Here is a 144,179-nt window from a genome sequence, read left to right as displayed (position 1 = left end):
TTTTGCAGGCTTCCAGCACGGTCAGCAGTCAATTCCTTGGCAGAAGGTGAAGAGAGAGATGCAGAGGAACTCTGATGAGCTCTTGCATTCGTTATCTAAGGAATTCCCCAAAGCAGAGACCCTAAATAGCCAGAAAAGAGGGTTTGGCTACTTAGGAGAGATGATAGGCAAGCAACACCTGAAGGAGCCTATCAGAAGGAGTCTCTGACGTCACCTGCTGGCCCTGGCCACTCAGAGCAGTCCAGTGTGCCAGCAGCACCTCTGTTACCAAGATGGCAGAGGTCTGGAGCACACTGGAGGAGCTCTGGGCACCTCCCAGTGGAGGTGCAGGTCAGGGGAGTGGTCACTCCCCTTTCCTTTGTCCAGTTTCACGCCAGAGCAGGGCTGAGGGGTCCCTGAACCGGTGTAGACTGGCTTATGCAGAAATGGGCACCATCTGTGCCCATGAAAGCATTTCCAGAGGCTGGGGGAGGCTACTTCTCCCCTACCTGAACACCTTTTTCCAAAGGGAGAGGGTGTAACACCCTCTCTCTGAGGAAGTCCTTTGTTCTGCCATCCTGGGCCAAGCCTGGCTGGACCCCAGGAGGGCAGAAACCTGTCTGAGGGGTTGGCAGCAGCAGCAGCTGCAGTGAAACCCCTGAAAAGGCAGTTTGGCAGTACCAGGGTCTGTGCTACAGACCCGTGGGATCATGGGATTGTACCAACAATGTCAGGATGGCATAGAGGGGGCAATTCCATGATCTTAGACATGTTACATGGTCATATTCGGAGTTACCATTGTGAAGCTACACATAGGTAGTGACCTATGTGTAGTGCACGTGTGTAATGGTGTCCCCGCACTCACAAAGTCCGGGGAATTTGCCCTGAACAATGTGGGGGCACCTTGGCTAGTGCCAGGGTGCCCACACACTAAGTAACTTTGCACCTAACCTTTACCAAGTAAAGGTTAGACATATAGGTGACTTATAAGTTACTTAAGTGCAGTGAAAAATGGCTGTGAAATAATGTGTGCATTATTTCACTCAGGCTGCAGTGGTAGGCCTGTGTAAGAATTGTCAGAGCTCCCTATGGGTGGCAAAAGAAATGCTGCAGCCCATAGGGATCTCCTGGAACCCCAATACCCTGGGTACCTCAGTACCATATACTAGGGAATTATAAGGGTGTTCCAGTATGCCAATGTAAATTGGTGAAAATGGTCACTAGCCTGTTAGTGACAATTTGGAAAGAAATGAGAGAGCATAACCACTGAGGTTCTGATTAGCAGAGCCTCAGTGAGACAGTTAGGGGGTTATTCCAACTTTGGAGGAGGTGTTAATCCGTCCCAAAAGTGACAGAAAAGTGACGGATTTACCACCAGCCGTATTATGAGTCCATTCTATCCTATGGAACTCGTAATACGGCTGGTGGTATATCCGTCACTTTTCCGTCACTTTTGGGACGGATTAACACTCCTCCAAAGTTGGAATAACCCCCTTAGTCATAACACAGGTAACACATTCAGGCACACTTATGAGCACTGGGGCCCTGGCTGGCAGGGTCCCAGTGACACATACAACTAAAACAACATATATACAGTGAAAAATGGGGGTAACATCCCAGGCAAGATGGTACTTTCCTACACATGCAGCCTTTTGGTAACCCTATATCAGTGGCGGCCCGACCTTTAGGGCGGAGGGGCCACGCCCCCCAACCTTTTGCCCCCCATGAAGAGTGTCTGTCAGGCTGAACAAAGGTCATGTTCAGGTCAGGCAGCCAGGAGCAGAAATGCATGATTTGCGCAGACTCCTGGCTGCCTGAGCTGAACTCTGCTGGGCTGAGGAGATCACAGATCCTATGGGCGTGACCTCCTCAGCCCAGCAAAGGTGCCTCGAGGCCCTCCCATGGGTGACGAGGAAAGTGTCACCAATTGACACTCTCTCTTGGCGCTTCAGTTTAAGCCCTGAAGTGCCCAGGGCGAGTGTCAATCAGTGACACTTCATCACAGAGTGGGGTGGGGTCAGCAGTTTCACTGACCCCATCCCACTCTGTGACGAGGCTGGGACTGCTCGGTTCCCTCATTGGCTGAAGGGAAGGCAGCAGTCCCAACCCTCCTGGGACCTGGAGGCCGAAGGTAAGTGTGTGTGTGTGTATGTGTGTGATGTTTCAAATTGAATGTTTGGTGAGTGCGTGCATGTTTGAATGGTATGAATGTTGTTAATGGATGTGTGTGCGTGCGTGCGTGAAAGAATGAGTGTGTGTGATGTTTTAAAATGAATGTTTGGTGTGTGCGTGCATGTTTGAATGGTATGAGTGTTGTTAATGGATGTGCGTGCGTGCGTGTCTGTGTGTGAAAGAATGAGTGTGTGTGTGTGTGTGCCCCGTCCGCCCCCTCCCTCCTAAAGCTGCCGGCCGCCACTGCCCTTTATCTGGCTCTGCTACATTCCCATGGCTGAACAAGTACATAATGTTAAACCTGACAGCCTGAGGGTAGTCATCTCCCAACTTTTTGCCTGCCTCCCTCCACTTGTCTGACACTGCTTTTGCTGGTTTTTGGACTGCTAACCAGTGCGAAAGTGCACATACTCTCTCCCTTAAACATGGTAACATTGGTACACTCCCAATTGGCATATTTGATTTAGTTATAAGTTCCTAGTAAAGGGCACTACACGTTGCCAGGGCCTGTAAATTCAAAGCTACTAGTGGGCCTGCAGCACTGATTGTGCCACCCACATAAGTAACCCCCTAACCCCCCAACCATGTCTCAGGCCTGTCATTGCAAGGCCTGTGTGTGCAGTTTCACTGCCACTTCGACTTGGCATATAAAAGTACTTGCCAAACCTTAAACTCCCCTTTTCCTAAATACAAGTCACCCTTAAGGTAGGCCCTAGGTAACCCATACGCCAGAGTGTTTTGTAGGTAAGGCAGGACATGTACATATGTGTTTTATATGTCCTGGTAGTGAAAAACTCCTAACTTCGTTTTCCACTACTGTGAGGCCTGCTCCTTTCATAGGCTAACATTAGGACTGCACTCATATACTTTTTGAGTGGTAGATTCTGATCTGAAAGGGGTAACCAGGTCATATTTAGTATGGCCAGAACGGTAATAGAAAATCCTGCTTATTGGTGAGGTTGGATTTTATATTACTATTTTAGAAATGCCACTTTTAGAAAGTGAGCATTTCTCTGCACTTAAAATCCATCTATGCCTTACAGCCTGTCTCTAATCCACATCTAAGCTAGGCTAGTTGACAGCTCCCTTGTGCATTCCACCCAGACAACCACAAACACAGGACACTCAGATACATCTATACTCATCTGCATTCCGAATGGGTCTTCCTGGGCTGGAATGGTGGAGGGCCTGACACTTACATTTCAAAGGCTTGTGGCCTGCCCTCACACAATGGACTGCCAGTGGGATCCTGGCAGACAAGGGGGACCTTGTGCACTTGAAAACCACTCTTTGAAGTCTTCCTCACTTCAAAGGCATTTTGGAGTATATAAACTGGGCCTCTGACACCACCAGCTGGGACACTTCTGGATTTACACCTGCGTCCTGTCAAGAGGAACTGCCTGGCTGCCCAAAGGACTCATCTGGACTGTTTTGCTGAGAAGGACTGCTGCCCTGCTGTTGCCCTGCTGGCCTCTGACTTTGCTGAGAAGGACTTTGCCTTCCCCAACAGTGTTCTCCAAGGGCTTGGATTGAGATTGCCTCCCGTTTTCTGAAGTCTCAGGGCCAAAAAGAATTCATATATTCAGGAAACTCCTTGTGTCTCGAAAATCCATGCACTGCCTGCCGAAATCGATGCGAAGCCTGAATTGCAACTGAGAAATCGCTGCACAACCGACCGGAATGATGCAGCCCAGCTTCCCGAATGGAAATTCGATGTAGTGCCTGCCTTATGACAGAAAATCGAGGCATCACCTATGGGATTGACGCAGCTCCTGTGCTTTCTTCCAGCATGCCAAGGATTTTCCCTGCATCATCCCTGGGTGTCAAAATATCCCCGCATTGCAGTGAGGATCCAAAACTGCGCACCAAAAAATGGCGCAAGTCCCTTGTAGCGTGGAAAGAAATGCTGCATCGTCTGTGTCTCGCCGGAAAATCGGACGCACACCTTATTTTTCCACGCATCTCCTCCTCTGCGGTGTCTGCGCATTGTTAGTTTTGACACATACAAGGTAATGTGTGAAACAAATAGACAACTGTTTATTTTCAAGGATTAAGAGTTTTTTTAATCTTTTGAAAGTGATATTTCAACTTGTGCTTATTGAATCTTTATTGTTTTGACCTTATTTTATTCAGATAAATATTATCTATTTGTCTAAACCTGTGTGGTGTATTTTTGTGGTGTTTTCACTGTGTTCCTGTATGATTTATTGCACAAATACTTTACACATTGCCTTCTAAGTTAAGCCTGCCTGCTCAGTGTCAAGCTACCAGAGGGTGGGCACAGGATAATTTGGATTGTGTGTGATTTACCCTGACTAGGACTGTGGTCCCTGCTTGGACAAGAGTGTATTTCTCTGCCAACTAGATACCCCACTTCTAACACATACGTATAGAAAAGTAAACAGCTTCAACCAGTCTGGCAAAGGTTCTAATCATCTTTATCATTTATCTCATCACTAGCCATCTCTGCAGGTAAACTTGAAGGAGTAGGAGCATTTATGGAGCACAAAACAGCTCCATAAAGGGGCTCCCAAGTCGCTCTATTTTGCTGCATGGTGTAATAGAGTGCCATGTCTGTCTAAATGACTTGGAAACAATCAAACATTTGGGACCTTTAAACCTATAGCTGGTGGTGAATGTAATTTGCATAATCTGCTGTAGCTTAGTTACTCACAATTACAGCTAAATGATGCAGAATTATGTTCGGAGCACGCCCCTGCCTTTGGCACTATTATTTTAGCACAAAATGCACAATCTACATCCAAAATAGAGCAGAGGATGAATTTAGCGATACAACAAAAGTGCTAAATGCAACAATACAGGTACACCAGCAGCCACTCGTGCTTGCTAATTTCATTGTTCCTCTGCTCCTGAGGTGCAATGTTTGCACCAAATTACTCTTAGTTACGCTAGCAGAAGTAATCACATAATTTTCAGTAAATTCGCAACCCAAGGGTAACACAGAATTACCCAAATTACTCTGATTACTCCAGAGTATTTTAAATTTCACCCAGGGCAACATGTCAGAGATAAATGAGCCTCATGTCGCAAAATCACAGGGTTCGTGACCACGGAAGCATTTGTCATTATGTTCAAAACCCCTTTTACGAGGTGAAAAACTCCTTTGACTCATAAACGGACTTCTGTGATTGTTTACGAACTGCAAATAAGAGGGGACATAAAAGTGGTTTCCTTCTTCCCTTTCCAATTTAGAAAGAAATGTATTGATAGTTTATGACTACAATTGCTGTCACAAACCACAGATAAGCTAACAACTTCAGATTTGTGTTGTAACTAATTTGCCAAGGGGAGGAGGTCCCATAGGAGCCCTTTCCCTTTGGGTATCATGTTGGCAGCTTTTGGGGGAAAGTTTTTTCGAAACAGATTTTTTTTTTAAAGCAGCACTTTTTCTTTTAAGCAACACGTGCAGCTTTAAACAAATCTATTTTGGAATGCAGTCATAGGGATGGTGGTGTGATGTCACTTTATGCCACCATCCCTGTAATTACAGCCAATCATTTAGGTTCACAAATTGGTATCTGCGTTATGACTATTAATTAGGCAGCTCCTTCTGCAACCCCATAAAATTCAATATTTTGTGAACGGTCCTAATAGGACATGTCTGTTTGTAAGCAACTGCTACATTCGTAAAACATATGTGTGTGATCTGACACCACAGTTTCCAAATGAAATAATAATACATCAGGGCTCTAGCTTTCGTAAGGAGATAGATGCCAAATATATTTACTCCTTGTTTGCAGTTCTATTGGGTGGTAAGTACCTACTGAGATCTAGATAAGGCATAATAACACAAAGTTTAATCTGTTTATACAGCAGCTGGGTAAATAGCAAAGAACCTCCACTGTTGTTTGGACATATACTCGCCAAGCAGAGCATACTGTCTTCTATTTAGTGAGCCACCAGGTGAATAAGACCACCTGTCAAACAGAACATAATTCCTGCTATTTAGCCAGCAGGTGGATAAATATTGAAAAATGTGTGCTATTTGCTGGGCTACCAAATAGTATATTATTTTTGCTATTTCATGAATAGCCAGTAAAACAATTAGAATTATTTGCTATTTGCATGGCTGCTACTGTCCAAATTGTAAATAATGTCTGCTGTTTTGCCAGCAGCTGGGTAATGAGTAATGTTTCTATGCTGTTTGCTTGAATGCTGGCCATATTGTGTATAACCTCTGCTAGTTAGCCAGTGGCAAGGTAAACTATGAAGTTTTACTTGTTATTAAAGTGTCTACCTGCCAAGCAGTGTAGCATCTCTACTATTTATCCAGCGGCCAGGTCAATAGTGAAGTATTTCTGCTAAATGCATGGCCGCCAGCAAGTCAGTGTAGAATCTCTATTATTTAGCCAACAGCTTAATAAATAGTGAAGGTCCCCTGCTATTTTTAAGGCCACCAGCCAAATGTAAATAATTTATTTTGTTAATCCACCAGCCAAGAAAATTGCAGAGAAAAGTCACTCTTTATCCAGCTACTGACTACATAGCCACTACCACAAAGTGATACATGTCAGTGATGAATTCTCTTATACATTTTACTTTGTGCTGCATGGTATATGTGTCTCTGTTTCCTCGGAGTGCTTTCTTTTCCCAGGTGTTGAGCTTCTGCAGGTTTGTTTTTTTATGTAACTTAGGAGTCCTATATAGTGCATACTGAGAATTGACTAGCCTATGAGTTGAGGAAGTGGAAGGGTGCTCATGACAGCATGACTGGGAGCTCAGGAATGCTGGTGAAGGCAGTGGAGTTTCTGACAGTTGCTCTGTCTCAAAGGTGTTCATACAACAGGCACAACCAGTCTTTGAACTTTCTGCAGAGTTCACATAGCTATGGTCATTTGTGCTAAAACTAATCATGAATTGATAGGAAAGCATGTGAGGTAATTACACCAGTAGTTCCCTCACTTTTTAAAACCACTACCCACTATTTAAAACAACAATCTTTCATGACCCACATACCTTTAATGGACATTAGGTGGGGTGACTTTTTAATGTAACTTAAGCATTGTGCGATAGTGCATTGTCATTTACAGACATCACATTTTCCATTGGAATGGGCTGAAAATGTGCACAGAGTTTTATAGATAAAACTATATATATAGCGAACAAATGACAATATGTAGAAATTGGGTGTCTGTGAATAATTATCATTGATGCATCATCAAGTAAGTGTCTTGATTAATTTTGATCCTATTAAAATCACTATTTTCAGCACACATTCGAATTACCAAAAAAGTGTTTAATCTTGGCTTACCTAACTGCTAGACGCATATAGTTCATTTACAAGTATTTACATTGTATTGTGTATCACAAAAAACATCTTACATTGTCACATAATTCACTATAAAAACTCCTCTCACTTTGCAGTCAGAAAAATAAAGTAAACACCAATCTTCACTTAAAGGAATAAAGCAGCCTGAATCACTGGTAAACATGATTATTAAATGGGCAACATTTAATGGGGCTTCCATTCATGACACTTGCTTTGCTGCCAATTGGGCTCTGCCTCACACTTTTATGACCCATTATCCTTTGCAATTGGGGAGGAGATGTCTCTTCTGATTTTGGTTCTGCTGTTTTGAGTTCTGTGGGTCCTCCTGCAGAGTGATGAGTCTGGGTCATTGCTTTACAAATTGCTTCTTTTTGGATACCCTGATGCTGTGTTCTTGTAAATCTGTGCATGCACAAAACGGCCCCTAAAGTCTTCACCAACCCCCTCCATGGAAGGATCAATTCTACGAACTTTAATAGGGGGAGGCCCCTCCCGGGCACAAAACGCAACCTCTGCAGCTGCAGTGACAATGGCCTGGAGATCCAGGGTTACAACCACCCCAGCAGATGGGAGGAAGGTAATCTGCATCACTCACAGTGCAGATGCAGAAACGAAAAAATGGCAGCCAAACAACCTCAACCAGCACAGTACAGGAAAACATTTCCTAAAAAGGTTGACTAGTTGCCTAAGCAACGCCGATCCCACTTGAACATGCTCTCCGCCTGCACCGAGCCAAGTGGAAGCTGACGGATGCGCCCATCGGGAAGTCCAAAGGTATCATACCAGAATCAGGCAAAACGCCTCATGCTTGCTGACACAAAGGACAACTATCCGATATCACAATTACCACACCACACCAAATCACATCGGCAAATAAAAAATGTGGGGAAAGTATTCATTTGGTTAGTACAAATAAAAAAAGCAGAATACATTTTCCCCACAAGGCCACCACAGGCTGCCCAGCATGTAAGAGACCCCCCGGTGATCACATATGTCCTGCATATGCGCTCGATCACCAAACAAAAAAAACACAAAAACAACACTAAAGCTGGTCAATAAATTAAAAGGAAATAAAAACATACATACCTGTAGCCAAGTTGGTAATCAGCTGCAGAGAAAAGAAACAGGAAGCCCTCCCCAGGAAGTGTGATATTTGTATTACCTTTAGATGGGGGACATCTTGCATTGGGGAGGAGTAGTCAATTTCAGTAATTAGGTTCTGCATGAATGGAGATAAACTCATACGTAGTGACTGTGAGAGGAAGATGTACAAGGAGGTAGTGCCCAATTTCAGAGCAACCATATATTCCTGTAAATGTGCCATGACCCATATCAAGCAGAGCAGTTGTCTGAGAATATAAACCTAAAGCAAATGTTCTTGTTGAATGGCCGTCAAAAACTATGCATCTTCTGCCCAGTATTTACACCATACGGGAGTGGGAAAAGTCACTTACCGTGAGCATGTTTGCATCAGTGCTGGCCATATGAGGAAACAGATGTCAGTTAATGGAAAATTGTGACCCTAATTTTTGATCGCCGGATATTCCACTGAAGTGTGATCTCTTCAAGTGCATTGTCTGGCAAGGTCAGTTGAGGGTGTTTAGTCGCGTCGGCCAAAGCTAGCACAGACTGAAGGGCCACAACTGGTGTGCTGAACTACCACAAGCCAAAACATTAGCACACTACAAGACCCTGCAATAAATGATAACATGAGGATCAACTTAGATGACACATTAAGGTCACAGGTAAGAAAAGTGGATCACAGATGGGGCACATGCTTATCCCAAAAAGCTAATGCAGCATCAAAACTGCAACACTCTACACTAATTGGATACTGTGGCGGGTAAAAAAAGGCAACACAAAGGATGATGGACAGAGTGCTGAACAATGCGAACACTCAGCCACAGTCACAGATCTGGGTTTAATCCATCATTCTTTTGCTCACCATGCCACCCCAGTTCAGACCCAGCCATATGCAAATCAGTCTTGACCCTGTTCCTCATGGGAACAGTCCAGCCCTAACTGCCAAGCCAGGTCCTCGCTGGACCGGAAACAAGCATCCTAGGACCAGTTTCAGGGTATCACCCTTCATCATCCAGGCTAGCTTGAATCCAGTGGCACAGTGAGCCAGGGACCCACGTCTGGGCACGTCACACAAGGCCATCCCATAATTGAGGGACGGAAGCTCAAAAAATATGTTATAAACTTTGAAAAATCAAGGATAACTCATTCCACGAGGTTAAGCAAGTATGGCAATATCAATTGATCTGGCTTATATCTGTGCTTGCTGCTTTAGTTACTGGTAAGTTTAGCTACCTATTTATTCATTGAACATGCCCTGTCACTCACCCTTCCACTGATATACCCATTCATCCACTCACTGGCTCAATTTTATATTCATTCACTCACACATCCACAATAAAACACAAAAACAAAGTCAACATACCTATGGAATGGAAATCAAAATCAACAAGCATTGGCAATGCCAATCTGTCTCGCCGTATAGCGGAGTTTAGTGGCGTGGATAGGAGTGAAGAGTAGTGTTATGAAGTACCTGAAAATGTTGTGAAGTGTTGTGGAGAGAGTATAGTGTTGTAGAGTGGACTATAGTATTAGAATTGAGTATACTGTCATAGAGTGGAGTGTCCTAAAGTGTTGTGTAGTGATGTAAATTATAATGTAGTAGTGTAGAGGGTGTTGTGTAGAGTGTTGCAGAGTACAGTTAAGCAGAGAGGATTATATTGCTATATAGTGCAGGAGCAGCTCCTTCATGAGAGAAGAGGAGAGTCGCCCCACGAAATAAATGCCCTAGAGTGGCTGAAAAATAAAATAGTAATAAAGTTTATTTATTACCATTTTATTTTTCAGAAACCCATCCTGAACCGAGTGTCAGGATGGGGAGGGAAAATTGCTGTTGAGTAGAAACAGGGAGCTCTGCACTTATGTTTAAAGTGTGCATGTCCCTTTGGCCTGCCATCTTGCGACAGCCAACCAGACATGCACATTTTAAACTTCTCTAACCTAGCTGTCTTAGACTGCTGGGTTAGGGAAAGCACAGGCCTCCAGTGGTCTTAAGAGCGCTGAGAGAGGCTGCTCCCTCAAATCCTGATGGTTCTCCTATGCTGTTTAACAGCATGAGAGCAGTGCCAGGATTGGGTAGTGCAGTTTCCTGGGTCCAGAGCTTAGAGGAGGATGTTGTGTCAAGTCAGGAAGGTAAGTGCCATTTTAATTATTATTTTATTGTCACCTGTATTTTGCCTGTTCCACCACTCTAAATACATGCCAGCTGCCGGTGTGTAGGAGTATAGTGTTTTAGAATATAGGGCCAGATGTAGGTAGCAAAAATATTGCGAGTTGGAAATTGAGAGTCTTTGCGACTCGCAAACAGGTATCAAACAAGAAAAAGCAACTTCATTTTGCGACTCTCAAATGAAGTCGCACCGCAGATTGCGAGTCCGCAGTTTGCAAGGTCACTTTTTGCAACCTCGCTAAAAACGAACACGCAAATTGCGAGTGGGTGTCACAAATTGCGACTGTGCCGCAAATTGCATGCAGGTGCAGCAGAACACTCTGGAAAACACTTCCTGGCTTTTGATGATGACATCACAGCCAGGAAGTTTGCAAATACACCTGGGAGGAGGGAGGACCACACCCATTTCCAACTGCTGAACAATCAACAGGAGGAACAGCAGCAACAATGGAGGAATCAGGCAGGAAGAGGAAAATCAAATTTTCTGAAAAGGAACTGGAGGTGCTGACAGATGAATGCTGCCAGCACCATGATCAACTTTTTGGAAGAGCAGCCCTCAGTGTGCCTGAGTCGGACAAAAGGAGAATTTGGATGGACATCCAGGAGAAGGTGAATGCCATTGGGGTGAGCCACAGGAGCATAGACGAACTGAAAAAAAGATGGTATGACCTGCGCTCCAGGACGAAGGAGAGGGTGGCAGAGCGCCTCCGGGAGATGAGGGGCACAGGAGGAGGCCCATCTACCGTCCCACCACCCACACCCATGGAGGAACGAGTGCAAGAGACCCTGGAGCCAGAGGCAGTGGCTGGAATAGGAGATCTGGACACGTCAGCGCCAGGACCATCAACCAGTGAGTACCATGAAACATGCATGTACACCCATATCGGCCATACCCCCACCCACCCAGTACACAGCAGCATGCACAACCAAATTAGCTCCATTTCAGAGTAGCAACCACCAGAATGGTGCATTATGGGCAATGTAGTCCAGTAGGCAGCTGATAGGCAACAGTTTATTAGGAAGCATACAACAGATGGTAGATACTGACAGTGTGTTCCCTATGTCCCAAAGGTCTCCCACAAGACACCACCACCAGCCACACCATCCAGGGTGCAGACGTCAGCCAACAGGCAGCACAGGACCCAGGAGCAGCCACCACAGGGCCCTGCACCACCCGACCCCAGTCCCCTCCAGATGCACCAGTGGCCATAGTGGAGATTGACCCAGCACCTGGTCCCAGCCACAGTGCCAGCCAACAGGACCCTGATGCTCCACCGCGTCGCAGACGACGTGTGCATGTCCCTGCAGTGTCCCAGGGAGATGTAGGGGACTCCTCCATGTCCGCCGCCGAGGTAGCACTCATCGAAGGTCAGCACCTGCAGACAAGGCAAATGAGACTGATATCAGGGGCCATGCGGCGAATAGAGAGGAATCAGACAACAGGGCTGGCACAGGTCCCCACAGACCTTCAAAACCTGAACAATAATGTAGGTGACCTGGCACTCTCCATCAGGCAACTAGTGACTGAACTTGTTACGGATAGAGAGAGTGCAAGGCGCCGTGAACGCCAACTAATCCACCCTTTAGACCGCATGGCTGCCTCCATCGTCCGCCTGGCTGTGAATACTACAGGGCTGTCACGCCGCACAGTCAGTCTACAAGTTGACATGGGCCACTTTGCCAGCGATGTGGCTCGCGGCCTGGGAAGGATAAGCCACGCTGTGGACATGATGGAGGCAAGACAGGTGGCTAGGGGCGCGGCAGACACGCTGCAAGATAGTGAGGAGGGCTCTACTATCAGTAGTGCATCTGCCACAGACACCAGGGTCTTGCGGAATGGCAGTGCACGGCAGGGATCTGCAGACGCTCCAGGCACTAGCCATGCTGGGCGTTCCAGGCGTAGGATTTGAGCTACGCACCTACAAACAATTGAGGCACATGAGGTTAATGTGTCCTCATAGCAGGTGGACATTTACAGCCCCTGACCAATAGTTCAGATCTATAGTTTTTTGGTTCACTTAATTAAAGTTCTTGTTTGTTCCACTTCACACCTGGGCTCTTTCGGTATGACATTTGTGTGTGTGGTGACATGCAGCGCATACCTTCCACAGTATTGGATTGCAATGTGGTCCCGTCTCTGTCTGCATTGATTTGCAATGCTTCTATCTCCATGATGGCGATGTGGTAGCTCTTGCTCGTCATCCTCCGAATCTGGGTCTTCAGGTTTGAGATGTAGCCTACGTCTGGTGGCAATGTTGTGCAGTATAGTGCATGCGCAAACGATCTTGAATGCTGTTATTGGGGCATACTGGAGGGCACCTCCACTTCTGTGGAGGCATCTGAATCTTGCCTTCAACAGTCCAAACGTCCTCTCTATAACATTTCGGGTCCTCCTATGTGCACTGTTGTATCGCCTCTCTGTCTCATTGCTGGGTGTTAAGTACGGGGTTAGTATCCATGGTCGTAGTGCATATGCACTGTCACCTGTTTGGCAAAAATGAACAATGTTAGAAGGGCATGGATGGGTTCCACATTGACCTGTGTGTATGTCTGCAAGGTGTATTCAGCTATACCTAATAGATATCCGTCTCCAAACTCCCCCTGTTCTAGGCGTTGATGTATCCCACTGTGCCTGAAAATGTAAGAGTCATGTGTACTCCCTGGAAATTTGGCAACCATGTCAGTGATAACATAATGGGCGTCACATACCACCTGTATGTTCAGTGAGTGGGTACACTTCCGGTTGCGGAACAGATATTCCAGATTTGCAGGAGGGCATATTTGTATATGTGTCCTGTCTACACACCCTATTACATGCAGGAAGTTGGCAATCCTGTAGAATTCCAACTTGGTGCTGTTGATTTCTGCCTCATTCCTGGTTAGGTATATGTAGCTGGACATGTGTGTGAGTATGGCATCTAGGAATGATCTGAAGAACCGTGAGAGTGCACTTTGAGATACCACACCTGCCACAGCAATGACCCCCTGATAGCTACCCGAGGCCAAGAGGTGCAGTGAGCATAGCACTTGCACATGTGTGGGGATGGCGCTGCCGTGCAGAGTCTGGCGTTGAAGCTGTAGATTGAGTAGATCTATTAATTCTAATATTGCTGCACTGCTGAGTCTGTATTTATCATATATATCCTCCTCAGTTTGTTGGAAAAGTGTCTGTCTGGTTCTGTATATCTTCTCCTGTCTCTGGCTCCTCCTCCTCATCTGCTGTGCCGCGTGGGCTCTCCTCCTCCTTGCTATCACATATATCTCCGCCATCTTGAGTAACCCAGGTGCCTTCTGGGTCTCCTTTTATACTGTGGTTCTGGTTACCACCTGCTCTGAGTTAGTGTAAATTGGGTGTGCAAAATGGGCTTTTTGCGACTATTCGCAATTAGTGAGTGGCTTTTTCATATGGTTTGTAACACGCAAATTGCGACTTACTATTTGCGGGTCGCACAATGGGGTCGCAATTTTTGTGAGTCGGTAATGGCTCGCGGCGCAATTTGCGATTCGGAAATGGGGTTTTTGCATCCCATTTCCGATTTCGCGGGGTCGCAAATTGCGATTTGGGCCATTTGCGACTCGCAAAATGTTGCTACATCTGGCCCATAGTGTAGTAAAGTGGTACCTAGGGTATAGATGGAGTTGCTCAGAGTGTTGTTTAGTGGCTAAGAGTGGCATACTTTTGTAGCCTGGTAAATAGTGAAGCATAGTTCTGTAGAGTGGAGTGGTATGTAGTGAATTCGAATAGTATTGGAGTATAGTTCTATGGAGTATAGTATTATAGAGTTTTGTATTGTAGAGTGTAGTGTTGTATAGTATAGTGTAGTAGAGTGTAGTAGTATGCCTTAGATTTAAGTGGCTTAAAGTACAGTGGTGTATAGTATACTGGCATAGCGTATAGTGGCGTAGAGAGCATTTGTTTTGAGTAATGTAGTGTAGAGTGTATTCGTGTTTTTGTGTACTGAGGCAGAGTAGTATAGGGTGCTGTGGAATAGAGTATAGTGGTGAAGAGTATACTGCAGCTGTATATAGTGTAATAGTAAAGAGTGCAGTGTGATAGAATAGAGTATAGTGTTATTTGGTGGAGTGGTGCAGTGTAGAGTGCAGTAGTGTATGGTTGATGGTAGTTGCATGGAGTGTAGTGGCATACCGTGCAGTAGAGTTATTGAATGCAGTAACATAGAATATAGTGGTATAGAGTGTAGTTATGCAGAATGGAGAGTTGGAGTGTAGGTTTGTATAGTGCTGTGCTGTACAGTGGTGTAGAGTATAGTGGTGCAGAGAGGAGTGAGACAGAGTACTGTAGTGCAGAGTAGAATAGAATAGTAAGTAGTTCTGTTTTTTAAAGTGTAGTGCTATACAGTGTAATGGCATAGAGTGATGTAATATGTAGTGGTGTAGAGTGCTGTGGTATAGAGTAGAATGTAGCTTCTTATAGTGGTGTAAAGTGCAGTCGGACAAAGTAGTTGGTGTAGGTGTAGTAGCTTAGGGTATATTAGCTTTGAGTACAGTGGTGTTGAGGGTATGGGTATAGAGTGCAGTTTTAGACTGCAGTGGCATAGCGTAGTCTGTAGTGACTTAGAGTGACGTTGGGTATAGTGCAGTGGAATAGAGTTGTATGTTTTGTAGTGGTATAGAGTGCAGTGTTGTATAGTAGATTGTGTTAGAGTATAGTGAAGTGGTGTGGAGTGTAGTGATGTAGAGTACAATGGTGTGTATACTGATGTAGGTTGCAGTGGCATATAGAAGAATGTTGTACTGTATGTTGGTGTAAAGTGTAGTGGTGCAAAGTGGTTGGTTTAGGTATAGTGGGGTAGAGTGCATTTGCTTTTAGTAAAGTGGTGCACAGTGAAGTGTTGTTGAGTTTAGTGGTTTTGAGTAGAGTGGCGTAGCATAGAATGCATTGGTGTAGAGTGGATTGATGTGGAGTAAAGTAGAGTGGTATAGAGTGTAGAGGCATAGAGTGTAGTATGGCTTGGTGTGGTAAGTGTAGTGGTTTATGGTGTAGCGGTGTAGAGTGCAGCTGCATACATTTTTGTGGGTAATAGTGAAATGGTATTTAATATTCAGTGGTGCATAATAGAGTAAGGTAGCATAGTGGGAAGTGTTAAAGTTGAGTGTAAAAGTGCAGTGGTGGATTATAGATGTCAGTGCTGTAAATATATTGGTGCATAGTGGCATTGAGTTTTTAATAGTAGATTCAGGCGGCGCAGAGTATAGTGGCGTAGAGCAGAGTTGTATATATTCTATTGGCATATAGTAGTGGTGTGCACTGTTATTTCTTTTCTGGGGCACTTACACTTCACTCCTTTCACTATGCAGAGAGGACGAGCTTTAGTCCCTAACTAATCTTATGTGATGTACTTCCAAGTGATAGGAAACGCTGGGGCGGCACATCTTGTACAAAACAGCAGCCAGAAAGAGAACTTAAGACAAGTGGCACATTTTTCCAATTAGTCAACGAATCTCCACAAAGCTAATGACACACCTAAACTACACAAAAATATGAAAATCCACACACAGCTGTGAAACAGGACACTGCAATTTACCTTGAAGCTACATTGTAAGGTATTGTTTTACTGAAACAACAAGGTCATGAAAACAAAGATACTGAAAGCCTCACTGAGAGCATACCTTGGCTTTGCAGTGAAGATCTATTTAACACAGTGCTATTGAGCCTATAAACATCGCTGCTCTCCTCAGGCAAAGTTTAAGTATTTAGATGGTAGTGAGATAATCAGCCTCTGGGGGATTGAAAGCTTTGTAAAACCCGACTGGTGTGATAGTGACTCAGACCCAGGGAAGAAAGCTACAGTGTACACACAAAGTTATCATCGTTTGCAAAGGCAACAAAAACGTTGAGAAAACAGGGCCTAAAACCGGGCGTCATAGGTGATAGTAGGTGTTCTACGTGAGGCATCACAGCTGGGGGTCTAGCTGAAACACAAAAAGAGTTAGAGTTATTGGCGCCTCCCTGAATGGCAAGAATTTTCCGGTGTTGGGTATGCGAGGCTGCCTGTGTCAATAATGAGGGCACCACACAGGGGCTGACGGGGTCAGCAGTGTGAGGCAGCACACTGCACCTCTGGGGGGGCGCACGCTATGCACACAGAGGTTGCCGGTGTCCCGTGGAAGTCAGGGTGTCCTGCACTTACCGGTAGCTGTGGAAGGCAGCAGCAACCCAGCTCCAAGTGCAGGGTGCAGAGCAGCAGCAGCAGGGAGGGCCACGGGCTGCAGCTCGTTCGGATGCTGAAGGATGCCTTCCAAGCAAGCCCAGTTGTGGACATGTTTCACCTCGCTCGTGCTTCTCGGCAGCCTGTGCTCAGCCCAGCACCAACAGTAAAAATAAAAAGACAAACTCACAAGCAGCGGCGTACGCCCCTTGCCCAATAACCTTAATCCTGTTGTTTTTCACTGACGTTTATCTTTGATCCCTCTGCAAAATCATCAACAGAGGCACCAGGAGTATAGGAGGAATTGTTTACTGACAATTAATGTCATGGCAGCTCCACGGGCCCTGGTCAATCACCAAGGGGGTAAAAGCGGAAGATGTCATGGTGTCACCCTGTCTGAGACGGGTAAATGAGTTGGTCAGGCCGAGTTCAAATCAACACTAAATCCAGCAACAAAGCAAGTAGATAAAGCACTGCGCTCGTGAAACAAATAAAATCAATAAACAGATTTTATCACTTACTTAAAAGGTAAACACTGTAACAAGATAAAGGCAAAGGCACTCACAAGGACACTGAAAGGAAAGGCACGCCCAAAGTCACGGAAAACAGGGATTTCAAAACACACACACACACACACAAAGAAATAAAATCAATAAACAGGTACTCTCACTTACATAGACAATAAACACTGTAACAAGATAAAGGCAAAGATACATACAAAGCCTCTGAAAACAAAGGCACGCACAAAGCCACGGAAAAATAAAACAATGATACCCTTGGACAACACCTTTCAAGATGGCCAACCAGTTTAGAATTAGTGTCCAAGAGGGTACAGTGTACTTCAGATGAAAGAAGCAGTAGATGAGTGGCCTGACAGCATTTCTTAGAGATCTGTAAGCAGCATTAAATACATTAAAAAATAAAAATAAAAATAAAAAAGAGACGGAAAGCAAAAAAATAGTTCTGTAAAAGAGGAAAACGTAGAACTAAATTGGCTTGTGCACATTCCCTGGTTCTACAGCACACTCAGTGCCAGGTGGATGCACATATGTGATCAGGCAAAATGCTGTTGCTCAGAGGGCAATAGAGCCAATTTCCATTTCCCCATGCTGAATGCGGTCATGGGTGAAACGAGGCCATTTGATGGGCAAATGATGTCAGGGTAGAGATGAGGGCGACAGCTGCTTTGGCTTTCAGCGTAGGAGGCCTGACGCTGCTTGTGGCAAATCCTGTGTGAAAGCCAAATGCCACTGCCTTCCCACTTGGGTATTGGCAATTAACTTGGTTAGTTGGGAACACAAACTGGGAATGAAACAATCAGATCAGCTTCTATATTTACCTTAAAATGAGGTTTACCCTTTACAAAGATATAGAAAAAAAACATCCCTCACCAGTGGTAAAGAGAGAACCCTCTTTGTGACCACAAGAACATCAGGGCTGGTAAGTAGGACCCATATGAAAAACAAAATGAAGAGGGGATTTGATGACTACTTCATAAAGGCCAATGGACCCTGTAAATGGAACACCAGCATAGATTAAATAGAAAATCAAGATCCGGACTCACAGGACAACACCATAGCAGAAGACTTGTCCGTCATGTACTAGAGTGACATTCAGATCCTGCATGGAAAATTTGAATCGCCCCCTGTCATCATGAACGACAATAATGCATCGGTAATACATGCATAGCACAGAGGTCTAAGAAAATATCTGTATATCTCTCCTGTTTTTTCAACATCCATGGTTGACATAAGCAGCATTTTAAAACAAAATGAAACTCTAGATAGTGAAAAGAAGATTAACACTGATTCCCTAAACTATCTGCAGATAAATCAAGACCAGCCATAGTTGGCTTTGCTGAGTATACTGAATGAGACAGTCAGGGCCCAATTTACAAAGGTAAAGTTAGACCAACAGTCGAACTTAGATGAAAAGTTTAACTTTACCTCTGTTTTGGTATTCATAAAGATACTGATGAGTAATATCTTTACGCCTGCACTAGGGCGGACCACAAAACAGTGAAATAACGGAGAAAAAATTGGTGTATGCCGCAAGACATATGCAGAGATGTACACATCTAGTTGTACAACCAACATAGTGTAAAATGCCTCCCTTAAAATTGAAAACAGCTATATGTAGGCATTGGCTGTTAAATATGTGCATGTGTAGGACATGTGCATGTAGATAACAGTAGAGTATGACAACAAATTCCTAAACATTGTATTACACAATGAGTGAGGAACACGTTAATTGGAGGAGAGAAAACACAAGCTGTTGAACAAATATGATGGGAGTAGGACCAGATCGCTATAAAAAGAGTGTATTGTAGGGCTAATTGTCAATCAATCAATCAAAAATTTTTATAGAGCGCGCTACTCACCCGTGAGGATCTCAAGGTGCTTGTGGGGGGGGGGGGGTGAGTGGGGGGTTACTGTTCGAACAACCATGTCTTGAGGTTTTTTCTGAAGAGTAGGAGGTCTTTGGTTTTGCGGAGGTTGGTGGGGAGGGAGTTCCAGGTTGTGGAGGCGATGTAAGAGAAGGCCCTGCCTCCTGTGGTGGTTTGTTGGATGCGGGGGACTGTAGCTAGTGCGAGGTCGGCTGATCGGAGGTTGCGGGTGGGAGTGTGGAAGTTCACTCTTTCCTTGAGGTAGGTCGGGCCGGTGTTGTGGAGGGATTTGGGTGCGTGGACGAGGATCTTGAAAGTGATTCTCTTGTCTATGGGGAGCCAGTGAAGGGATTTGAGGTGTGGTGAGATTCGTTCGTGGTGGGGGAGGCCAAGGACGAGGCATGCAGCTGTGTTCTGGATTCTCTGGAGTTCGCATTTGAGTTTGAGTGTGATGCCGGCGTAGAGGGCGTTACCGTAGTCTAGTCTGCTGCTGATGAGTGCATGGGTGACTGTCTTCCTGGTCTCTGGGGGAATCCATTTGAAGGAGTGTGTGGAGGCAGGAGGAGGTTAGTGCATTGATTTGTTGTGTCATGGAGAGGGAAGGGTCAGGATGATTCCGAGGTTGCGTGCATGGTTTGCGGGGGTGCGGGGCCTAGGGCGGTGGGCCACCAGGAGTCGTCCCATATGGTTTTGTTGGGGCCGAAGATGATGATCTCGGTTTTGTTGGAGTTAAGCTTGAGGTGGTTAGTTGTCATCCAGTTGGCGGTGTTGAGGAGGTCAGCGTGTAGGTTGGTTTTGGCGGTGGTGGGGTTGCGGGTGAGGGAGAGAATGAGTTGGGTGTCGTCTGCGTAGGAGAGGATAGTGATTTTGTGTGGTCAGAGGATGTTGGCTAGGGGGATCATGTAAATGTTGAAGAGTGTGGGGCTGAGGGAGGACCCTTGGGGGACTCCGCAGATGATCTTGGTAGCAGTGGAGTGGAAAGGTAAAAGGCGGACTCTTTGGGTCTGGCCGGTGAGGAATGAGGTGAGCCAGTCTAAGGCTTTGTGGCAAATTCCTGTGTTGTGGAAGCGTGTGCGGAGTGTGTAGTGGCAGACAGTGTCAAAGGCTGCGGAGAGGTCTAGGAGGATGAGTGTGACGGTCTCGCCTTTGTCGACTTTGGTCCTGATGTCAGTGCATGAGATGAGGGCGGTTTCCGTGCTGTGGTTCTTGCGGAAGAAAGTGGGGTAGGTTGGCCTTGACTAGTTTCTCTGCAACCTTGGCAGGGAAAGGGAGGAGGGAGATGGGGCGATAGTTGGAGAGGACCTCCGGGTCGGCTTTGTGTTTTTTTTAGGAGAGCGGTGATTTCTGCGTGCTTCCAGGGGTCTGGGTAGGTGGTGGAGTCGAAAGAGGAGTTGATTATGTTGCGGAGTGTGGGGCCGATGGTTGGGCTGGCTTTGTTTTAGATGCGATGAGGACAGGGGTTGGAGGGGGATCCGGAGTGGATGGAGTTCGTTGTTTTTTTCAGTTTCTTCATGTGTGGTGGGGGCCCAGGTGGTGAGTGTGGTGAGGGGGTCATGAGTGGGGGTTGAGTTGGGTGAGTGAGGGGTGTGTGTGGTGGGTGTTTGTGGTATGAAGCTGTTGTGGATGTCCAGGATTTTGTGGTGGAAGTGGTTGGAGAAGGCGTCACATAGGGGCTGTGTGTATGTGGGGTCTATGTTGCTGGCTTTGGGTTTGGTTAGCTCTTTAATGATGGTGAAGAGTTCTTTGCTGTTTTGGGAGTTGTTGTCAAGGCGTGTCTTGTAGTGATCTATTTTGGCGGTGCGTATGAGTTGGTGATTGGTGCGAATGGTAGTTTTGAGGGTGGAGAAGTTGGTTGTAGAGGGTTCTTGTCGCCATATTTTCTCCGCTTGGCAGCATTTGCGTTTGGAGTCTTGGAGTTCAGGAGTGAACCATGGGGCATTCTTGATGTTGCAGGTGGCAATCTGTTTTCTGAGGGGGGCTAGTGTGTCTGCGAAGGTAGTGATCCATTTAGAGAGGTTGTGTGCTCCTGCGTTGGGGTCTTTGGTGTGGGGAGGAGGTTGTGAGACAGTAGGGAGTTCAGGCGTTCTGTGGGGATCTTGTCCCACATGCGGTAGAGTGTGGTGTGTTGATGGTGGTGTGTGGGGGTTTTGGTGAAGGAGATGTGGACTCAGTGGTGGTCAGTCCAGTGGAGTTCGGTGGTGTGGGTGTAGGCTATGCGTTGGCTTGAGGTGAAAATTGCGTCGAGCGTGTGTCCTGCTGAGTGGGTGGGTGTGGTGACCAGTTGTTTGAGTCCGAGGTTGGTGAGGTTGTCTATGAGGGAGGTTGAGTTGTGGTCTTGAAGGTTCTCCAAGTGAAAGTTGAAATTACCGAGGAGGATGTAGTCTGTGGAGGTGAGGGTGTGCGAGCTGATGGTGCCGGCAATGGTGTCGCAGAAGGCGAGGCGTGGTCCTGGTGGTCTGTAGATTAGTGTACTTCTGAGGGTGGAATTGTTGTTAATGTGGATTGGGAAGTGCATGTGTTCTGTGTTGTCGATAGTGTGTTTGGGAGCCGGTGGTGACTTTGATGGTGTCCCTGTGTAGGATGGCGATGCCACCACGTGGCCTTTTGAGGCGGTCTTTGCGTTGGAGTTTGTATCCCTTGGGGGTGGCGATGGCTATGTCGGGTTCCGAGGAGGGGTTGGTCCAGGTTTCCGTGAGGAAGGCGATGTCAGGTGAGTGTGATGAGGTCCCAGAGTTCTATGGCATGTTTGTGAAGGGAGCGGGTGTTGAGGAGCAGGCAGTTGAGGTGGTTGTGATGGATGGTGTTGGTGTGGTGCACGGCACGCAGAGGCAGGGGTTAAGTCAAAGAGAACAGACGGAGAGGAGGTGGGGAGGGGCCACGGGGACGCAGCGGCAGGCGTTAAGGCAAAGAGAACGGACGGAGAGGAGGTGGTTGAGGGGCCGCGTGGACACAGCGGCAGGGGTTAAGGCAAAGAGAATGGACATAGGCTGGAGATACTACCGGCAAAGTGGAGGCGGCTCAGGGCGGTGGCGCGAGGAGCGACCTGCCTGCTGTAAGCAAGGTCAAGGGTTGCTCCTGTTACCGCACCGCGGCTGCCATAAATGGGGAGGAGGGAGGGAGTGGCAGCTGGGAGGAGGGAGGGCTGGGCGAATGGGAAGGCTGGGGCCGCAGGGATTAGCAGCGGCGGGGAAAAAAACGGACGGAGAGGAGGTGGGGGAGGGGCCGCGGGGACGCAGAGGTTAAGGCAAAGAGAACAGACGGAGAGGAGGTGGGGGAGGGGCCATGGGGATGCAGCGGCAGGCGTTAAGGCAAAGAGAACGGACGGAGAGGAGGTGGGGGAGGGGCCGCGTGGACACAGCGGCAGGGGTTAAGGCAAAGAGAATGGACGGAGGCTGGAAATACTACCGGCAAAGTGGAGGCGGCGCAGGGCGGTGGCGCGAGGAGCGACCTGCCTACTGGAAGCAGGGTCAAGGGTTGCTCCTGTTACCGCGCCGCAGCTGCCATAAATGGGGAGGAGGAAGGGAGTGGCAGCTGGGAGGAGGGAGGGAGTGGCAGCTGGGAGGAGGGAGGGCTGGGCGAATGGGAAGGCTGGGGGGTGGGGTCGCAGGGATTAGCAGCGGCGGGAAAAAAACAGACGGAGAGGAGATGGGGGAGGGGCCGAGGGGACGCAACGACAGGAGTTAAGGCATAGAGAACGGACGGAGAGGAGGTGGGGAGGGGTGAGGGGCCACAGGGATGCAGCGGCAGGGGTTAAGGCAAAGAGGACGGACGGAGGCTGGAGATACTACTGGCAAAGTGGAGGCGGTGCGTGGCGGCGGCGCGAGGAGCGACCTGCCTTCTGGAAGCAGGGTCAAGGGTTGCTCCTGTTACCATGCTGCGGCTGCCATAAATGGGGAAGAGGGAGGGAGTGGCAGCTTGGAGGAGGGAGGGCTGGGCGAATGGGAAGGCTGGGGGTGTGGGGCCGCAGGGATTAGCAGCGGTGGGAAAAAAACAGACGGAGAGGAGGTGGGGGAGGGGCCGCGGGGACGCATAGGCAGGGGTTAAGGCAAAGAGTACGGATGGAGAGGAGGTGGGGGAGGGGGGACGGGCCATGGGACGCAGCAGCAGGGGTTGAGGGAAAGAGAACGGACGGAGAGGAGGTGGGGGAGGGCGGAGGGTCCGCGGGGATGCAGCTGCAGGGGTTAAGGAAAAGAGAACGGAGGGAGAGGAGGTGGGGGAGGGGGCAGGGGCCGCGGGAACGCAGCGGCAGGGGTTAAGGCAAAGAGAACAGACAGAGGGTGGAGATACTACCAGCAAAGTGGAGGCGACACGGGGCGGAGGCACGAGGAGCGACCTGCCTGCTTTGATAGCCAACACACACCTCTACAACAGAATACATCACACAAGATACAATTAGGGGTGTGCAGGAAACTCATCTCCGACGGCAGAGTTTTGCCACTCTGCGCTCTCCTTGGAGCATGGATTTTGGCAAAAAAACTTCTCCAACTGCCAGGGGAGTGGAGCTTACCAGCACATTTAAGCAGTACATGCAGAACTTTTGATCAGGAAATTGTCATCTGTTACCAATGGCGCATACTGCTCTGTGGGTTTGCAGAGATCACGCAGTAACTACTTTGCCCCTAGAAGCCCCAAGTTGCCACATATCAGCTCCTTACCTCCCTGGGACACGGGGAATCTGAAGAAGGCCAAGTCTGACTGGGGCTTTTCTGTGTGCAGTTGGGGGCCTTGCAGAAGATGAGCATTGTACATCATTGTGTCCCAGGGGTTAGTGAAAAAAATTGAACAGTGAATATCAATAATCGTAAGCAGGTCTCTTTTGCCTCTCAGGTGGGATCGGCTTTGCTGTGCTCTAAGCAGCCTGGAGGAATGAGCATGTAGACTGGAGGAAAGAGGCATATATACAAAGAAGAGGGGCTGAACTTGCAAAGCTAAAGCCAGGATAGACAAAGATGAAAGACTACACTCAAGCTGCTAACATTCACGGTCAGAAACAAACTTTCATAAATCCATGTAACTTCGGCTACACATTGATTCTTTTTTTTCTGCAGTGACAGTGCGGGGACAGGATTCAGACGGACGAGCCCGGGGGTACCACCTCAATGGGTATGGACTGAGGAGGTGAAGGGGGTAGATGCTGTTGGCACATAAGGAATAAGACAGTGTGGAGCGATGACTGCTGTGCATGCACCCATGATGTGTTTAGAGGCCTTGGTGTAACCTGCAGATCAAGGCGCTTCCTGCGAAAGCAGGACCATCACCTCGGCTTCCGCATTCGCTTGTGTGATATCCTGAATACACCATTTCATTCTCTCCACCTCAGATCCCTTATCTGGCAAATAGCCAGGGTGCATTTACAAACAGTGAGACCTCTAGTCGTAAGGAGTATAAAAATCGATTTTGTAGATAATGTAGCAGCCTTGGGTTCCATTGCTGATGGGCAGAGGAGTAAGGCTCCACTGTTGGCGCATTTTCATTTTATATAAATACAGGGAGTGCAGAATTATTAGGCAAATGAGTATTTTGACCACATCATCCTCTTTATGCATGTTGTCTTACTCCAAGCTGTATAGGCTCGAAAGCCTACTACCAATTAAGCATATTAGGTGATGTGCATCTCTGTAATGAGAAGGGGTGTGGTCTAATGACATCAACACCCTATATCAGGTGTGCATAATTATTAGGCAACTTCCTTTCCTTTGGCAAAATGGGTCAAAAGAAGGACTTGACAGGCTCAGAAAAGTCAAAAATAGTGAGATATCTTGCAGAGGGATGCAGCACTCTTAAAATTGCAAAGCTTCTGAAGCGTGATCATCGAACAATCAAGCGTTTCATTCAAAATAGTCAACAGGGTCGCAAGAAGTGTGTGGAAAAAACCAAGGCGCAAAATAACTGCCCATGAACTGAGAAAAGTCAAGCGTGCAGCTGCCACAATGCCACTTGCCACCAGTTTGGCCATATTTCAGAGCTGCAACATCACTGGAGTGGCCAAAAGCACAAGGTGTGCAATACTCAGAGACATGGCCAAGGTAAGAAAGGCTGAAAGACGACCACCACTGAACAAGACACACAAGCCGAAACGTCAAGACTGGGCCAAGAAATATCTCAAGACTGATTTTTGTAAGGTTTTATGGACTGATGAAATGAGAGTGAGTCTTGATGGGCCAGATGGATGGGCCCGTGGCTGGATTGGTAAAGGGCAGAGAGCTCCAGTCCGACTCAGACGCCAGCAAGGTGGAGGTGGAATACTGGTTTGGGCTGGTATCATCAAAGATGAGCTTGTGGGGCCTTTTCGGGTTGAGGATGGAGTCAAGCTCAACTCCCAGTCCTACTGCCAGTTCCTGGAAGACACCTTCTTCAAGCAGCGGTACAGGAAGAAGTCTGCATCCTTCAAGAAAAACATGATTTTCATGCAGGACAATGCTCCATCACACGCGTCCAAGTACTCCACAGCGTGGCTGGCAAGAAAGGGTATAAAAGAAGGAAATCTAATGACATGGCCTCCTTGTTCACCTGATCTGAACCCCATTGAGAACCTGTGGTCCATCATCAAATGTGAGATTTACAAGGAGGGAAAACAGTACACCTCTCTGAACAGTGTCTGGGAGGCTGTGGTTGCTGCTGCACGCAATGTTGATGGTGAACAGATCAAAACACTGACAGAATCCATGGATGGCAGGCTTTTGAGTGTCCTTGCAAAGAAAGGTGGCTATATTGGTCACTGATTTGTTTTTGTTTTGTTTTTGAATGTCAGAAATGTATATTTGTGAATGTTGAGATGTTATATTGGTTTCACTGGTAATAATAAATAATTGAAATGGGTATATATTTTTTTTTGTTAAGTTGCCTAATAATTATGCACAGTAATAGTCACCTGCACACACAGATATCCCCCTAACATAGCTAAAACTAAAAACAAACTAAAAACTACTTCCAAAAATATTCAGCTTTGATATTAATGAGTTTTTTGGGTTCATTGAGAACATGGTTGTTGTTCAATAATAAAATTAATCCTCAAAAATACAACTTGCCTAATAATTCTGCACTCCCTGTAGTTGAAAGTATGGTTTTCCATAGCTTTTATGGGGACATTTCACAGGTACAACATTTAATTAAAATGTGTTCATACACTAACATATAAAATTATATTACGGGTAATTAAATATCTTTGACTTACTATGAAGAGTGTGTTATATGGTGCAGCTCTAAATTACTGAGTCAAAAGAATGCAAGAAATAATTGATTTTGTCAAATTTTGCAAAAATGATCTCAAGGCAGTATTTCTAAAATCCCACTTTTGTGTAGATTTAACCAAAAGCAATCAGTGTGAAGAAATACCATACTCAACTCCCTAAAATATTTTTCTGCACTTTGACCACAAAGGGGCAGCATTAACTAGGGGTGGTTGAGCAATACTTCCCGTGCAAGCGGATCTCCTTGCAAGGGAACTCTTCAGAATTTGACAGAGTTTTTGATAACTCCGCAGAATTCTATGGAGGGACACTCCGCGAACTCCATCCAGGACTAGATACAATACCATAAACATATTAATATAACTCCTTCAATGGTAATACATCACAAGTATATTTGTCACAACATATCAGTTGCACACTTAACAATTTCTTATCTGTCATGTATTGTCTTCTACATTTTATATGGGAATGTTATACACAAGTCAAAACCTTTAATCAAACCTCAGATTTCCAAGTTTCTCCCAAACACTACACACACACACACACACCTGTGTCTGTGCTTACCATCCCCCCTACCCAGCTACACCAGAACATCGTTAGCACAACAGCCAATCACAGCCTGGCTACATACATGAAACATGAGCAGCCAGAAACAAACCCTTTCAGACCTTACAACTTGTCGCTGAATGTGTTTGCTGGTTTGCCTCTTGTAATGAGACAGAATGATTTGACGAGGAGGAGGAGAGCTGAGAGGATCTTCAAACAAAGAATCAACCTCTTTGGGATGTCCAGTTCAGATGTTACCTCCAGATTCCATTTTCCACCTGAGGTTATCTTGGACATGGTTTCTGAGTGGGAGCAGGATCTTTATTCTGGTACATGCTGCTGCTATGCCCTCCCAGCCTTTGTTAAGATCCTAACATCTCTACATTTCTTTACGACGGGGTCATTCCAGAGGGTGTCCAGTGACATTGTTGCCATTTCTCAGGAAAGCCATTCCGGATGCTTGCGTCGGGTTCTGAGTTGCATAAATAGGAGAGTGCATCTCTACATAGGTATGCCACAGCCACTGGCAGGAAGGCAAAGGGTTGCTAGGGATTTCTACCTCTTTTCCCAATTCTCACGTGTGGTTGATGCAATTGATTGCACTCATGTGGCACTTCAGATACCTCGCCACAATACACACATCTTCTGTAACAGACACCTCTGGCACTCAATCAATGTGCAGAGTGTGTGTGTTATGCCAGTGGCTGCTTTACTCATGTGTATGCAGTGTTCCCAGGCAGTACACATGACAATAACATATTCTGCCGGTCACCTCTTGCCTTTGCTGCTACAGTGGGAAAATTTGTTAAAATGAGGCTTCTGGGAAAGTGCTCAAGCACCATACAAGTCAGATATTTATAAATGGTGTTTGAATATGCACAGCCATTACAAATTATAAATTCACATGGCACATATATGACCTCAACAGACACTGCATACACCATTCCATACATTCTGAACTTTACCGATGTAAGAGGGACTTGTACAAATATTTCCTCATTTTCTACCTCAGGTGATGTTGCATATGCACTCTCTTCTCATCTCTTCACACCATCCTATTTTCTTAAGCCACTAGTTGTGTTACAGCCTTTAGGAGTTTCACTGTCTGGTGTCAATGATGATTGGTGGACATTTAACAATCTGTCCATAGATTCCATCCTGACAGACTATTCTGTAAGCCATATATAATGTATGTAAACACCATGGCTGTTGTCGAGAGTCAAAGGATAGGCCATGCAATACATTTCTTGCCCACAACAGTAATTAGTGTGGGAAAAGTCTCAACGGACTCCATTGCCCTAGGGGAGTAAAAGTCACTATGGGGGTCATTTTGACCTCGGCGGTCTTTTTTAAAGACCGCAGAGGGACCGCCGTGCGTAAGACCGCAAGTGGTGGCGGTTTGCCGCTCGGCCTATTATGACTGTTGGCAGCTCTCCATCCCTTTACGGACGGAGAGCTGCCAACAGCCATACTGGCGGGAGGCGGGGAAGTGGAGGTTGCTCCACCTCCACCGTCACGCCAACAGAACACCGCCCAGCGAATCACGTCCTGTGATTCGCTGTGGCGGTGTGGTGTTGGCGGAGCTGCCCCCATGGCTCCCGTCCCCTCCCGGAGGATCATTGGACCCGGTTAGTCGATCGTCCGTTAGGGGAGGGGGTTGGGGGGGGGTGTTGGGTGTTGTGTGGGTGCATGGGGGTGTGCGCGTGTGTGTATGTAGAGGGGGTGTGTGAGTGCGTGTATGCTTGCGGGGGTGTTGTGTGTATGGGAATGAGTGCGTGTATGTCTGTGGGTATGGATGTGTGCGTGTATGTTTGAATGTGGGTGTGCATGTATGACTGTGGGTGTGGATGTAGGCATGTATGTCGGCATGCATGCGTGTAAGTATGTAGGTGGTGCCTGCGTGTGTGTCGTGAGGGTATGAGTGAAGTGATTTTGGGGGTCGGGGTGGGGAGGAGGGCCCTGCCACATTTGGGGGGTGGCAGGGGTGGTGGGGGGGGTAGGGGAGGGAGTCGGGGTGGGGGGTGGGGGAGACCCCTATCAGTGCCAGGGAAGGAATTCCCTGGCACTGATAGTGCTTACCGCCATGGATTTCATGGCGGTTCAAACCGCTGGAAATCCACGGCGGTAAGCCGGGTCCAAATACCGCCGGCGGTATAGTGACGCCCGCTGGGCTGGAGACCCAGGTCTCCAGCCCGGTGGTCGTCTCCGCCCTGGCGGGCGGAATGGAGAACCGGCGGATGACCATGGCGGTAACCGCCATGGTCATAATTCCACAAAGTAAGACCGCCAGCCTGTTGGCGGTCTTACCGCTGGTTCCCGGCCTTCCCCCAGGGTCATAATGACCCCCAATATGTCTGGCTATGTTTATGTATGAATTTCTTTGATTGCAGAAAAGAGAGACACAGTACAGAGGCCCCAAATGCCATGAGCTCAGTGAGCCAACTGCTACTCCCCCAAAGTATTGGCGGAAATAACCCTTTGGCTCTTTATAGGGATATTATTTCCCCACCACCAGGAGCCACTAAAGACGTAGCTCATTGGGCTAATGTGCTTCCTGAAGAGAAGTGTGCAAGACCAGATGTTTCAACTACTTGTGGAGCTGACTTAGCCAACATCCTTCCAGAGAGCATACTGGGTGAAAGAGAAATGAGCCATACAAACTTGCGAAACTATCTCCATCAGAAATAATCTTATTAAACTGAAGTTGAAGATCATTGAAGAGGACATCCTGGTGAGTTTGTTGTCTCTGTAAGCAGTATATGACTTAAAAACAGCACAGCTGAAGCAGAATTGATAGCAGCCTCCAGGCAAAATAAAACACTTATCACTGCTCTCCATGAGGCCAAGTCATGGAGCCACCTCCAAATCCCGTACTGAGCAAAATAGCCTTTCATAAATAAGCAGTGAATAAAAAAAGAGATGGGTAAACCAGCAATTAACAGGGTGAGCTACGCCAAGATTTCGCTCTGGCTCTAACAGCCTGTGCACTAGCCAATCCTTGAAAATATTTGCAATGTAAATCATGCCATGCAACAAATATCAATTTAGAATATGACAAGGTGTCTTCAGAATTCAAAAAGTGCATTTATTTACCACTTAGAAGCAAGCATAGTACATCAGATTTTGGCACTATTTTTAAAAGCGAGTTTTTAAACATGAACTGAAAAACACTCCTATGGTCGCCCTAATGATAATGCTATCAGTGGATAAGGAGGCATGTCTGTGGTCATGTGTACCCTACGTGTATCCTCCAATCTAATTAGAGATGAAGCAACATGTAGGCTATGAAACAGAAGAGAGGTTTTTGTACAGCTGACTTTTTGAACTCAGGGTGCGTTCATATGTGGCAATGAACAAAAATGAAGCTTTGTGAAATAAAACATTTGCTTAGGAACGCACAATTCGTTCAAACAGGGAAGCCAAGATTGAGCCTGATTTTCAAATTTCAGTCACACTGTGCAATTAAACTACTAGATGAGTATCACTCTCTGCCTTCAAAGGTTAATGTTTTGCCCTTAAAGCTTTGAGCCCCAGAGCAGGTGAGAGACAGACTTATTTTTTGACATATTTACATAGTATGAACTTCAAAGTGCACTTCATAACAAGCACATACTGTGTTACACATTTTTTTTTGGCCAGGGAAATTTGAGCAAATCACAAGATACAGAGAGGTGAAGCCGGGATTTGAACCTGATAAGGGGTGGTAACATGGTCAGCAGCAGTAGCCAGTAGGCTACTTAGCTTTCAGTAAAAGCTTAACTTGTCTTGAGCTCAAGAAATCAAGAGTACTTCGAGGTGACCCAGACATCACATTCAAGCCTAGCTCGTTTTTTCAGTGGCTTGCCCACACTTAACTGAAATAAATTGCAGTACCTGAAGCCCATGTGTTCCTTCATCCCCTTGCTTGCACGACTGCCTTAGTTTGCATTTTCTCTAAAGAGAAGTTAATCAACTGACATTTTTATTGAATGCTCCTGTGCTTCAGGGCTTTTCACAGGGGCCTTCTCTGCTCCTGGTAAGGCAATATAATGCACACGAGGTTACTGTAACTCTTCCAGCCAAGGGCAGATCGTGTGCCTGCCTTCTTCTTTTGTCCCAGCAGTGGAACTGCTTTTGCTCCAGTCTGTAATTCGAGTCCACTCAAAAAGAGCGGGTTTAGCTTTATCTCTACAATGCCACCTTTCAAATGCTGCAGAATTGAAAGCACACGTGCCACTTTGTCAGTCTCCAGTCTGCCTCTCCCCTTGTGATGCCCTGCAATGGTTCCCACCCACTCGTACATTGTTTAGAATGGCCTGCACTGCCCCTGACAATTTAAATGAATGGAGCTCCATTGACACTGCCCTGGGCCATAGAAACAAATGCCCGAATTGACACCCTATACCTGCCATTGTAATGTAACACACCCTCTGCTGTGTTGTCACTGAGTAGCGTGTGCCTCCTGGACGAATAAGTCCTCACTCAGCCTAGCATATGCACCCAAAGCCACAATCAAAGTGCAACCCCTTTCCCACCCGAAAAAAGCATAGATTCGGAGAAATACATCATCGAGCAGCAAGTAGCTATTATTTTCCAGCTTCTTGATGTTCCTCTCCTCTTTTTGCCTCTCCCTTTCGGATAGTAGGGCACCGCCCATCGTGCCTATTAATTCCAGCCACCTTAGGTCTATACATTGAGGGAGTGAGGATTGGCATTGTGTACAAGATGGAAAGCTACAGGTATATGTATAAGAGATGAGAATTCAAATATTGATAAGAGGTTTCATCTTTTGAATTTTGGGTTACACATACTACAAACAATCATGTCTTTCCCTTGGTTTATGTGTGCCGTGCTGTGTGGCACACTGCACTTTTTACAATGGGTCTTACTAACATATGTTACATGGGGGTGACAGGCAGTGATAACGTATTGGTCCACTAATTGTACCTGTTAAGGACAATAATGATTAAAATGTAACAAACTACATGCTGTTAATTACATCTTGAACTGAAGGTCAGCATTGGAGACACAGGGGTCCACTGAGCAGACCTAGTGAGGCTAGCGAAGTTTCGAAGTTTAGTGTGTATGATCTAACATTGTATCACAATAGATAGCATTGTGCTATAGCGACATACCTCTCACTCATTAAATCTCCGAGTTGCATATGTGATGTACTGAGAACTAAATACATTATGGTAGTATCTGTGTGGAGTTGTGTTTAGGAATTATAACATTAAACACATGTATGTACAAGTAGGTAAATATATATTGTATCTGTGTGTGCTGCTACTGATGTGGCAGTGTAGCTATGTCTGTCATACATACACCATGGCACACGTGTGCCTGTGTAATGACCTAGATTGTCTCTGCTCAGGAAGGGACTCCTTGCACCAAGCTAGAAAGTAGAAGGTTGATTGGATGTGAGTGTGTGATGATGAAGGCATCACACATACTAATGAAGTCTAATGTGCATCTATTATTATATGTTGCTGTCTCATGGGTACTTCCAGGAAGCCTGATAAATAATAGACAAGGAGTGAATGGCACTGCCTGGGATGTAAATGATGAACTTACAAATCCTGTATGTAATTTTTTGGATGTCACTTCCTGTGTTATTATCACTGGTTTCTTTCCCGATCGCGGAACCTCCGCCTCGTGTGTAGAGTCTGCTCTTCAGTTGGGGTGAAGGTTCTGAACTCAGGACGGAGACTCCACGATTGGGCCAGAAACCAATGAAAATATACACAGGAAGTGGAATAGGGGAAATTACATACAGGATGTTGAAGGCAGTAATTTTTATTCATTCTGTGCCATCCCCACCACAGGAGCAACATCCTCCACCGTGCTGCTGCTCTGTAAGTCTATCTTGCCTCCAACATGGCTGAGGGCTTTGATGACAAGGCACCCCCCCTTCAGTGAGTCTGAATTGAACATCCTTACCGAGGGGGTGTGCCATAAGGACCCTCAGCTTTATCAGGCCCAGATAGCCAGGTGAGTAATGCAGTGCATATACAACTCTGGTGTGATATGGCTAAGAATTCTAGGACTTGTAGGTTCCAGAACACAAATGGGTGGAGGTTTGTTACAATTGCATTTTTAAGATAAAATCATGATTAGTGAGATAAGAACATAATAGTTGTTGTATGTTGTGGTGAAAATATTGATTAGATAATATTCATTGCTGGAATGTTAGTATTTGTGTGTTGTATCATGCATGCTCTTTGTGTGTGTCGTTTGTCAGCTTTCACATTATCTGAGTAATGGCTGCAAACATGATAAGATCTGTGCATGAGTGGAGCTATTGGTATGCTTTTTTCCAAAGGAATTCTGGCACTTTCTTTTTTGGAACACAAACGGGTAGATTTTCATTACAATTGAATTTTGAAGACAAAATGCACTATGGTGAATCAATGGATGTGACAACGTCCATTGTTGGTATGTTGGTATGTTAGTATTTGTGTGTTGTATGTTATATCATGCATGCTTTTGTGTGTGTTTGTCATAACTGCTAATATTGTCTGTAAAACAAGGTTACGGCTGACATTGTGTCACTTATCTCACTCAAAATGAAACATACATATCCAGTGGGTGCTAAAAGCACAAATATTGTCAATAGTGGCATGTATGTCATTTCCAATTTATTTGTAGCTGTACTGAGTAAGCACATATGATTTGCAGTGTACAGCACAAATGAATCAGTCTTGTAAATCAAAATTGGCTCTTGCCATGCACAGTGTTTTATGTTTCCAAGGAATAAGTTAAAAAAAATTGCATCACATCTTTGCAAAGCTTATCTCCAAGGCCTTGTTTGCATAGGTACATTTAAATTAGCCACTCTGATGTGTTTTGCTATGCTACATTACACAAAAGATGACAGTTGATAGTAAGTGTAATACTGTTGAGACTGCACCTCTGGAGCTGAGAACTCCACACATAAAATGATGAACCTAGATCCACTTTTAGGTTTGGATATCTTCATCCTGACTGTGTACTATGTCCACTTATTAACCCCCTGGGGCAAGCTGGTCTCGTCCTCGGCCACGGTTCCCATGTACCGTGGACGAGACCAGCTCTTCCTGAACCTGGCCCACACACCCCAGTCGGGGATGGAAGGGGAATGGATTCCCCTTCCACCCTCGACCCCCCCCTCGGAAATCTGATGACATTGGTGCGCTCACAGCGCGCCAATGTCATCAAATGCAGTCAGGGACGCACTGGAAGCCATTTGCTTCAAGGGCGTCCATCGGAGAGGACCCAAAACAGGTGAGTCCTTCTTCTGGGTTTTTTTTGGGGGGGAAAATAGACACGGGCGAAAGCAAAGCGTTTTTCCTTCCCCCCCTGCACGTTTTGAATGGATTCCTCCTCCGCGATCACAGGCCTAGGGATTGTTTTTTTGTGTATTTTGGGGAGCGACACCTTAGGCAAGCATCGCTCCCCTGGGGGCAATAATCTATCCATGCTTTGACCCCCCTACGGGCTAGATTGGCTGTTTTTTTCAGCTGATCTGCCCCCCGGGGGCCGAAACGCAGTAGCCACCAGAGATAACTTTATTTTTTATATTTTAGGGCAGCGACTCCTTCGGGAAGGGTCGCTGCCCTCGGGGCATGATTTTTTTCTATGTTTCAACCCCCTGGGGCTAGATCGGCCATGTTTTTGGCCGATCTGGCCCCCGGGGTGGTCGAAACTCTCTATGCCCCAGAGATTGTTGTGTTTGTGTGTTTTTTGGGGGCACCGCTTGGGCAAGGGTCGTCCCCCTCAAAGGGGCATAAGACTGATGGCCATTCCTGCCCGCTCATTTATTTTAGGCCCTTCTGTCCCCAAGGGGTGCAGAAGCCACCAAGACGCCCGGGATTTTTTTTCTTTGTTTCTTTTTTTTGTGTTGGGGCGCCGCCTTTGGCAAAGATCGCCCCCCCAAAGGGGGAACAGAACTGTTGCCCATTTCTGCCCCCCCTGGGGCAGATCGGCCTATTTTTTTAGGCTCATCTGCTCCCAATGGAGGCAGAATCTACTTAGACACCAGGGATCTTATGTGTGTTTTTTGTGTGGGGGGTGGCCCCTTTGGCAAGGGTCACCCCCCAAAAGGAGCACATTTTACGGATGGCCACTTCTGCCCCCCTCATGGGCAGACCAGCCTATTTTTTTAGGCCCATCTGCCCTCAAGGGGGGCAGAAGCCACCAAGATGCCAGGGATTTTCTTTTGTTTTTTATGTGTTGCGGGGGCACCCCCTTTGGCAGGGGTTGCCCCCCAAAGGGGCACAGAAGTGCTGGCCATTTCTGTCCCGCTGGGGGCAGATTGACCTTATTTTTTAGGTCCATCTGCCCCCAATGGGGACAGAATCCATTTAGGCCCTGGGAAAATTTCTAAATGCTTGGTGGCGGGGTGTCAACCAACGAATTATTTGCATTTGTGATTATAACAGTTTATTTCTCCTTTTTGTTCTAGTTCAAAGCGTTTGCTTTCTTTGCTGTGGCTCCTTGCGGTTTGCATAGTTGCATGTTTTAGGTAAGTAAAAACAATTTACTCCAGAGGAGTATTGTTGCCATGCATGAATGGTGTAAATACGCCCCTTTGTTCAACAAATCACTACACCCAGCACCCATTTACCTTCAGGCAGATGGTTCAGTTGTATCACCTTTGTGCAAAATCAGGTCTTCTTTATGTGGGGCTTGTAGGTGGTGTACTAAATGCAGGATTGTGTGACAAATTGTCCTTAGATTTGTTCACAATGATATTTGTGTTGTCTTATGTCTAATTTGCTTTTGATTTTGATTTTTAGTGGGATATCATTGGTGATTGCTGTGTCGGAGCAGAGTAGTTGCTGGTGAGTCTAGCTTTTTCAGGCAAGTGAGTGGTCTAGTTTTTGAGTACATAACTCTTTGTGATAAAGCCACACTTTGTTTATTACTTATTTTAGACAGTGCTGGTTGTTGTTGGTGCATTTGTCAAGTTGTCAAGTTATACTTCTGAGAAAAGATCATGACTAGCCGCAGAGTGATCGCTCAGCAGGTTGTTGGCATGCTTTTTTAGTTGTCTTCTGACCATGATTATGAGACTGACTCTGCATCAAACGCAGAGGAGGAAGTGAGAGATTCTGGCAGTGAGTCTTCAGATGAGTAAGCCACTCTCAGTGCAGATGAAGGGCCTGTTTTAGAGGAGGACTCTGATGTGCCAATAGTGCAGCAGCCTGGGACTGAAAGGTTTCCATTGGAAGACCTGACACCTGGGTTGTCCCAAACATGGAGCAGCCACAGTTGCCTGCCTTTACTGGTCTCCCAGGGTGTAGAGTGAATATTGAAAACTTTTTGCTTGTCATTTTATTTCAGTTGTTTATAGACAATGTATTTTTGGAAGAGATTGATGAGCAGACTAATTTGTATGCAGAGCAGTATTTGAGGGACAATGCTGCCAGGCTTAGGCCTCAGTCTAGAGCTACCCAGTGGATTCCCAAAAATCTGGAAGAGTTGAAAAGGTTCCTGGGTTTGACTTTTTTGATGGGGTTGATAAGGAAGCATTCACTGGCTTTTTATTGGTCTACTAGTCCCTTAATGGCAATGGCTATATTTCCTGCAAACATGACTCGTAATCAGAATTTGCTTCTTCTTCGGATGCTGCATTTTGTTGACAATGCTTTAGCCTTGCCACAAGATCACCCTGATTGTGACTATCTTTTTAAGATTAGGCCTGTCCTTGATCATTTTGTTATTCGGTTTTCAGAGGTGTGTGTTCCAGGCAAAGAAATAAGTCTGGACGAGTCTTTGGTCCTGTTCAAGGGGTATTTGGATTTTAAGCAGTACATTCCTATCAAGAGAGCTCCGTATGGAATTAAGATGTATATGCTGTCTGAAAGTAGTGCAGGATATGTGTATAATTTCCAGGTCTACACTGGTAGGGATTCCAGTAGTGACCCTCCTGGTTGTCCGCCCACTTTTGGAGTTAGTGAGAAATTTGTGTGGGAACTTGGTAGATGACTGTTTAACAAAGGTCACCATTTCTACGTAGATAACTTCTACACTGGAGTGCAGTTGTTCAAGTAATTGTTCAGAGTGGACACTGTTGCTTGTGGCAAAATCCGTTTTAACCAGAAAGGCTGTCCAAGGGAGCTTGTCTGTAAAAAACTTGAGAGGGGACAGTGCAGTTCCTTGCATAATAATGAGCTGCTGGGTAAGAAAAATGTTTGAGATCCGCACAAGCCACAGTCCCTGGACTCCTCTGGGTGTCTAGTTTTCAAAAATGTCTGGGTCTAGTAGGTTTCCATAGATGACCGCCGCACCCCGGACCAAAAATGTAGGTTCCCCCCACCCTGCAAAAACAGGTTGTTTTGGAATAGATCATTTTGATGTGTCCACATTGTGTTGTGGGGCGGTTACTGTTGTGGGCACTAGGCCTACCCACACAAGTGATGTACCATTTTTATCGTGATACCTGGGGGAATGCTGGGTAGAAAGAGGTTTGTGGCTCCCCTCAGAATCCAGAATTTTCCATCACCGAAATGTGAAGAAAATGTTTTTATTTCCCAAATTTTGAGGTTTGTAAAGGATTTTGGGTAAGAGAACAAGGGGAGAGCCCCAAAGCGTCACCCCATCCTGGATTACCCAAAGTTTCTAGTTTAAAAAAATGCACAGGTTTGGTAGGTTTTCCTAGGTGCAGGCTGATCTAGAGGCCTAAATCCACAGCTAGGCACTTTCCAAAAAACACGTCAGTTTTCAATGTAAAAATGTGATGTGTCCATGTTGTGTTTTAGGGCATTTCCTGACACGGACACTAGGCCTACCCACACACGTGAGGTACCATTTTTAGCGGGAGACCTGGGGAATGCTGGGTGGAAGGAAATATGTGGCTCCTCTCAGATTCCAGAACTTTCCATCACCGAAATCTGAGGAAAAAGTGCTTTTTTGGCCATATTTTGAGGTTTGCAAAGGATTCTGGGTAACAGAACCTGCTGCGAGCTCCACAAGTCACCCCATCCTGAATTTCCCTAGGTGCCTAGTTTAAAAAAATGCACAGGTTTGGTATGTTTCCCTAGTGCCGGCTGAGCTAGAGGCTAAAATCCACAGCTAGGCACTTTCCAAAAAACACGTCAGATTTCAATGTAAAAATGTGATGTGTCCGTGTTGTGTTTTGGGGAAATTCCTGTTGCGGGCACTAGGCCTACCCACACAAGTGAGATACCATTTTTATGGGGAGACTTGGGGTACTGCTGGGTGGAAAGAAATTTGTGGCTCCTTTCAAATTCCAGCAGTTTCCATCACCGAAATGTGAGGAAAAGTGTTTTTTTGCCACATTCTGAGGTTTGCAAAGGATTTTGGGTAACAGAAACTGGTGAGAGCCCCACAAGTCACCCCTTCCTGAATTCCCCTGGGTGTCTAGTTTTAAAAAATGTACAGGTTTGGTAGGTTTCCATACGTGGCGGCTGAGCTAGAGGCCAAAATCCACAGCTAGACACTTTCTAAAAAACAAGTTTGATTTCAATGTAAAAATGTGATGTGTCCATGTTGTGTTTTAGGGCATTTCCTGACACTGGCATTAGGCCTACCCATGCAAGTGAGGTACCATTTTTATCAAGAGACTTGGGGGAACACTGGGTGGAAACAAATAGGTGGCTCCTCTCAGATTCCAGAACTTCCTATCACCGAAATGTGAGGAAAAAGTGTTTTTTCCCGTATTTTGAGGTTTGCAAAGGATTTTGGGTAACAGAACCTAGTGAGAGCCCCCCAAGTACTCCCATTCTGAATTCCTCTAAGTGTCTGATATTTAAAAATATATAGGTTTAGTAGGTTTCCCTACATGCCGGCTAAATAAGAGGCCAAAATCCACAGCTAGGCACTTTCCAAAAAACAAGTCAGATTTCAATGTAAAAATGTGATGTGTCCATGTTGTGTTTGGGGGCGTTTCCTGTCGCGGGCATAAGGCCTACCCACGTAAGTGAGATATCATTTTTGTTGGGATACTTGGGGTAATGCTGGGTGGAAAGAAACTTGTGGCTCCTGTCAAATTCCAGAAGTTTCCATCACCGAAATGTGAGGAAAAAGTGTTTTGTTGCCAAATTCTGAGGTTTGCAAAGAGTTCTGGGTAACAGAACCTGGCAAGAGCCTCACAAGTCACCCCATCCTGGATTCCCCTAGGTGTCTCGTTTTAAAAAATGCACAGGTTTGGTAGGTTTCCCTAGGTACCGTCCGAGCTAGAGGCCAAAATCCACAGCTAGGCACTTTACAAAAAACACGTCAGATTTCAATGTAAAAATGTGATATGTCCATGTTGTGTTTTGGGGCATTTTCTGTCGTGAGCACTAGGCTTACCCACGCAAGTGAGGTACCATTTTTATCGGGAGGCTTAGGGAAACACTGGGTGGTAGGAAATTTGTGGCTCCTCTCAGATTCCAAAACTTTCCATCACCGAAATCTGAGGAAAAAGTTTTTTTGGGCCACATTTTGAGGTTTTCAAAGGATTCTGGGTTACAGAACCTGGTGAGAGCCCCACAAGTCACCCCATCCTTGATTCCCTTAGGTGTCTAGTTTTTAAAAATGCACAGGTTTGGTAGGTTTCCTTAGGGGCTGCATGAGCTAAAGGCCAAAATCCACAGCTAGGCACATTCCAAAAAACACGTCAGATTTTAATGTAAATATGTGATGTGTCCATGTTGTGTTTGGGGGCATTTCCTGTCGCGGGCACTAGGCCTACCCACACAAGTGAGGTAACATTTGTATGTGGATACTAGGGGAATGCTGGGTGGAAGGAAATTGGTGGCTCCTCTCAGATTCCAGAACTTTCTATCATTGAAATTTGAGGAAAAAGTTTTTTTTTTGCCACATTTTGATGGCTGAAAAGGAATCTGGGTACTAGAACCTGGCAAGAGCCCCACAAGTCACTCCTTTCTGAATTTCCCTTGGTGTCTAGTTTTCAGAAATAAATATGTTTGCTAGGTTCCACTAGGTGCCAGCTGGGCTAGAGGCCAAAATCCACAGCGAGGCACTTTCCCAAAAATATGCCAGATTTCAGTGTAAAAATGTGATGTGTCCATGTTGTGTTTTGGGGCATTTCCTGTCGCAAGCACTAGGCCTACCCACGCAAGTGAGGTAACATTTTTATCGGGAGGATTGGGGAAACACTGGGTGGAAGGAAATTTGAGGCTCCTCTCAGATTCCAGAACTTCCCATCAACGGAATCTGTGGAAAAAGTGTTTTTTGGCCGCATTTTGAGGTTTGCAAAGAGTTTTGGGTAACAGAACCTGGCAAGAGCCCCACAAGTCAACCCATCCTAGATTCCCCTAGGTTTCTAGTTTTCAAAAATGCATCAGTTTGGTAGGTTTCTAACATTTCCCTAGGTCCAGTGCTAGCCCAGGTGTTTTAATTAGAAATTATTAATGAGTATTTATGTATTTTGAATAATGAGTTTATGTAGAAAATGAATTAACATAGAAAAATAATGCACACATTTGAAAATGTGACCTCGAAGAATGGCCACCATTGTTTACGAAATGTACTAATTATTGATTAATACTTATGAAATATCGAATATGTACTAGACTAATGTAGTAATATGTCATATGAAGGGTTATGAAGTATGCTTTAGCTTTATTAATTGTAGGCCTTAATTTAGGGAGTGTCTTGGCTTATTTTGCCAGGCCTCAGGCAGAAGCTGTATTTCTTAGCGTTTAATAAAAATGCTGACAGGGTAAATCAAACTGTGAAAAGTCCATTGTCTTGTTAAATGTGCTTAACAGAAGCTTATCATGAGAATCGACTGCTAGGAGATGATGTCCTTGCTAATGTAACATTTTATGTGTAATGTGTGTGAGACTGACTTTCCCAGGACAGGAACAATGAAGATCCTGACTGGAGCTGAAGCTGCAACAATAATATTACCTGATGAGCCGGATGATGAGAACATCGTAAAGTGGACCAATCAACTGCATGTGAATAGTGAAATATTAGAATTCATAGATCTGGTATAGAAATATTAGTGGGTAAAGTATGAACATATGATTAACTGACCAATAGGGAATTAGGGGATAGTTTAGGTGACTTTGATATAATAACGCCTCAGAGAGAAGACAGATTCAGATGCAGATTTTGAGAGATTTGTTCAGACTTGAGAGGAGAGAGAAGAGACTGCAAGAAAGATTTGAGATTCATACAGACATTGGGCTCAAATTCTTTGACTGAGAGCCTGATGCCCTGCTGATTGACTGATGACCTCAGGACGAAGACTGATTCTGCTTTGCTGATCCATACCGAGGATAGGTATACATTGAAATGTGACTGTTATGCATTTTATTGCTTTTTCTTTCTAGGTACTAACTGCGCTGTTTTGATAGATCCATAGCTAGATGTTTTCCAAATCTGTGTTTTGCATGAAGCCCAACATGCTGATGCTAATCTGACATTAGTTAAGGGCCCTCACAAATGACTGACAATTACAGGGACTTATGATTGATGAATTACTTTGCTGAATTCCATGTATGTTATATCTTTGTTGCAGCTGACTCTGCTATTGATTTGCACTGTGGCGCTAGAATGTGTCGTAGTTCAAGCTTTGATTAGACTGTGTTTCTTCCGCCGCTTTGGACTTGTGTTTAATTTGATTTTGAGATTAATGTACATGACCTTAACATTGTTAATATAGGGAAATAAACTTACTAAACTTTTACTAAAGGAGTGGTTATTCATGGCTGAAAGGTCATGGTGCTTGACAATTACTGACTCCGTTGAATATTGATTTTATTGATTATTAATGACTATTGATTCTTGTGTATTGAATATTGATTATGCACTAGTGCTATGGTAAGAACTTTTTAATTGCGAGTAAAAAGGTTCATCGACCTATTTGCGTCCCCGTGTAAGTATACTCATTAAGGTCTGACGGGCTAACACCAGCTGAGCTTGAGGCCCTTTCCAGCTAGGCACTTTCCAAAAAGCACGTCAGTTTTCAATGTAAAAATGTCATGTGTCCATGTTGCGTTTCCTGTCGCGGTCATTAGTCCTACCCACACAAGTGAGGTACCATTTTTATCGGGAGACTTTAGGGAACACAGACTAGAAGACCAAGTGTTATTGCATCATGTGTTTATCTACATTTTTCCTTCCAAATGTAAGACAGTGTGCAAAAGGACGTATGTTTAAGAAATGCCCTGTAATTCACATGCTAGTATGGGGACCCTGGAATTCAGAGATGTGCAAATAACCACTGCTTCTCAACACCTTATCTTGTGCCCATTTTGGAAATACAAAGGTTTCCTTCATACCTATTTTTCACTCTTTATATTTCAGCAAATTAATTGCTACATACCCGGTATACAACGAAAACCCATTGCAAGGTGCAGCTCCTTTATTGGCTCTGGTTATCGAAGGGTGTTGATGAACCTACAAGCCCTATATATCCCCGCAACCAGAAGAGTCCAGCAGACGTAATGGTATATTGCTTTTGAAAATCTGACATGGCAGGAAATCTTTACAGAGTACAACATGGAAAGAAATGGCTGTTTTTTTCTACCTCAATTTAAATATATATTTTTTATTTCAGCTGTTATTTTCTGTAGGAAAACCTTGTAGGATCTACCCAAATGACCCCTTGCTGAATTCAGAATTCTGTCTACTTTTTCTAAATGTTTAGCTCCCCGGGATTTAGCATTGGATTTACACCCATTTCTGTCACTAACTGGAAGGAAACTAAAAGCACATAAAATAGTGAAAATGTGGTAAGTACCAGTAAAATGCCAAGATTGTGTTGAAAAATGTGCTTTTTTTATTGAAATCTGCCTGTTCCTGAAAGCTGGGAAGATGGTGATATTAGCACCACAAACCCTTTGTTGCTGCCGTTTCCAGGGAAAAAAACACAATCTTTCTTCTGCAGCCTTTTTTCCTGTTTTTAAAAACAAAGTGAAATTGTTGCTATATTTTGGCAAATTTCTTGGTCTCCGTCAGGGGAACCCACAAACTCTGGGTACCTCTAGAATCCCTAGGATTTTGGAAAAAAAGGACGAAAATATGACGTGGGTAGCTTGTGTGGACTAAGGGGCATATTTATACTCAGTTTGCGCCGATTGTGCGTAAAAAAAATTGACGCACAATCAGCGCAAACGTTGACCCATATTTAAACTCTGACGCCCGAGCCCGCGGACGACAAAATTCCGCCGTGTGCGTCATTTCTTGGATGCGGCAACCCGCCCTGCGTTAATGATATGCAGGGTAGGCGTTCCCGTCCAAAAAACGACGCAGACGGCCGTGCGTTGTATTTATGCTTCCGGGCAAAAATGACTCTCGACCGGGAGGCGGAGCAAAAAAATGACGCACAGCCCAATGTGCGTCAAAATATAACGCCTGGGTCAGGGCAGGTGTTAAAATGGGTCAAACACACCTGTATTTAATCAGAACACACAGAACAAACAGCAGAGCAGCAGAGCAGCAGAGCAGCAACAGGGAGACATGGAGGTGATTCTTATCCAGCGTGCACGTAGACGCAGAGCCCAGCAGCAACAACAGCAGCTACCACAACACCAGCAGGGACCCCAAAGGCAGCGTAGAAGGCAGGAGAGGATATTCCGCCCAAGAACAACCCTGCATGGCCTCAGGGAACACGACATCATGCAGGGGTACCGGTTGAACTGGCAGGCCATTCAGCAGCTGCGGCGCAACATTGAACTGCAGTTGGCCCCCACTTTAGTGACACCCCGCACCATCCCAACAGAAACAAAGCTGCTTGCCGTACTTCACCTGCTGGCAAGTGGCTCATTTCAAACAACTGGTGCCCAGGTTGGCGGAATATCACAACCATCATTCTCCGCATTTCTGCCAAAAGTACTGGATACCATCATTCGCCTGACACCCCTCCACATCTGCTTCCCTAACACACTGCAGAAGCAGCAGGAAACAAAACAGGGGTTCTACCTCATCAGTGGCTTCCCACACGTCCTTGGTGCAATCGACTGCACACACGTACGCCTTGTGCCACCTGCTGCAACAGAACACCTCTACCGCAACAGGAAGCACATTCAATCAACGTGCAGGCCATAGTCGATCACCAGGGATTGATCACCAACATCGTGGCAAAATATCCTGGGAGTGTACATGACTCATTCATCTTCCGTCACTGCACCATCAACCAACACTTCCAGGATGGACGGTATGGCAATGGACTACTTGTTTGTAAGTACAGAAACCTACTTGTATACACACTGCACAGCAACCCTCTAGGACACACAACACATACACCACAACAGCAACATCTAGACAGGAACACACTGAGGTCCTGACGTCACTATCCAGGTTTCTTAACTCACCATTGAACCTGTCACACATCGGAATTTACTGTACAGCCTAATGTGAAGACATTAATGAGTGTGGTTGCCTAAGTGTCACCTTGCAAATTGTAAGTGTCACAATGACCTTTACATTAATACATTGCATAAGTTTCAAGGTATGGGATGTACAGGGTACTTTGATATGAACGTGTTAACAACACTTACAATTTTAAATGTGCATGGAACTATCATCTCACCCTCAGTGAAGACACACAGACACCTGTATCACAAGTCACAATGCTAGGGAGGGCACACTGTACTGAAAATCCCAAAACATACTGCTGACAAACGGTTAGCAGACAAACACTTGCTCAGCCAAGGAAACAACACAATGCAGATGGTATAGCCTACAAGTATAGGATGTCACATTAGTACACAAAAGAGTCACAGACAACACAAGACAACTACTGCCATTAAAGGTCTTTTCAATAGTGCCAGCTACATCTACATGATCCCATTCTGTGTTTTTCTTTCAGCTGATCAGGGGTATGGCATCCAGCCATGGCTAATGACACCATTTGGGAACCCGAGTACTGCTGTAGAGCGGGCATACAACGACGCCCATAAGAGGACACGCAGCATTGTCGAGCGGACCTTTGGGATCCTCAAGTCAAGGTTCTGCTGCCTTGACATCACTGGCGGTAGCCTACTATATTCCCCCGAGATGGTCTGTAGAATCATACTCACATGTGCAATATTGCACAACATTTGTGTAAAAAGGAACATTCCCCTCCTCGAACCAGACCCATAAATGCCTGAAGACGAAGAAGAGGAGGATGCTGGCCTGCAACAGGAGGGGGAACAACCAAACACGGCTGCTGGAGTGTGTAGGCGCCAACACATTGTAAATAATTTCTTTGCATAATTATCACCATCACCACTTAATGCACTATTGTAAATAAACACTGATAACAAACACCACATCATGGTTTGGCCTATTCATTTCTGCCCACCTTTAGCTTGAAATATCTGAAGAAGAATGTCGTCTCACTGAGCAATAATGATATAACAATCATCACACAAAAAAATACACCACAAATGTAATGGCCACCATACAATGGTCAAATACACACACAACGTAAATGACAGACATCCTGTACAGTTCACCTTTGAAGGGCAATAGCGGAGGACCACACATATGACTCACATACATGTAGTAAACATGGATCATCGCAGCAGATGGCACACAACTAAAACACCATCACTCAACTAGGGGAAAACAGGCCTTATACATCAGGCAGTTCACATGCTAATCTTCAGGAACAGGAATGTAGTACTAGACTCTTGCCAACAGTAATTCCAAGTACTTACTATCATTGCAATGACTATCTGTCACTAAAGTTACACATAAGCAGAACATACACAGCACAAGTGCTACACCTATGACAAGCATCCAGCACATCACATCCCATCTACATGTCAGCCCTTTTCTAAAAACATTACACACACTTGCAGCTGCTCACACCCCACCTGTCTGAAGAGGTCCCTGGAATGCCGATTTGTGGACACTGAGATTCCCTCATCTACACACACACAGTCACAAGAGTCATCCAGTGTGCCACACCCTTTCCTATGCCTACCATTGTCATAGTACCATCTCACTGCATGGAACTCAGCTCATATAATACACTGGCTTTTTTAAGGCCTGGAATCACCTGTAGATTGATTCTTCTGTGAAAGGTACTGTAGGCTAATTATCAGCAAATCCCATCTGACAGGACTAGTGAGCCACTGATGGAGGCCACACCAGTGATCCCCTCCATGCACACCACCCAAATGTACATGCCCGTCCCTGCTGATGCCTCCTACTGCATACATGTTTGAATTTGAGCTATTACATCATTAAGCTTTGACACTAATGTTGCCGTAGAAAACTTTATCAGGGTTCATGTGTCACCTTCAAAACAACACAGGACATACATAGTGTGACATCTCAACTGTCTACTGCTCCCTCTGACCAGTCCTAGTCAGAACACTTGATCATGTAATTAATGAAAGAACTTGCTCCTGATTGACCCAGCATCCTGTCAGCCTGACTGGCACCTGTCCATGGGTCACTCTACAGATACCTGGGGTCCACCTATGGACCACACGTGCTGTCCAAAACCTCTTGTACCTCAGACACTAATTTGTCATTAGCCTCATCAATGTATACTCAAATACATAGTATTGCATCATCTGACTGTTATTTGCATCCGATTTGTGACAGTGCCCTTGAATAGCCAAATCTTGGCCCTTCCGTTGTCTGGCCCTCATTAATGCCTAAACTACAAAGTGTGACAGTGGACCAGGACCATAGTGTATGATGGTGTAAATGGCCTCCATCAAAACCAGCAACCTCAGATAATGTCAATGAAAAGTCAACAGATATGAGGACCCTGGCTGTTCAAACGCTGAGTAACATTGTTCAAATGATAAAGATGAGTCGTGTGTGTCGAATACCAGCCATTTACTTCTGCACAGAGGCTATGATGTTTCCTGATACATTACCATCCACAGAGGCCAACTGGAGTACAAATGTTGCAGTGATACATGCCGGATCCAGACACCTGAGACATTCTCTCACTCAGCACACCAAGGTTGCCCAGTTGAAAGTCTCATTACACGTTTTCAGTGACAGGGTGGGACCATCCATGTGTAGGTGACCATGTCCTCAATGGCTTCTCTCAAATTTTGCTACAAACAATACCCAATAGAAACAAGATTGGCTGCCACTAACTCATGAGGAGACCTGGAAGTTACAGTGACAACATACACCCTGACAGTTGATACTGGATCACTATTGGACCACACACATGTACATGTACCATCCAATCAACAAAATATTTGGAAGCAGCCGATCACAGTAGTGTCCCAGTTGTAACCTAGCAGGAAGAATGAAACATGCCACTAAACCAGGTAATGCATAAAGGGCCACATACATCAACAACCTATTTGCTATCATGACATGAGGGACATTGAGATTTTGCAAAAAATATCAATGCAAAATGGTATGTCAGATTTCTCCAAAGAATCAATAGGGCAAACGTAAAATGGGCAAATGGGATTACAGAATGGCAAACAATGAATCATACCCTATTTGCTTCCATGAGCCTGCTGCTGAAGGTTTAGCATTACTGAATTTGGGAAACCCTTGGATAAATTTGCAAGTCTGGAAGAGCAAACCCTAGGGTGCTGGGGGCCTAAGTCCACCTCTACTGCCCCCCAAATATACATTATTTATGCACATGTGAAGCACACACATGCATAAGGAGCATGTGTGCCCTACATGTCAAAAGTAAAACACATTTAAGATACATTAACTCGTAATTAGGACATGGTTACCCCCCTAAAAAAGTGTAGGCGACAATTGCACTACCTATTTGGCCTTTATATAATTTTGATTACCGTGATAAATGTGGACACATTTTTGCTAAGGAATACACCCTGGTATCCCATTCATATTTTGAAAATAGCCATCAGCAATTACCCACATATGTGTACAATTATGAGTAATATCCATTCTGACCAATCATTACCATTGCACTGTGAATACCTTCTATACATCCTATAAGGGACATTTGCCATAGCTAACCCCAAATGTGTTACACTTAGCACCGTTTGGTCATGACAAAATTCATTTCTCAATTTGACAAAAGAAAGACATATTTGTCATAATGCGTCATATTTCCACGCATACAGCTTGTGCGTCATAATATTTGACGCACAGGAGTGCAGATAAAGCAGAGTCAAAAAATTATTTCAAAAATAGATATCATAATATCCTGCATAACATGGCCTCCATTTTTTCCATAATGCGTCATATTTCCACGCATTCAGCTTGTGCGTCATAATTTTTGACGCACAGGAGTGCAGATAATGCAGAGTCAAAAATATTTTTCATATTTAGATATCATATTTTCCAGCGGCTTAATTTTCAACTCTAGAATTGTAAAATATGCTTCAAACAAATATAATAGACCAATGAAGAATTTTTTTTTGACTCTGCATTATTTGCCCTCCTATGCGTCAAAAAATATGACGCACAAGCTGTATGCATGAAAAAATGACGCATAGCGGGGGGAAAACGGCGGCCATTTTATGCAGGATGTGATGTAATAGGATATCCTGTTTACAGAATCTGTACAGTGGGTGTACTTTCACTTTCACTTTCACTTTGCAGTCTCAGATTATTCTAGACTGTGTGGCTGTGTGGAAAGTGTTGTCCTGTGTATTAGTGCTTTTGTGTCCAGTGTACCATCTCAATTGTGCTTTTGTCATCATTGTCTTGTTGTTGAATACTGTCTGAGTCTGTGTTGTATTATTTTGTCAAGTCCAGTGTTTATTGTCTGTGGGAGTCTGTTGTGGGTACTGTAATATAGGGGTCAGTTGGGCTCTTCTTCTTAAGTTTTCTTTGTATTTCACCACTCTACCTTTCCCCATTTCCCCCTTTTCCTTTTTCTACAACTTTTTCCCCTTTGTCAGTGCTGACATGTCTGGTAGGCCACGGCTTTCCAGGATGGGTGAGGAGGAATTGGGGGGATTTATATGGCTTGTTTGCCATTTCCTCGCACTCATGCTGGAGGCTGGGGTAGGGTGATACAGGGACATTAATGACGCAATTAGGACTCTACAGGTCACAATAGCCAGTGAAAAATGGATGTTGAAACATCATACCTACATATGTAGACGCCATAGCTAGACTGACATTTGTAAACCCTACATGATGCTATAAATGAGTGCTGCCTTCACGTCAATTGAAGTTAGCAATGTTGTCCACACATATGTCACATGTGTGTCTGGTTGGTGTGTATGGAAAATGACCACATAGGCTGTTTGAGTTTGAGAGGTCATGCAGTCCTCAAGTAACCAGCTTTTGGATGTCTGTCTTGGATGCACATGATGAGATGAATGCACCCCTATATTGTTGGTGCATACTAATGGAGGTGCATCTTTGCCACCACATGACTGTCCAGGCCACTGCATGTGTGTAGTAGGGTGTGTAACTGTAGCAGGAGACTCATCCAATGTAAATGTTGCTCATGAACAATTCCATGCAGTATGAGCATGTGTGAAAGGGTTTCATTACTCATGTCATATTCTCACATTGTCTTTGTAATTGCAATTGTTTGTCAGTGCACGGATTCTGAGTATATTCTTCCTTCCATGCTTTACAGGTGGACCTGCACCGTACACAGTGGGAGAGGTGGCTCAATTTGAGGACGCCGACACCTACAGTGAGTGTTGCATGTGTGCTCTTTTTAATGTTTGCTGGTGATGCATGATGGCCCACTGTGTGTTCAACAGAATTCAAGGTTTGATGCGCTGCCCATTCATTAGTATTGTTCCATTAGTGGGATTTCAGTTATCACTTCATTTTGAGTTGACCTATGCTTATCCATTTCTCAGATTTTGGGTCTGTAGGCCATTCCAGTAGGGCCCGCTATGGGGAATGGGGTGAGTCATGTGGAATACACTGGTTAATGTAAGAGTTGCTCTGGGACTTGTCTCGGACTGAGTCTGCATTTCAGACTGACATTCTCCCAGATAGCTTCTGCAAATGGCTTGTCTGAAATCTGCTGCTTCCCTAGTTAACGATGGACTGAGTACACTGTAGGTTGGATCTTCCGGGGGCATGTACTTCCACAAGTTGTACTAGAAGTGTGTGGGACTAGAGTGCAATGGCCTAGGTGTACATTCTACTCATGATCATGGGTGTTCTTGCTCCTCTGTGTCTGTAGAAAAATATGCCTCACTGGTAGTATGTGATATTGGCCTAAGTCAGTACATTTTGACATGTGTGGACCTTGGATAGGACAAGGTTTAGCTGACCCCGATTTGTTGCTAGCCCTTCACTGGTGGTGTGTGTGTGGAGGCAAAAACTTGTTGGGCTTTGTATACACTCCTGGGTGTGCATTGATTATGGGATTGTTGGATGTTCTTCCCACCCCCCCTCAAAGTCAGCCATGTGTTTGGGAATAGGGTACATAGGACTGTAGCAACCAGTATGTTACACATACTTGTGACCATTTGAAACTTTGTTTTGAACCTAGTGTACACACTCGGTTATGGCACATGAGTTCTATACTAGCAAATCCAATTACAAATCGCAGATATTGAGGGTTGTGATTGTTATCACATACACTGACATATGTAGTCCAGGCAATAGGCGGAGGAGGTGCAGCCATAATGTCAGCTGCATTACTAATTATTTTGATGAGAAGTTTAGGCTGATGTCACCCATCATGTAGAGACATGTATATGCTAGGTGTGAGATGCCCTTTGTATGCAGGCTTCCCATGTACTTCCTCTGAGACTTTCAATGATCTATGTGGTGATTTGAGCTGTTACAATTACAGTAAAAGTAATTTCCAATTGACCCATTGTGCTATTCCACCCAATGCATTTCCTATGGTAAATAGTTGCCCTTTCTCTTCACAGCTGCAAACATGAGTGCCGCACAGAGGCACGAATTTGAGAGGCGGGCCATGAGATACCAGCACATCCTGCAGGTGCAGTCGGGGTTCCGACGGATGGCCCAAAAATACCAGGCGGATCGGGCCTCCGGAGCATGGTGGGCCTCACCACAGGGTGGCCCAATGTTGCCCACTACAGCCACCACCACCACAACCACCAGTTCTCCCCAAGTGGCCCCAGCAACGGCGGGACAGTTGTCCCTGCCTCTGCAGCACGACCTGGACGCAGCAATATCAGAGCTACAGGACAGTCCAGTGGGCTACAAACAACTCCCACACAGAGCACCTCTGCCAGCACACAGACAGCAGCAGCACCTCCAATTGACCCTGCGGCATTCCAGGCTTTAGACCGCAAAATGGACAAGTTCATTCGGAAGGTGGACAAGCTGAGCCAGGATGTGGCGTACATAAAGAAGCGGGTCAGGTCCATCGGGCGGACCCTACGGAGGGCCAACCTCTAGGACTTATATGGTCTATTTTAATTTATCCCTCCCCTCTCTCCTCTTTCCTTTTTATCACGATAGGTGGGTTTTGGGGATTAGTGTTAGGTTAGTATAGGTTGTTAGCTTAGTGTTAGGGAGGAGGGTGGGGGGTCCTTATTCTTTCTATTTTTCAATTTTGAGTGTGTGGGTGGGTTTGTCAATGTTGTGATTCCTGTCTGTTTAGAAAAAAAATAAAAATGTATAAAACAAATACAAAAAAATATATGATTGTTTAGGATAGTATAGTATGGCCCTCATTCTGACCCTGGCGGTCGGTGATAATGCGGCGACCAAGCCGCCAACAGGCCGGCGGTCCAAAATATGCAATTCTGACCCTGGCGGGAACCGCCAACACAGCCCGCCGCATTAACACTCCGCCCGCCACGGCAGAACAAACAAACAGCGCGGCGGTCCCCGCCAACAGCCAGGCGGCAGACAATGTACCGCCCACCCTATCACGACCCACCAATCCGCCACCTTTTCCGGGGCGGGAGCACCGCCGATAAAAACACGGCGGAAACAGACTACGAACGGGAAAACGCTCACCTCTACGCACTCCACGCGAGATTCCGGCAGTATGGAACCCGAGTTGCAGGTCATCCCCGCACTCCTATACCTGCTCCTGTACCAGGAGCACGCCCGGCGGCGCGGAAGACATCGGTGAGTACTGCACCTACGACACAGGGGAGGGAAAAGATTACCGGCACACACCCACCCACCCACACCCACTACAACACACACATCAATGCATTCCCACAGATCACTGTCACAACAGACAAACCCCCCCCTCCGAAATAATGCAAAGACCAAAAGAAGAGATCATAAACGGGCAGATATATTGAAATATGGACACCAGTAATCCCAATAAATAAATAAACTATGTACAAAATATATACAGCTACTAAATGTAGTCCAACCACTGTCCGTGGACCACAGGGGTCCTGTGCAAAGGGGCAAGGCCCAGTCCCACGACAAGAACTCCACGGAGAGAACACTGCAGGGGCATCAGAAAGAAAATAGGACAGGCACCTCAGGGGGAAGGGAAGGGGGGCACCTCAGCCACTTGAGTACACGACGCCAGATCCACGAGGGGACTCCATGACCACTGGCCCATCCTGGGTAGAGCAAAGCCACAGTCCATACAGTCCATACAGTGGGTGGCCTGCCCACTGGGCCATCCTGGGGAGTGCAAAGCCACAGTCCATACAGTCCATACAGTGGGTGGCCTGCCCACTGGGCCATCCTGGGGAGAGCAAAGCCACAGTCCATACAGTCCATACAGTGGGTGGCCTGCCCACTGGGCCATCCTGGGGAGAGCAAAGCCACAGTCCATACAGTCCATACAGTGGGTGGCCTGCCCACTGGGCCATCCTGGGGAGTGCAAAGCCACAGTCCATACAGTCCATACAGTGGGTGGCCTGCCCACTGGGCCATCCTGGGGAGTGCAAAGCCACAGTCCATACAGTCCATACAGTGGGTGGCCTGCCCACTGGGCCATCCTGGGGAGTGCAAAGCCACAGTCCATACAGTCCATACAGTGGGTGGCCTGCCCACTGGGCCATCCTGGGGAGAGCAAAGCCACAGTCCATACAGTCCATACAGTGGGTGGCCTGCCCACTGGGCCATCCTGGGGAGAGCAAAGCCACAGTCCAAACAGTCCATAACAGACTCCACTGCCACTGGAGGAGGCATGTTGGCCAGAGGACATCCTGCAGCCCTGCCCGAGACAGATCCTGCCCTGCCACGTCTGCCAAAGGGCCAGCGGTTCTTGCCTGGAAGGGCCCAGTTCAGCACTTCTTGCCTTGAAGGGCCCAGTTCAGCGCTTCTTGCCTTGAAGGGCCCAGTTCAGCGCTTCTTGCCTTGAAGGGCCCAGTTCAGCGGGTCTTGCCTTGAAGGGCCCAGTTCAGCGGTTCTTGCCTTGAAGGGCCCAGTTCAGCGGGTCTTGCCTTGAAGGGTCCAGTTCAGCGGTTCTTGAGACGGCGGTCCCCAGCGGAGCGGTGCTGGAGACGGCGGGGCCCAGTTCAGCGGTTCTTGAGACGGCGGGGCCCAGTTCAGCGGTTCTTGAGACGGCGGGGCCCAGTTCAGCGGTGCTTGAGACGGCGGGGCCCAGTTCAGCGGTGCTTGAGACGGCGGGGCCCAGTTCAGCGGTGCTTGAGACGGCGGGGCCCAGTTCAGCGGGTCTTGCCTTGAAGGGCCCAGTTCAGCGGTTCTTGCCTTGAAGGGCCCAGTTCAGCGGGTCTTGCCTTGAAGGGCCCAGTTCAGCGGTTCTTGAGACGGCGGTCCCCAGAGGAGCGGTGCTGGAGACGGCGGGGCCCAGTTCAGCGGTTCTTGAGACGGCGGGGTCCAGTTCAGCGGTGCTTGAGACGGCGGGGCCCAGTTCAGCGGTGCTTGAGACGGCGGGGCCCAGTTCAGCGGTGCTTGAGACGGCGGGGCCCAGTTCAGCGGTTCTTGAGACGGCGGGGCCCAGTTCAGCGGTGCTTGAGACGGCGGGGCCCAGTTCAGCGGTTCTTGAGACGGCGGGGCCCAGTTCAGCGGTGCTTGAGACGGCGGGGCCCAGTTCAGCGGTTCTTGAGACGGCGGGGCCCAGTTCAGCGGTTCTTGAGACGGCGGGGCCCAGTTCAGCGGTTCTTGAGACGGCGGGGCCCAGTTCAGCGGTGCTTGAGACGGCGGGGCCCAGTTCAGCGGTTCTTGAGACGGCGGGGCCCAGTTCAGCGGTTCTTGAGACGGCGGGGCCCAGTTCAGCGGTTCTTGAGACGGCGGGGCCCAGTTCAGCGGTTCTTGAGACGGCGGGGCCCAGTTCAGCGGTGCTTGAGACGGCGGGGCCCAGTTCAGCGGTTCTTGAGACGGCGGGGCCCAGTTCAGCGGTTCTTGTGACGGCGGGGCCCAGTTCAGCGGTTCTTGAGACGGCGGGGCCCAGTTCAGCGGTTCTTGAGACGGCGGGGCCCAGTTCAGCGGTTCTTGAGACGGCGGGGCCCAGTTCAGCGGTGCTGGAGACGGCGGGGCCCAGTTCAGCGGTTCTTGAGACGGGGGCCGGTCTATGGCCAACTGCTCATTGCCTGGTGGTGCCCTCCTGGGCAGCCGGGATGGCGCTCCTTCAATGCCCACCTGGGCTGTGGGTGGTGGGGCCCTCCTGGCCAGCTGGGCTGGGTCCTCCCTGGCCAGCGGCTATGGGGGTGGTGGGCTCCTCCTGGGCAGCAGGCCTGCAGCCTGACCTCTCCGACTTGCTGCCCTTGCCCTCCTTAGTCGGGAGTCTGTGGCCCTTTCCTCCCTTTGGAGCTGTGGCTGGTGACTGTGTCTGGGTGGTGTCCGGGGGGGATGTAGAAGCCGGGCTCCTGCGGCGCCCCTTCCGCCTTCTGCTCCTCTTCCCAGGGGGTGGGCTGGCTGTCCCCTTGCTGCTGGGCGAAGATCCAGACATGCGGGCTGGTGGGCTCCAATACCCCTGCACCCTTGTCAAGGGGGCTGCAGGGCTGGTGGTGGCTGAGGTGCTCTTCTTACCCCGACGAGAAGGAGGGGGGGGCTCAGGGTCAGGAAAGAAGTTAGCAGTGGCGAGGAAGAGTTTCTTGGGACAATGGAGAGTGGTAGGTACAGTGGGAATGGGAGAGGAGGGAGAGGATGTGGTTGTAGGTGAGTCACGTTTGCTGTCTTTGGGTGCAGGTGCAGGAGGGATAGGCTGTCGTGAGGTGGATGGCTGTTTAGTGGGTGGGTGGCTGCGTTTGTGTGGTGTGGAAGAGGGGGTGACAGACACAGTGGGAGAGGACACAGGGGACGTGTAAATGGCAGTGGGGGTGGTGACTGCACGTGTGCGGACTGGACTGGAGGGTGTGCTGGTGATGGAAACACTGGCTGATGGTGAGGTGAATGGAGGTGTGAGTGTAGACGTCACAGGGAGGGAGGAGGGAGACGAAGAGGTGGGGGTCACAGAGGTGGTAGTGACTGTTGGCATGTCTGCATCGGAATGTTGCGTGTGTGAATGTCTGCGTGATCTGTGGTGCTTATGTTTGGATGAGCTTCTCTTGGGTGTTGAGGTGTGTGCAGGCTGGTCTGATGGTGTGGGTGGGACAGGCAGAGGAACAGGAGACTGGGAGGAGGGAGTTAGTAGAGGGAGGCAGGAGACAGGGACAATGGCTGCCGTCAGTGCTGAGGCCAGAGCCTGGAACGATCGCTGATGGGCAGCCTGACCCGAATAAATGCCCTCCAGGTACGCATTGCTGCGATGAACCTCCCTCTCCACCCCCTGGATGGCATTCAAAAGGGTAGTCTGCCCAACAATGAGCATTCGGAGGAGGTCAATGACCTCCTCACTGAGGGCAGCGGGGGTAACAGGGGCAGGGCCTGAGGTGCCTGGGGCGAAGGAGATGCCCGGCTTCCTAGCAGAGCGGGCACGGTGCGAACGCTGAGGGGCTGCTGGGAGGGCGGTGATGGTGCGCTGGGTGGCGGCTGTACCTGTAATGGCGGGGGGCACGGATGGTGCCACCCCCGCAAGGGAGCTCCCTTCCGAGGACGTGTCCGTGTCGCTGCAGGGTCCAGTCGTCCCCGTTGTGGAGCTCCCCTCGCCCTCCGTCTCACTGGTCCAGTCAGACTCTGTGGCATGGCCCTCCTGGGCCATGTGAGATGCAGCTCCCTCCTGCCCCGATGCCACTTCTCCTCCGCCTGATGATGCTGATGCACACAAGCACAGAAAGACAAACAAAAAGGGGGGGGGAGAGAGAAATAAAGGGATATTGAGTACATGGATCTCCGGTACAGTTAGCGGACATGACAGACACAGATGCCCCCTGCACTAAGTTGCGCACTTGGGGTCCGCTACGCATTCCGTGGAACATGCCCTACACGCCTAGAGTTGACAACTGCACCCATGGATGACACGGACCAGGGATGGCTGCACTGACACAATACTGAGGGTGTTGGCTGGGGACACAGGGGCTTACGGGGGTGCCCAGCCTACAGATATCGCCCTGGCCTAGGGGGACCCACAGCCCTCCTCCCCCACCCAGACACCTCCACTGCGCGACAACAGAGTAGATAATGCTTGGACTCACCCCCTTGTGTCTGCTGTGCTGCCCTCACGCGCCCATCCAAATCAGGGTAGGCCACCGCCAGGATCCGGAACATCAGGGGGGTCAGTTGACGGCAGGCACCCCGCCTACGTTGGGAGGCCATCCCCAGCAGAGACTCAGCGGTCTTCTTGGTCCCGCGGCGGATGTCCTCCCACCTCTTGCGGCAGTGGGTGCCCCGTCGATGGTGGACCCCCAGGGTCCGGACTTCCTTGGCGATGGCACGCCAAATCCCGATCTTCTCATGGGCGCGGACCTATGTGACACGTACAGGGAGGGAGAAATACCACGTTCAAGTTTGTCTGCATTTTCGTTGCCAGTGGGCCAACGCCCCCCATCCCCGCCAGGCCCCCCGCCAGGCCCCCCGCCAGCCCCAACATGCCCCCCATCCCTGCCAGGCCCCCCGCCAGGCCCCCCGCCAGCCCCAACATGCCCCCCATCCCCGCCAGGCCCCCCGCCAGGCCCCCCGCCAGCCCCAACATGCCCCCCATCCTCGCCAGGCCCCCCGCCAGGCCCCCCGCCAGCCCCAACATGCCCCCCATCCCCGCCAGGCCCCCCGCCAGCCCCAACATGCCCCCCATCCCCGCCAGGACCCCCGCCAGGCCCCCCGCCAGCCCCAACATGCCCCCCATCCCCGCCAGGCCCCCCGCCAGGCCCCCCGCCAGCCCCAACATGCCCCCCATCCCCGCCAGGCCCCCCGCCAGGCCCCCCGCCAGCCCCAACATGCCCCCCATCCCCGCCAGGCCCCCCGCCAGGCCCCCCGCCAGCCCCAACATGCCCCCCATCCCCGCCAGGCCCCCCGCCAGCCCCAACATGCCCCCCATCCCCGCCAGGCCCCCCGCCAGGCCCCCGCCAGCCCCAACATGCCCCCCATCCCCGCCAGGCCCCCCGCCAGGCCCCCCGCCAGCCCCAACATGCCCCCCATCCCCGCCAGGCCCCCCGCCAGGCCCCCCGCCAGCCCCAACATGCCCCCCATCCCCGCCAGGCCCCCCGCCAGGCCCCCCGCCAGCCCCAACATGCCCCCCATCCCCGCCAGGCTCCCCGCCAGCCCCAACATGCCCCCCATCCCCGCCAGGCCCCCCGCCAGGCCCCCAAGCCAGCCAGTGGCCCCAAATCCAGATTGAATTAAACTCACTTGTTGGTCTGGAGGACCGTAGAGTAGCGCATACTGGGGGAGGACCCCATCCACAAGTTTCTCCAACTCCTCTCCAGTGAAGGCAGGGGCCCTTTCCCCAGGCGCAGCAGCCATTGTCCCTTCCAGACCGAGGTCACAGCAACACTTGCAGTATAGGTCCTCTCCTGTGAAAGTTCAAGTCGCAAGTGGATAAGTAGATAGAAAATGGCGGTCACGTCCGCGGCGGTGCGTACCGCGGCGGTGCGTACCGCCACCGCCGGCGCCCTTCGCCATTGGCTCCTGAAACCCATAGGCTTCAATGTTAACCAATGCGGCTTCGCGCCGCGGTCTTCGCCCGCCGCCCGCCGCGGTGTGCCACGCCAGCGCATTGACCTCACATCCCATTGTCACACTTCACAGGTCAGGCAGCCGCCATTTCGAGGGTCCACATGGCTCAATTTCAACTGCGTCACACAGGCCTAGGCCTTGCATAGCCACTCAGACACGCCATTCACTGCATAGAGAATCGTTTACTGTGCTAACTGTGAGTACGTACCTGTGGGTTGCTTGACTGTGTGCTCCATGTTGTCCTTCCTAGGCACCGTCCGCTGGGTTTGGCGAGGAGACGGATGAATCCTCCCATGTACCGACCGCTGGTGGACCTGTCGACAATGGAAGAACGCCACATTATCCTGACCTACCGTCTTAACCGTGCCACTATACATGAACTGTGTGCCCAGCTGGAGCCCGACCTGATGTCCCCCATCCGCCAACCCACAGGGATTCCCCCTCTGGTGCAGGTCCTGTCAGTACTCCATTTCTTGGCAAGTGGGTCATTTCAGACAACAGTGGGAATTGCTTCTGGGATGTCTCAGCCCATGTTTTCGAAGGTGTTATCCAGAGTGTTGTCTGCCCTGATGAAATACGTGAGGAGCTACATCATTTTCCCTGAGGTGGGCGAATTGGCTGCAGTGAAGGGTGATTTCTATGCCCTTGGACATATTCCCAACGTCATTGGTGCCATTGATGGGACCCATGTGGCTTTGGTTCCCCCAAGAGACAGGGAGCAGGTGTACAGGAACAGAAAAAGTTACCATTCCATGAACATCCAGGTGGTGTGTTTGGCTGACCAGTACATCTCGCATGTAAATGCCAAATTCCCAGGGTCAGTGCATGACGCCTACATCCTGAGGAATAGCAGCATCCCTTACGTGATGGAACAGCTAGAGAGACACCGTGTATGGCTATTGGGGGACTCTGGGTACCCCAACCTGTCGTGGCTACTGACCCCAGTAAGGAATCCCCGGACCAGGGCAGAGGAACGGTACAATGAGGCCCATGGGCGTACTAGGAGGGTGATCGAACGCACCTTTGGCCTCCTAAAGGCCAGGTTTAGGTGCCTGCATATGACAGGTGGATCCCTAATGTACTCACCTAAGAAGGTGTGTCACATCATCGTGGCCTGCTGCATGCTTCACAACCTGGCTTTGCGCCGCCAGGTGCCTTTCCTGCAGGAGGATGGTCGAGACGGTGGTGTTGTGGCAGCGGTGGAACCTGTGGAGAGTGACGAGGAGGAAGACGACGGGGCTGAAACAGACAACAGGGACAGAATCATTGAACAGTACTTCCAATAGGACACAGGTAACAATTCAAAGATAATTTAGTAAATCTGAACTACTCTCCTGCATCTCTGCTGCCTGTCTATTTGCCCCAGTGTATGATGACTGAGTTGTGGCTTTTCCCTCCCTATTTCAGATCTGGGGTCCCCACTACGAGTCCTGTGCTTCGTTTCCCCATGGACTACAGCTTTGTGGCAGCTGTTTGTTGACTTCACTATGTACAAGGACATATTTGCACTGTCATGTCAATTACAATATTTTGAAATCACAGCCAGACTCCAGATAGTTTTGTGCAAAATAGGTGTTTATTTAAGTGCTCAAAATGGGATGGATGGTTTCAAGTGGGTGGGGGCTATGGTGAAGGAATGTCCATGGCAGAGTCCAGAGTAACAGTCACACAGGTGCATTGTCCAGAGGCCTGTGGAGAGATGGAGCATGGGCAGTTCAAGGATGGACAGGGTGACAATGTGGGACAGTGGGATGACATCAGGTGGTATCCTTTGCTGGCGGGGGTCTTGACATCCTACTCTGTCTTCTTGCGAGATCTCAGGGCCCTCTTGCGGGGTGGTTCTTCTCCTGCAGGAGGTGGGGGTCTGGTGGGCTGCTGCTGTGCGGGGGCCTCCTGTCCACTAGCGCCGGCGGAGGTGGTTGGCTGTTCTTGGTCCAGGCTAGTGGCAGGGGCCCTTTGGTGTTGTTGAGTGTCCGTCCTGGTGTTGATGAGGTCCTGCAGCAGCCCTACCATGGTAACCAGGGTGGAGGTGAGGGCTCTGATGTCCTCCCTGTACCCCCGATAGTGTTCCTCCTGCAGTACCTGGATCTCCTGGAACCGGGCCAGTACCGTCGCCATCGTCTCCTGGGAGCGGTTGTATGCTCCCATGATGGTGGTGAGGGCCTCGTGGAGAGTGGGTTCCCTGGGCCCGTCCCCCCCCTGTCGCACAGCTGCCCTCCGAGTTGCCCTGTTTCCCTGGGCCTCTGCCCCCTGGCCGGTGTGCCCACTACCACTGCCCCCAGGTCCCTGTTGTTGTTGGGGTGGTGGGTTATCCTGGGTGCCCTGTAGTGGTAGACACACCGCAGATTGACGCGCCCTGGAGACAGAGGCATGGGCCCGCTGGGTGGGAGCTGTGCTGGTGTTCCCAGAGGGGTTTGGGTCTGTAGTGGCCTGGGCCTGTGTGAGGGGAACCGACTGTCCAGAGGTCCCCGATGGTCCGGGCTGGTCATCGGTGTCCAGGTCGACAGAGCTGCTGTCATCGCTGACGGCCTCTTGGGTGGGGGGGGGTGGAGAATTCTGGGCCCTCCGCGGCGGTGTGTTGACGGTCGGGTCCTGCAGGGGTATAGAGGTATGGTTATAGTTTCAATGTGTGGCATATGGGTGTATCTGTGGGTTCCCGTGTCCCCAAGTGCTGGCATTCGTGTGTGGGGGCTTTGGTGAGGGTGGCTTGTGGGGGGGATGTGTATATGCATTGGGCATGCTTTGGTGATGGGTGTCCATGGTTAGTGGACGCATGCAGGCCTAGGTTTTTGGATGTGTGGGTTGTCATGGTGAGACATTGGCAGGGAATAGGTGTGCTGGGGGTGGGGGTGAGGATGGTGGTGGGGGTGAGGATGGTGGTGGGAGTGAGGGTGGGGGTGAGGATGGGGGTGGGGGTGAGGGTGGGGTTCGAGGATGGGGGTGAGGGTTGGGGTATGATTTGGCATGCAGGTGGGGGGGAAGCAGTAGTGAAGCTTCAACTTACCAGTATCCATTCCTCCGCCGACTCCTGCGAGGCCGTCAGGATGCAGGATGTTCAAGACTTCCTCCTCCCATGTTGTAAATTGTGGGGGTTGAGGTGGGGGTCCTCCGCCAGTCTTCTGCACGGCGATGTTGTGCCTGGATACCATGGAACGCACCTTCCCCCGTAGGTCGTTCCATCGCTTCCTGATGTCTTCCCGATTTCTGGGGTGCTGTCCCACAGCGTTGACCCTGTCGACAATCCTCTGCCATAGCTCCGTCCTCCGGGCAATGCTGGTGTATTGGATCTGTGTGCCGAACAGCTGGGGCTCTACCCGAACGATTTCCTCCACCATGACCCTGAGTTCTTCGTCTGAGAAGCGGGGGTGTCTTTGGGGTGCCATGGGGTGGTGTGTATGATGTGTGGGGTGGAGTATGTGTAGTTAAGTGTGTTGAGTGTGGTGGTGTGTGTTGTTTTGTGTGTGGATATTGTGTGGGTGATGGTGTTGAGTGGCTGTGGCTGCTAGTTTGTGGATGGTGGTGTCTCGCTCTGGCCTTCTTTCAGAATTTTTGGTCGTAGGGGTTTGTGGGTGATGTGGGTGTGTGTTTTATATTGTATTGTGTGTGTGGGAGTGGTGTGTGTATGTGTATCAGGTGTGTGGAATTCAAATCGGCCAATGTGGCTGAGTTTTGTTCGTTTGTGTGTATTCTGACCGCGGCGGTGTGTCCCGCCAATGGAATACCGCGTTTGAAAGACCGCCGCGTGGATTCGTGGGTCGTAATGGCATGGGCGTATTTCTGTTGGCGTGACGGTGGAGGTTTTGTCACCTCCACTTTTCCGCCGACCGCTGGTCTGGCGGTCTGTTGTGGCTGTCGGATTTTCGGAGGTTTGCCTGCTGCGGGTCAGAATGACCGTGGCGGGTTTCCGCGACCGCGGCGGGATTATGGAGGATTTCTGACCGGCGGTAGGCGCCTTTTACCGCCGAGGTCAGAATGACCACCTATGTGTGTAGGTTAGTATGTGTTGTCCTGCATGTGTCCTGTCTCATATTGGTGGGTGAGGGGTTGATGTTTAGATCGATTTGTTATATGTGTAGAGTAAGTTTAGCTTAGGTTAGTTAGGGACAGTTGTGGGTTAGGAGTAGTCAGGTTAGATTAGTGTAGGTATGACTTTTCCCTTAGTTGCCTCTGGTGTGAATACTTATGAATAAATATATAGTTAACCCTTTGCATTATGTGTTAAATGCTACTTGATCATGGCCTTGCCATCAGTGTAGGCGATTGTTGTTCTATGACATTTGTGTCCTATGCTACACACCGAAGAAAAAAGAGGTTTAAAATGGCAGCTACCCCTGTGCTAACTTGGTAAGTATCCACCATTTGATAGAACCACCATTTGGAGTTTACATGGATCACAAAGGATTTGTGTTGAGGAGTATGTTTTCTACATCACAAAGTGTGCTTCCAGACTTGGTATTGTGGGTAATTTATTAGGTCGGACTGCAGTGTGATGTTCAGGGACATCTTTGTAGATGAGGTGTTGTTAACACTCTTGTCTTCTTGTCTTCATTACTGACATAGATCATGTGTGCAACAATTCAGCATGACTTCCCTTCTTGGAAGTATACTCAGAAAGGGTGATTGATGCTGTGTTTAATTGTGTTTGCTTAGATTAGACTGCATAATTTAATGTTTTAGTATTGCATGGTGCCCACATTTATCAGCCACCATTAGTTGACTTTGATTGCTATTGATGGAGCATTATTCTGTCCAACACAGCATGATTGTGTGTGGTTTCTCCCTTCATCAGTTATTCTCCTCAGGATGGTCAGGCTATGATGCAATCCTGGCCACTGCACAGATGTATCAGACTACATGATGTCAGGACAGTTGTATTGACAAGCTACATGGTTGTCACACAGGCACTTTTGAGTTATCTACTGCACAGTTGATGTGTCAAATTACACAGAGACATATTAGGTGTGCAAGTGCTATTTATTGATAGGTGCTGTAGTGCAAAATGTACATTGTCCATGTTTGCTGAGTCCGTTCTAGTGCATTCTTACATGGTGATCCTACAGAAGGGGTGTGGATGATGCTCCTGACATGCTGGGGTGATGTTACAGACAGTGCAGAGGAACAGGATTTGCCGATTAGTAGGAGAGAGACATTCACTGGCAATGCTGACAAGTCATACAGTGGTTAGCAGAACAGTCATTGAGTATAGTTGTAGTGAGACTGGCAATTGACAAAACGTAGGACCTTGGTCAAAGTAGGCCATGGTGCAGGGACTAGTGCTTCCGGGTACTCTTCCGTGTGAATGTGATCTGTTCCATGTCTTCTTCTTCTGATGTGTGTGTTGCCTGCTGTGTCCTTGTTGTTGTTGGTTGTGAAGGGGCAACACACACCTCAGTGTTAGAAGACGTGGAGTCAGACATCCCGGTGGCTGCTCCCTGTGAAGGTCTTAAGGGCAGTACTGCAGCAAGGAGGGCCTGCTGGTTTTTGAGAATAGCAGCTACATCACGATGGTAGGCAGCCAGGTCGGCCCTGAGGGAGTCATGATTGCATTCGTGCATGCAGTGGAAAGTTTGGGGTGCGAGGTGTTGTGGCAACTCCCTTACTGCAGTGGTGAATTCCTTTATAGTTTCTTGTAGTATGGATGTTAGGGCTTGCATAGCTGCTGCCTGATCTGCAGATGACATCATGCACGAGCGCACCCCCTCAAGGCTGGCTGGCATATTTTGCATCCCCACCCGCACCTCCTTGGCCAGCTCCAGCTGTACTCCAACTACAGTTCTTTCAAAGCTGGTGCCAGTGTCGTCAGAGTCCTCAGCTGTGTAGGAGCTGGCAGGTCTTGCAATTGGGGTGGTGGGTGGTTCTTCTGTGATGGCTGCTTGTTCTGTGCTCCTCCTTGTGACTGAAGGTGGGGTCTGGAGGGTTTCAAGGACCTTTTGGATGGTCTCCTGGGGAATGTTTATGGGCTCGTCATCCATGTCATCAGGGAAATCAGGACAGGCATATCGGCTGGAGATCCATGTTCCTCTGCAATGAAACAGGGTACAATTAGTGTGTCTGTGTTGTGACAATTGTTACGTAACATGCCAGCCTTTTGATGAATTTACTTTGTGATCTTGTTTGGTATTGGTATCTGCTGTCCTTCATATGGGCATTGTTATAGGCCTATGGCCCACCTGTGTGTCACATGTATGATATTGAGTTATCAGACTTGTCTGCCTAATCGCCTCTAGGTGTTGCTTTGTACCAAATAGGGAATAGCCATCTTTTTGTCCTACTCGACCCTCCGTGCATATCTATTCTTATGGTGAGACCTTTCACTGGCTGTGGTTGTTCTGATTGCCCTGGCAGCACACTTGCCTCTCAGGACCTGCCCCAATCCCTGATTGTTCACATTGACTTAATTGTAATTGACATGTGGCATATCCTATGCATGGCAATGTTATGATGTGATATGGATGTAGACATTGTTAATGTGTCCTGCTGATGTTGAGTAATGTGTGTTACATTAGATTGCCCTGTTTATCGTATCAATGTCCTATTTGGTCCTCTGACTGTGCAGGTGTATTTCAGTGACCAGTTGCATGTGTCCCCTCCTCAATGCTGTTGTCTGAGCAGTATGACATTTGTGATGTTGCCTTGTTAGCCAGGCACGTGAAGGACCCTGACATATGCAGCATGTGTGTGTCCTTAGTGCTGTGTCGCTCCTATTGCTGTTTACTTTGGCTGATGTATGTGACAACTATGGGCATTGACATATGAGTGTACTGGGGCCTTTGTCTTGTTTCAGGAGATTGTTGCAGATGTCATCCTCACCCCCTAATTTAGGTATGTATGTTCCATGGGGAGGTTACTGCCATTGGCTACTATAGCTGCACAGAGATCAGAGGTGTTAGTGTCAACTGTTGTTGCAGTTACATTGCAGTTGTTGTTTTGGCTAGTGGATTGCTGATAGGGCCCTAGTTAATGTAGGAGATATTTTGGCTGACGAGTGCCAGGATGTAAGTTTGACGTAGTGGCCTTCCCTCCTGTCGAGGCTTTCCCTTAGCTCCATTGTTGTCATGACAGGATGCCACCATGGGACTATTGTTGGTGTTGTGTTATGTTGTGCCCCAGCTTCTGTATGTGCAGGGCATGCCCCCCTGCCATACCCCTTTACCCATGCCACTCCATGTATATGCTGACTTACATGCAATGTGTAGTAGGTATTTCCCCCCCTGCTTACAGTCAACATTATTGTATTTTAAATCCCCATGCAACTTACCCTGCATGTGCGTTGTCTCCTGGTAGTCTGCGCTGTCCTGTCCTTGAATCCCTGTGACGATCTCCTCAGGGATGACGGCTGCGACCATCTCCTCCATGTGGTCCAGGGCCTCCTGGTGTGCTGGACTCCCACCTCCAGTCTGCAGTGCTGCCTTCCTGTTCCTGGCCATTTTTTCCTTTGTCCTACGTTTGCAGTCATGCCAGCGTTTCTTACACTCGGTGACTGTACTGCGTACTTCAGCCACACTGTTGATCTTGTCAACAATTTGTTGCCATATGGCCTCTCTCCTACTGATTGGCAACTTAGAGGTGATGAACAGTTGGTGCTGGTGTTCCGTCACCTCTTTAACCAGGATTTCCTGCTCCTCTGCACTGAAGCAACACTTTCTTTTTTTTCTATATATGTCCTGGTTCTTGTATGGATCATCCTGGCTGGTTCCTGGTCTGCTGTCATCTTCCTGGGGTCTGTAGTGGCATATGGGATCCATTTTGGCTCTCCTCTGCTGAAAGGGCAGTGTTCGCGGGTATTTTTGACACTATTGCGTAAAAAAAAACGGCGCATATCCGGGTTGCGGTGTCGTAAATCGACCCACAGTCATTTACGTCGAGTTAACGTTGTTTTCCTTTACGACTTGACGCCGCGATGTGCGTAAAAAAAAATGACTCCCACCTGTTGATTGCGCCGCCGTGCGTCAAAGTATAAATTTGACGCCCGCACGGTGCATCGAAATGGCGTTAGCCGGCGGTAAAACATTTTACGCAAAACTGCAGCGGCGCAGCTTTGCGTCAAAAAGTATAAATATGGCCCTAAATGTAATGAGGGCCTAAGCGTGAACTGTCCAAAATAGCCAAAAAAAGGCCTTGCACCTGAGGGGGAATAGGCCTGGCAGTGAAGGGGTTAAATACCATTGGGAGATTACTATGTGGAAATATTACGGGCCTCACATTGCTCTAAAGCTGGAGGTGAGGCTGGTAAATACATTAGTTTATATTATACTGACCTCATTTGCGTATTTTGTTTTTTAAATTACATATTTGGCAGTACAGTGACATTATACCTACTTTTTAATTAAAACCACTTATTATTGGTTAGTGAGATCAAACTATAGTGTGGAAACACACCTGCTTCAGACTGAGGTAGTGAAATTGGGCAAACAATGGAGGGGCCTTATGTATGCAGTTACACATTCTAATTATGCTTGAGGAATGGTGACATGTATACTGAAGAGGGTTCCCTTAGACCCTAAAGGTAGATAAATAATAGTTGTGGGGTGCTGAACGTATTAGAGACCTGTTTGGTGAACACATGTGCACTCAATGTAGATGATTCGTTCTTCCCAGAAGTAGTACGAAAACTAGTCCCATACATGGCGATGCACCTTATTTGGGGAAGGGGCTTTAACTGTGTGCAAAACTGACAACTGGACAAGGTTCCACCATGATAGGGTGTTAAGCCCCGCATGGAACAGACACTGAGGGGCAGCAAAAGCAGACCTGCATTAATTAGATGCCTGGAGACTTCAGCACTCGGGGGATAAGGTGTTCTCCTACTTATCATCTGTACATAGAGGGTCTAGCTGCATTGGCTATGTGCTGGGGAGGAGGGACGACCTGGAACTCTATGGCCCTCATTCTGACCTTGGCGGTCGGCGGAGAGGCGGCGGTCGGACCGCGAACAGACCGGCGGTATTAAAAATGGCATTCTGACCCTGGCGGGAACCGCCAACACAGCCCGCCAACTTAACACTCCGACCGCCACAGCGGTACAAACAAACAGCGCGGCGGTTCCCGCCAACAGCCCGGCGGCAGACAAAGTACCGCCCACCCTATTACGACCCACCAATCTGCCACCTTTTCCGGGGCGGGAGCACCGCCGATAAGAACACGGCGGAAACAGACTACGAACGGGAAAACGCTCACCTCTACGCACTCCAGGCGAGATTCCGGCAGTATGGAGCCAGAGTTACAGGTCATCCCCGCACTCCTATTCCTCCTCATATACCAGGAGCACGCCCGGCGGCGCGGAAGACATCGGTGAGTACTGCACCTACGACACAGGGGAGGGAAAAGATTACCGGCACACACCCACCCACCCACACCCACTACAACACACACATCAATGCATTTCCACAGATCACTGTCACAACCCACAAACCACCCCCCTCCGAAATAATGCAAAGACCAAAAGAAGAGATCATAAACGGGCAGATATATTGAAATATGTACGCCATTAATCCCAAAAAATAAATAAACTATGTACAAAATATATACAGCTACTAAATGTAGTCCAACCACTGTCCGTGGATCACAGGAGTCCTGTGCAAAGGGGCAAGGCCCAGTCCCACGACAAGAACTCCACGGAGAGAACACTGCAGGGGCATCAGAAAGAAAATAGGACAGGCACCTCAGGGGGAAGGGAAGGGGGGGCACCTCAGCCACTTGAGTACACGACGCCAGATCCACGAGGGGACTCCATGACCACTGGGCCATCCTGGGGAGAGCAAAGCCACAGTCCATACAGTCCATACAGTGGGTGGCCTGCCCACTGGGCCATCCTGGGGAGAGCAAAGCCACAGTCCAAACAGTCCATACAGTGGGTGGCCTGCCCACTGGGCCATCCTGGGGAGAGCAAAGCCACAGTCCATACAGTCCATACAGTGGGTGGCCTGCCCACTGGGCCATCCTGGGGAGAGCAAAGCCACAGTCCAAACAGTCCATACAGTGGGTGGCCTGCCCACTGGGCCATCCTGGGGAGAGCAAAGCCACAGTCCATACAGTCCATACAGTGGGTGGCCTGCCCACTGGGCCATCCTGGGGAGAGCAAAGCCACAGTCCAAACAGTCCATACAGTGGGTGGCCTGCCCACTGGGCCATCCTGGGGAGAGCAAAGCCACAGTCCATACAGTCCATACAGTGGGTGGCCTGCCCACTGGGCCATCCTGGGGAGAGCAAAGCCACAGTCCAAACAGTCCATACAGTGGGTGGCCTGCCCACTGGGCCATCCTGGGGAGAGCAAAGCCACAGTCCATACAGTCCATACAGTGGGTGGCCTGCCCACTGGGCCATCCTGGGGAGAGCAAAGCCACAGTCCAAACAGTCCATACAGTGGGTGGCCTGCCCACTGGGCCATCCTGGGGAGAGCAAAGCCACAGTCCATACAGTCCATACAGTGGGTGGCCTGCCCACTGGGCCATCCTGGGGAGAGCAAAGCCACAGTCCAAACAGTCCATACAGTGGGTGGCCTGCCCACTGGGCCATCCTGGGGAGAGCAAAGCCACAGTCCATACAGTCCATACAGTGGGTGGCCTGCCCACTGGGCCATCCTGGGGAGAGCAAAGCCACAGTCCAAACAGTCCATACAGTGGGTGGCCTGCCCACTGGGCCATCCTGGGGAGAGCAAAGCCACAGTCCAAACAGTCCATACAGTGCCACAGTCCATACAGTCCATAACAGACCCCACTGCCACTGGAGGAGGCAAGTTGGCCAGAGGACATCCTGCAGCCCTGCCCGAGATAGATCCTGCCCTGCCACGTCTGCCAAAGGGCCAGCGGTTCTTGCCCTGAAGGGCCCAGTTCAGCGGTTCTTGAGACGGCGGGGCCCAGTTCAGCGGTTCTTGAGACGGCGGGGCCCAGTTCAGCGGTTCTTGCCTTGAAGGGCCCAGTTCAGCGGTTCTTGAGACGGCGGGGCCCAGTTCAGCGGTTCTTGCCTTGAAGGGCCCAGTTCAGCGGTTCTTGAGACGGCGGGGCCCAGTTCAGCGGTTCTTGCCTTGAAGGGCCCAGTTCAGCGGTTCTTGAGACGGCGGGGCCCAGTTCAGCGGTTCTTGCCTTGAAGGGCCCAGTTCAGCGGTTCTTGCCTTGAAGGGCCCAGTTCAGCGGTTCTTGAGACGGCGGGGCCCAGTTCAGCGGTTCTTGCCTTGAAGGGCCCAGTTCAGCGGTTCTTGCCTTCAAGGGCCCAGTTCAGCGGTTCTTGCCTTGAAGGGCCCAGTTCAGCGGTTCTTGAGACGGCGGGGCCCAGTTCAGCGGTTCTTGCCTTGAAGGGCCCAGTTCAGCGGTTCTTGCCTTGAAGGGCCCAGTTCAGCGGTTCTTGAGACGGCGGGGCCCAGTTCAGCGGTTCTTGCCTTGAAGGGCCCAGTTCAGCGGTTCTTGCCTTCAAGGGCCCAGTTCAGCGGTTCTTGCCTTGAAGGGCCCAGTTCAGCGGTTCTTGAGACGGCGGGGCCCAGTTCAGCGGTTCTTGCCTTGAAGGGCCCAGTTCAGCGGTTCTTGCCTTCAAGGGCCCAGTTCAGCGGTTCTTGCCTTCAAGGGCCCAGTTCAGCGGTTCTTGAGACGGCGGGGCCCAGTTCAGCGGTTCTTGAGACGGCGGGGCCCACTTCAGCGGTTCTTGCCTTGAAGGGCCCAGTTCAGCGGTTCTTGAGACGGCGGACGGTCTATGGGCAACTGCTAAATGCCTGGTGGTGCCCTCCTGGGCAGCGGGGATGGTGCTCCTTCACTGCCCACCTGGGCTGTGGGTGGTGGGGCCCTCCTGGCCAGCTGGGCTGGGTCCTCCCTGGGCAGCGGCTATGGGGCTGGTGGGCTCTCCCGGGGCAGCTGTGCCGGTTCCTCCCGGGGCAGCGGCTATGGGGGTTGTGGGCTCCTCCTGGGCAGCAGGCCTGCTGCCTGACCTCTCCAACTTGCTGCCCTTGCCCTCCTTAGTCGTCGGCCTGTGGCCCTTTCCTCCCTTTGGAGCTGTGGCTGGTGACTGTCTCTGGGTGGTGTCCGGGGGGGATGTAGAAGGCGGGCTCCTGCGGCGCCCCTTCCGCCTTCTGCTCCTCTTCCCAGGGGGTGGGCTGGCTGTCCCCTTGCTGCTGGGCGAAGATCCAGACATGCGGGCTGGCGGGCTCCAATACCCCTGCACCCTTGTCAAGGGGGCTGCAGGGCTGGTGGTGGCTGAGGTGCTCTTCTTACCCCGACGAGAAGGAGGGGGGGGCTCAGGGTCAGGAAAGAAGTTAGTAGTGGCCAGGAAGAGCTTCTTGGGACAATGGAGAGTGGTAGGTACAGTGGGAATGGGAGTGGAGGGAGAGGATGTGGTTGTAGGTGAGTCACGTTTGCTGTCTTTGGGTGCAGGTGCAGGAGGGATAGGCTGTCGTGAGGTGGATGGCTGTTGGGTGGGTGGGTGGCTGCGTTTGTGTGGTGTGGAAGAGGGGGTGACAGACACAGAGGGAGAGGACACAGGGGACGTGTAAATGGCAGTGGGGGTGGTGACTGCACGTGTGCGGACTGGAGTGGAGGGTGTGCTGGTGATGGAAACACTGGCTGATGGTGAGGTGAATGGAGGTGTGAGTGTAGACGTCACAGGGAGGGAGGAGGGAGACGAGGAGGTGGGGGTCACAGAGGTGGTAGTGACTGTTGGCATGTCTGCATCGGAATGTTGCGTGTGTGAATGTCTGCGTGATCTGTGGTGCTTATGTTTGGATGAGCTTCTCTTGGGTGTTGAGGTGTGTGCAGGCTGGTCTGATGGTGTGGGTGGGACAGGCAGAGGAACAGGAGACTGGGAGGAGGGAGTTAGTAGAGGCAGGCAGGAGACAGGGACAATGGCTGCCGTCAGTGCTGAGGCCAGAGCCTGGAACGATCGCTGATGGGCAGCCTGACCCGAATGAATGCCCTCCAGGTACGCATTGCTGCGATGAACCTCCCTCTCCACCCCCTGGATGGCATTCAAAAGGGTAGTCTGCCCAACAATGAGCGTTCGGAGGAGGTCAATGACCTCCTCACTGAGGGCAGCGGGGGTAACAGGGGCAGGGCCTGAGGTGCCTGGGGCGAAGGAGATGCCCGGCTTCCTGGCAGAGCGGGCACGGGGCGAACGCGGAGGGGCTGCTGGGAGGGCGGAGATGGTGCGCTGGGTGGCGGCTGTACCTGTAATGGCGGGGGGCACGGATGGTGCCACCCCCGCAAGGGAGCCCCCTTCCGAGGACGTGTCCGTGTCGCTGCAGGGTCCAGTCGTCCCCGTCGTGGAGCTCCCCTCGCCCTCCGTCTCACTGGTCCAGTCTGACTCTGTGGCATGGCCCTCCTGGGCCATGTGAGATGCAGCTCCCTCCTGCCCCGATGCCACTTCTCCTCCGCCTGATGATGCTGATGCACACAAGCACAGAAAGACAAACAAAAAGGGGGGGGGAGAGAGAAATAAAGGGATATTGATTACATGGATCTCCGGTACAGTTAGCGGACATGACAGACACAGATGCCCCCTGCACTAAGTTGCGCACTTGGGGTCCGCTACGCATTCCGTGGAACATGCCCTACACGCCAAGAGTTGACAACTGCACCCATGGATGACACGGCCCAGGGATGGCTGTACTGACACACTACTGAGGGTGGTGGCTGGGGACACAGGGGCTTACGGGGGTGCCCAGCCTACAGATATCGCCCTGGCCTAGGGGGACCCACAGCCCTCCTCCCCCACCCAGACACCTCCACTGCGCAACAACAGAGTAGATAATGCTTGGACTCACCCCCTTGTGTCTGCTGTGCTGCCCTCACGCGCCCATCCAAATCAGGGTAGGCCACCGCCAGGATCCGGAACATCAGGGGGCTCAGTTGACGGCAGGCACCCCGCCTACGTTGGGAGGCCATCCCCAGCAGAGACTCGGCGGTCTTCTTGGTCCCGCGGCGGATGTCCTCCCACCTCTTGCGGCAGTGGGTGCCCCGTCGATGGTGGACCCCCAGGGCCCGGACTTCCTTGGCGATGGCACGCCAAATCCCGATCTTCTCATGGGCGCGGACCTATGTGACACGTACAGGGAGGGAGAAATACCACGTTCAAGTTACTCAGCATTTTCCTTTCCAGTGGCCCAACGCCCCCCATCCCCGCCAGGCCCCCGCCAGGCCCAACATGCCCCCCATCCCCGCCAGGCCCCCTGCCAGGCCCCCCGCCATGCCCAACATGCCCCCCATCCCCGCCAGGCCCCCCGCCAGGCCCAACATGCCCCCCATCCCCGCCAGGCCCCCCGCCAGGCCCCCCGCCATGCCCAACATGCCCCCCATCCCCGCCAGGCCCCCCGCCAGGCCCAACATGCCCCCCATCCCCGCCAGGCCCCCCGCCAGGCCCCCCGCCATGCCCAACATGCCCCCCATCCCCGCCAGGCCCAACATGCCCCCCATCCCCGCCAGGCCCCCCGCCAGGCCCCCCGCCATGCCCAACATGCCCCCCATCCCCGCCAGGCCCCCCGCCAGGCCCAACATGCCCCCCATCCCCGCCAGGCCCCCAAGCCAGCCAGTGGCCCCAAATCCAGATAGAATTAAACTCACTTGTTGGTCTGGAGGACCGTAGAGTAGCGCATACTGGGGGAGGACCCCATCCACAAGTTTCTCCAACTCCTCTCCAGTGAAGGCAGGGGCCCTTTCCCCAGTCGCAGCAGCCATTGTCCCTTCCAGACCGAGGTCACAGCAACACTTGCAGTATAGGTCCTCTCCTGTGAAAGTTCAAGTCGCAAGTGGATAAGTAGATAGAAAATGGCGGTCACGTCCGCGGCGGTGCGTACCGCGGCGGTGCGTCCCGCCACCGCCGGCGCCCTTCGCCATTGGCTCCTGAAACCCATAGGCTTCAATGTTAACCAATGCGGCTTCGCGCCGCGGTCTTCGCCCGCCGCCCGCCGCGGTGTGCCACGCCAGCGCATTGACCTCACATCCCATTGTCACACTTCACAGGTCAGGCAGCCGCCATTTCCAGGGCCCACATGGCTCAATTTCAACTGCGTCACACAGGCCTAGGCCTTGCATAGCCACTCAGACACGCCATTCACTGCATAGAGAATCGTATACTGTGCTAGCTGTGAGTACGTACCTGTGGGTTGCCTGACTGTGTGCTCCATGTTGTCCTTCCTAGGCACCGTCCGCTGGGTTGGGCGAGGAGACGGATGAATCCTCCCATGTACCGACCGCTGGTGGACCTGTCGACAATGGAAGAACGCCACATTATCCTGACCTACCGTCTTAACCGTGCCACTATCCATGAACTGTGTGCCCGGCTGGAGCCCGACCTGATGTCCCCCATCCGCCAACCCACAGGGATTCCCCCTCTGGTGCAGGTCATGTCAGTACTCCATTTCTTGGCAAGTGGGTCATTTCAGACAACCGTGGGAATTGCTTCCGGGATGTCTCAGCCCATGTTTTCAAAGGTGTTATCCAGAGTGTTGTCTGCCCTGATGAAATCCGTGAGGAACTACATCATTTTCCCTGAGGTGGGCGAACTGGCTACAGTGAAGGGTGATTTCTACGCCCTTGGACATATTCCCAACGTAATTGGTGCCATTGATGGGACCCATGTGGCTTTGGTTCCCCCAAGAGACAGGGAGCAGGTGTACAGGAACAGAAAAAGTTACCATTCAATGAACATCCAGGTGGTGTGTTTGGCTGACCAGTACATCTCGCATGTAAATGCCAAATTCCCAGGGTCAGTGCATGACGCCTACATCCTGAGGAATAGCAGCATCCCTTACGTGATGGAACAGCTACAGAGACACCGTGTATGGCTAGTGGGGGACTCTGGGTACCCCAACCTGTCGTGGCTACTGACCCCAGTAAGGAATCCCCGGACCAGGGCAGAGGAACGGTACAATGAGGCCCATGGGCGTACTAGGAGGGTGATCGAACGCACCTTTGGCCTCCTAAAGGTCAGGTTTCGCTGCCTGCATATGACCGGTGCATCCCTAATGTACTCACCTAAGAAGGTGTGTCACATAATCGTGGCCTGCTGCATGCTTCACAACCTGGCTTTGCGCCGCCAGGTGCCTTTCCTGCAGGAGGATGGTCGAGACGGTGGTGTTGTGGCAGCGGTGGAACCTGAGGAGAGTGACGAGGAGGAAGACGACGGGGCTGAAACAGACAACAGGGACAGAATCATTGAACAGTACTTCCAATAGGACACAGGTAACATTTCAAAGATAATTTAGTAAATGTTAACTACTCTGCAGCATCTCTGCTGCCTGTCTATTTGCCCCAGTGTATGATGACTGAGTTTTGGCTTTTCCCTCCCTATTTCAGATCTGGGGTCCCCACTACGAGTCCTGTGCTTCGTTTCCCCATGGACTACAGCTTTGTGGCAGCTGTTTGTTGACTTCACCATGTACAAGGACATATTTGCACTGTCATGTCAATTACAATCTATTGAAATCACAGCCAGACTCCTGATATTTTGGTGCAAAATAGGTGTTTATTGAAGTGCTCAAAATGGGATGGGTGGTTTCAAGTGGGTGGGGGCTATGGTGAAGGAATGTCCATGGCAGAGTCCAGAGTAACAGTCACACAGGTGCATTGTCCAGAGGCCTGTGGAGAGATGGAGCATGGGCAGTTCGAGGATGGACAGGGTGACAATGTGGGACAGTGGGATGACATCAGGTGGTATCCATTGCTGGCGGGGGTCTTGACATCCTACTCTGTCTTGCGAGATCTCAGGGCCCTCTTGCGGGGTGGTTCTTCTCCTGCAGGAGGTGGGGGTCTGGTGGGCTGCTGCTGTGCGGGGGCCTCCTGTCCACTAGCGCCGGCGGAGGTGGATGGCTGTTCTTGGTCCCGGCTAGTGGCAGGGGCCCTTGGGTGTTGTTCAGTGTCCGCCCTGCTGTTTACGAGGTCCTGCAGCAGCCCTACCATGGTAACCAGGGTGGTGTTGATGGCTCGGATGTCCTCCCTGTACCCCCGATAGTGTTCCTCCTGCAGCACCTGGATCTCCTGGAACCGGGCCAGTACCGTCGCCATCGTCTCCTGGGAGCGGTTGTATGCTCCCATGATGGTGGTGAGGACCTCGTGGAGAGTGGGTTCCCTGGGCCTCTCCTCCCCCCCCTGTCGCACAGCTGCCCGCCGAGTTGCCCTGTTTCCCTGGGCCTCTGCCCCCTGGCCGGTGTGCCCACTACCACTGCCCCCAGGTCCCTGTTGTTGTTGGGGTGGTGGGTTATCCTGGGTGCCCTGTAGTGGTAGACACACCGCAGATTGACGCGCCCTGGAGACAGAGGCATGGGCCCGCTGGGTGGGAGCTGTGCTGGTGTTCCCAGAGGGGTTAGGGTCTATAGTGGCCTGTGCCTGTGTGAGGGGAACCGACTGTCCAGAGGTCCCCGATGGTCCGGGCTGGTCATCGGTGTCCAGATCGACAGAGCTGCTGTCATCGCTGACGGCCTCTTGGGTGGGGGGTGTGGATAATTCTGGCCCCTCCGCCGCGGTGTGTTGACGGTCGGGTCCTGCAGGGGTATAGAGGTATGGTTATAGTTTCAATGTGTGGCATATGGGTGTATCTGTGGGTTCCCGTGTCCCCAAGTGCTGGCATTCGTGTGTGGGGGCTTTGGTGAGGGTGGCTTGTGGGGGGGATGTGTATATGCATTGGGCATGCTTTGGTGATGGGTGTCCATGCTTAGTGGACGCATGCAGGCCTAGGTTTTGGGATGTGTGGGTTGTGATGGTGAGACATTGGCGGGGAATAGGTGTGCTGGGGGTGGGGGTGAGGATGGTGGTGGGGGTGAGGATGGTGGTGGGGGTGAGGATGGTGGTGGGGGTGAGGGTGGGGGTGAGGGTGGGGGTGGGGGTGAGGGTGGGGTTCGAGGATGGGGGTGAGGGTTGGGGTCTGATTTGGCATGCAGGTGGGGGGGAAGCAGTATTGAAGCTTCAACTTACCAGTATCCATTCCTCCGCCGACTCCTGCGAGGCCGTCAGGATGCAGGATGTTCAAGACTTCCTCCTCCCATGATGTGAATTGTGGGGGTTGAGGTGGGGGTCCTCCGCCAGTCTTCTGCACGGCGATGTTGTGCCTGGATACCATGGAACGCACCTTCCCCCGTAGGTCGTTCCATCGCTTCCTGATGTCTTCCCGATTTCTGGGGTGCTGTCCCACTGCGTTCACCCTGTCGACAATCCTCTGCCATAGCTCCGTCCTCCGGGCAATGCTGGTGTATTGTATCTGTGTGCCGAACAGCTGGGGCTCTACACGAACGATTTCCTCCACCATAACCCTGAGTTCTTCGTCTGTGAAGCGGGGTTGTCTTTGGGGTGCCATGGGGTGGTGTGTATGATGTGTGGGGTGGAGTATGTGTATTTAAGTGAGTTGAGTGTGGTGGTGTGTGTTGTTTTGTGTGTGGATAGTGTGTGGGTGATGGTGTTGAGTGGCTGTGGCTGTTATGTTTTGGATGCTGGTGTCTCGCTCTTGCCTTCTTTACGAATTTTTAAGCGTAGGGGTTTGTGGGTGATGTGGGTGGGTGTTTTATATTGTATTGTGTGTGTGGGAGTGGTGTGTGTATGTGTATCAGGTGTGTGGGATTCAAATCGTCCAATGTGGCTGAGTTTTGTTCGTTTGTGTGTATTCTGACCGCGCCGGTGTGTCCCGCCAATGGAATACCGCGTTTGAATGACCGCCGCGTGGATTCGTGGGTCGTAATGGCATGGGCGTATTTCTGTTGGCGTGGCGGTGGAGGTTTGGTCACCTCCACCTTTCCGCCGACCGCTGGTCTGGCGGTCTGTTGTGGCGGTCGGATTTTCGGAGGTTTGCCTTCTGCGGGTCAGAATGACCGTGGCGGGTTTCCGCGACCGCGGCGGGATTATGGAGGATTTCTGACCGGCGGTAGGCGCCTTTTACCGCCGAGGTCAGAATGACCACCTATGTGTCCTAAGCCTGCCTAAATAAATATCTGTCTGACCACTCACCCTTGCTCCTGACCCTCTGTTCTGGGTGGACTAGACCAACAATCCCACTGTGGAGACTGAGACCAGATGTGCTGATGAATAGCGCCTTCCTCACATATGTTAGAGTACACACTCCATTTCTTTCATGAGAATTGGAGCTCCACGTATAGTAGAGTGGTGGAGTGAGAGGCTTTTAAGGTGGCACTGAGGGAGGAGAGCATAGCTCTGGGAATGGGTGTTCGTAGACAGCTGGAGCAAGAACTAACTGACCTGGAGAAGGAAAAGCCATGACTAGGAAACCATCATGGGGAGGAACTAGAGAGGTTCCCAAGACGAGTTGAAATTACCAGGCGAGTTGAAGAAGTGTGGACACCGCTAGAAATGTTCATATACATACAATGCAGACAGAGACTGGTTCAGGAGGGATATTAATCTGGCAGACTGTTGGCTTGGTTGGTGGACAGGGAAAAGCCTCAAATGCACATACTCTCTATCCAAGGGGAGTGCAGGGCTGCCCTGATAGCCAGGGATCAGATAAAGGACATTAGCCATGAATACTTGTGGGAGGGGTTCACCTGCACGCATGAAATGTTGAAGGAAGCCCTGGACCTGTTCCTATGGAGTTGTAGAGACTTACAGAGAAGCAGAGACACAACCTGCAACCCTGATAGCTCGCTGATGGTAGAGGACCTTAAGGAGACACTGTCTGTGATGGTGAGGAGCAAGGCACCAGGAGCAGATAGAATGCAGACCAAGATTTATCAGACTCTACTGTCCTTGCTCCTTGAAACGCTCCTGGGTGTGTTTAAGGAGGCACAGGAGAAGTGGGTACTACCTCAGACCATGAGGGATGCAGTGATATTTTTAATTCCTAATGGAGGTATGGATCCAACACACCTCTCCTCTTGTAGACCATTGTCTATGCTAAATGCAGACGAACAACTGTTGTGCAAGATGCTGGCAAATAGGCTTCTACGGGTTGTTCGCAAGCTGGTCTACCCTGACCAGATGGTCTTTATCCGGGACAAAGCACAATGTAAAATATCAGGCAGCTGTCCCATGTCTTGTACTCGGTTGTGGAATCGGGAGAGAAACTGGCATTGGCTGCTGTGTATTTGGAGCTTGCCTCTGACACAGTGGGCTGGATGTACATGTGTGTGACTATGCAGTGAATGGGTTCTGGTCCAGGGTTCATTGAATGGGTTAAATTACTGTACACAGAGCCGGTGGCTCGAGTACGAGCAGGAAATATATTTTCTGCACTATGAAGGGTGGAAAGGGGGTCTAGACAGGGATGCTCGGAGTCTTATTTGCACTGGAGGTAGAACCATTTGCTTACCACCTTGGGACCGTGGGGCATCCAGATGGCAAACACCATCCATATAGTTTCAATGTATGCAGAAGACATGCTGCTCTATCTTCGGGAACCAGAGCACTCACTGCCCTTGATGCTTGGAGGTGCTGCAAGACTTTGCTGTGGTGTCCAGGCTACAGGCCAACATAGAGAAACCTAACTATTCCAACAGGGCACACTGGGACATGAGGGAGTACTGCAGCCAGAAGGGCTGGGATTAGGCTGGGAGTGTGACTCGTTTAAGTACCCGGTGGATATGAATGACATGTGCCAACACATACAATACCATTTGAACGTTGGAAATTGATGGGCTGACAATGTCTGCTAAGTTCTGGAAAAAGCTGCCATTGGCTCTGATGAGGAGGGTTGCTCTGATGAAAATGATGTTTTTGCCACAGTGTTTGTATGTCCTGCAAAATATGATGTGCCTGGTGGTAGTGTTGATATTTGTCTCCCCTTCTTAATGGTGGCCGCTGTGCGGCCGCGCCGCTGCTGCGCCAGAGGTGCACCAGAGGCAAGCCAGTCTGCGCCCATCCACGCCTGGACCACGCCTAGTGCCAGTCCCCCTGTCCCAGGCGTGCCCCACACCACCAGACACCGCTACACCACCAAAGAACTCCACACGCTCAACCCTAGCCGCCCCACCGCCTGCGTCCAGAACTCCGTTAGGTACACCCATGGACCCTTCTCATGCCGGACGTGCAACTTCACCTGCGCTCAAGCCACCAAGCACCACAACAACGCCACCCACCTCAACCACCTCAGCTGCATCCTCCTCAACACCCGCTCCGTCCACAAGCATGCCGTCGAACTCTGGGACCTGCTCCCATCAACCTCCCCAGACATCGCCTTCCTCACTGAGACCTGGATGAACCACTCATTGGAACCCAACATTGCCATAGCCATCCCACAGGGCTACGAAATCACCCGAAGAGACCGCACCAATAAACAAGGAGGAGGAATCGCCATAATCCACAGGAGTTCCATCAGGATCTCAACCAACACCCACGACGCCCTAGATGCCGCTGAACACCTGCACTTCCAGATATACGTCAACGCCAACACCACCCTGAGAGGGACCTTCATCTACAGACCCCCAGATCCTGCCCACAATTCTGCAATGCCATCGCCGACACTATCAGCACCCATGCCCTCACCTCCATGGACTACATGCTCCTCGGTGACCTGACTTTTCACCTGGAGAACACCGGCAACAGCAACTCATCAGCCCTACTGGACAACCTCGCCAACCTTGGCCTCAAGCAACTTGTCACCACGCCCACCCACTCAGCCAGCCACACACTCAACACCATCTTCTCCACCAGCAGCCACGTCACCTTCACCCACACCACCGAACTCCACTGGACAGACCACTGCTGTGTCCATTTTTCCTTCCAGAAACCCACCGCTCACCACCAACAGCATTGAATCCCTCACTGCAAGTGGAACAAGATCTCCAAGGACCAACTGATCTCCAACCTCGCCCATGCCCCACCACCCAACACCAGCGACCCCAATACCGCCGCCCTCAACCTCAAGCAATGACTCAATGACTGCGCCAACACCCTCGCTCCACTCAGGAAAACCACCAACACCTGCACTAACAAAAAAGCTCCCTGGTTCACCGCAAACCTTCAGGCCTCCAAAAGGGAATGCCGAAAAGCTGAGGAGATCTGGTGCCAAGAACCAACAGAAAGCAACCACGCCGCCCTCAAATCCGCCATCCGCAAACATCATCAGCTCATCTGGACCACCAAAACGTCTTTCTACAAAGAACAAATTGACAACAACGCACACAACAGCAAGGAGCTCTGCAGCATCATCAAGGAACTCACCAACCCCAAGTCCTGCTCTGCCGACCCCCCCACTGGCAAGACCTCTGCGACTCCCTCGCCACTTTTTTTCACCACAAGATCACAGACATCCAATGCAGCTTCACACCGCCGTCCCCCACCAATACCAGTGCCAAGGCCGACCCCGATGCACCCATCCGCACCAACATCCTGAGTGCTTGGACCCCCACCAACGACGAGGAAACCAGCAAGACCATGAGCACCATCCACTCCGGTTCACCCGACGACCCCTGCCTTCACCACGTCTTCAATAAAGCCAGCCAAATCATCGCTCCCGAGCTTCGGACCATCATCAACAGCTCCTGCGAGACCGCCATCTTCCTGGAGAGCTGTAAAAATGCTGAAGTCAACGCCCTGCTCAAAAAGCCCACAGCCGACCCCGAAGACCTAAAAAACTACTGTTCGATCTCCCTACTCACCTTCCCTGCGAAGGTCATTGAGAAGATAGTCAACAACCAACTATCTCGCTTCTTGGAGGACAACAGCCTACTCAACATCTCCCAGTCCGGCTTCCGCAAGAACCACAGCACTGAGACCGCCCTTATCGCTTGCACCTATGACATCAGGAGCAGGCTCGACAAAGGTGAAACCGTTGCCCTCATCCTCCTTGACCTTTCCGCAGCCTTCGACACCGTCGGTCACCACACCCTTCGCACACGCCTCCACAATGCCAGAATACACCACAGAGCACTGCATTGGCTTACATCCTTCCTCTCTGGCAGAACCAAAGAGTCCGCTTCCCCCTGTTCCTGTCAAAAGCCACGAAGACCATCTGCGGAGTACCCCAGGGATCCTCACTCAGCCCCACCTTCTTCAATGTCTACATGGCACCGCTCACCAACATCGTCCGATCCCACGGCCTGAACATCGTCTCCGACGCAGACGACACTCAGCTCATCCTCTCTCTCACGAAGGACCCCGCAACCTCCAAGACCAACCTCCACACCGGACTTCACGCCATCGCCAGCTGGATGGAGGCAAGCCACCTCAAACTGAACTTGGAGAAGACCGAGATCATCATCTTCAGCTCCAACAGATCAGCATGGGACGACTCCTGGTGGCCTGCCACTCGGGGGTCTGCCCCAACGCCCACCACCCACTCACGCAACCTCGGCTTCATACTGGACTCATCACTCTCTATGACCCAGCAAGTCAACGTCATCACATCCTCATGCTTTAACACCCTTCGCATGCTTTGCAAGACCTTCAGGTGGATCCCCATTGAAACCAGAAGAACGGTCACCCAAGCCCTTGTTAGCAGTAGACTGGAGTACGGTAACGCTCTCTACGTGGGAACAACGGCCAAGCTCCAGAGGAAACTTCAACGAATCCAGAAGGCCTCAGCACGACTCATCCTCAACCTCCCTCACCACGAACACATCTCAGCCCACCTCACAGACCTCCACTGGCTCCCCGTCAACAAAGGGATCATCTTCAAAATCCTGATCCACTCTCACAAGGCTTTCCATGATGCCGGACCTGCCTACCTCAACGAGCGCCTCAACTGCCACATCCCGACACGCCAGCTCTGCTCCACCAACCTCGCCCTCATGACCATCCCCCGCATCCACCGGACCACAACCGGCAGCAGATCCTTCTCCCACCTTGCTGCCAAAACCTGGAACTCCCTCCCTGTTAACCTATGTCTGACCCAGGACCTCCTGACCTTCAGGAAGCGCCTCAAGACCTGGCTCTTTGAACTGTAGCACCCCCCGCTCCTTGAGACCCTACCAGGTGAGTAGCACACTTAACAAATTACTGATTAATTGATTGATTGATTGATAGCATGTCAGAGTCTCCCGATGATGAACCTCTGTAAGATAAATGAGGGAGGGGCAGAGGGAGGGTGTAGAGGCTAGGAGGGAACGAGATGCTGAAAGTACAAGATCTGCATATGTTATGTTCAGTGTAATGAGGAAGATGTTGGATGGACCATTACTGTTCATATAACACGCAATGAAAGGGTGCATTGCTCTGTTGGTTAAAAACTACAATTACAGAGGCATTGCCATCTATTTCAACAGCCCGTGTGAAGGCTGAAGGGGTGAGAGCACTGAGAGGAGCACTACCAGTCAGGGGGATGATGAGTGTGGGTTACCCAAAGGCCCACAAGAACTAAAAATGAGATGGTGTCCCCTGAGCAGGCCCCAACACCACATGGGCCTGCCTTTGACCTTCCTTACGTCCTGAGACCTCCATTCTATTAGGACCTCCAGCTGCATCCCCTGACACTCCAAGTGTCGGCCAAGAAGAGCTGAGGGAGACACCTGCCCCAACATCCAACACTCCTTACATTCACCCCAAACCCCTCCATGTGTAATTACATCCCTGATTCACCTTGATCAATCAGGATTCATGCCAGGTGACCAGGTTTAACCTTAAGAGACTCTTTGGAGTAACGGCAGGTGCAGCAGATGACAGAGGTCCACAATGGTCTTGGCAATAGATGCTTCAATGGAATTCAACACCCTAGAAAGGGATTACATGCATGCTATACTGGGTAAGACTGGGGTTTGGCCCCAACTTTATGGGATGGATCCCCTCCTCCACTGAAGCCCGATTGCTCATGTCAGGGGGAATGGGGTTACATTGCGTGCATTCAACCATCATTGGGGAACTAGGCAAGGCCCGATCTCCCCGTTGATCTTTATCTTTGCCATTGAGCCCCTTGAGGTGTGGGTCAGGAGTGATTCCTTGATATGTGCGATTTGCTCAGGGAGTCCTGGAAAGACCTAATCTCATTGTATGCAGATGACATTCTGTTTTACTTTACAGACCCCAACCATTTCCAGATTAATGCAGATCCTCTGAGTTTTCTGGACATTCTCAGTATACACAATCAACTGCAAAAGTCATTAACATACTTGATCACGGGCCCCAGACCAAACCTCCAGGGAAACGTACCCATGCAATGGTCAAAGAAGGGCTTAAATATCTGGGAATATATGTAACAAAAGACCCCCAACAGTTCTATAAGAAAAACCTGACCCCCCCTATCCTAGACCGCTTTGCGGCTGATGTTCAACATTTCTGATACTTGCTGCACTCCCTCCTGAAGACACTATTGAGTCTGGTTCCTGAGGAGTTCTTCCACAGGACGGAGGCAACATTTAGATTCCTCCTTTAGAACAATGGACCACTGCGCTTAGCTTTCCAGAAATGTACATGAGACGTAAACAATGGGGCATATACAATGAGGGTATAGGCCTACCTGACATGCGAAAACACTATTGGGCTACGCAACTCGCTGTCATTAATTACTGGGAATTTGTGGTATGGGATGAGCCAGCTCTGCGCTAGAGAGACTAGCCTGGGGTAGGGATAGATGCTCTACAAGGCCAAGACAGCACAAACACTACCCAGACACACCAAGTCAGTAGTCCACATATGGAATGTAGCCACCGCCTATCTGGGCTGGAGTGTTCGACTGACCAAAATGATCCACTGTGGTTGAGCAATATGCTGGCTGATGTGGGCAGGCTCTAAGGTTTTGCAAAATAGGATCTTCTTGGTATAGCCAAATTAGGGAATGTATATAAGGGAGGTGCATCACTCACACTAAATGAGTTGAGGGGGCAAAATCAGCTTGTGCACTCAGAAACCTACAAATGTATCCAGTTCAAACATGCCCTTGCTACACACATACCAAGAGGTACAACACTTGAGAAATATTCACTGTTGGAGGACTGCATACTATCAGAACCTCTAAGTAGAGGGGCCTTTTCACTGATCTATAGAAAACTGATCAACAATACCCCTGATACTCTACAACAGCTCAAGGCTAAATGGGAATCAGAAGTGGAGGACTTTGAGGAATGGGAGTGGTAAGAGGCACTGAGCGCGTTCAGGGATGTCACCATCAAGTCAGGGTTCCGATGAATGCAACTCCACATACTTCACCGTTCCTATTACTCCTGCACTGCCCTCCATGCAATGGGCAGATGTCCTACCGAGACGTCTCTGAGTGGATGTGGGTGGGTGGGAACATTTCTCCATGAGGAGTGGAGCTGTCCGACAGTCAAACTATACTGGACAATTTTTAGGGAGATAATGAGAGTGGCATTGGGATGCCCCATAACGGACACAGCCAAATGCTGCCTGTTGAACATCTAGAGAGATGACCCTCAGCTTAGTATATCAAACTGTTGTTGTCCCTGGGGAATAGCAAAACGGAACATAGCACAGAAGTGGAGGGAAGTGGAAGTCCCGGGTTGCATGATTGGAAGAATGATATGGACTGGTGCATGCTGGCCAAAAGGACAATCTATCAAAGCATGGGATGCGCCCAAAAATGGAGAAAATATGGTCCCCTTGGCAGGGGTACAGAGGGTTTGTGGGTGAGGGAGGAGATGCTGAATATTCCACCAGGATGGAGGATGCACCCAGTGGTACAAGTTACACATCATCTACTGCTCCGAGCCAATGGAACTAATGATGTCGTTTTTTAGATACTGTGAGGTCATGTCTTTATTTTGCCTACTGTTATGTTTCACCTTTTTGTCTGTGTTTAAAACCAATAAAAATATCTAGTTAAAATAATAAAACCCTCCATGTGTGTTGATATTGTGGCTGCACCCAGTGGGTGATGGAGCAGATGATGTCCAGACTGTGTTCTCTTTGGGCTTACAGGAGGGTAGAGATGAGATCAGTTTGTTCCAAGAGTCATAGTCCAGCCTTTTGGAGAACATCAATGCCTCCATCACTTCCTTGGATGCAGCCATATTATCTGTGTTCTTCAAAAGATCCACCCACACCACTGTTGTTGTGTCCCCAAGTGTGTCTTCCTTCTCTTTTTACCTTGTACCTCTCATGCATTACCCTCCTGTGGCATGTCTGGTCCTACACCAGCCAGCCACAGTGAGTCCACATGTGCGGAGAATCTCAATATTGTCATTAAAGAGGACAGTGAGGATGGCCAGTAACTGTGTCTGCCCAAGCCTGAACACTCGTAGGAAAACTACATGTGGCTTTGGGGATAGACATTGTTTTTTTACGTTGACCATGGACTGTTATGCCAGGCAATGTTTTGACTGGACTAAATTATATTTAATCCCTTGGACACATACTGGTTCCCCTGACGCTTACTGACTCCTTTTATTATGCTGCCCAACCCCCTCCAAGTTCTTTTGCGCATTCTGCTTGGATAAAACATTTTTTTTCCTTTCTCCCTTTCCATTGGACAGTACTTATTTAAAAGTATTTCCTTTTTCAACTAAGAATTTGAGCTAAATATAAAATATTACTACAAACCATGTCCCTGTCTGTCTTGTGTTTTCCATTACATATGATGGATCCAAAGTGGCTAGTTCTACATCTGTAGGTATTTTTCTATGCTTTAAATATGATACCTTGTAACATGGATGGTACTACAAATCAACATGTAGTATTCAAGTACACTTATACTCACATATATGTCCTACACACAGAGTAACAATTCAACATAATCATATATAATTCAGCTCAGGGAAGAAATATTGATTGGTGCACATTATAAAGTTTAATTACATATCTTTTGACTTCATACATATTTACAGTATTTATATGGATGTCATTAGAATACACTTTCAACACACGTAGAGCTACTCCTCTTTAGATGAGACAATATAAGCAATTAGGTGCTTACTTAAATCTTTCAATATAAATGATAAGTCATATTTTCTTTAGCCAACATGTTATGAAGTAGTATAAACTTATGAAACATATGTGAGTGTTAGAAATGGGGTCTCTAGTTGGCAGTGGTTTGCACCCTGTCCAAGTGGGGACCCTCACTCTAGTCAAGGTAAGTGAGTCACACAGCTAAGAAAACGCCTCCTCACCCATTGCTAGCTTGGCTCAAGCAGTCAGGCTTATCTTAGAGGCATTGTGTAAAGTATTAGCACATAAAAACAGTAACACAGTGAAAACACCATAAAAGTAGTCTGCACCAGTTTAGAAAAATAGCCAGTATTTATCTGAGTAAAACAAGAACAAAATGACAAACATCCAACATACCCAAGTAGAGATTCAGATTTTCAAAGACTAAGGGGGTCATTCTGACCCCGGCGGGCGGCGAGAGGCGCCCGCCTGGAGGGAACCGCCGAATGACCGCACCGCGGTCAAAAGACCGCGGCGGCCATTCTGGCTTTCCCGCTGGGCCGGCGGGTGACCGCCAGAAGGCCGCCCGCCGGCCCAGCGGGAAACCCCCCTCAACAATGAAGCCGGCTCCGAATGGAGCCGGCGGAGTTGTAGGGGTGCGACGGGTGCAGTGGCACCCATCGCGATTTTCAGTGTCTGCAAAGCAGACACTGAAAATCATTATGGGGCCCTGTTAGGGGGCCCCTGCACTGCCCATGCCAGTGGCATGGGCAGTGCAGGGGCCCCCAGGGGCCCCACGACACCCGTTCCCGCCATCCTGTTCCTGGCGATAAAAACCACCAGGAACAGGATGGCGGGAAGGGGGTCGGAATCCCCATGGCGGCGCTGCAAGCAGCGCCGCCATGGAGGATTCCCTGGGCCAGGGGTAAACCGGCGGGAAACCGCCGGTTGCCCTTTTCTGACCGCGGCTTTACCGCCACGGTCAGAATGGCCCAGGAAGCACCGCCAGCCTGATGGCGGTGCTTCCGCGGTCCCCGGCCCAGGCGGTCATGGACCGCCAGGGTCGAAATGACCCCCTAAATCCTAGTATAGCACTTAGAAACACAATAGCTTCAACTGGAGCTATCATGGCATCTTGACGGAGCCGTTCCCAACAGTCTGATGCCACTCACAAGGGAGTATGCGCCGATCACAGAGTAACACAGAGCCCAGGTACAATACCATAAAAACGGTGAGGAAACAAAGATGTTGCATGGAGCCGGGGAGGTGAGGCATCGCTGGGACCGTTGCGGCATCAGTTCCTTGCTTCTACTGGGGAGATGAGGCGTTGGTTCCTTACTGCGAGGCAGGGGAGGTTAGGCATTGGTTCCTTACGGTTGCAGAGGAAGTGATGCAGTGTTGGTGGCAAGGCGTTGGGTCCTTACGACCACAGGTCAAGATGCATAATGTCAACTTCAGAGTATCGCGATCACAACACGGAGACACTGGTGCTGCAGTAGAGTCGGGTGTCACAGATGTTTGTGACACAGCACTTGGAGCTCACGCTGTGATGGGACTTCGGAGTAACTGCGGTGGCATTGGGGCTGCAGTGGAGGTCATGGTTGTTGCATTCAGTGGGGAACATGGCTCTGGTGCAGGAAGCAGCACAAAGTCAGAGAGCAGCGCCAGTACTGAAGTCGTTCTGGGCCTCGATGCACTAGTTTCTTCCTTGTTGCACCAGAACTCACTCCCAAGGGAACAGGAACTGGATTCGACACCACTTGGTAAGTCAGGACTCTCAGCAAGAGAGCCCAGGTGCTGGCAGATAGAGACTTTGACTTCTTAACAGGAGGCAAGTTCAGTTTAAGCCCTTGGAGAACCTTTGGAAGCAGGATGTAGAAAGCAAAGACCAGTCCTTTCACTCCCAGTACAGAAGCAGCAGGCCAGCACAGCAAAGCAACAGGCAGAGCAGCAGCCCCTCCTACAGCATCCAGCTTTTCTTCCTGGCGGGATATACTTAGTCCAAAAGGATTCTAACTTAGTGGTGTAAGAGGTCTAGTACTTATGCACAGTTCTGCCTTTGAGGTAGGCAAACTTCAAAGAGACATCTTTGTAGTGCACAAGATCCTGCCTTTCCTGCCCTGGCCCCAGACACACTTCAGGGGGTTGGAAACTGCTTTGTGTGAGGGCAGGCACAGCCATATTCAGGTGAAAGTGTCAGCACTTCCAATCACTCTAGCTCAGGAAGACCCATTGGCAAATGCAGGGCAAACCTCAGTTCTTTTTGTATGACTGTCTGCGGTGAATTCACAAACAGCCCAAATGTAACTCACAATTTGCGGTAGGCCACGACTGCTCGCAATAATAAAGAAGCCACTTGCATTGAGGAAGCTGCCACTCGAGTAGAAAATCTACTTGAGCAGCAGAAAGAAGTTAGCGCCCTCTTGTGCTCAGCGTGATGTCATTTGCGCTGATTTTACAGTGTGGGAGAAACTCCTGTCACTGAAAATCTGCACAAACAGCACAACTTACCCAAACTCCGCCGCTCACGGAACTCCGTGTAGTGCGGCAGAGTTCTTTTGGCACTTCGAGGGGTTCCACATGGCAGACCTCCGCAAACTCTGCCCAGGCCTAGTTAAAAGCACCACATGCTAGTTAAGATTACATGTGTGAAACACATGATGGAAATTAAGAAATATATCTATAGGTTATCTGATAATAATGCAGTAAATGGAACCCACTTCTGGGCATATTTACGTACTGGTTTGTGTAGGTGGTAGTGGATGATCTGCCCCATGACAGTGAGTTCCTGCAAGTGCAGGAATCCCTGCTCCAGTGGGTGGATTTACTCTGGCTGAAGGTGTAAGTTAAATGAAGAAGTTAACAGACAAATATATCAAATGATGATTCTGTACAACATTTAACATAGCTATGTAATTACATTTACAATGCAACTATGATGTTTACTAATTCATGCACAATTTCATGTGCCAGTCACAAAACTTCAATGAAACCACCAACAGAAATGGTCAAAATTGGAAGTTACAATTTGCAGTATTTAAGATTCCGGGGCTTGTAGTGTGATAGACAAAAATAAGTGAATGAGAGTAGAATAGATCTTGAATATTTGCACAAACTTAAAGTGATTTCCATTGTCACAATTGTACTTCAAATTAAACATGTTTCTGCTAAAGTCATGGCCCTGATTAAAAAGGGTCTCCGCAGTTGTGGCAAATTTTTGCACTGCAGTTTCTCAATGTGGAGATTATGTCATGAGTGTAGAGCTTCCGCCACGACTGTGGAGGCTCTTTGTGAATTGGGCCTATTGTTTAAACATCACATTTTACCTGACACCACAATAGGATCATCAGTCACAGGCAACCCAGGCAGCAAGATTGGGTACATGGTGGAGAGGAAGTTTGTCTCAGAAGATGTGAGATGGAGAAGAGTTGGAATTTGTCCATCAAGGAGAGCTCTGGCTACCTCAACCCCAGTGAACTTGTCCCTCAGCCACCTCCTCTCATCCTGCCACTTCTTTTTGATGTCAGTGATGGTCCAGACACTGACGGCATTAGCCACCTGCTGCCATAGGGCTGCCTTCTTTGTTGCACTGGTGAGCTTTTTGTACACCATGGAGCTTTTTGTAGTTCTCCACTACAAATTTTACCATCATTTGGGTATCTTCCTCTGTGAAGTTTTTCTGTTTCCTGACGTTCAACATGCTGACACTAGGAAGATGTGCAAGATAAAACAAAGGCTCAGAGCAGGCAGGTTAATAGCGTGGTTGGAGAAAACAGAGCCATGCATGTGTGCTGCTTTTATATGGTTTGAAGTGCATGGGTTGTAGATGCCTGCATTCACAATTGTTAATAAGCTTTCCACACTACCTGAGACAGTAAATTCCTCAAAGTAAAAAAATGTCAAAAAGGATATAACTCAAAATAAAAGTAATCCAGAAGTGAAAAAGGAGAATTTATCACTACTAATGTACTTCACGCTGTTCAGGTACATAAAGAGTTTGAGGAAACTCATATCTCGGACATAGGAACTCCAATTTTAATACAGGCAGTAGTGTTGTGAGACAAGGACAAAAAAGTGAAGTGACTAACAAGTTAATTTCCAGGTCTCTGCCTCACAACCATAAAATAAAAATCAGAAGAAAAGATTTTAAAAATCACATACAAAACGTGAAATTGTTTCATAGGTGGAAATAATATCTTCTTAATATTTACTAAAACAAGATGTATGGATAAGCAAGATGACCAACTTCCATTCCATTCCACTTCATCAGAAGCAAAGGGAAAACAATCCATGAAAAACAGTTAGGGAAATAAGACAGCCAAGGCATAAATCACAAAGAAGTCATGTGATTTACAAATAAAAAGTAATACAACAGCCTAAGATGTGGAAGAGATCATGTTATTTAGGTCAATGTTTATAATGAAAAGTGTGGTAATTATATAAACCATTCCTCTCCCCTTTGAACCTGCAACCAATGCACTGATTAGCTAAGTAACCATAAGCCATGCTAAACTTCTAGTCTCCAACACTAACCAAAAATACACCTCAAAAACTGATGTGATTCATTACAGTGCTCTGAGGACATAATTCTGCTTCAAAAACAAGAAGGCCCTGACATAAGCAAGATTCATGAATCACAGCTTATTTTTTATCAGAAGCTTAAGATATGGATTTTTAAAGTTTTAAATAACAAAGCACTGAATAGCGCAAAGTGCCAACCGAGGAAACTGGTCACGCTTGATCAGGAGAAGGATTTGTTTTGAGTCCAACATGATGAAGCATGGGTCGGATACGAGGCTCAGGGAGGTCGCTGTCAAACAGCTAGTCTTTGGACTTAGACATTTTTCTGGTGAAAGGTAGTCCACGATGAGTCATCAGAGGGTCAAGCTGCAAGCTGGATCCAAGTTGGGGTTCGATGATGGCTGGTTGCTGAACATTTGGGTTTCCATGTGGTTGATAGCAAAGGCGGGAAGGCTCTGAGCGGGCAAAGTTTGTTACCTGAGTCCATGAAAGTCTTGATGTTGATCGGCTTTGGCTCACCATCGCTCTTGGTGAAGCCCTCTACATTCGAATTTAGAATTTTTTCTGGAAATCAGATTACATTCAGGTGAACAAACCAGCAAATTGGATTTGAGCGGCGAGTGGCTTTTGCAATCTGCCCAAAAGGAGTATGTTCTAACAACATCTAAGGGTTCCAGGACCTCTGAAAAAGCACACTGAGCCAGAACTCACTCCAACAGAAGCCACCAGCAGGGTCCAGGCAGGTCCACTAGGAACTGGTCTCTTGGGCTCTCCAGGAAACTAGGATTCTTGCAGCTTTTGTGTCCATGTGGCTTAACAGTAGGTCAGCAAACTGACCCTGGTAGTCTGCTTCTTGGTCCTGGGTACAAGTTGGAGTAAGGACAGCACCAGTGATAGGGTAGGCATTCTTTGAAATGAATTAAGTTCCTGGGCACTGTAGGAAAGTACCATCTTGCCTGGCATGTTACCCCCTTATTTCACTGTAGATATGTTGTTTTAGTCTATGTGTCTATGTGTCACTGGGACCCTGCCAGGCAGGGCCCCAGTGCTCATAAGTATGTGTCCTGTATGTGTTCCCCATGTGGGATGCCTAACTGTCTCACTGAGGCTCTGCTAACCAGAACCTCAGTGGTTATGCTCTCTCTGCTTTCCAAATTCGTCACTAACAGGCTAGTGACTAAATTTACCAATTCACATTGGCATTCTGGTACACCCATATAATTCCCTAGTATATGGTACTGAGGTACCCAGCGTACTGGGGTCCCAGGAGATCCCTATGGGCTGCAGCATTTCTTTTGCCACCCATAGGGAGCTCTGACCATTCTTACACAGGTCTGCCAGTGCAGCCTGAGTGAAATAACGTCCACGTTATTTCACAGCCATTTACCACTGCACTTAAGTAACTTGTAAGTCACCTATATGTCTAACCTTCACCTGGTGAAGGTTCGGTGCAAAGTTACTTAGTGTGTGGGCACCCTGGCACTAGCCAAAGTGCCCCCACATCGTTCAGGGCAAATTCCCCGGACTTTGTGAGTGCGGGGACACCATTACACCCGTGCACTATACCTATGTATAGCATCACAATGGTAACTCTGAACATGGCCATGTAACATGTCTAAGATCATGGAATTATCACCCCAATACCATTCTGGTATTGGGGGGACAATTCCATGATCCCCCGGGTCTCTAGCATAGTACCCGGGTACTGCCAAACTGCCTTTCCGGGGTCTCCACTGCAGCTGCTGCTGCCAACCCCTCAGACAGGATTCTGCCCTCCTAGGGTCCAGACAGCCCTGGCCCAGGAAGGCAGAACAAATGATTTCCTCTGAGAGAGGGTGTTACACCCTCTCCCTTTGGAAATAGGTGTGAAGGCTGGGGAGGAGTAGCCTCCCCCATCCTCTGGAAATGCTTTGATGGGCACAGATGGTGCCCATCTCTGCATAAGCCAGTCTACATCGGTTCAGGGATCCCCCAGCCCTGCTCTGGCGCGGAACTGGACAAAGGAAAGGGGAGTGACCACTCCCCTGACCTGCACCTCCCAGGGGAGGTGCCCAGAGCTCCTCCAGTGTGTCCCAGACCTCTGCCATCTTGGAAACAGAGGTGTTGGGGGCACACTGGACTGCCAGTGCCAGCAGGTGATGTCAGAGGCCCCTTCTGATAGGCTCTTACCTCTCTTGGTAGCCAATCCTCCTAACCTGGTAGCCAAACCTCCTTTTCTGGCTATTTAGGGTCTCTGCTTTGGGGAATACTTCAGATAACGAATGCAAGAGCTCACCAGAGTTCCTCTGCATCTCCCTCTTCACCTTCTACCAAAGGATCGACCGCTGACTGCTCAGGACACCTGCAAAACCGCAACAAAGTAGCAAGATGACTACTAGCAACATTGCAGCGCCTCATCCTGCCGGCTTTCTCGACTGTTTCCAGGTGGTGCATGCTCTGGGGGTAGCCTGCCTTCATCCTGCACCAGAAGCTCTGAAGAAATCTCCTGTGGGTCGACGGAATCTTCCCCCTGCTAACGCAGGCACCAAAAGACTGCAACACTGGTCCTCTGGGTCCCCTTTCATCCTGACGAGCGTGGTCCCTGGAACTCAGCAACTCTGTCCAAGTGACTCCCACAGTCGAGTGACTCTTCAGTCCAAGTTTGGTGGAGGTAAGTCCTTGCCTCCCCACGCTAGACTGCATTGCTGGGTACCACGTGATTTGCAGCTGCTCCGGCTCCTGTGCACTCTTCCATGATTTCTTTCATGCACAGCCAAGCCTGGGTCCCCGGCACTCCTTCCTGCAGTGCACAACCTTCTGAGTTGTCCTCTGGTGTCGTGGGACTCCCTTTTGTGACTTCGCATGGACTCCAGTTCACTTTCCTTCCAAGTGCCTGTTAAGGTACTTTTACATGTGCTGCCTGCTTCTGTGAGGGCTCCCTGAGTTGCTGGGCACCCCCTCTGTCTCCTCCTCCAAGTGGCGACATCCTGGTCCCTCCTGGGCTACAGCAGCACCCAAAAACCTCTACCGCAACCCGGGCAGCTAGCAAGGCTTTTTTGCGGTCTTTCTGAGTGGGAATACCTCTGCTTCATCACGATGTGGGACATCCGTCTTCCAAAGGAGAAGTCCCTAGTCCTCTTCTTTCTTGCAGAACTCTAAGCTTCTTCCATCCAGTGGCAGCTTCCTTGCACCTTCAGCTGGCATTTCCTGGGCTCCTGCCCACTCTGGACACTGTCGCGACTATTGGACTTGGTCCCCTTGTCTTACAGGTACTCAGGTCTGGAAATCCACTGTTGTTGCATTGCTGGTGTTTGTTCTTCCTGCAGAATCCCCCTATCGCGACTTCTGTGCTCTCTGGGGGTAGTAGGTGCACTTTACACCTACCTTTCAGGGTCTTGGGTTGGGCTATTTTTCTAACCCTCACTGTTTTCTTACAGTCCCAGCGACCCTCTACAAGCTCACATAGGTTTGGGGTCCATTCGTGGTTCGCATTCCACTTTTGGAGTATTTGGTTTGTGTTGCCCCTATACCTATGTGCTCCTATTGCAATCTATTGTAATTCTACACTGTTTGCATTACTTTTCTTGCTATTACTTACCTAATTTTGGTTTGTGTACATATATCTTGTGTATATAACTTATCTTCATACTGAGGGTACTCACTGAGATACTTTTGGCATATTGTCATAAAAATAAAGTACCTTTATTTTTAGTAACTCTGTGTATTGTGTTTTCTTATGATATTGTGCATATGACACCAGTGGTATAGTAGGAGCTTTACATGTCTCCTAGTTCAGCCTAAGCTGCTTTGCCATAGCTACCTTCTATCAGCCTAAGCTGCTAGAAACACCTCTTCTACACTAATAAGGGATAACTGGACCTGGCACAAGGTGTAAGTACCTCTGGTACCCACTACAAACCAGGCCGGCCTCCTACAGGCACAATCAAGATGGCCATACTGTCATGGGACAGTCAACCCCTCTCCCTTTGTCTCAGCTCTGGGAACAATTTCAGACCCAATCAAGTAGCCATTCAGCTCCTGTGTGACACTGAACACTGGAACAAAAGCACATTTAGCTCTGGCAGGAAAATGACAACTTTCTAAAGGTGTAATTTTCAAAATAGTAATATAAAATCTGACTTGACGATTAAGTTGTATTTTAAATGAATAATAAAATGAGTAATTGAATCATTTTTTTCTAGTTACTCCCAAACTGAAGTTAACCATTCAAAGGAGTTATAATGTAATCCAGAGCTTTCCTATGATAGAGCCAATCTTGCCACAGTGATAATGACTTTGGAGGTTTTTCACTCCCATGACACGTAAAACATAAAATGTGCATACCCTACTTTTTATATACCATGCACCCTGTCATCTTGGCATTTCAAGCTTAATTCAGGGGGTGGCTTGTAGGCATTACAAAGGGTGACTTAGGCTTGGCAAAATGTTTATTTTGCCAGGTCGAATTGACAGTTTCAAAACTGCACACCCAGTCTGCAGGGGCAGCCCTGAAGACATGCTTTGCATTTTTGCATTGCATTGTCACTTTACTGGTGGCATAATATGTGCTGCACTCCACTAGTGACATTTAACTTACAGGCACTGGTGACACTTTCGTACCATATACTAGGGACTTATTGGTAACTTAACATGCCAGAAAGGCGTATAGGCAATTTTGACATGTTTGGGGCCTAGTTATCAGTGCCTCAGTGCATGGAGTCCAAATCCATCAGCATCAGGTACAAAATTGAGGTTGACCATACAAAAAGAGTAATTTCTTACAGAACCCACAAGAAGAAATCCTGACAAAACCTCTGAGAAGTCTGAAATTAGATGATTTGTGGAAGGAAATTATCAGCCATAGTCTATATTAAAAAAATGGCAATCAATAATGAAAGATTTATTTAATTTATTGAAGACAAGGGCCTCTTCATCAAATGCTTTCTCTCAGGCATCAATGGTCATTAAAAGGCAAGAATATTTAGGACAAACCTGTTGGGCAAAATTTTTATTAAAACTCACCCAGCACATACTTGGCATATTCCCCAAGAAAAAACAGGTTCCACCCTGGGTGATTGAACATGCTGTTGTAAACCGTCACCCTGGGTGATTGAACATGCTGTAAACCGTAGACTATGTGGGCTCTTTCAGAATCTATCCTTCATTTACTGTACGTCTGCCTAGGCCTTATTTCTGAACTAAAACAATTCTTTAGGTCTCTTTTCCAGTCCATGAATATTTGCACCTGCTGCCATGCTTTAATAGTATGTGTAAAGAGGAAACCCCCTAAATTGGAGTGCAGATATATTAAATATATGTCTTCGGTAGAAAAACCAAACTATAGGTGCCCAAACATTTGACGATTTTTATGCGACAGTTAAATGTTTTACATATTTGTAATTTGCAGATATGCACACTTTTGTATGGATAAAGTTTACATAATGACTATTTTTTAATGATCCTAATGTTTATTAGGTTTCAAACTCTATTGGAATGATTTTAAGTAATACATTGTATTACTTACTTAAAAGTAAAATTTAACAAAATGTCTGTGAGCAGTTTTTACCACACCAAAAGACATATTGGCTTTGAAACATGCTATTCACAAAAAATAAGCCAGACCTACTGCCTTTGTTGTAATCCTTTGTAAAGCAAAGTAATTTACAAGTTCTTCTAAGCGGGCCAAACAATATAAACAGGTATTCTATCCTCAGGGTTTTTCAGAGGGGATAACCAAGGCCAAAGCCATTTCCAACCATGGTAATCTGAGAGATTCTATGTAACAAAATACCTATCTACTGGTTTCAACACAGAGTGATAACAATCAACCCTGAAATTTTTATTGGCTTTAACATAAGTAGGACAGGCCTTTTGCCTTTTTTGTAATATTTCATAATTAACAGATTAGACATATGGCATCTGACCTAACGTTTCCCAATGAATCTATGAGACCTATAGCCTTTATCATTGTCTTGTCATCCTAACTAATTCAGACCTGCTGTATTGAATGCAAGCTTTCCTACAAAGCAATATGAACTCCTACTAAATTGTTCATAACAGGCATTCTCAAAATGCATATCTTGCACCCCAAGGATTTGTCAGAGAGTTTAACCAGCACCAACATCCCTGCCTATTACGGCAGTCTGTGAGATTCCATGTACCCATGTACAGCCTTTGCCACACAGTTCACTCTTACAGGACTATTAACCTTAACATATACTTTTCTACTGCCTTTGTCCTAGTGTTTCATAATAACAGCCCTATGGCTGACAATCTGACAAACTGTATCACTGACTTACCACCATAAGTGCTTCAGGGCTACCCTATTCAGCATACGTTTTCCAACAAGACATACAGGGGCATATTTAGAAAGCCCCAAGCTCTGTATTTACAAGGCGGTGTTAAGCCACTTTTTGTGGCTTAATGCTGTCTTGTAAATTTGGGCCCCAACGCAGTTTTCTGTGTCAGAGGGGCATGCAATGGGTGTTGCTGTGAGCGTTGCACTGCAACACCCATTGCTTTTTGACACTGCCCCAGATTTACAAGGAAACATAAATCTGAGGCAGCACCAAAAACTAACTCCACCCTAGGGGTGGTGTCAGCATGGCGCAACGAGGAGAACTACTTTTATTTCTCCTCTTTTTTGCTTTTTCTATGTATGCTGCAGAATGCAGCACACATAGAAACAGCAAACCGCCATAAACGATTGTTTATGTGCAGGAAGATTTACCTTCCTGCACATAAACAATCATTAAAAAATTATATGCTACTTCTATGTGTGCTGCATTCTGCAGCACACATAGAACTAACAAATTGCCATTATTGATTGTTTATGTGCGGGAAGGGATACCTTCCCGCACATAAACAATCACGCCTTGCAACGCAGACACCCTTGCACTGCACGTAGCTGTCTTCTTCTTTTGCTGCACGTAGCAAACTGTATTAATTAATATATTTATTCTCTCATAGTTTCCTCTACTCTAAAATTTACAGGGTATTGAATTTAGTTGTATTGAATTATTATATTATAATTCATAGGCATGGCTTGCCATCCAGTTTTCATACCTATAGTGTGACATGCCAATAAAAAACTTACAAAGTAAAAAATATCCTCAGCGTCGTCTTCACATTGCAATGATGCCTTTGGGCCTGATCCACACCCTAGAACACCCTTAAGTATAAATAAATTAAGATGCGTGGAAACAAAGAGCAAAGACTAGAGGGGATGCAAGGGCAGGGTGTGCAGGAGAGACACAGCACGGAGGGGTTTTCAACCCCCCCATGGGGACTGTCACTGGCTCCATGGTGTTCTCTGGCGCTTACGGAAAAGTATAAATACTCATTGGAACATGCTCCCAAACCCTGCCTTCCCTGAGCGTGTCAAAGAGCGCGCCGAGGACTGCGAAGCAAGGTCGCATTTGAAACGATTAAATAACGCGTATGTCCAAATCATATATTTTAAAATTAGAAGCAATATTGGCGAATACATTATTTCTCATCTCCATGCAGTTCCCTCTCACTTTCACCAGTCAATGTGGCACGTGGAAATAACCGTATTTTGCTCAGGATCACGCAATTTGATCAAGGGGGCAAAATAGGTTTTAAAAACGGTTTAGAAGGTTGACAGACAGCCTTCTAACCACCAGCCAATATCTTCTCATCGGGGCAGAAACTTTCTTGCGTATAGCGCTTGGTGCCTCAGACCTGGGGCTGTCGAGGGCTGCACGTTACAGCTGTTGCTATTACTCAACTCAATAACACGTATTTTACTAACTTCAAAAGGAAGAAAACCTAAGACGCTTTCAATCTTAAATCTCAACTCTGTAGTTCTGCGGAAGATTAGTGTCCGAAGTCCCTGACAGCCTGGATTTGGAGGTGAGTTGAGTTTCTGAGAGGTGGGCCTGAAGGGTACAGTTGTCAATGTTAAGTACCAAAGGAAGAAATATAAATACTATGTTCGATGTATGGTAGCTTGTCACTTTGAAGCAACTTCAGTGGAAATGGAAGGAAGGGGGTCAAAAAGGGCAGAGACTGAGAAGGTGGATGGGTGCCCAATTATTACCCAAAGCGCAAACATGTCCATTGCACAAATCTCGACCTTGGAAAATCGCTGTGCAGAGACTTGGAAGCCCCACTGCCGTAGCACACGCCCCCAAAATGCCAAAGAAGACCCAATAGTAATTTATGCTAACAGAATTGGAACTGAGGTGAGATTTTTGCAGCGAAGCAATGCAGAGCGTGTAATGAATAAATTAGGATTTGTAAAGTTGAAGCGCATGCTGAGATCGTAGGTGAGGTTGTGAACTAGCGCAGCCATTATTGATGATCTGCCTACAACTATATCTCCATGTTCAGACAACACATCACACAGTCAAACTGACGAGTTCTCTCGCTTTTGTCCCTAAGACTTGAGGATTTTGCTAGTTCAAGAACAGCTAGTGATGTGGAGGTTCCTCTGCACTGAAAGAGTCCTGGGCAAAAATAATCGGGTGCCCTTGCTGCTGCTGGTGAATAAAACTAGACAGTAGGGAGCCCCTTTTGTGTTCACTGGTCAGTCCTCAGCTGATAACATCAGAGCAGTGACTCCTGAACACAAACATCTCCACACCTCCCCCAACTCACCCTGAATCACCTATAGCTCAGCTCCGCCACGCTGGTGCCAAGTTGTGTACAGGGGGCAGTGAGCTGCTGGAGCGTGGTGGCAGGGGTGAGAGGGGTATGAGAGAGAAAAGAAGGAGGTTGATGTCGTGTGATCACGCCTCTAACATGTAAAAAAACGACGAAGAGAATTTTAACTGCAATAACTTGAACCAAAGTTAGAGGGACGCTGCTGTTTACATAACCTTAATGTAGAGACCTATCGTCACACCTATCTCTCAGTACATTTAAAATGTTGGAAACATTGTTAACACCCTGCTTTCTGAGTATTTGAAGAAATATGGGTTACTGCATTCTTCCTAGTCAGGCTTTCCCCCACGACATAGTACAGAAACAGCACTTCTGGAAATTGTCTATTCCATCAAAGATCATTTTGTCGCCTTTACTTTATTAGACCTTTCAGCAGCTCATTATATGATCTTGAATGCCATTCTCCTACATTTCAGTGACACCGGAGTAAGCGGCTTGGTATGAGACTGGATTTGCTCTTTTTGCTACAATAGAGGAGAAGCCGTCTGGATGCCGCCTTACTCATCCACCACCAGAGCTTTAAGCTTAGGAGTACAGCAGGGTTCATCCCTGAGTCCAGCACTATTTAACATCTATATGTCCCCCTTAGTTGCCTCAGTTGAGTCCTATGATATTAAGATTATTTCTTACAGTGATGATACTCAACTTCTCCATATGTGTGAGAATGGCTCCATGGCCACTTAGGGGTTTTTAAAGCATGCATGGGAGCAGGTTTTAACTGGTTGTAGACTAATAGCTTACAGTGAAACTCGTATAATAGCAGAATCCTATTGTTAGGTCATGATTCTGTTGCTGGATGTGGAACAGTTGCTGGCTTTCGGCACTTCCTCTACTTTCACCCCGCACTGGTGGCCGGGAATTTAAGAGTAAAATTTGACCACCAACTCCATGGACGTCATTTAGGGTCGCACAGCTTGCCCCTTGCGACCCTGGCACTACCTTTCCGACCCCTGGCCTCAAAGGTGGCAAAATCAGTGGCAGGGACATTAAGGCAGCACATCCTTACGGACATCACTTAATGATCCACTTACTTGTTTTCAATCAGATTTTTAATTATGATAATAGTGAATTATATTATATTATATTATATTATTCAATATTTATTTAATAAAAATGGAGTGCATTTAGCTGGTCTATTAGTCTATGACCCTCCATGGTAGATGAGGTAAGTAAAAAAACACCTTTTAGTGTATGTTGTGTACATGCTTGCAGCTTTGAGTGTGCCTTTGTAAAAAAAAGGTGTGTGCATGAGTGAATGTGCGTGTATGTGTAAGCATGTGTGTGAGTAAAAGTAAAGATAGAATAGTGTGTGATGTCACTTCTGGCATTTTGGTGAATTGACCAACTCCCCTTTGAATCTGAAATTTCGGTGTCAATAGGATCATGTTTCTCTATCCTGAAATCACTTAAGAAATGTCTTCATTTATTGCCATTTGATGCCCAAAGTATGGTGATCCGTATTTTATTACATATAAACTGGATTATGCCAATATTCCTAATCTGTGCCTCCTAGATTTTCCCATTCAGTGTCTGCAAAATGAGGCAGCATGTCTTCTATTGAAACTTCCCTAGTGTACCTCTATGTCTACCAACTTGATCTCTGTTTTAGCCTCATGAGTTTGCAACAATCTTACTTTAGGACTCCAGGATATTCAAAATGTCTTCCTTTTCCGAGAAGCCCAGAAAACCTTTCTTTTCACGTCACTTTAAGGCTCTAGTATCAGGACATCTGGTTTCCTAGCACCTAGACACTCTTTGAGTAGCTGTGCACTTTAAAAATATGTTTATTAATTCATTCAGAGAGCTCCATGCTCCTCTCTGACCCACAGCTGTTTAAATCAGCATTTGATAGCATTAATCCTGCTCTCAGTTCTGGGGTACTTGAATCATCCTGGCTACATTTTGAAGAGTGAATGAGTCTGGACATGTGAAGGAACATTTAGAGAGGATTGGGTTGTGCCCCCAAGCCACTTGTCAGCCGGTGCAAGACCTCGGATGCCAAATTAATGTGACTCTGGAGCCTGAAGTTTAAAATCAACCTGCACACTTTGTTCTACGGCGGTCGTGGCAATGACATCATTTTCAGAGATGGGCAGAGCATGTGGGTGTGGCCTCATACAAAACTCTTTGATTGGTTTGACAGAAGAGACCTGATGTTTCCTCCAGTCCCAGAGCATGGCAGGGTGTCTGGTCTGCCATCTGAGAAATATTTTTGTGGCCACAGAATACCACCTGTCTAGAATGGGTATTTGAAGCATACCCAGCTGTTTCTGATGTCCATAGGAGGAGGTGAAGGTGGCACTCATGGTGTCTCTGCAGTGGTCACATCAAGGGCCGACGATCTCTTCCTATCTCTGGATGCTAGGAAGGAAAGCAACTCCTTTTCACATCTTCACCATTGAGGACATCTTCCAGACCAGTACCCGGCGACAACTAAAATATACTGGGAGCAGCAGATGGCACCTGCCAGAGGCCAGAGGTATGTAAATAAAAGATTGGAGAAAGGGGCAGAGCCCTGGAGCACCTCATGCCCCATTTTAGATAAAGATAAAAAATGAACCCAACCTTCGCATAGTCATTATGATGGCAAGGTCTCACGTTCTCCAGAGCAGAACAGACACTCAGTTCTCAGTATGTTAGAAGGTCACAGCCTCTGAGGGGGCTGAGAGCACCATGTGAAGAGGTCTGCCACTGACTATTGTCCATCTCCTCATGTGGGTGTTTCCGGAGGTCTCTCAATGCTGGTTTAGTGCTGGGCTGGCCTTTGAGGTTCACCTGAGTGAGGTTACATTTATGTTTGTCCCGATGTGTTGTGACTATTTTATAACCTCCACTCATTAGCTTGGTTAGACTAGGGAGCGTGGTCAGTGGTTTCAAATTGGCAGAGATATCTGGCCTGTATTTGGATCACTTGGATGGTCAATGGATGTTTCATGACCTCAGGATATCGCCATTCCAAGAGCTATACCACCCTTCAGGTAAAAATTCAAATATCTAATTTGAATCCGAAGCACACAATATATGGCTGGAGCCCCTTGAAGGTAACTCCTAGGGTGCACAGTGCGAAATATTTTTGTTAAAATCTTCAAACCTGGCCCTGATAAGGGAGTTGTTAGCCGGTGGTGGGGATCAAAGTTATTATAGTGCCTATGTCAAAGAGCCTTTCCCCATTCCCAATTCTACATTCCCATCAGGAAGCAACTTGCAGAAGTTTCTTCTAAAGAGCTGTGCTCTATGGGCCTACGAGCATAACCGGTCATTCATTCTGACTGTCCATGGATATAACCTCTAGTATATAGTACAAGAATGGTGAAAAACGCCACAGCATCCCATAAACTGAGTTCCACAAAAGGAGTAAAGCCATGCTGTCACGAGGAGTGGGGACAATAATACTCTACCTTTGCAATATTTTTAAGACACTGCCACCAACGAAATCAGCCAAAATTTGTTATGTTTTACTTAAATCACCACATTCACATTTCTTTTTAAGATAGCTGACAGAGTGAAGCAGTGCTTCAAGTGGGCTGAAAAGAGTGGGGGCGGGGCTGAGGGGTTTCTATAGGGGCTGTGGTCTAAGACGAGTAACTCTGAATCATTTATAGAAAGCGTGGCCACTGTAACCTAGGGCTTGTCCGAATGCATGTGGTTTAGAATCACATTGCCCTCTCAAACACATTTCTATTGGTCCGCTAACTCCTCGTTCTCCTTTTGTGCCTTCCCATCCCCACTCATCTCTTGTTCACCATCATAACCCTTCTAGTCCTTCTACACCTTCTGGTCATTTCTCTTTCTCATCCACCTGCTTGACCTTCTCTTTGATTTCCTCCCTGTGCCTCTCCTGGTTGTCTCCAGGTTCCTGGTACTGTCCTGGTCCTCCAGGCCATCCTCATACCCATGGTTCTCCCCTAATCCCTTATCCCTTGCCTTCAGGTCTTGATTCCCATCCTCAAGGACTTGTTCCTGTGAGTCTTGGTCCTCCAGGCCACAGCGTTTTCTTCCTCCTCCACCTGGTCTTCATCCTCTCGATCTAGGTCTTTCTCCTTTTTATCCCAATCAGCCTCTTAGTGCTTCTCTTTCCTCTGGTCCTCCTCCTACTGTCCCTACTCCTGATTTTGCAGGTATTCTAGTTCCTGATCCATCTAGTCTTCTTGATCCTGGTTCATCCTTTGGCCCTCCTCCAGGTCCTGTTTATTTTGTAGGTCTGTCCGGGCCTTCTTGTGGTTTACCTGCATCTGGTCCCTATGGTCCTTGCCTTTTTTGCCCTCATCTTTCTGGTATTCCCTCAGCTGGGTTCCATGGTCCTCCATGTTGTGATTCTGCTAGTGCTCCTGGTCCCCTGTTTTCCTTCTCTCTATCCTCCTAACCTTGGTGTTTCTTCTGGACCTGGACTATTCTCAGTTCGCCTGGACTGGTCGCATTCTCTGTCTTCTTATGCTTCGCCCTCTTTTGGCTTCTCCTAGTTATTCGTTTCATCATAATTCTTGTTATGCCAGTCCTTCTGATTGTGTTCCTCTTAGTTCTGGTCTGTCTGGTCCAGTTCCTTCTGGCCCTGGTCCACCATTTTCTTTTGATCTCCTCCAACTGGACCACAAGGTCTTAGTGTTTCTGGCCATGGTCTGTGCTCTCCTGGTCCTACAGGTCTTTCTCGATATGTTCCCCATTATCTTAGTCCTCCTGGTCATGTTCCTCTTGATCCTCCTGGTCCTTTGGGGTTTGGTCCTTCTTGTCCTGGTCAGATTCTCAGTCTTCCTGGCCCTAGACCGATACCCAGCCCTCCTAGGGCTATCCTATTCCCGCATCTCACGCTCCTCCTTGTCCTCTTAGTCCTGATTCCCATGATGCTGGTGTTGGTCCCAGTGCTCCTGGTGTTCCAGGCACTGTTCTCCTGCCACTGCTCCATTTTGTCATGGCCACCAGGTCTTCTCTTTTCTGCCACCCCGGTTCTTCTGGTGTCCTTGTTTTCCAGGTCCTTTTGGTTTTCCTGGTTTAGATCCTCCTGGTCCACCTGTCCATGATCTCCTTTTAATCCTGCTGGTCTTGTTCCTCTGGCCTGTCTGAGCATTTTTGCCAGGGCCTGTTTTGATTCCTTAGCCGGGCCCTGCATGTACGGTATCCTAGTACATCACTAAGTTTGTAGAAGAGCTCAGTGGATTACTTCCAGGTGATAAGGTACAATTGTGGTAAAATAACTGAATGAGTGTAGGAGGCTGGACTGGCTTGTAGTGAGTACCAAGGGGTACTTACACCTTGCACCAGGCCCAGTTATCCCTTATTAGTGTATAGGGTGTCTAGCAGCTTAGGCTGATAGATAATGGTAGCTTAGCAGAGCAGCTTAGGCTGAACTAGGAGACGAGTGAAGCTCCTACAGTACCACTAGTGTCATATGCACAATATCATAAGAAAACACAATACACAGATATACTAAAAATAAAGGTACTTTATTTTTATGACAATATGCCAAAAGTATCTCAGTGAGTACCCTCAGTATGAGGATAGCAAATATACACAAGATATATGTACACAATACCAAAAATATGCAGTATAGTATGAGAAAACAGTGCAAACAATGTATAGTTACAATAGGATGCAATGGGGACACATAGGGATAGGGGCAACACAAACCATATACTCCAAAAGTGGAATGCGAACCACGAATGGACCCCAAACCTATGTGACCTTGTAGAGGGTCGCTGGGACTGTAAGAAAACAGTTAGGGTTAGAAAAATAGCCCACCCCAAGACCCTGAAAAGTGAGTGCAAAGTGCACTAAAGTTCCCCAAAGGACATAGAAGTCGTGATAGGGGAATTCTGCAGGAAAGACACAAACCAGCAATGCAACAATGATGGATTTCCAGTCGAGGGTACCTTTGGAACAAGGGGACCAAGTCCAAAAGTCACAAGCAAGTCGGAGATGGGCAGATGCCCGGGAAATGCCAGCTGTGGATGCAAAGAAGCTGCTACTGGACAGTAGAAGCTGTAGGTTCTGCAGGAACGTCAAGAGCTAGGAACTTCCCCTTTGGAGGACGGATCCCACACGCCGTGGAAAGTTGTGCAGAAGTGTTTTCCTGAAGAAAGACCGCAAACAAGCCTTGCTAGCTGCAAGTTGTGCAGTTAGGGTTTTTGGATGCTGCTGTGGCCCAGGAGGGACCAGGATGTTGCCAATTGCGTCTAGGGACAGAGGGGGCGTCGAGCAAGACAAGGAGCCCTCTCAGAAGCAGGCAGCACCCGCAGAAAAGCCAGAACAGGCACTACGAAGTGGAGTGAAACGGTGCTCACCCAAAGTTGCACCAAGGAGTCCCACGCCGCCGGAGGACAACTTAGGAGGTTGTGCAATGTAGGTTAGAGTGCCGTGGACCCAGGCTGGACTGTGCACAAAGGATTTCCGCCGGAAGTGCACGGAAGCCGGAGTAGCTGCAAAAGTCACGGTTCCCAGCAATGCAGTCTGGCGTGGGGAGGCAAGGACTTACCTCCACCAAACTTGGACTGAAGAGTCACTGGACTGTTGGAGTCACTTGGACAGAGTTGCTGGATTCAATAGACCTCGCTCGTCATGCTGAGAGGAGACCCAGGGTACCGGTGATGCAGTTCTTTGGTGCCTGCGGTTGCAGGGGGACGATTCCGTCGACCCACGGGAGATTTCTTCGGAGCTTCTAGTGCAGAGAGGAGGCAGACTACCCCCACAGCATGCACCACCAGGAAAGCAGTCGAGAAGGGGGCAGGATCAGCGTTACAGAGTTGCAGTAGTCGTCTTTGCTACTTTGTTGCAGTTTTGCAGGCTTCCAGCGCGGTCAGCAGTCGATTCCTTGGCAGAAGGTGAAGAGAGAGATGCAGAGGAACTCGGATGAGCTCTTGCATTCGTTATCTAAGGAAATCCCCAAAGCAGAGACCCTAAATAGCCAGAAAAGAGGGTTTGGCTACTTAGGAGAGAAGATAGGCTAGCAACACCTGAAGGAGCCTATCAGAAGGAGTCTCTGACGTCACCTGCTGGCCCTGGCCACTCAGAGCAGTCCAGTGTGCCAGCAGCACCTCTGTTTCCAAGATGGCAGAGGTCTGGAGCACACTGGAGGAGCTCTGGGCACCTCCCAGCGGAGGTGCAGGTCAGGGGAGTGGTCACTCCCCTTTCCTTTGTCCAGTTTCGCGCCAGAGCAGGGCTGAGGGGTCCCTGAACCGGTGTAGACTGGCTTATGCAGAAATGGGCACCATCTGTGCCCATGAAAGCATTTCCAGAGGCTGGGGGAGGCTACTCCTCCCCAGCCCTAACACCATTTTCCAAAGGGAGAGGGTGTAACACCCTCTCTCTGAGGAAGTCCTTTGTTCTGCCTTCCTGGGCCAAGCCTGGCTGGACCCCGGGAGGGCAGAAACCTGTCTGAGGGGTTGGCAGCAGCAGCAGTGAAACCCCGGGAAAGGCAGTTTGGCAGTACCCAGGTCTGAGCTACAGACCTGTGGGATCATGGGATTGTGCCAACTATACCAGGATGGTATAGAGGGGGCAATTCCATGATCATAGACATGTTACATGGCCATATTCGGAGTTACCATTGTGAAGCTGCATATAGGTAGTGATCTATATGTAGTGCACACGTGTAATGGTGTCCCCGCACTCACAAAGTCTGGGGAATTGGCCCTGAACAATGTGGGGGCACCTTGGCTAGTGCCAGGGTGCCCACACACTAAGTAACTTAGCACCCAACCTTTACCAGGTAAAGGTTAGACATATAGGTGACTTATAAGTTACTTAAGTGCAGTGTAAAATGGCTGTGAAATAACGTGGACGTTATTTCACTCAGGCTGCAGTGGCAGGCCTGTGTAAGAATTGTCAGAGCTCCCTATGGGTGGCAAAAGAAATGCTGCAGCCCATAGGGATCTCCTGGAACCCCAATACCCTGGGTACCTCAGTACCATATACTAGGGAATTATAAGGGTGTTCCAGTATGCCAATGTAAATTGGTAAAATTGGTCTCTAGCCTGTTAGTGACAATTTGAAAGAAATGAGAGAGCATAACCACTGAGGTTCTGATTAGCAGAGCCTCAGTGAGACAGTTAGTCATAACACAGGTAACACATACAGGCACACTTATGAGCACTGGGGCCCTGGCTGGCAGGGTCCCAGTGACACATACAACTAAAACAACATACATACAGTGAAAAATGGGGGTAACATGCCAGGCAAGATGGTACTTTCCTACACAACCCCCCCCCCCCCAAACAAAGGACAATAAGACTAGTCATTACCTGATGGGTCTTCATTGTCTAAGTGGAAATATCTGGAGAGTCCATCTGCATTGGAGTGACTACTCCCAGGTCTATGTTCTACTGTATAGTCCATTCCCTGTAGGGATATGGACCACCTCAACAATTTAGGATTTTCACCTTTCATTTGTTTTAGCCAAAGTAGAGGTTTGTGGTCTGTCTGAACAATGAAGTGAGTGCCAAACAGGTATGGCCTCAACTTCTTCAGTGCCCAGACCACAGCAAAGGCCTCCCTCTCTATGGCAGACCAACGCTTTTCTCTAGGGGTCAACCTCCTACTAATAAAAGCAACAGGTTGATCCTGGCCCTCAGAATTAAGTTGTGATAGGACTGCCCCTACTCCTAATTCAGATACATCAGTTTGGACATAGAATTTTTTAGAGTAACAAGGGCTTTTTAGGACAGGTGCAGAGCACATGGCCTGCTTCAGCTCCTCAAAAGCTTTCTGACAGTTTGCTGTCCATAATACCTTCTTAGGCATTTTCTTTGAAGTGAGGTCATTAAGAGGGGCTGCAATGGAGCCATAGGGCCTGATTACAACTTTGGAGGAGGTGTTAATCCGTCCCAAATGTGACGGATATACCACCAGCCGTATTACGAGTTCCATAGGATATAATGGACTCGTAATACGGCTGGTGGTATATCCGTCACTTTACCGTCACTTTTGGGACGGAATAACACGTCCTACAAATTTGTAATCAGGCCCATAGTTCTTTATGAACCTCCTATAATACCCAGTGAGGCCTAAAAAGGCTCTCACCTGAGTCTGAGTAGTAGGGGGAACCCAATCTATAATAGTTTGGATTTTCCCCTGAAGTGGTGCAATCTGTTCCCCACCAACAAGGTGTCCCAGATAAACCACCTTCCCCTGCCCTATCTGACACTTTGAAGCCTTGATAGTGAGGCCTGCCTTTTGCAGGGCCTCCAAAACTTTCCATAGGTGGACCAGGTGATCATCCCAGCTGGAGCTAAAGACAGCTATATCGTCCAGATATGCTGCACTAAAAGCTTCCAGCCCTTGCAGGACTGTGTTCACCAACCTCTGAAAAGTGGCAGGTGCATTTTTCAATCCAAAAGGCATTACTGTGAATTGGTAATGGCCTCCAATGGTTGAAAATTCAGTTTTTGCTTTTGCATCTTCTGATAATTTGATCTGCCAATACCCTGCAGTCAAGTCAAAAGTGCTTAGATACTTGGCAGATGCCAGTGTATCTATGAGCTCATCTGCCCTGGGTATAGGGTGAGCATCAGTTTTGGTTACTTGGTTGAGACCTCTATAGTCTACTCAAAACCGCATTTCCTTCTTTCCATCTTTGGAATGAGGTTTTGGTACAAGTACCACAGGAGAGGCCCATGGACTTTCAGAGTGTTCAACCACTCCTAGTTCTAACATTTTCTGCACCTCTTGTTTTATGCAGTCTCTGACATGGTCAGGCTGCCTATAGATCTTACTTTTAACAGGCAAGCTGTCTCCAGTATCTATAGTGTGCTCACACCAAGAAGTGGTGCCTGGCACAGTAGAAAAGAGTTCAGAAAACTGACCCAGGAGATTTATGCAGTGGTCTTTCTGCTCAGCAGTAAGACAATCTACCAGTACAACCCCTTCCACCAGAGCATCTTGTTCTGTGGAAGAGAAGAGATCAGGGAGAGGGTCACTCTCTTGATCCTGTCCCTCATCTGTTGCCATGAGCAGGGTGAGATCAGCCCTGTCATAGTAGGGTTTCAGGCGATTGACATGGAACACCCTAAGGGGACTCCTGGCAGTGCCTAAGTCAACTAAGTAGGTGACTTCACCCTTTTTCTCAACAATTGTGTGGGGTCCACTCCATTTATCTTGGAGTGCTCTTGGGGCCACAGGCTCCAAGACCCACACTTTCTGCCCTGGTTGGTACTGAACCAAAACAGACTTCTGGTCATGCCATTACATTTGGAGCTCTTGGCTGGCCTGAAGGTTTTTACTGGCCTTTTTCATGTACTCAGCCATCCTTGATCTGAGGCCAAGTACATAGTCCACTATGTCTTGCTTTGGAGCTTTTAAAGGTTGTTCCCAACCCTCCTTAACAAGTGTTAGAGGACCTCTCACAGGGTGTCCAAAGAGGAGTTCAAAGGGGCTGAAGCCCACTCCTTTCTGGGGTACCTCCCTGTAAGCAAAAAGGAGGCATGGTAAAAGGATATCCCATCTCCTGCGGAGTTTTTCAGGGAGTCCCATAATCATGCCTTTGAGAGTTTTATTAAATCTCTCCACCAGTCCATTTGTTTGTGGATGATAGGGTGTAGTGAACTTGTATGTCACACCACACTCCTTCCACATGGCCTTTAAGTAAGCAGACATGAAATTGCTTCCCCTGTCTGATACCACCTCTTTTGGGAAGCCCACCCTGGAAAATATTCCCAGGAGGGCCTTTGCCACTGCAGGTGCTGTAGTGGTCCTTAGAGGAATTGCTTCAGGATATCTGGTGGCATGGTCCACTACCACCAAGATAAACCTATTGCCTGAAGCAGTAGGAGGGTCAAGGGGGCCAACTATGTCAACCCCTACCCTTTCAAAGGGAACCCCAACCACAGGCAGTGGAATAAGGGGTGCCTTTGGAGTGCCACCTGTCTTGCCACTGGCTTGACAGGTTTCACAGGACTTACAAAATTATTTTGTGTCCTCTGACATTCTAGGCCAATGAAACAAGGGAACAAGCCTGTCCCAAGTTTTCATTTGCCCCAAATGTCCAGCTAAGGGAATGTCGTGGGCTAGAGTTAGGAGGAACTTTCTGTACTCCTGAGGAATCACTAATCTCCTGGCAGTTCCAGGTTTAGGATCCCTTGCTTCAGTGTACAAGAGGTTTTCCTCCCAGTAAACTCTGTGAGAGTCACTGACATCCCCCATTTGTTTGTTTGACAGCTTGCTGTCTTAGACCCTCTAGTGTGGGACAGGTCTGCTGTGCCACACTCAGCTCTTCCCTGGCAGGCCCCCCTTCACCCAAAATCTCAGCAGTGTCTGCTTCCAGCTCCTCTGGTGTAGGTTCTGCACAGGGTGGAAATTCTTCTTCCTCAGAAGTCAAATCCACTGTAGAGGGAGGGATAGTAGGTAGTGCTTTACTTCTACTAGCCCTAGCTTTAGGGGGCACTTGGTCCATTGTTCCAGGATCCAAGTCACCCTGTCCTTTTTGCTTTTTGGCCTGAGCCCTGGTTAAAGCAAAAATATGCCCTGGGATGCCCAGCATTGCTGCATGGGCCTCCAACTCCACATCTGACCAAGATGATGTCTCTAAATCATTTCCAAGTAGACAGTCTACAGGTAAATCTGAGGCAACCACAACTTTCTTTGGACCAGTACCCCCCCCTCCCCCAGTTGAGATTTACAACAGCCATGGGGTGGCTAAGTGTGTTGTTGTGAGCATCGGTTACTTGGTACTGGTGACCAAGTAGGTGTTGTTCAGGGTGGACCAGTTTCTCTATTACCATTGTAACACTGGCACCAGTGTCCCTGTAGGCCTGAACCTCAACACCATTTATTAGGGGTAGTTGCTTGTACTTATCCATGTTAAGGGGACAAGCAACTAAGGTGGCTAAATCAATAGCCCCCTCAGAGACTAACACAGCCTCTGTGGTCTCCCTAACAAGACCAACCCCAACTAAGTTACCAAAAGTGAGCCCAGCTACTCCCTTGGATTGGCTATTAGTAGGTTTGCTCCCACCACCACTGCTATTAGTAGGGACACTAGGTGTAGCAGTAGGGGTTGTAGTGGTTGGAGGCTTGGTGCTTTTCTTTGGACAACTGGGATCTGTTGTCCAATGGCCTTTTATTTTACATAAATATCACCGTGGTTTCTTTTCTTTGTTTTGATTTGAAGAGGATTTGGACCCACCACCCCCACCAGAGTGTTTTTGTGGGCCTGATGAAGACTCATTTTTAGATTTGTCCCCACCCTTGTCAGAAGACTTACCATCCTTCTTCTTATTGCCATCTTTGTCACCCCCTGTATGAACTTTTCTGTTCACCCTTGTTCTGACCCATTTGTCTGCCTTCTTTCCCAATTCTTGGGGAGAGGTCAGATCAGAGTCCACCAGGTACTGGTGCAACAAATCAGACACATAGTTATTAAGTATATGCTCTCTCAGGATCAAGTTATACAGGCTTTCATAATCAGTAACTTTACTGCCATGTAACCACCCCTCCAAGGTCTTCACTGAATGGTCAACAAAATCAACCCAGTCTTGTGAAGACTCCTTTTTGGTCTCTCTGAACTTCATCCTGTACTGTTCAGTGGTTAAGCCATAACCATCCAGGAGTGCATTCTTAAGAACTGCAAAATTATTGGCATCACTTTCTTTTACAGTAAGGAGCCTATCCCTACCCTTTCCACTAAATGATAACCATAGGATAGCAGCCCACTGCCTTTGAGGGACATCCTGTACCACACAGGCCCTCTCAAGTGCAGCAAACCACTTGTTAATGTCACCCCCCTCCTTATAAGGGGGAACTATCTTGTGCAGATTCCTGGAATCATGCTCTTTTGCAGGATGACAATGGGGAATACTGCTGCTGCCACCATGGGTTTCTAAACCCAATTTCTGTCTTTCCATTTCCACCTCTAAGGACTGCCTATCCAAATCCAGCTGTTGCTTCTTGAGCTTCAGTCTGGTTTGTTCCACTCTCAATCTATTGAGCTCCCTTTCTAACACTCTGTCATGGGGGTGGGTGGGTGAGGCATGTCTAGAGACAGAAGTATGCTGAGATAGAACAGAAGGAGACCTGGCCCTAACAGAAGGCACCCTAACAGCTTGGCTTACAGAAACAGCACTTCTACTATGATGAGAAGGAATACTCTTACTGTGATGTGAGACCACACTATCTGTATGATGTGACTCAACATCAGTACCAACTATGCTAGGTGGCTTGCTAGGGGGCAGGCTTGGAAGTTTCCCTCCCACTTCTTTTGCTAGGGGTGCCCCAGAATCAGAGTGGGAACCATCAGCTAACTTTTCAACAGTTGTGCCAGCTCTGGCCTTATCCTGTTCAACAAGCATATTCACTAACAGTTCTCTAGGGGGATTCTTCCCTACACTTAAACCTCTTTCTATGCAGAGACTCCTTGCTCCTTTCCAGCTAAGGTGATCATAAGCAAGTTTGGACAGATCAACAGTTTGGCCTGTGCCAGACATTTTAGAAAGTGTTTAAGTGATAGAAAAAGGAAGAAAAAGTTTTTCAGAACTTTTAAAAAGACAGAAAAAAACTTTTAAAACTTTTAAAGAACTTTTTAGAAAGTTTAGAGGTACTTTTCAGCACTTTAGAAAAGAGGTGAGAAAATAAATGCAAAACTTTTAGTTTGGTTAGGTGTACATACACTGAACTTGTTTTGTATATTTTTCTCTTATGAAAAGTACAATGACAAAAGTGGTAAGTAGTTACAGAGCACTTATCCCACCACTGCACAACCAATGTAGGAGGCTGAACTGGCTTGTAGTGAGTACCAAGGGGTACTTACACCTTGCACCAGGCCCAGTTATCCCTTATTAGTGTATAGGGTGTCTAGCAGCTTAGGCTGATAGATAATGGTAGCTTAGCAGAGCAGCTTAGGCTGAACTAGGAGACGAGTGAAGCTCCTACAGTACCACTAGTGTCATATGCACAATATCATAAGAAAACACAATACACAGATATACTAAAAATAAAGGTACTTTATTTTTATGACAATATGCCAAAAGTATCTCAGTGAGTACCCTCAGTATGAGGATAGCAAATATACACAAGATATATGTACACAATACCAAAAATATGCAGTATAGTATTAGAAAACAGTGCAAACAATGTATAGTTACAATAGGATGCAATGGGGACACATAGGGATAGGGGCAACACAAACCATATACTCCAAAAGTGGAATGCGAACCACGAATGGACCCCAAACCTATGTGACCTTGTAGAGGGTCGCTGGGACTGTAAGAAAACAGTTAGGGTTAGAAAAATAGCCCACCCCAAGACCCTGAAAAGTGAGTGCAAAGTGCACTAAAGTTCCCCAAAGGACATAGAAGTCGTGATAGGGGAATTCTGCAGGAAAGACACAAACCAGCAATGCAACAACGATGGATTTCCAGTCGAGGGTACCTGTGGAACAAGGGGACCAAGTCAAAAAGTCACAAGCAAGTCGGAGATGGGCAGATGCCCGGGAAATGCCAGCTGTGGATGCAAAGAAGCTGCTACTGGACAGTAGAAGCTGAAGGTTCTGCAGGAACGAAAAGGGCTAGGAACTTGTTCTTTGGGGGACGGATCCCTCACGCCGTGGAAAGTTGTGCAGAAGTGTTTTCCTGAAGAAAGACTGCAAACAAGCCTTGCTAGCTGCAAGTTGTGAGGTTAGGGTTTTTGGATGCTGCTGTGGCCCAGGAGGGACCAGGATGTCGCCAATTGCGTCTGGGGACAGAAGGGGCGTAGAGCGAGACAAGGAGCCCTCTCAAAAGCAGGCAGCACCTGCAGAAGTGCCAGAACAGGCACTACAAAGTGGAGTGAAACGGTGCTCCCCCAAAGTTGCACCAAGGAGTCCCACGCCGTCGGAGGACAACTTAGGAGGTCGTGCAATGCAGGTTAGAGTGCCGTGGACCCAGGCTGGACTGTGCACAAAGGATTTCTGCCGTAAGTGCACGGAGGCCGGAGTAGCTGCAAAAGTCGCGATTCCCAGCAATGCAGTCTGGCGTGGGGAGGCAAGGACTTACCTCCACCAAACTTGGACTGAAGAGTCACTGGTCTATGGGAGTTACTTGGACAGAGTTGCTGGATTCAAGGGACCTCACTCGTCATGCTGAGAGGAGACCCAGAGTACCGGTGATGCAGTTCTTTGGTGCCTGCGGTTGCAGGGGGACGATTCCGTCGACCCACAGGAGATTTCTTCGGAGCTTCTAGTGCAGAGAGGAGGTAGACTACCCCCACAGCATGCACCACCAGGAAAGCAGTCGAGAAGGCGGCAGGATCAGCGTTACAGAGTTGCAGTAGTCGTCTTTGCTACTTTGTTGCAGTTTTGCAGGCTTCCAGCGCGGTCAGCAGTCGATTCCTTGGCAGAACGTGAAGAGAGAGATGCAGAGGAACTCGGATGAGCTCTTGCATTCGTTATCTAAGGAAATCCCCAAAGCAGAGACCCTAAATAGCCAGAAAAGAGGGTTTGGCTACTTAGGAGAGAAGATAGGCTAGCAACACCTGAAGGAGCCTATCCGAAGGAGTCTCTGACGTCACCTGCTGGCCCTGGCCACTCAGAGCAGTCCAGTGTGCCAGCAGCACCTCTGTTTCCAAGATGGCAGAGGTCTGGAGCACACTGGAGGAGCTCTGGGCACCTCCCAGGGGAGGTGCAGGTCAGGGGAGTGGTCACTCCCCTTTCCTTTGTCCAGTTTCGCGCCAGAGCAGGGCTGAGGGGTCCCTGAACCGGTGTAGACTAGCTTATGCAGAAATGGGCACCATCTGTAACCATGAAAGCATTTCCAGAGGCTGGGGGAGGTTACTCCTCCCCAGCCCTAACACCATTTTCCAAAGGGAGAGGGTGTAACACCCTCTCTCTGAGGAAGTCCTTTGTTCTGCCTTCCTGTGCTAAGCCTGGCTGGACCCCAGGAGGGCAGAAACCTGTCTGAGGGGTTGGCAGCAGCAGCAGCTGCAGTGAAACCCCGGGAAAGGCAGTTTGGCAGTACCCAGGTCTGAGCTACAGACCTGTGGGATCATGGGATTGTGCCAACTATGCCAGGATGGTATAGAGGGGGCAATTCCATGATCATAGACATGTTACATGGCCATATTCGGAGTTACCATTGTGAAGCTACATATAGGTAGTGACCTATATGTAGTGCACACGTGTAATGGTGTCCCCGCACTCACAAAGTCCGGGGAATTGGCCCTGAACAATGTGGGGGCACCTTGGCTAGTGCCAGGGTGCCCACACACTAAGTAACTTAGCACCCAACCTTTACCAGGTAAAGGTTAGACATACAGGTGACTTATAAGTTAATTAAGTGCAGTGTAAAATGGCTGTGAAATAACGTGACGTTATTTCACTCAGGCTGCAGTGGCAGGCCTGTGTAAGAATTGTCAGAGCTCCCTATGGGTGGCAAAAGAAATGCTGCAGCCCATAGGGATCTCCAGGAACCCCAATACCCTGGGTACCGCAGTACCATATACGAGGGAATTATAAGGGTGTTCCAGTATGCCAATGTAAATTGGTAAAATTGGTCATTAGCCTGTTAGTGACAATTTGAAAGAAATGAGAGAGCATAACCACTGAGGTTCTGATTAGCAGAGCCTCAGTGAGACAGTTAGTCATAACACAGGTAACACATACAGGCACACTTATGAGCACTGGGGCCCTGGCTGGCAGGGTCCCAGTGACACATACAACTAAAACAACATATATACAGTGAAAAATGGGGGTAACATGCCAGGCAAGATGGTACTTTCCTACAATGAGTACTGCAGATGTTTCAAAGAGATCCATGCAAACACCGAGAAATACATTTTAAACGTTGCAGGTTTTAATTCAATCTTTGTTTATTAAAAGGTCGGTAAAAAATAGTTTTCTGTGTAATACTAAATACTTATTGGGTGCAAAAAACCTCTGTTTGCGTGCCTACGAAGACCTGCTTACATACTGAGTTGAAGAAAAAAACATTTGAGATCAGTTTGCCTATGCACAGTATGTGAAATAACATGCTGTATATATCTTAGTTTTCCTTGATAGGCTGGGCATTAGGCTCCGGTTGTGACCAGCATGTGCCGCAACCAGTCTCAGCTTGGACAGAAGAAATTGATGGTCAATTAAGGAAGGCATATTTAGGATTCATATACACAGTGTATGACCTGTACTGCAAGACCTATTGTTTACTATACAGTGGGCTAACAACCCATCATAGAATACTATTGTTTGGTGTTGTTGTTACTTTCATTTGCAATGTTTTGATTGCTTAGCTCCAGTAGGCTTCTCTTCCATTCCAGTGTTAGCTCCTCCCTGGAGCTTGGACCAAGTACATGTGTTCTTCTTTGTCTTTGTTCTTCCTAATTTTTTTGCAATGCACTAGTGTTTATAAGCTTTCTTTACAATTAATCTATTCATGACACTACATGTAGTTGACCATCTGTAGGAAACCGGACTTCTTTCAGATGTCACCCCGCTTGTTTCCCCCTTTAGAACTACTAGATGCTGGTTTTCAACTAACAGTGTACTGAGTACTGCTAATCTGACCTCAGTGACAGTGCTGTTTCCCCTAAAACAAGTAAAGTCTAAATGTAACCAAACTGGCATGGACCTTAGCACCCCTGTAAGTCTCTAGTAAGTGGTACCCCTGGGACCTAGGGCATGGGTACTAAAGAGGGTCCCTAAGGGCTGAAGCATGTTTTATGCCACCCTCAGGGACCCATACAGAAAACTACATACAGACTTCCATTGTAGGCTGCGTGACATGGTGCAAACCATGTTTGAAAACATGACATGGCACACTCCAATGTGCCATGCCAAAGATACTGAATGGGCTACATGTAAGTCACCCCTACAGCAGACCTTGGAGCCCTGAGGCAAGGTTCATTGTAGCACACTTGAGGACATATCTGCATGAGAAGATATGTCTCTGTAATGTCTAGTGTAATTGATAGCCTACCACCACATATGAGTTTCTGACACCCTGGAGGTGAGAACCCAAGCTCTCCGGGGACAGAAACAATGCCTGCTATGGCAGGAGGTGTTATACCCTCCTCCAGCAGGGTGCTAGTAGATCTGCATACCAAGGCCAGGGACTTAAAAATCCCTGCCTCCTTTGATATGCAGCCCCGGATTCCCCCAGACTTGGGAGAGGAACCCCCTGCTCTTAGGCCCATTTGGCACCAGGGCAGGTGGGCAATTAGATAGCCAGGAGGTGTGTTACGCTGTCAGGCTAGTCACACCCATGGGGTGGGCTACCTGAAGTGAACTCAAAATGGATAATTCCATAATCTTGTGTGTGGTGAAAGTGGGAACTCTGGGACAGGGTTATGCCCACTCCCATCAAAAATTGGTCATGGAGAGTAGTGACCCCAAGGGTAAGTAGTCCATTGGCTACTAGCCTTAAATCCCCTTAAAGCCCATAAAGTCAGCATTCAGGTGGCCCCCTGACACCAGGAACTCAGTTTTTACTGACCTAAGAAGAAGGACACGAAGAGCCACAAAATGCAAGAACTGAGGAGCAGCAACTGACTTGGCCCCAACCTTGCCCTGTGCCCTCAACAGTTGAGCCAAATATGATTCATCCTGCAGCTGATTTGCCTCCAAAAGCCTGTGAGAACTGCCAGCACTTTAAGGAACCACCGGCATCTCCCATGGAGAAGTGGAGCTACTCCCCTGCACCCTGTAGGCAAAGAAGAACTGTCAGAAAACCTAACACCAAAAAGCATCACTGCACCCGAGCCCCCTAGCCTGAGCTAAAATGGGCTAACAGTTCCAACGAGGTCCTGAGACCCTTCAGAGCTGAACCCAATTGTCTTTGGCCAAATTGGTCCACAGTTGCTGCCTGCAGCCTCTTTTCTGCAGGAACCAAGAACCACAAGGAGCCTTCACGATGCGACCCCACTGGACAAAGCACCACTGCATGTGCGCCCTCCCATATTGAGTTGCAGTGGACCAACGGTGGCCCTGTGTGTGCAAGACTCTTAAGTTCTGAGCTCCCCTTTGGGTTCAGCCGGACTGGTCACCCAGTCCCCACTTGCAGCCTCTTTTCCTTGTACCATTTCCCATTAAAGTGAAAGGGATACCCAACGCTGTAAAGCACCTCTTCAGCCAGATGCCCCAGTGCCTCCTGAAGTGATCTGTTGCTGCTCCCTTGCACCTTGCTCCACACTTATCTTAACTTCAGAAGAACAGACCTGTAGGTCATTGCCAATTATCCGTATGCAGTATATGCTTCTTTTCCCACAGGATAACATTACCGCATTCAATTCAAAGCAAGTGTATTTGCTATGTACTTCAAAACTGCAAACTTAAAAGTACTTACCCAATAACAAAGTTCTTGGTGATAAAACAATATATAAAACTATGTGTTATTTTTCTAAACTGGTGTGAATCTCTTTAATGAGCGTGTATGTGTGTGTCATTTATTGACTGTGTGTATGCAGCAAATGTCTAACACACCCCTGTGATTAGTCTAAGCTGCTCGACCACCCTACCACAAATAGAGCACTTGCGATGCTTAAAGTAAGTCCTGTCCACTACAAAGGGGATACATAGACTCTTTACACAGCCCGCCTCTTTTTGGTATACTATATAAAGAGCCAGCTTCTTTCCATCAACTTCACATTTTCATATGTTTTAAGGATTCTTATTTATGTTTCTTTAACCTGTCTGCATTTGTGATGCTTTGGTACTTACACCCACAACTTTACTACTCTACGCTAGTCTATGCTACTCCACTCTATGACACTCCACTCTACTCTTCCCACTCTATTCTATGCAGTCTACTCTTCGCTACTCTATACCACTACACTGTACGCTACTCTACCCTATGCCACTTTACTCTATGTCACTCCACACCACTCCATTCAATGCCACTTTAGTCCAGTCCAATCCACTCTACTTTAGTCTACTTGACACTACTTCACTCTATGCCACTCCACACTACTCTACTACACTACTCCTTTTCCCACTCCACTCTTCTCTATGCCACTCAACTCCATGGCCCCCTACACTATGCCACTCCACCCCACTCAACCTGACTCCACCCCACTCCACTATACGGCACCCACACCACTCCACACAATGCCACTGTACACCAGACCACTCTATACTACTCTCCATGACTCTATGCTACTCTACTTTACTCTACTCCACTCCACACTACTCTAGTCAGCTCTACTCCATGCCATCCTACTTCAATCCATTTCACTACATTCTACACCACTTTTCACAATTCTACTCAATGCCATTCCATTCTATACCATTCCATGGTACACCACTCTACTCAACTCTATTCCACTCCACTCTACTATGCTGTACACCACCCTACTCTATGCCTTGCCACTCCACGCAATCTCACTCTGTGCCACTCCATCCTACACCATTCTACTCAACTCTACTCCTCTCTACACCACTACACTCTATGCAACTCAACTCCATTCTACATTTCGCCACCCAACTCTATGCCACTCTACTCCACTCCATGCCACTCCATTTCATGACACTTTATACCATTCTATTTTATGCCACTCTACCCCTATGCCATTCTCCTCCACTCCATTCAGCTCTATGCCACTCTACTCCACTGCACTCTGCTATGCTCTACACCACTCTATCTACGTCATTCTATGCCACTCTACCCTAAGACAGGCCACTCTATGTCACTCTACTCCCTGCCACTTCACTCAATCCCAGTCCTCTCTCATATGTACTCTACACCACTCTACACAATACCCCTCTATGTCACTACACTTTATGCCACTCTATTTTATGCCCCCTCTTCAGTCCATTCCACTCTACTCCACTCCACAACACTCCATTCCACTCTATGCCACTATGCTCTATGCCACTCTACCCTATGTCACATTCCACTCTATCCCACCCTACTCAATTCGACTCTGCCCTTCTCTTTGCCACTTTACTCCTCACAATTCTGCTCTACACACCTTCACTCTATGCCTCTGTACTCCATGTCACTGTATTTTATGCCACTCTATGCCATTCCACTCTATGCCATTCCACTGTATGCCACTCCACTCTAGGTCATTCCACTCCAAGCCACTCAACTCTATGCCACTCACACTATGCCACTCTACATAACTCTATATAATGCTACTCCGCTCTAGCCCTTTCCACTCTATGCCACTCCACTCCATGCCATTCCAATCTATGCCAACCCCCTCTACACCATTCCACTCTGAATTACTGTCCGCCTCGCCACACAATTCCACTCCAAGCCACTCCATATCATTCCACTCTATACCACAACACTCAATGACATTCTACTCTACTCCACTCTGCTCCACTCCATTTCACTCTATGCCACTCTGCCACACACCACCCTACTACGCTCTACACCACTCTATCTATGCCATTTTATGCCACTCTTTCCCATGGCATGCCACTGTACGTCACGCCCATCCATGCCACTCTGCTCAACACCAGTCCTCTCCACTGTAATCTATGCCACCCAACACAATCCCACTCTATATCACTCTACTTTATGGCACTCTATTTTATGCCACACCAATCACTCCATCCCACTCTAAGTCACTGAACTTGACTTTATTCCACAACACTCCATTCCACTCTATTCCACTATGCTCTACGCCACTCTACCCTATGCCTTGCCACTCTACACCACTGCACTCTATGTCTCGCCACTCTATTAATTTCTACTATGCCCCACTCTTTGCTACTCCACTCCACTTAATTCCACTGTACACCACTTCACTCTATGCCACTCTATTCTATGCCACTGTATTTTATGCCACTCTCTGCCAGTCCACCCTACACCAATCCACTCCATGCCATTCCACTATACGACATTCTACTCCATGCCATTCAACTGTATGTCACTCTGCTCCAATCCATGGCACTCTACACCACTGTATTACACTTCATTCTACTATGCTCTACACCACTCTGTCAATGCCATTCTGTGCCACTCTAACCTATGCAACGCCACACTATGGCACTCCACTCCCTGCCACTCCTCCCTATGCTATTCCTCGCCACTGTACTCTATAACAGTCTACACAATCCCACTCTGTGCCACTCCACTCTTTGCCACTCTATTGTATGCCGCTCTGCTCACTCAATCCCACTCTTTGCTACTCAACTCAACTCTACTCTACAACACTCAATTCCACTCTATGCCACTCCATTCCAAACCACTCCACTCTGTGCCACCCTACTCTAGGCCATTCCACTCTGAACTACTCTTTGCCATTCCACACAGTTCCACTCCACGCCACTCCAGACCACAACACTCTTTGTCATTCCACTCTACACCACACAGCTCCACTCTATCTCACTCTATTCCTTTTGACTACACTCCATTACATTCCACTCATCACCACTTCACTCTAATACACTCCACTCTAGTCCATTATACACCATATTACTCTATTCCACACGACTCCACTCCACTCCATGCCACTCAATTGCCTTCCACTGTATAACACTGTACTACATTCCAAGCTGCACCTTTCTACACCACTCTACGCTGCTCCACTCTGTGTCATGGTGCTCAACTGTTTGCCACTCCACTCTGCGACACTCATCACCACCCTTCTCTGAGCCACTCTGCTGTATGTCACTTTACTCTATACCACTCAGTTTCACTCTATGCCACTCTACTCCACTCTTCTCCACATCACTCCACTTTACTCTATGGCACTCCGCTCTACTCTCTGCCAATCTACTCTACGCCACTGTACTGTACACCACTTCACTCCACTCCTCGCCACTCCGCTGTATGCCGCTCGACTATAAGCTACTCCGCTTTACTCTATGCCTCTCTACTCTACGTCACTTACTTTATGCGACTCTCCACTACTGTACTCTATGACAATCTACTCCATACCACTCCACTCTACACCACTCCACTCTCCACTATGGCAAAAAGTTTTAGCCAAGTTGAACAGCAGCTGTGCTGCTGTACAGCATGGCTTAAAGACACTGGCAAAACCAATGGCTCTCACGTAAGTGCAACATATTGGCTTTGACAATGCTTGTTCACATTTCCCGCTGGCTAAAGAGTGTGCACAGTCAAATATTTCTCCTAGGTGTTAGCACACTCTTCCAGGACACAAAAAGGACTATTCTCAGCCATGATTCCTGATCTGGCTCAAGAATAGTTGCCAGATCCAGAACATGGCTGGGTCCCAGTTTTTCCAACACTGCTCTAATGACAAGCTCATATTAACTACAGCAATAGATCTGGGACTACATGTAAGCATTTAAATGCATTCTGTGGACAGAATTAGTTTTGAGCAGAACCTCCTTCCAAAATTGGTTTGACCGTGTCAGTTTAATTTCCCAAAAGTGAATGCCATGCACCCCTGTGATGGAGTGTTTAAGAGGGCGGGTGTTAGAACTTTTTAAAATACTTACCTCATGTGCCAGACTTAGTTTACTATGTGAATAAATGTTTTTCTTAGTTGCTTGAAGATTACTTGATTCAGCCACAGCCTGTCTGTACTGGCAGAGGGGGGCACGTCCTCTCACCTTGTTCTCGTCAAGAATAGTGTGAGACACTGAGCAAAGGCCTTGTTCTGCTCCGACAGACAGGAGCTAGACATGCGCCAAATGTGCAGGCACCTGGCTGCCTGAACTGAACTTTGCTAGGCTGAGGATTTCACAGTCCTGTGGGCGTGACCTCATCAGTCTGGGTAAAGTGCCTTGAGGCCCTCCTACTCATTATGAGGGTGAGCATCGCTGATTGTTTTGGACATGGGCCCTTCAGTTTTAAGACCTGACTTGCTCAGGGCCGAGTGTCAATCAGTGACACCTAGTCACAAATTTGGGTGGGTCAGCAGTCTTACTAACCCCCATTCCACTCTGTCACGAGTGAGGGATTTCTGCCTCTTCTCATTAGCTGATCTTAGAGTCAGCAGTCCCAACCCTCATGGGGACACCGAGGCTTCCCTCCCCGGGACTTACAGCGGTAAGTTTTATGTTTTTGAATGTTTGATGCATGTGTGCGTGTGTGCATGTATCAATTTGTTGTGAGCGAGTGCTGTGAATGGGTGTGTGTGTGTGTGTGTGCATTTGTGAATACATGGATGTGAGTAAGTTTATATGTGTGCATGTGTGGCTCGCCTGCCACGATCCCTGCTAAAATACTGGCTGCCACTGGTTTGATTTTCTTTGATTTGGAACAGCTAAGAGAAGGAACACAGAGTGCTGATCAAACTGTTCATATAGTATGAGATGAGTGCTCAGATTGGGCTTCAGTGGCTGTAGGAATGGCAACCTAGAGGAGCTGAAGGTCATATCACCCATCAATAGCAATAGAGTATACCATTTCGATAATGGTCTTAGGTAGTAAATTAAATACCTTGGTCCATCTAGATCAGTATGAGTGTGAGCTCATGAGAGCACAATCCCTCACCCTCCCAAAGGTGTCATGCTTCATCATTGGGCTGTGATCCTCGTTGGTCCAGCACTGCAATGCCCAATGAACCCCTCTAGGGAGTTCTTTGCCTAAAATCTTTTAATTGCCAGCTGGGTTGTAAGAATACATCTTGGGTGTGTTGAGAGGCACCTGTAACTCAATGGGAAGATTGATGAGAGGTACATAAAATTAACTGTAGACTCCTAATGGTCTCATTTATTCATATCCAGAGTCTATGTTAAGGTTGGAAACAAAGCTGAGAATACACATAAATAACATCCTTGTGTTCTTCCTACTTAGCCATTGATTGACAAATAGTTTGATACAATTTAGTCAAAAGGTGGTTATGCCTACTATGCCCCCAGGATCTACAGCAATTCATCAGGACCTTACATCATTTACAAAATGTTCTCTTTGGGTGGAGATCCTAAGTTAATTTAATGAAAACAAGTGCCCCTCCCAGCTCTGTGACAAACAATAATAGTTGTCCCTTAGACTTACATTCCCTGTGAATGGATAGTAGTCCTAATGCTAGTGACCCTACTACATTAGGAGGCAGGCCTCTTGGGTCTATGCAGAATCAACTGTTCCCAGAATATTTCCTCGAAAGAAAAGTCTAGGCTCTTCAGCCTACCTGTTGTCCACGGCCATGCAAGTAAGGTCATATCATTCATGACAAGATGAAATCCTCACACTGCCAGTGTTCCCCAAACGTCTCGCACTTCCATGTGCCCCAAGCTCCTCCTACTGGCCATATGCTTGAGCTCCTCACTCTGTCCCCGTATTTGCAGCAAACACTTTACACTATTGCCACTTGCCCTCAGATCTCCATACTATTTGCCCTTGAAACACATGCAGATCTTGCTGTCTATGTGCCTCATTCTCCTCACATTGTCTGATCATGTGCACTAAGATCATCACACTCTATGTCTACGGTCCCCACGCTCCTCACAGTATCACTAGCTTCTGGCTCTCTGTTCTTGTGCCACAAACTCCTCGCACTGTCCATGTACTCCATGCTCCTGATAGTGTCCACAAACTGTCTGCCCACGTAACTCAAATTCTCACACTTTGTCCATGAGCCTTAAGCTCCCCACACTATACACACACATGCCACAAGTCCTTACTCTCCTCATGTCCCAAGATGCTAACACTGTCCATGTGGCCAAACCCCTTCACACTATTTAGCCATGTGCTTAATCTCCTCACATAGCCTAGTCATGTGCCTGAGCTCCTGACAATGTTGAAGTGCCCTAAAGACCTCACTCTGTTCATCCATCAAGCTCATAATATTATCTCTGCACTGAAATCAACAACCAATGCTCACCTACTTTTGATGGCAGATTTAGATTACTTGTTTCATTGAAACAAATGTCTTCTGACAAAGGAAGTCGAGCAAATTTCAATTCCTCAAAATTAACCCAAGAGGTGTGCAGATCTGATAGAGCTTGAAATTTTGTGGTGTCCTTTGTGTCACAAAAGTCATTGGATTGTGACAGTATATGTCTTATTAAATCCAGAGTACTAACAGTTTAAAACGTAAATGCACTGACATGTTTTTAAATGTGACTTTTTATAATACAGTGTTCAACTTTGAATAAAGTTAAATGTTAACAGAATTAAATGGGTATTAAAATGTGATACAGACTCTAGACCAGAGGTCTGTAATCTGGGGGACGCGACCCCCAGGGCAGCTGTGGAGACATGGGCAGGGGGTCGTGCATTCCCCCAGCCTCACTTCGTCCCATTATTAAAATGCCTTAGTTGAAGTTTGATTTACTGAATCTCCTGTGCTGTGAAATAAGGCCAAACAGACAGCTTTTGTGCCAGGGTGCCTGCTTCCTGAATGAAATGTAAATGTGCGCTACGAGTTGCTCTGCAAATGTAGAGGGTAACCTGCAACTGTAAAGGATGCTTGGGAGCCTGTTCTTGGCTTTAAATGACCGAGTCACTCAAAGCTTTATTATGAGAAACATTGATTCTTTATGAGTAGTTGTGCAGAATTAACAACTCTACTGTGAAGTGTGTGATTTTAATTGTAATTTTATTTACATAGCGCTTACTTCACCTGGAGGTGTTGAAGGGACAGCTATTAAATATGGCATTACATATGCTCTGATATTACTTAAATCTACATTTTGGAAGCATTGTTTTATTTTAAACCTTTTTGTAGTGGCCTATCTTATACTGTGTGTAATGCAAGTAAAAAATAATGCCTTACATACTCACAGTGCTTTCTGTCACAGGCTGTGAACTCGTGGCACTAAAAATACACAAGTCACTATTCTCTACTGCACCAACCAAGATTTAATTCTGTTGGTTTTCCTTTACACACAGACTTCTGCAGTGCACTAACTAACAGAGGTTTCATAATGCACTACAGTGCATCTCCCAATCAGTAACATCTTTCTTTTATTTTCTTTTTCATTTAAACTCACTGTTATTTTATATGTAGCTACCTGATGGTGAAAGACTTTAAAAAAATGTACAGAATATTTTGGTGCTTATTTATGAGATGCTTGCACCGCCATAGCATCACTAATTTGATGCTCCGGTGGCACAATCCTCTCAATCATACCTATGAGGCGACGCAAAGCCACCCTGCATGGCTTTTCATGGCCTCATAGATTTGGAGTACGGCAAAGCAGCGCAAGACACTGTGTTGCGTTACTTTGCGTCTAGGAGGCAATCCATGGGCATTGTGGTGGATGTTCCCCATGGATTTGATGCTGCCCTAGATTTACAAAATCACATAAACTGGAGCAGTGCCAAAACTGTATGCCTCCCCAGAGCAGGCGTGATGAGGAAAAATGTTTTAATTTCTCCCTGTTTTTTCCTCTTTCCATGTGTGTTGTTATCTGCCGCACATATATAAAGAGGACAATGCCTATCTGGATTGTTTTTGTGCAGGATGGTACCCCTCCCTTCACAAAAACAATCCAGCCTCCATTGGCGCTAGTCAGCAATTTGTGCACTAGCACAGGGGTAAAGGACAAGAATGCCCTGTATTTCATAAATACGGTCCATTCCTGCCCTTTTATTTGCCATAGGGCAGTGCAGCAAGAAGAATTGTGCCACTGACCTACACCAATTCCTCATATATTCGGACCATAGTTTTTAGCCACACCTTTGACTACACCCCCACACTACTGACTTTTAATTTGCTAAACACTGTTTAATATTATTTCCTCACCGTAATGATGATGTGCTGTGGGAATTGGAGATGTTTATGACTGTCAATGATGAGGAGTAGCAGGTTCTAGAAATGTTTGTCATGTGGGTCCTTACACCTAAAACATTTTGAAGAGGGGGTACCGGCATCAAAGTCCCGGTTTGAAGACCTCTGCTTTAGACTAATAGAATATATTGAAACAATATTGAATTTCAAGTAATTGTTGATTAACCCCTTCGCTGCCAGGCCTTTTCCCCCTCCTGTGCTGAGCCTTTTTTTGGCTATTTGGAGCAGTTCGCGCTTAGGCCCTCATAACTTTTTGTTCACGTAAGCTACCCATGCCAAATTTGTGTCCTTTTTTTCAAACATCCTAGGGATTCTAGAGGTACCCAGACTTTGTGGGTTCCCCAGAAGGAGGCCAAGAAATTAGCCAAAAACCAGTGAAAATTTCGTTTTTTTAAAAAAAATTGGAAAAATGGGCTGCAGAAGAAGGCTTGTGGTTTTTTCCCTGAAAAGGGCATCAACAAAGGGTTTGCGGTGATAAAATCACCAGCTTCCCAGCTTTCAGGAACAGGCAGACTTGAATCAGAAAACCCAATTTTTCAACACAATTTTGGCATTTTACTGGGACATACCCCATTTTTACGATTTTTTGTGCTTTCAGCCTCCTTCCAGTCAGTGACAGAAATGGGCATGAAACCAATGCTCGATCCCAGAAACCGCAACATTTCTGAAAAGTAGACAAAATTCTGAATTCAGCAAGGGGTAATTTGTGTAGATCCTACAAGGGTTTCCTACAGAAAATAACAACTGAAAAAGAAAAATATTGAAATTGAGGTGAAAAAAACATCCATTTTTCTCTAAGTTTTACGCTGTAATTTTTTCCTGCAATATCAGATTTTCGAAAGCAATATACCGTTACGTCTGCTGGACTCTTCTGGTTGCGGGGATATATAGGGCTTGTAGGTTCATCAAGAACTCTAGGTACCCAGAGCCAATAAATGACCTGCACCCTGCAGTGGGTTTTCATTCTATGCCGGGTATACAGCAATTCATTTGCTGAAATATAAAGAGTAAAAAATAGCTATCAAGAAAACCTTTGTATTTCCAAAATGGGCACAAGATAAGGTGTTGAGAAGCAGTGGTTATTTGCACATCTCTGAATTCCAGGGTGCCCATACTAGCATGTGAATTACAGGGCATTTCTCAAATAGATGTCTTTTTTACACACTGTCTTACATTTGGAAGGAAAAAATGTAGAGAAAGACAAGGGGAAATAACACTTGTTTTGCTATTCTATGTTCCCCCAAGTCTCCCGATAAAAATGATACCTCACTTGTGTGGGTAGGCCTAGCGCCCGCGACAGGATACGCCCCAAAGCGCAACGTGGACACAACCAAATTTTTGAAGGAAAACAGAGGTGTTTTTTGCAAAGTGCCTACCTGTAGATTTTGGCCTGTAGCTCAGCCGCCACCTAGGGAAACCTACCAAACCTGTGCATTTCTGAAAACTAGAGACCTAGGGGAAACCAAGATGGGGTGACTTGTGTGGCTCGGACCAGGTTCTGTTACCCAGAATCCTTTGCAAACCTCAAAATTTGGCTAAAAAAAACACATGTTCCTCACATTTCTGTGGCAGAAAGTTCTACAATCTGAGAGGAGCCACAAATTTCCTACCACCCAGCGTTCCCCCACGTCTCCCGATAAAAATGATACCTCACTTGTGTGGGTAGGCCTAACGCCCGCGACAGGAAACGCCCCAAAGCGCAACGTGGACTCATCACAGAAAATAGACCTGTTTTTAGCAAAGTGCCTACCTGTGAATTTTGGCCTGTAGCTCAGCCGCCACCTAGGGAAACCTACCAAACCTGTGCATTTCTGAAAACTAGAGACCTAGGGGAATCCAAGATGGGGTGACTTGTGTGGCTGGGACCAGGTTCTGTTACCCAGAATCCTTTGCAAACCTCAAAATTTGGCTAAAAAAACACATGTTCCTCACATTTCTGTGGCAGAAAGTTCTGGAATCTGAGAGGAGCCACAAATTTCCTTCCACCCAGCGTTCCCCCACGTCTCCCGATAAAAATGATACCTCACTTGTGTGGGTAGGCCTAGCGCCCACGACAGGAAACGCCCCAAAGCGCAACGTGGACACAACCAAATTTTTGAAGGAAAACAGAGGTGTTTTTTGCAATATGCCTACCTGTAGATTTTGGCCTGTAGCTCAGCCGCCACCTAGGGAAACCTACCAAACCTGTGCATTTCTGAAAACTAGAGACCTAGGGGAATCCAAGATGGGGTAACTTGTGTGTCTGGGACCAGGTTCTGTTACCCAGAATCCTTTGCAAACCTCAAAATGTGGCTAAAAAAACACATGTTCCTCACATTTCTGTGGCAGAAAGTTCTGGAATATGAGAGGAGCCACAAATTTCCTTCCACCCAGCATTCCCCCACGTCTCCCGATAAAAATGATACCTCACTTGTGTGGGTAGGCCTAACGCCCGCGACAGGAAACGCCCCAAAGCGCAACGTGGACACATCACAGAAAATAGACCTGTTTTTAGCAAAGTGCCTACCTGTGAATTTTGGCCTGTAGCTCAGCCGCCACCTAGGGAAACCTACCAAACCTGTGCATTTCTGAAAACTAGAGACCTAGGGGAATCCAAGATGGGGTGACTTGTGTGGCTGGGACCAGGTTCTGTTACCCAGAATCCTTTGCAAACCTCAAAATTTGGCTAAAAAAACACATTTTCCTCACATTTCTGTGGCAGAAAGTTCTGGAATCTGAGAGGAGCCACAAATTCCCTTCCACCCAGCGTTCCCCCACGTCTCCCGATAAAAATGATACCTCACTTGTGTGGGTAGGCCTAGCGCCCACGACAGGAAACGCCCCAAAGCGCAACGTGGACACAACCAAATTTTTGAAGGAAAACAGAGGTGTTTTTTGCAATATGCCTACCTGTAGATTTTGGCCTGTAGCTCAGCCGCCACCTAGGGAAACCTACCAAACCTGTGCATTTCTGAAAACTAGAGACCTAGGGGAATCCAAGATGGGGTAACTTGTGTGGCTGGGACCAGGTTCTGTTACCCAGAATCCTTTGCAAACCTCAAAATTTGGCTAAAAAAACACATGTTCCTCACATTTCTGTGGCAGAAAGTTCTGGAATCTGAGAGAAGCCACAAATTTCCTTCCACCCAGCGTTCCCCCACGTCTCCCGATAAAAATGATACCTCACTTGTGTGGGTAGGCCTAGCGCCCACGACAGGAAACGCCCCAAAGCGCAACGTGGACACAACCAAATGTTTGAAGGACAACAGAGGTGTTTTTTGCAAAGTGCCTACCTGTAGATTTTGGCCTGTAGCTCAGCCGCCACCTAGGGAAACCTACCAAACCTGTGCATTTCTGAAAACTAGAGACCTAGGGGAATCCAGGATGGGGTGACTTGTGTGGCTGGGACCAGGTTCTGTTACCCAGAATCCTTTGCAAACCTCAAAATGTGGCTAAAAAAACACATGTTCCTCACATTTCTGTGGCAGAAAGTTCTGGAATCTGAGAGGAGCCACAAATTTCCTTCCACCCAGCATTCCCCCACGTCTCCCGATAAAAATAATACCTCACTTGTGTGGGTAGGCCTAGCGCCTGCGACAGGAAACGCCCCAAAGCGCAACATGGACACATCACAGAAAACAGACCTGTTTTTAGCAAAGTGCCTACCTGTGGATTTTGGCCTGTAGCTCAGCCGCCACCTAGGGAAACCTACCAAACCTGTGCATTTCTGAAAACTAGAGACCTAGGGGAATCCAAGATGGGGTGACTTGTGTGGCTGGGACCAGGTTCTGTTACCCAGAATCCTTTGCAAACCTCAAAATTTGGCTAAAAAAACACATGTTCCTCACATTTCTGTGGCAGAAAGTTCTGGAATCTGAGAGGAGCCACAAATTTCCTTCCACCCAGCGTTCCCCCACGTCTCCCGATACAAATGATACCTCACTTGTGTGGGTAGGCCTAGCGCCCACGACAGGAAACGCCCCAAAGCGCAACGTGGACACAACCAAATTTTTGAAGGAAAACAGAGGTGTTTTTTGCAAAGTGCCTACCTGTAGATTTTGGCCTGTAGCTCAGCCGCCACCTAGGGAAACCTACCAAACCTGTGCATTTCTGAAAACTAGAGACCTAGGGGAAACCAAGATGGGGTGACTTGTGTGGCTCGGACCAGGTTCTGTTACCCAGAATCCTTTGCAAACCTCAAAATTTGGCTAAAAAAAACACATGTTCCTCACATTTCTGTGGCAGAAAGTTCTACAATCTGAGAGGAGCCACAAATTTCCTACCACCCAGCGTTCCCCCACGTCTCCCGATAAAAATTATACCTCACTTGTGTGGGTAGGCCTAACGCCCGCGACAGGAAACGCCCCAAAGCGCAACGTGGACTCATCACAGAAAATAGACCTGTTTTTAGCAAAGTGCCTACCTGTGAATTTTGGCCTGTAGCTCAGCCGCCACCTAGGGAAACCTACCAAACCTGTGCATTTCTGAAAACTAGAGACCTAGGGGAATCCAAGATGGGGTGACTTGTGTGGCTGGGACCAGGTTCTGTTACCCAGAATCCTTTGCAAACCTCAAAATTTGGCTAAAAAAACACATGTTCCTCACATTTCTGTGGCAGAAAGTTCTGGAATCTGAGAGGAGCCACAAATTTCCTTCCACCCAGCGTTCCCCCATGTCTCCCGATAAAAATGATACCTCACTTGTGTGGGTAGGCCTAGCGCCCACGACAGGAAACGCCCCAAAGCGCAACGTGGACACAACCAAATTTTTGAAGGAAAACAGAGGTGTTTTTTGCAATATGCCTACCTGTAGATTTTGGCCTGTAGCTCAGCCGCCACCTAGGGAAACCTACCAAACCTGTGCATTTCTGAAAACTAGAGACCTAGGGGAATCCAAGATGGGGTAACTTGTGTGGCTGGGACCAGGTTCTGTTACCCAGAATCCTTTGCAAACCTCAAAATTTGGCTAAAAAAACACATGTTCCTCACATTTCTGTGGCAGAAAGTTCTGGAATCTGAGAGAAGCCACAAATTTCCTTCCACCCAGCGTTCCCCCACGTCTCCCGATAAAAATGATACCTCACTTGTGTGGGTAGGCCTAGCGCCCACGACAGGAAACGCCCCAAAGCGCAACGTGGACACAACCAAATGTTTGAAGGACAACAGAGGTGTTTTTTGCAAAGTGCCTACCTGTAGATTTTGGCCTGTAGCTCAGCCGCCACCTAGGGAAACCTACCAAACCTGTGCATTTCTGAAAACTAGAGACCTAGGGGAATCCAGGATGGGGTGACTTGTGTGGCTGGGACCAGGTTCTGTTACCCAGAATCCTTTGCAAACCTCAAAATGTGGCTAAAAAAACACATGTTCCTCACATTTCTGTGGCAGAAAGTTCTGGAATCTGAGAGGAGCCACAAATTTCCTTCCACCCAGCATTCCCCCACGTCTCCCGATAAAAATAATACCTCACTTGTGTGGGTAGGCCTAGCGCCCGCAACAGGAAACGCCCCAAAGCGCAACATGGACACATCACAGAAAACAGACCTGTTTTTAGCAAAGTGCCTACCTGTGGATTTTGGCCTGTAGCTCAGCCGCCACCTAGGGAAACCTACCAAACCTGTGCATTTCTGAAAACTAGAGACCTAGGGGAATCCAAGATGGGGTGACTTGTGTGGCTGGGACCAGGTTCTGTTACCTAGAATCCTTTGCAAACCTCAAAATTTGGCTAAAAAAACACATGTTCCTCACATTTCTGTGGCAGAAAGTTCTGGAATCTGAGAGGAGCCACAAATTTCCTTCCACCCAGCGTTCCCCCACGTCTCCCGATACAAATGATACCTCACTTGTGTGGGTAGGCCTAGCGCCCACGACAGGAAACGCCCCAAAGCACAACGTGGACACAACCAAATTTTTGAAGGAAAACAGAGGTGTTTTTTGCAAAGTGCCTACCTGTAGATTTTGGCCTGTAGCTCAGCCGCCACCTAGGGAAACCTACCAAACCTGTGCATTTCTGAAAACTAGAGACCTAGGGGAAACCAAGATGGGGTGACTTGTGTGGCTCGGACCAGGTTCTGTTACCCAGAATCCTTTGCAAACCTCAAAATTTGGCTAAAAAAAACACATGTTCCTCACATTTCTGTGGCAGAAAGTTCTACAATCTGAGAGGAGCCACAAATTTCCTACCACCCAGCGTTCCCCCATGTCTCCCGATAAAAATGATACCTCACTAGTGTGGGTAGGCCTAGCGCCCGCGACAGGAAACGCCCCAAAGCGCTACGTGGACACATCACAGAAAATAGACCTGTTTTTAGCAAAGTGCCTACCTGTAGATTTTGGCCTCTAGCTCAGCAGCCACCTAGGGAAACATACCAAACCTGTGCATTTCTTAAAACTAGAGACCTAGGGGAATCCAAGATGGGGAGATTTGTGTGGCTCGGACCAGGTTCTGTTACCCAGAATCCTTTGCAAACCTCAAAATTGGGCTAAAAAAACACATGTTCCTCACATTTCTGTGGCAGAAAGTTCTGGAATCTGAGAGGAGCCACAAATTTCCTTCCACCCAGCGTTCCCCCACGTCTCCCGATAAAAATGATACCTCACTTGTGTGGGTAGGCCTAGCGCTCGCGACAGGAAATGGCCCAAAACACAACGTGGACACATCACATTTTTTCATAGAAAACAGTGCCTACGTGTGGATTTTGGCCTCTAGCTCAGCCGGCACCTGGGGAAACCTAGCAAACCAGCGCATTTTTGAAAACTAGAGACCTAGGGGAATCCAAGATGGGGTGATTTGCGGGGCTCTGACCAGGTTCTGTTACCCAGAATCCTTTGCAAACATCAAAATCTGGCCAAAAAACACTTTTTCCTCTCATTTCGGTGACAGAAAGTTCTGGAATCTGAGAGGAGCCACAAATTTCCCTTCCACCCAGCGTTCCCCTAAGTCTCTCCATAAAAATGGTACCTCACTTGTGTGGGTAGGCCTAGCGCCCACGAAAGGAAATGGCCCAAAACACAACGTGGACACAACATATTTTTTCACAGAAAACAGAGGTGTTTTTTGCAAAGTGCCTACATGTGGATTTTGGCCTCTAGCTCAGCCGGCCCCAGGGGGGAGGGGAAATGCCCTAAAATAAATTTGACCCCCCCAAACCCCCCCTGCCCAGGTGGGACCCTTGCCTACGGGGTCGCTACCCCTGCGTGACATTGGCGCCAAAAAACAAATTCCCGGTGCCTAGTGGTTTCTGCCCCCTTGGGGGCAGATTGACCTAAAATCGACCAATCTGCCCCCAAAGGGGGCAGAAATGCTCTAAATACAGTTTGCCCCCCAGGGAAGCGACCCTTGTCTGATGGGTCCCTCCCCATCTCTAAAAAAAACCAAACAAACAAAAAAAAAAACACAAAAAAAAAATTTGCCCTGGCAACAAGAGGTTTCTGCCCCCAGGGGGGGCAGAAATGGCCTAAAAAAATTTGCCCCCTGAACCCCCCCCCCCCCCGGAGCGACTATTGCCTACGGGGTCGCTCCCCCTGCGTGACATTGGCGCCAAAAAACAAATCCCGGTGCCTAGTGGTTTCTGCCCCCTTGGGGCAGATTGACCTAAAATCGACCAATCTGCCCCCAAGGGGGGCAGAAATGGTCTAAACACAGTTTGCCACCCAGGGGAGCGACCCTTGTCTGATGGGTCGCTCCCCATCTCTAAAAAAACTTAAAAAAAACAACAACAAAAAATTGCCCTGGTGCCTACAGGTTTCTGCCCCTCCCTGGGGGCAGATCGGCCTAATAATAGGCCGATCTGCCCCCAGGGGGGGCAGAAATGGCCTAAAATAAATTTGCCCCCGAACACCCAAAGGAGCGTCCCTTGCCTACGGGGTCGCTCCCCTTGCGTGACATTGGCGCCAAAAAACAAATCCCCGGTGCCTAGTGGTTTCTGCCCCCTTGGGGCAGATTGACCTAAAATCGACCAATCTGCCCCCAAGGGGGGCAGAAATGGTCTAAATACAATTTGCCCCCCAGGGGAGCGACCCTTGCCTGATGGGTCGCTGCCCATCTGTAAAAAAAAAACCAAACCAAAAAAAAAACACACAAAAAAAATTTGCCCTGGCGCCTAGAGGTTTCTGCCTCCCCTGGGGGTAGATCGGCCTAATACCAATAGGGCGATCTGCCCCCAGGGGGGGCAGAGATGGCCTAAAATAATTTGGCCCCCCCCACCCCCCACCCCCCCGGGAGCGACCCTTGACTACAAGGTCGCCCCCTTGTGTGACGGCGCAAAAAAAAGATCCCTGGTGCCTAGTGGTTTCTGCCCCCCTTGGGGGCAGATTGACCTAAAATCGGCCGATCTGCCCCCAAAGCGGGCAGAAATGGCCTAAATACATTTTGCCCCTCCAGGGGAGCGACCCTTGTCCAAGGGGGTCGCTCCCCATCTGTAAAACAGAAAAACAAAAAAATCCCTGGTGCCTAGTGGTTTCTGCCCCTTTGGGGGCAGATCAGCCGAATCAAAATAGGCTGATCTACCCCCCCCAGGGGGGCAGAAATGGCCTAAAATAATCCCCCCCCCCAGGGAGCGACCCTTGCCTAAGGGGTCGCTCCCCTTGCGTGAAATTCACGCAAAAAAAAAACTCCCTGGTGTCTAATGGTTTCTGCCCCCCTTGGGGGCAGATTGGCCTCATCAAAATAGGCCAATCTGCCCCCAAGGGGGGCAGAAATGGCCTAAATATAATTTGCCCCCTAGGGGAGCGACCCTTGCCTAAGGGGTCGCTCCCCACCTAAAAAAAAAAGAAAACATAACAAAAAGAAGAAAAAAAAAAAAGATCCCTGGTGCCTAGAGGTTTCTGCCCCCCTGGGGGCAGATCGGCCTAATAATAGGCCGATCTGTCCCCAGGGGGGGCAGAAAAGGCCTTCCCAAAAAAATGCCCCCCCTGGGAGCGACCCTTGCCAAAGGGGTCGCTCCCGTTGCATGAAATTCGCGCGCAAAAACAAACTCCCTGGTGTCTAATGGTTTCTGCCCCCCTTGGGGGCAGATTGGCCTCATCAAAATAGGCCAATCTGCCCCCAAGGGGGGCAGAAATGGCCTAAATATATATTGCCCCATAGGGGAGCGACCCTTGCCTAAGGGATCGCTCCCCACCTAAAAAAAAAAGAAATCATCACAAAAAAGAAAAAAAAAAAAAAAAAAGGTCCCTGGTGCCTAGAGGTTTCTGCCCCCCCCGGGGGCAGATCGGCCTAATAATAGGCCAATCTGCCCCCAGGGGGGGCAGAAAAGGCCTTCCTAAAAAAATGCCCCCCCGGGAGCGACCCTTGCCCAAGGGGTCGCTCCCTTTTGCCAATTTCACAGAAAAAAAAAAAAATCCCTGGTGTCTAGTGGGGTTTCAAAAGCCGGATTGCAAGCAATCCGGCTTTTGAAACCTGTGAGAGACTTCAAAGGGAAGGAAATACATTTCCTTCCCTTTGAAGCCTCTCGGGGCCTCCCCCATGGGATTGAAAAAGAAATGCAAAAGCATTTCTTTTTCAATCGCGCTGGAAGCTCTGCTTCCAGCGCGATGGGGGAGACCCTGTGACTAATCAGCGCGCGCTCGCGCGCTGACGTCACAGGGGGGGTTGGGGGGGTCGGGGTGGGAGGGGAAGGGCTTCCCCTTCCATCCCTGACTTGGGGGGGGTGGGGGGGAACCCCACAGAGGGAGCGCTAGCGCTCCCTCTGGGCTCTGTGCACAGGACGTAATGGTTATGTCCAGGGCACAGCAGCACTGTGCCTCAGGACGTAACCATTACGTCCTGGGCACAGAAGGGGTTAAAATATGTGTGCAAAATTGAAAAAATATAGTACTCTGCTGTATCTATTGACATGAATTAAACTTTGTGCGTGTTTAAATTGAATATGAGGTGCATTTTATTCCAGTATTATTAATGTTGAATTTATAATATTTGTATATTATATGTGTTTTTTAAGATATATTAACTTAATGTTATGTCACGATTTTTGCGTTAGCATAAGTAAGGCCTGTAGAGCTTGCATTTTGTGACGGTTTTAGAAATTCTGATTTATTTTTTGCAAAACCTGAAATCTTTCAGCTTTCGTTCCTTTAAGAATCCTAGATTTTGTTAATAGACCTCATTTTTTAAACATGGAAAAGTGGTATTTTAGTGTCCTTGGAATTAGAACATTTTGGAACATGGACTGACATGGTATATAACTGTTTCAAACGTACGTTGAGTCACACTGATGGAAGGTGTTCTCATGGACGACTTGGGAAAAGAAGTTCATGTTTCAACTTGGAGTCGTGTGATCAATTATTATTGGATGATGCCCCTTTTACGTAAAGTGGACTTATACCCTTGGCAAATCAAATCGTTTTAGGAACTTTGATATTACAATGTGTTTTGGACTTTGGTCGTATTCTGCTTCATTCAGGTCGAGAACTACAGAAGATGCTGCTTTATCTTAGATGCCCTTCGATCTGAATTTTTGCTGAAGAAGAATCTTAGTATGCTGAACCCTAGGAGAGGTATCTTCTTCTGTACCTTGCCCATGTCCTTTGAGATGTCCTATTGATACATAGAATTGTTCCTTCAGGTGACTCTTAATTGAGCTCCTGCCATGCTGACACTTTTCCCCTTTTTATTTATTTTTGCCCCACTTAGTTAGAACCTGGCTGTTCTGAGGTTTGTTTTCTATTTCCAAATTCTTTACTTCCCTTTTGTTCTTTTTGTTTTTTGCCCGCATGTGTTCGACCCCACACATGCTAGGTCCTGAATCGGCCATGGTAGGATTGTCCCTTCACTCATAAAAACTCACTGAACTAACCACTGAATTTGACTGATGTATGCCCAGACTGAGCAGTGCTTATCATTTTTGCTTCAATTAATTCTGTTAGTGTTTTGTATTTTGACAAATTAAATGTTTAGTTTTGTTAATGTTAGTTTGACTAAACTTCTTTCGTCGCCTAGGGTAATCCCTGCTGATAATGTATATCTATAACTTTGTATTGATAATAACCTAAATGGCTATTACTGAGTTTGTAATAACTCTCCTAACCTTAATTCTGACTGGAGGTTTCCTTGTATGCCCAAATGGGCCATACTGTCTAAACTATTGGATGGTAATTGAATTTTGTGTAATGGTTCTCCCACACTCTGTTGGTGGGTCAAAATGTCCATTGACTTTGGTGAGCATAGATTCCTGCGAAGGATGAAAATGCTCCAGCTGATCTCTCCTAACAGCAGAATACACCAAAAATGTACTTTATTTATCAAACAGTTGTACATGATAAACAAAATGCATAGAAAAAAAGTAATGATAACAACCAATACAGTAGGGGTCACATGGACTTAACAGAAAACACAGCTAAGAGAAGCTTACATCAAGGATACGGTAACATCCTTTTGCTTTGTAGGTAGGATCTTGCTATATAAGTACCCTCAAAATATATTTAAATAAATGAAGCATGTTAGTGTTTCCAGGTCAAGATTTAGACTATGTGGCGAGGGTGCAAACAGCAACGTTAGAAGACATGATGACTGGAGGTGAGCAGACGGTGATCAAAACAAGACCATGAATGCACAGAAACCAGAACTGAATAAACAGGTCGATTCAAAGCCAATAAAGAGAACTAAAAGGAAGCCAAATAGGAGCAGAGACAGGAAATATGAAAAGGAGACGAGAAGGCAGATTAATAAAATGGAGTTGAGCAATAGTCAAAGTAGAAGCATTCCAGCACTTTAATTACATGGAAATGTAATAATTCTTATCTAAGATTCATGAGGAAAGTGAATTTATTTATTTCAGTGTGTGCACAAACATTGCCAGTAGAAATGTATTACACAGAAAAAATAGAGGTGCAGAGAGATATAGGAAAGGAAATCTCAGTATGGCCTGCAGGTCTTTATGAGCGAGTGATACAGTTGAGAGTTCCAGGGGAGTCAGCTGATTTTCGCAACCATACAGAAATCAGGGGTGAGTGGAATATACGAAGCAGTGCATGCATCATATCAAATATATACTTGCATAAAAGTGAGCAAATATTTATTTACTCATTACTAAACAAATTACTTTTAAAGCAACTTTGAAGTCCAGTTAAGTGGAACTGGCACGAATGTCTGGCAGTAAGGAGTTCCAGCGAAAGAGACCCAACACGTGGAATGCCTGAAACTGGACGTGGCACAGGGCAGTTTAGGTGGCGCCAGTATAGCTTTGGCTTTCTGATCTGAGGTTACACTTAGGGGTGTAATGAGAAACTTTGTCGGATTTGAACACAAATATTACCTTTCTGCAGTTGGCTCTATTGTTGCCGTTTGGCCATCTAATCTGCTGATAGTACAGGGAGGTGAGAGTGTGCTCAGGGAAGTTAAAGAGTGTGGGTCACGGAGTTGGCAATCAGAATATCGATCACAAAAATGTTGAGGTAGAAAAATATGAAAGTCAAAATATGAATCTCATATTTATCGTCTTTAAATATATATAATGTAAAGTACCAAAATATCGTCTACATAAATATAGTCTACAAAAATATAAACATTAGAGTACCAAAAATAATGTATTCATAATATACTAAACCTAAATAATATATATATAAAAAGGAAAATACATGTTTTACATTTTAGGAGAGTAAGTTAAACAAATGCATTTAATTTGAAAAATGATCACATCACTTTTTAGCACAAAGTTTATTTTATTTTACCACAGAGCATATTTTTGGGGTTGAGGGTTGTTTCACATTACTATGCTTACTCCAGCCTAACAACATTGGGTACAGTGTCTAAATGTACTGGATTTGATTTACTTTTCTAACTCCAGTCCAACATAAATAGGGAAAAGTAAATAAATTGAAGTGGGCGATAGTTATTACTCTAACTCCTGTACTACATGAATAGGAGAACGTATTTATATCAGAGGAGCTGGAAGGATGTAAAATTTGCAGCAATTCATCTCCTGTCCCACTAACATTGGGGGCAGTTCGTATATTTGGGGGGTGGGAGACAGATTAGGGTGGCAGATTTATTTATCTAACATCAGTCTCACAAAAATTGGGGGAGAGAGTGCATTTACTGGCGGAGGTCAAATTTACGAATCTAAATCCAGCCACATGTGGAAAAGCACATACATTGAAGGTCTTGGTTCAATGTTTTATTGACAGTTCCAATTCATTGGGGAAAGCACATATAGGGGGTCATTCTGACCCTGGCGGTAATTACCGCCATGGCGGAGGTCGGCGGTAGCACCGCCAACAGGCTGGCGGTGCTCCGCCGGGCATTCTGACCGCGGCGGTACAGCCGCGGCCAGAAGCGGAAAGCCGGCGGGCTACCGCCGACTTTCCGCTGCCCGTCTGAATCCTCCATGGCGGCGGAGCGCGCTCCGCCGCCATGGGGATTCAGACACCCCCTACCGCCATCCTGTTCATGGCGGCTCTCCCGCCATGGCGGCTCTCCCTGCCGTGCCCATGCCAATGGCATGGGCACGGCAGGGGCCCCCGTAAGAGGGCCCCAAAAAGTATTTCAGTGTCTGCCCAGCAGACACTGAAATACGCGACGGGTGCAACTGCACCCGTCGCACCTTCCCACTCCGCCGGCTCAATTCTGAGCCGGCATCCTAGTGGGAAGGTTGATTTGCCCTGGGCTGGCGGGCGGCCTTTTGGCGGCCGCCCGTCAGCCCAGGGCAAATGTCAGAATCACCGCCGCGGTCTTTCGACCGCAGTGCGGTGTTCTGACGGCGGTACCTTGGCGGACGGCCTCCGCCGTCCGCCAAGGTCAGAATGACCGCCATATTGTTCGGGAGTTCAAATCCTCTATTCTAATACCAGTCCTACTTAAATAGCGAAAGTAGTTATACTTGGGCAGAGAGAGTTGGGGAAGGCCAAGTGTGCTATACTAACTCCATTCCCACAAACACTGGGGAAAGAATAGGTACTTTGAAGGGAGTGGGGTAGGGATATATTTTAGTATCCTAATTGTAAATAAGAGAATAATTAGAAAAATGAAATTAGCTACACATAATGCAATATCATACCAGTAACCATGTTTTTGCAATATATAATATAAAGTAAATTGCAAATAGTAAATTAAATTATTATGCATTTTACTGTAAACATTGCATATAAGTGAGAACCCCCAATAATGTTTTGCAGTTAAATCCTTTCCTTTAAAGGCGTATATAAAACACTGAACACAATATTTTGCTTTAAATGAAAATCTACATATTTAAAATATGAAATAAAATATAAATTAGTATCACTTACATCAACCAAAAATTATGTTAGAAATATTCTTGACAAAATAAACTTCACAACCAGTACCCCCAATTAAAATTGGAAACCTTTTTTTTATAATTATTAAATAGGTGGGGATAAGGGTTTTGATGGCGAGTCACAGCAGACAGATTTGAGTTTCAATAGGCACAAAGGCGCGATAACCAAGTGGGGTAAGGTAGATAAACACAGTTTTTATATAGATTTGATGAAGAACAAGAAGGATGAGATCCTGACTGCTTTAGGTGAACATGCCCCGGCACAAAACATTATTGAGGCCTTTTTTGCCCTAACAAGATACATGGCTGATAAATTACAGCAGTCAAGTATTAATAGAAATAGAAATCCCTGCTGGTTTAATCATGCATGCACATCTCCCCTCAAAGATCTAAAGAAGATCACTAACTCTGTACCACACAATCAATCTGAGATTAAAAAGGCAAAAAGGATTTATAAGGTCACTCTCGCTGCTAGGAAGAAAGAAATGAGGGAGCTTGCCTGGGATGAATTAATTGAGGCCAGTAGTAGCAAAGATAGGAAGGATTTTTGGAAGGTGATTCATTCCACCCCACTTGCGGAGAAAGATAATTTGGTAATAGACACTGTTTTTCCCCCGCAAGTCTGGTTGGAGCATTTTTCCAAAATATTCAAAACAGGAGTTAATACTTTCCAGAGGGACCCGACTGGGTTTGTTAAGGAGGGGGAAAGAGCAGATCCGCAGTGTTATCACCCAATATCTCTTTTAGATAGTTCTTTCAAGATTTTAGGGTGAGTGCTATTGAGTAAGTTAGAATACTAGGCTAAAGAGACCAACAGGGGGTGGTAAGCATTTATGTTTGTGTGATGTCCCGTTCGTTGTTTTTACACCTGAATTTGGTTGTGGTAAATCCAATTTACATTTGAGATATATCATAATTATGAAATTTGTTCCATGCCAGCTTGGTTTTGCCTCTTTTTTCCTTGTTCTTGTTTTTCAGGGTACCTGTATTACCAGTTATCTTAAGTAAGTGACCGGTCTTATTGTATCTTTATTGACGATACATACTTCAAAGAGGTTAGTTATTTAGTTACGTAGGTCCTGATGAAGTGTCAATGGATCCGGATGGACCAACAGACGCGAAACATGTCGACCATATCATAGAGATTCTCTTTAATATTTAGAATACTCTACTATATTTAATCACTTTTTGAAAGGTTTTTTGAGCATAATCCTCTACTGCACTTTCAAAATCATGTTTTTAACCTTGGTCTTCATCCTTGTAAATTAGACTGATTAAATGATGGAGTTTAACGGATGAAAAACGAATTTTAAACCTCTTTCTTCATTTTTTGATGGTGACTCATAGCACCCTTGTTTTGCATAGTTGAACTTTTTAGTCACTGTCTCAAAAAGTTGGCTGTGAACCCCCATTTCGGGGTGCCCACTAGGCATTGCAGTGCCAGCCTAGTGAGGAGCTATTCCCGATGATGATGCTAGTCATCCACAAGGATGCTTGAGGGTTCTCGCTCCTGAGATTACGGGTCTCCCCTGTCTTCATTCTCTATATATATTTTTTTGGAACAGTGTACCTGTATTCAGTTAAAGAGACCAACAGCCTATCGAAGATCCAGTTTGGGTTTTGACCGGGGTTGGGTACAATTGAACAGACTTTCAACTTAACCCTGATAGTACAGAAATACACCAAGGCTAAAAAAGGCTGTCTCCATCTAGCCTTTATGGACTTATCCTGTGCTTTCTACCCAGTTGACAGACATAAATTGTGGTCTGTCATGTCAGATATGGGAGTTGATGAAGAACTGATCTCCTTACTCAGTAGACTTCATGCCTGCACTACTGCCCCGGTTCGTTTTAGCCAGAAGGGCGATCTTACTGAAGAATTCCTCTCTTTGAAGGGGGTTAGACAGGGGTGCGTGTTGGCCCCTTTTCTCTTTCTGCTCTGTATTAATGGCTTAGAAGATTTTTTATGTAAGATGGGGAGGGCCTGCCTATTATTAATTTTCACCCACTACCAGTATCACTCTACACGGATGATGCTTCTCTTTTCTCAAGAACAGAAAATGCCTATTAGACGCTTTTAATATTTGTATGGGAAATCTTGGCCATGAAATTAATAGAACAAAATCATATGTGATGAAGGGTGGTCCAAAGTCCTCAAAAAGTAAACAATATGTTTTGGAGGTTGCAGAAATACTTACGGTTCCTAATTTTACTTCTCTGAGGGTCCCAATTGATGTTGATTTTAATTGGACATTTTAAAAAAATGTTCGTATTTTGCAGTTTCAAAGACCCATTGATGCAGTTTTTAGGTTTTCAAAGAAACTGGCACATAAACCAGTTAAGGAAATGATGACTATTTTTAAAAGCAAATGTCTTTCAATTGCCTCATTTGGAGCTGGGCTGTGGGGTTACATGGACTGCTCAGGTCTACAGGTAGTGGAAAATAAGTTTCTGAGAAAGTTGTTAGCAGTCCCTCAATCCACTCTGGCTGTTTTTGCCATGATGAAGTGGGGTTGAGGGATATAGCCAACTATATAAAAGTGCAACCTTTACTGCTCTGGTTAAGAGTATGGCTAAATCCCGAAGCTCACTTGTGTAGATCTGTGATCAGGGACTGTTTGTCACTGACGCGTTTTATGGATATCCTTTGGATTAGATACGTAAATTCCATGTTCTCACGCCTAGGGATAGAGGAATATTTCCAGGATCCCAACTCCTTGCAGTGGGGGTTATACAGAAAACTATGGATTTATACTGGCACTCTAATCACAACCCAGATTTAACTGGTAATATTTCTGGAGCTCAGGAGCGTTTATCTCCTAAGCCATTACTTCCCAAGTTATATCTTAGTATGATCACTTCTTCTGAACGGCACAGGTTTTTACTCACTAGACTCCGCCTGAAGTCCATACACTTTTTATTGGCATTTCCTATTCATGGTACCTGGTTCAAGAAACTGCCCCCATGTGGCTGTGATGGTAGATCGCATCAAACCACCTTTCATTTTATCCTTTTTTGTAATTCATACAGAGTCCCCAGAAGAATGTTTTTACGCCCAGCCCTTCTTTCCTCGGGTATCACACGTAGTTATCCTGCCTTTTCTTACTTACAGGACCTGGGTAGAGAGGAGACAATAGAAACAGGGCTACATTTTATAAATGCTGCTATCCGAATTTGTAATTGCTATTAACTGTTTTAATCTGTTTTTATATTTGATATTGTTATTTATTTGTATTTATTGAGGCTTTTTTCTGATCATGATGTTTGTAATGACTGTGGGGGTCATTCTGACCCTGGCGGTCAGTGTTAAAGCGGCGGCCAACCCGCGAACAGGCTGGCGGTCCAAAAAATGGAATTCTGACCCTGGCGGGAACCGCCAACACAGGCCGCCGCTTTAACACTCCGACCGCCACGGCGGCACAAACAAACAGCGCGGCAGTCACCGCCAACAGACAGGCGGCAGACAATGTACCGCCCACCCTATCACAACTCACCAATCCGCCACCTTTTCCGGGGCGGGAGCCCCGCCGATAAAAACACGGCGGAAACAGACATTTCCAATGGAAAACGCTCACCTCGACATACTCCATGCGGAATCGGGACAGCATGGAACCGGAACTCCACATCCTCCCAGCCATTGCCTTCCTGCTCTTCTTCCAGGATCACGAACGTCGCTGCAGACGACAACGGTGAGTACTGCACCTACGACAGAGGGGAGGGGGGAGGAGGAAAGGTTACGGGCACACACATACGCCACACACCCACCCCCACCCTCACCCCCCACCGAAATACCTACACACCAATGCAGATTGAAAAGTCAGAGTGACACCCCCAAAACAAAAATGCAAAGACAAAAGGCA

This window comes from Pleurodeles waltl, chromosome 4_2 (genome assembly GCF_031143425.1).
Source record: "Pleurodeles waltl isolate 20211129_DDA chromosome 4_2, aPleWal1.hap1.20221129, whole genome shotgun sequence".
NCBI lineage: Eukaryota > Metazoa > Chordata > Amphibia > Caudata > Salamandridae > Pleurodeles > Pleurodeles waltl.
This window is presented reverse-complemented; position numbering follows the sequence as displayed.